Source organism: Arachis hypogaea, chromosome 4 (genome assembly GCF_003086295.3).
Source record: "Arachis hypogaea cultivar Tifrunner chromosome 4, arahy.Tifrunner.gnm2.J5K5, whole genome shotgun sequence".
Classification (NCBI taxonomy): domain Eukaryota; kingdom Viridiplantae; phylum Streptophyta; class Magnoliopsida; order Fabales; family Fabaceae; genus Arachis; species Arachis hypogaea.
Genome location: NC_092039.1, coordinates 6,470,077 through 6,614,255, shown reverse-complemented (window position 1 = coordinate 6,614,255; position 144,179 = coordinate 6,470,077). Strand labels below are relative to the sequence as shown.

General features: G+C 31.3%; 12 protein-coding genes and 2 non-coding genes across 19 annotated transcripts; 7 read left to right on the top strand and 7 right to left on the bottom strand.

Annotated features, from left to right (window-relative positions):
- Nucleotides 1-2,460: 2,460 nt before the first annotated feature.
- On the bottom strand, nucleotides 2,461-3,945 carry LOC112796042 (nuclear transcription factor Y subunit B-3). Its single transcript, XM_025838295.3, has one exon. The coding sequence runs from the start codon at nucleotides 3,565-3,567 to the stop codon at nucleotides 3,037-3,039; it is 531 nt and encodes a 176-aa protein (XP_025694080.1). The 5' UTR covers nucleotides 3,568-3,945; the 3' UTR covers nucleotides 2,461-3,036.
- A 16,996-nt stretch (nucleotides 3,946-20,941) lies between these two features.
- LOC112796041 (acyl carrier protein 3, mitochondrial) lies at nucleotides 20,942-23,462 on the bottom strand. 2 transcript variants are annotated; one of them, XM_025838293.3, is made up of 4 exons: nucleotides 23,265-23,400; nucleotides 22,227-22,325; nucleotides 21,625-21,830; nucleotides 20,942-21,471 (listed from the first exon to the last, which is right to left on the bottom strand). In XM_025838293.3, exons 3-4 carry the CDS (start codon nucleotides 21,817-21,819, stop codon nucleotides 21,277-21,279), a joined length of 390 nt encoding a protein of 129 aa, XP_025694078.1. In that variant the 5' UTR covers nucleotides 21,820-21,830; nucleotides 22,227-22,325; nucleotides 23,265-23,400; the 3' UTR covers nucleotides 20,942-21,276. The 2 variants fall into 2 exon arrangements, with proteins under 2 accessions (XP_025694078.1, XP_025694077.1); XM_025838292.2 differs by lacking the exon at nucleotides 22,227-22,325 and having other exon boundaries at nucleotides 23,265-23,462.
- Nucleotides 23,463-25,927: 2,465 nt separating this feature from the next.
- On the top strand, nucleotides 25,928-29,297 carry LOC112796039 (SNF1-related protein kinase regulatory subunit beta-2). 3 transcript variants are annotated; one of them, XM_025838289.3, is made up of 4 exons: nucleotides 25,928-26,332; nucleotides 27,265-27,443; nucleotides 27,528-27,690; nucleotides 28,808-29,297. In XM_025838289.3, the coding sequence occupies exons 1-4, from the start codon at nucleotides 26,147-26,149 to the stop codon at nucleotides 29,132-29,134; spliced, it is 855 nt and encodes a 284-aa protein (XP_025694074.1). In that variant the 5' UTR covers nucleotides 25,928-26,146; the 3' UTR covers nucleotides 29,135-29,297. The 3 variants fall into 3 exon arrangements, with proteins under 3 accessions (XP_025694074.1, XP_025694075.1, XP_025694076.1); XM_025838290.3 differs by lacking the exon at nucleotides 25,928-26,332 and adding an exon at nucleotides 26,472-26,697; XM_025838291.3 differs by lacking the exon at nucleotides 25,928-26,332 and adding an exon at nucleotides 26,948-27,139.
- A 2,720-nt stretch (nucleotides 29,298-32,017) lies between these two features.
- LOC112796038 (heavy metal-associated isoprenylated plant protein 7) lies at nucleotides 32,018-36,289 on the bottom strand. Its single transcript, XM_025838288.3, has 5 exons — nucleotides 36,073-36,289; nucleotides 35,799-35,979; nucleotides 34,722-34,942; nucleotides 33,462-33,552; nucleotides 32,018-32,558 (listed from the first exon to the last, which is right to left on the bottom strand). The coding sequence occupies exons 1-5, from the start codon at nucleotides 36,079-36,081 to the stop codon at nucleotides 32,194-32,196; spliced, it is 867 nt and encodes a 288-aa protein (XP_025694073.1). The 5' UTR covers nucleotides 36,082-36,289; the 3' UTR covers nucleotides 32,018-32,193.
- A 21,895-nt stretch (nucleotides 36,290-58,184) lies between these two features.
- Nucleotides 58,185-65,713, bottom strand: LOC114927542 (uncharacterized). Its single transcript, XM_029297554.1, has 3 exons — nucleotides 65,702-65,713; nucleotides 64,831-65,613; nucleotides 58,185-58,313 (listed from the first exon to the last, which is right to left on the bottom strand). The coding sequence occupies exons 1-3, from the start codon at nucleotides 65,711-65,713 to the stop codon at nucleotides 58,185-58,187; spliced, it is 924 nt and encodes a 307-aa protein (XP_029153387.1).
- A 4,665-nt stretch (nucleotides 65,714-70,378) lies between these two features.
- LOC112796037 (uncharacterized) lies at nucleotides 70,379-72,243 on the top strand. Its single transcript, XM_025838287.3, has 3 exons — nucleotides 70,379-71,093; nucleotides 71,179-71,260; nucleotides 71,363-72,243. Exons 1-3 carry the CDS (start codon nucleotides 71,082-71,084, stop codon nucleotides 72,022-72,024), a joined length of 756 nt encoding a protein of 251 aa, XP_025694072.1. The 5' UTR covers nucleotides 70,379-71,081; the 3' UTR covers nucleotides 72,025-72,243.
- Nucleotides 72,244-77,801: 5,558 nt separating this feature from the next.
- LOC112794557 (uncharacterized) lies at nucleotides 77,802-80,115 on the top strand. Its single transcript, XM_025836552.1, has 2 exons — nucleotides 77,802-80,060; nucleotides 80,110-80,115. The coding sequence occupies exons 1-2, from the start codon at nucleotides 77,802-77,804 to the stop codon at nucleotides 80,113-80,115; spliced, it is 2,265 nt and encodes a 754-aa protein (XP_025692337.1).
- Nucleotides 80,116-84,611: 4,496 nt separating this feature from the next.
- On the bottom strand, nucleotides 84,612-84,714 carry LOC112798746 (U6 spliceosomal RNA). The gene has a single exon (XR_003200343.1). It is a non-coding gene; the product is annotated as a U6 spliceosomal RNA (small nuclear RNA).
- A 534-nt stretch (nucleotides 84,715-85,248) lies between these two features.
- LOC112796036 (pentatricopeptide repeat-containing protein At4g16390, chloroplastic) lies at nucleotides 85,249-87,730 on the top strand. The gene has a single exon (XM_025838285.3). The coding sequence runs from the start codon at nucleotides 85,380-85,382 to the stop codon at nucleotides 87,612-87,614; it is 2,235 nt and encodes a 744-aa protein (XP_025694070.1). The 5' UTR covers nucleotides 85,249-85,379; the 3' UTR covers nucleotides 87,615-87,730.
- Nucleotides 87,731-88,252: 522 nt separating this feature from the next.
- LOC112798971 (U6 spliceosomal RNA) lies at nucleotides 88,253-88,355 on the bottom strand. The gene has a single exon (XR_003200563.1). It is a non-coding gene; the product is annotated as a U6 spliceosomal RNA (small nuclear RNA).
- A 2,148-nt stretch (nucleotides 88,356-90,503) lies between these two features.
- LOC112796033 (pentatricopeptide repeat-containing protein At4g16390, chloroplastic-like) lies at nucleotides 90,504-92,985 on the top strand. The gene has a single exon (XM_025838281.3). The coding sequence runs from the start codon at nucleotides 90,577-90,579 to the stop codon at nucleotides 92,695-92,697; it is 2,121 nt and encodes a 706-aa protein (XP_025694066.1). The 5' UTR covers nucleotides 90,504-90,576; the 3' UTR covers nucleotides 92,698-92,985.
- A 1,202-nt stretch (nucleotides 92,986-94,187) lies between these two features.
- Nucleotides 94,188-97,346, bottom strand: LOC112796035 (microtubule-associated protein 70-5). 2 transcript variants are annotated; one of them, XM_025838282.3, is made up of 11 exons: nucleotides 97,069-97,346; nucleotides 96,642-96,727; nucleotides 96,492-96,557; nucleotides 96,219-96,389; nucleotides 95,981-96,151; nucleotides 95,737-95,892; nucleotides 95,508-95,654; nucleotides 95,310-95,381; nucleotides 94,707-95,219; nucleotides 94,457-94,619; nucleotides 94,188-94,380 (listed from the first exon to the last, which is right to left on the bottom strand). In XM_025838282.3, the coding sequence occupies exons 1-11, from the start codon at nucleotides 97,166-97,168 to the stop codon at nucleotides 94,373-94,375; spliced, it is 1,653 nt and encodes a 550-aa protein (XP_025694067.1). In that variant the 5' UTR covers nucleotides 97,169-97,346; the 3' UTR covers nucleotides 94,188-94,372. The 2 variants fall into 2 exon arrangements, with proteins under 2 accessions (XP_025694067.1, XP_025694068.1); XM_025838283.3 differs by having other exon boundaries at nucleotides 94,457-94,604.
- A 9,662-nt stretch (nucleotides 97,347-107,008) lies between these two features.
- Nucleotides 107,009-110,059, top strand: LOC112796032 (putative protein FAR1-RELATED SEQUENCE 10). The gene is made up of 4 exons (XM_025838280.3): nucleotides 107,009-107,170; nucleotides 107,356-108,470; nucleotides 108,550-108,993; nucleotides 109,094-110,059. The coding sequence occupies exons 2-4, from the start codon at nucleotides 107,451-107,453 to the stop codon at nucleotides 109,703-109,705; spliced, it is 2,076 nt and encodes a 691-aa protein (XP_025694065.1). The 5' UTR covers nucleotides 107,009-107,170; nucleotides 107,356-107,450; the 3' UTR covers nucleotides 109,706-110,059.
- Nucleotides 110,060-135,962: 25,903 nt separating this feature from the next.
- LOC112796031 (uncharacterized) lies at nucleotides 135,963-142,413 on the top strand. Of its 2 annotated transcripts, none has more exons than XM_025838278.3 (6): nucleotides 135,963-137,086; nucleotides 139,731-139,816; nucleotides 139,897-140,013; nucleotides 140,139-140,948; nucleotides 141,143-141,359; nucleotides 141,501-142,413. In XM_025838278.3, the coding sequence occupies exons 1-6, from the start codon at nucleotides 136,798-136,800 to the stop codon at nucleotides 142,079-142,081; spliced, it is 2,100 nt and encodes a 699-aa protein (XP_025694063.1). In that variant the 5' UTR covers nucleotides 135,963-136,797; the 3' UTR covers nucleotides 142,082-142,413. The 2 variants fall into 2 exon arrangements, with proteins under 2 accessions (XP_025694063.1, XP_025694062.1); XM_025838277.3 differs by having other exon boundaries at nucleotides 136,073-137,086; nucleotides 139,716-139,816.
- Nucleotides 142,414-144,179: the final 1,766 nt, after the last annotated feature.

Genomic DNA, 144,179 nt, shown 5'->3' with positions numbered 1-144,179 from the left:
TATTGTGATAAAAAGAAAATGAAGGATAATAATCACATTAATATAGACGGTTGATTTGAACCAGATGAGAACAAATTAAACAAGTATAAATTATATAAGAAAAGAGGAAAAATTAAAAAAAAAAAGGGATGAGCGAGTACCTGATTGCTATTTTTATATAATTTTAGGGACTTATACATATAACTATATACATAACATTATTAAAAGAAGTTTGAATGTTTTTATAATTATTTCCATAATTATAAAAACTATATCAAACTTATCCAGTTAACAGTTAACACCTTCTATCTTAGCTTCTATGAATTATGATATTTTGATACTTCAAAGTAAAATATTTATGCACATCCTATCAAATCTAATAAATGAATAAAACACAAAAACTTAAAAATAAAAGTTAAACCAATTTGAATTAGTCAAATGGCAAATTAATCTTTAATATATCGAGTTAGAAGATACTAGCGGCTCAACAGGCACTAACGTGCCTGTTCAGCCGCTTTTCTATTGTTTTGAAGAAATTAATTTTATTTTTAAAATATATAATTCGTTCTTCAAACTTATTAGATTATCCTTTTTTAATTTTAATATTGACCTATTTATATCATATTTTAGTGTTGGTATTAATATATTATTTAACCTTTAAATTTGTTAAATAAATATTTTTCATCATTTTAAAATTAACGTAGTCTTATTTATATGATATTCTGTTAAGAGTAAAATTACTATAAAAAATCTTTAAAATACTAAATTATGAAAGCACACGATAAAAAAGATATAATGAAAATCACAAAAAAAATGTTAAAATATTTAATTTGTTAAGAATACAAAAATAATGGAGACTTTATATAAAATATTTTGGGTCATATAAGTTTTTAATTCCTACATTTTTTTTTTTTGCTTTAGTCTCTATCCTTTTTTCGTTGTTTGGTCAAGTAAAATTTAAAAATTGTATATTTTAATTTTTGCCATTATTTTCCTTCGTCAAGTGCTAAATTCTGTATCATTAATTAATTTAATGTATCATGTCAGTATTTAACAAAATAAATTAACAGTAAAAACTAAAATGAATAATTTTTAATTTAAATTTTATTCAAAAAAAAAATAGAATCCAAAACTAAAAAAAGACAAGTATTCTATAGAAAACAAATTCAAAATTATTTAAGCCAAAAAATTTAAGATTATTTTGGTAATTCTTCAAGAAAATATAATAACGGATTACAATTAAAGTTTGCATTGGTGTATATATATATATACAAAATTTCAAGAGTATTCTTATTATAGCAAAAAAAAAAAAAAACCCTAATTAAAAATAATAATGTGTGGTATATCCTAATTAATTGGACAAAGTCTTCCTTTATTGAGTTATTCCTCGGATCCTCTCCTCTTATCCTTCTACTTCATGGCCTACCACTTCACTTTAACCCCTTTAACTCATCCACCGACAACTCCTTCCATTAAATAACATGTAATATAATCTAAACTAACAATCCAAAGATCATATCCCCCAATTTTAAGGATGATAGAGTTGATATAATATTTATTTGCCTTTTCCTTTAAATATTTTGGCTCCAGAAGATACAATATAATCATATGCATTTGGACCAAGTATACTATCATCTTTTAAAGTTATTTGCCACTTGCCAATAATTAAGGATATTGAGCTACTAATAAACTTGGTTTGAGGAGTGAAAATACAACTTCCCTGGTGTGATGGACAAATTTTGTGTATTGTACAAATTAGTCTATTTATTAACTGAATTTTATAAAAAAATTAAAAAATAATAACATTTTTAATGTTTTAAAAAATATTTTTTTATATTTTATTTAAGAAGAAAAAACTTTTTTATTTATCGCCTCAAACTCATATTCTATAGATATTGATGTCCACCTCAATCCACCCATATGTGAAAATAAAATGCAAATTGTTATCTAAATTCCCAAAATATAATTAAATAATTCACTACTATACCTATATATACTAACCAATCTTAGATTATTCACTATAATATATATATATATATATATATATATATATATATATATATATATATCAATAATCTTAAAATCTAACTTATATATTTACAATGTGTATATTATATTATGTTTGGAACATATATGAAAATTTAGGAGACGAAACAACTATTACCTATATTTATTTCATATCCGTACCAAAATTATCAAATTTTATTCATATTCAGTCTAAAATTCAATCAATAGTATAAAAAAAATATCTCAAATGACATGGAGACGGATCGGATTTAATTGCCGCCCCTGGTGGTTTTATTTTTTTTTTTAATTAGCCTTTAAACAGTTGGAGAACAAATAAAGAAGTTAGCCAGTTTCAAAGTGTAACCACACCGTCATTTTATAATTAAGAATTGAAAAAATTAATTGTGAACCACCAATAATACAGAGTCAATCACGTCATAAGAAAAAAACAAAAGATCCCTCTCACCTTATTACTTTATTTTCGTGCAATGAATAATATATCCTCAGTAGAATAATGTCATTAAAAAGCAAATACAAAAATAATTATCTGTGTTCAAGTAAAATTATAATTACACATACATCACCATTCCAAATGTGTTCAAGTAAAATTACAAGCAAGCAGCAAATCGGTGTGCATTCTAAAATCAAACACATAATATATATGAGCATCATTCAAAGTACTAAAGCTTTTGTGTATAGTTTTCAAAACAGAAATACAAAGAAAAAAAATATATATATATATAAATAATTTGTCTTCATATGGTTTGTTTTATAATTTTTTTTAAGTGACATGGAAAGATAATGAATAAAAATTATTAAATAATTAATTATTTAATTAAATTATTATTTAATAATTATTTATTATTATTTTCACACGTAAATAACTTCGAACCAGTAGTTATTGTTTTTTTAGAAAATTTTAACTTTATATAAAGTTAATAGATAAAAGTCGTTAGATAATATTTTAGTCAAATTTATCAAATTATTTATCGAATTCTCAACTATTAACCTCGGATGAAGTTTAGGAGAATCGAAACGCAATGAATAAAGCTACCTAGTGATCCTTCGAGAAGATGCTGATCCAGTCGCTCCACCAGATCCAAACATGTGTCCATGAGACTGATGCTGATGCCCCATCATCATCATCATATGTGATGGCACAATCCCGCCACCACCAGTACCACCGTCGTTGGTCTGATCAGCACCAGCATGCTGCCTAGTACCTCCAATCAAAGCAGTCCTCTCACCCTCCATCTCCCGATACTTGTGTAGATACACCTTAAGAGGCTCCACGTACTCCTCAAATCCAAGGGTAGTCATGGCCCACAGCAGATCGTCGCCGTTGATGGTCTTGCGTTTTTCTTTTTGGCACTTATCGGAGGCTTCACCCGTTATGAAGCTTATGAACTCCGACACACACTCCTGCACCGTCTCCTTAGCCTCTTTCGAGATCTTCGCGTTCGCCGGCAGCGCCTTCTTCATGATCCTGCTCACGTTCGCTATCGGCAGGAACCTGTCCTGCTCCCTGAACTCGCTCGTGTTCCCTCCTTGTCCTCCTGACTCGTTGTCCGATTCCGCCATTGAAGCCCACAAAAAGCATCTATATATTAGGGGGAAATTTTAAATTAGGGTTCATGCTGTAGAATGTGTGCAAATATGTATATATAAGTAAGAAGTGAGATTAAACATTAGGCTTTTAAGATGGATAAAGCAAGGAAGGGATGGTGAAAAAAATTGGCGGGTTGGACTTGAGAGTTCACAAGTGAGTGGGTATGTAAATTAGATCATACTCTATAAATTAAAGAAAAGTATAAATAGACAATGAAAATAATGAATGTATCGAATATTTATTTTATTAGGTGTGCGGATGATTATTCTAATATTAAAATTTAGGTGAGTAATTTAGAGATACAATGTATTTTGATTTGATTGATAGTTATTTATATTATTTAAGAAAATTATTAATTACTTAACATAATCCATAAATTAATATGTTACCATTGTTATACTAATTCCTTTGTTGGTAAACCTAATGATTTAAGTTTTAATAAATATTTAAATTTATGTTCAAGAATTTTCGGATCCAACACTTTGACGTTCTAACAATTTTTCAAATATATTTATTGGATAAATTAATTTCTGACAAATTTAATTATAAGATAACTAAGTTAAAAAAAATTATTTATTTGTCTAACAAAAATAATTATCGATAATTTTTAGAAAATAAAATTTATTAAAATACAAATGTCATGTCTAAAATTTTTTTAAAAGTTAATTTTAATACATACTATTTAAGATTTAGTTATATGTAATATTAATAGTAAAAGCATATTAAAAAAAAAACACACACACACATTTAAAAGAAAAAGAGAAAAAAATTCTATGAATAGCTCTGATTCTTCATTTAATTAAGATCTAACCTTTTAAGGTTGTTTGGGGATTCATAATTAATTATATTGCAGCCTGTTCTTAAGAGCAATGTGGATTGTACCATGATTAAAGGTCTTTGGGATATGTAATAAGAAATTGGCATGTGTCCTTTTATGCTTAGTGTTTGATTAATAAGGTTAAAATTAATTAAGATCATTGTGCCATGGCCCGGCTGGTTCATAGGTTAACAAAGTTTGATTATGGAGTACATGGAGTAAATTAAACGATGGTTAGGCAACTAAGCCTTGTGTCGTTGTGTTCGTCTTTGTTAATTTGTAATGTTACTTTTATATTACAACAATTCAACTAGTATCTTTTAAAAATGTTACAATATTTAGCTTTTTATTATAATAATTTAAAAAAAATAAAACAAACATATCTAAAAATTATGAATAAATTTAGTGTCTTTTTAAAATTAAATACACATTCAAAATACAAATTAAATAAAACTAAAATTTAAAATTTATGTTTCAGATTTAATATATCTAATTATTAATATATTATAATATTATAATTTAAATACATATCTAAAAATCTAAAAATCAAATTATTCAAATTCAAAATTTTGATTTTAAAATTATAAAATAAACCTTGAACCATCTAATTATTAACTAAATCCGTATAAACAGAAAAGTCACATTCATCGAAAACCAGAGGCGTACATCGATAAGTCATCATCCGCCGTCGTTCATCCACGCCACCTTTCTCTTCCGCGCTCATCTTCGAAGTTGCCTTCCTCTTTCTCGGCGCTTATTCACAACGCCACATTCTCTTTCGTTAACACTCATCTTCATTGCCGTTTTTCTCCTCCTCGTCGCCGTTCGTCAACGTCAACGTCGTCGTTCGTCCACACCAAAAACTTACTTAAGATACTTTTTTATTATTCTATATAATTTTTTTATTTTTTTTAAATAAAAAATCGAATAAAATGGCCTGAAGAGATTTTCATATATATTGCAATGTTAAATTATTTTTGTATGTGCAATTTCTGGATTTTGGAAGTTTTTTAAAAATATTTTCCATGTAACTTCATAATTTTAGATGTGTTACAATTATTTTTTAATGTTTAAATTTAAATTTTAAATTTATAATTTTGGATGTATTTTAAAAACATTTTTTGTATAACTTAATAATTTTAGATGTGTTACAATTTAAAAAGAAACTACAATTGAAAATTGTGTATATAATTATATTTTACCATTCATCTCTAGATCGAAAATTGTAAAACAGATCTTGCATCTTATCAAAGGTACAATAAATAAGGGATTAATTTTTTTCTAAATGCATTGACTTTAAATTCTTTTTCTTGTGCAGATATAACTTGGAATATTGTCTAACAGAATAGAAAAAAGAAGAAAATCGTCTTACAAAGAGAGAAGAAATCTAAAGAAGAAAAAAATAACTAACTATGAAATGAGTAGGAAGTTAGAGAAATTTTAGTTTTTAAAATTTAAATTAATCTTAATTATAAATATGTATCGTAAAAAATAGGAATATATTTTACGGAAAAGCTCTGCATACAAGCCATTAGGGCTTGTATGCTTTACAAGTTTATTAAATGATAAATTTAAAATACTCGCTCCTCCAGCTACGTTGATTACACGCGCTATATAATATGCCGCGTATATCTAACTTCCAAATTTAAAATATTTGTTTCCTTCTTCGTTTTCGTTATTTTGAGATTTGCTTGTTCTTCTTCTCGCGCGTTTTCGCTCGTTCTTCTCCATCGATCTTTTCCTCTTCTTTTCTCACTGGTATGTTCTTCGTTTACGTTCTCTTTTTCTCTCTCTGCAACTCGAGCTTCGTTTTCTCTGTTGATTTGTTGTTTTCTGAAATCAAAGTTCGAACTCGTTTTGAAGATAATGGATCCTTCAAGCTCAGATTCTGCGCTGTATCCAGGCGATGTGGATTATGAATTTGAATCTAACGAAGTTCCTGAGGTTTGATTTACAGTAATTTGTATAGCATTGTGTAGTTTAAAAATTGCTGAACATTGTTTAATTAACTGGAATTTATAGCAGACGCTCGGGTGTAGATCAATATCTTCTTTGGGTGTATTTTAGCTATTAGTGTGGGTGTATATACACTTTACTGGTTTTTTGTTATTTTTAATTGAGTTGTTGTTGTTCAATTGTGTTATATGTATTATATGAGACATGATTGTGTGTGTTTTTAGTTTTTGAGATGGTGTATTCTGTAGTCTGTGTATTCACAGTTTATGTCTTTAAAGGTCATTCTGTAGTTGAGTTGTTTCGGTTCGGGTGTATCATATAAGACATGATTGGGTGTATTTTGTATCATATCTATGGGTGTATTCACAGTTCTGACACGGTTTATTGTGCAGCCTCTCTCTGTTGTTGATGACGAGCTTGTTCCGAAGGTCGGAATGACCTTTAGGACCCTTGAAGATGCCGGAAAATTTTACAGGGACTACGCCAAGGCTGCAGGTTTCTCTACAAGAGTTCGGTGCACAAATAGGAAGGGAAACGAGATTAAGAATCAACTGATTACATGTAGCAGAGAGGGAAAATGGAAATCTAAAATATCTCCAACCGAGAAGACCAATCCGACAGCCGGTTTAAACTGTCCTGCAAGAATTTATATACACACATTGAAGGATGTCGGTGCTTGGATCATTTCAAAGGTTGTGCTGGATCATTCACACCCCTGCTGTCCAAGCAAAGCAGAGATGCTCAAACAGCACAGGGAACTAAGCATGTCCATTCGTCGTACGATAGAGAATAACGACGAGGCCGGTATCAGACCAAGCAAAACCTACCAATCATTTGTTGCGGCTGCCGGAGGTCACCGCGAGTTAAATTTTATCGAAAAGGACGTGAGGAATTACATTACCAGGGAAGTGCGGAATGTTTCCGAACAAGAAGATGCAAAGGAATTCGGGAAATATTTGTTAAGGATGAAAGAGAAGAATCCGAATTTCTTTTTCGAGCTCCAACTCGAGGAGGATCAATCGATTAAGCTGGCCTTTTGGGCCGACGCAAGAAGCAGAGCGGCCTGTGAGTATTTCGGAGACGTCATTTCATTCGACACCACCTACAATACAAACAGGTAACAAACTGTCCCTTTTTATGATGCTAAATTAATTTATTTTTACTAATCCGCAGCAGAGGTGTATATTGGCTGTGTCATTGGGTGTATTCTAAGCATTTGTTGGGGTGTATGTAATGATTTTGCATTCTGGACCATGGCAATTCGTTTCAGGTATAATTTGGTCTGTGGTTCTTTTGTCGGGGTGAATCACCACGGCCAGTCAACACTTCTCGGATGCTCTTTGATGAAGAACGAAGAAATTGAATCATTCAAATGGTTATTTCAATGCTGGCTTCGTTGCATGGGAGAAAACGCTCCGAAAGGGTTTCTCACCGATCAGTGCGCATCAATGAAAAGGGCTTTAGAGGCCTGTATGCCAACAACAGTTCACCGCTGGTGTATTTGGCACATCATGAAGAAGATTCCAAGCAAATTAAACGGGTACAAGGCACACGCCGATATCGAACAACAAATGAGCCATGTTGTTTGGAACTCTCACAGCAAAGACTCGTTCGATAGGAATTGGAACAATTTTCTGGTGAATTTTGGTCTTGCGGACAACAAGTGGCTCTCAGGTAATGTGTTTTTAAATTCTGCAGCAGAGGTGTAAATTGTACTATCTCTCGGGTGTATTTTACTGTGTGTGTTTGGGTGTATTATGCAGATCTGTACGAAGACCGTCACATATGGGTTCCTATCTATCTGGACCACCACTTCTGGGCAGGGATGAGAAGCACACAAAGGAGCGAGAGCATGCATTCATTTTTTAACAAGTACATTACCCGTAACAGCTCGCTCATTCAGTTCGTCAAACAGTACGATAATTGCCTCGGAAGCAGGGAGCAAGCAGAGAGAGAATCAGATGCTGCAGATTTTCATACGGTCATACCATGTGCAACCAAATCCCCCATCGAAACTCAGTTTCAAGATGTGTACACCCAAGCAAAGTTTAGGGAAGTCCAAGCCCAATTCAGAGGAAAGGCGAATTGCATCACCAGATTAAAGAATTCTGCTCTAGGCTATTCAGTATACGAAGTTGGAGAACAAGTTTCCAGCTCAATATTGGACAAGTTCGCGGTTACCTACGACTCAGTAGCAACCGAGGTAAAATGCCAATGCTTATTATTCGAGTCGAGAGGGATACTGTGTCGTCACGCACTAAGCGTGTTAAGCTTCGAACAAGTAAGCCAAGTGTCCCCTAGGTACATACTGGAACGATGGAGCAAGAAGGTAAAGAGGCGACACACACACATCAAGAGCAGCCACGACGAGCCACTAATTGAGCCAAGAAGCAAGAGGTTCGACCAACTTGTTTTCCGTTCGCAAAATATTTGCAAATTTGCCTCCGAATCAGAGGAGCTGACTGCAATTCTGCACCGTGCGTACGACAACGTCATGGCCGAGATGGAAGCAGTAAAAGCCAAAAGGAAGGGGACATCCTCTTTATCCCACGAAGACGCCAACTTGGAATCCGTTAACGAGCTTCAAAGCCCGCCAAGGATTCGAACAAGAGGACGTCCAAAAAACAGGCTAGGTTCAAAGCTGGAGAAACAGATTGCAAATGCCACAAAGAAGAAGAAGACAAAAGTTTTAAGCGAGGTAAATGTAATGTTCTTTAAATCTGTGGCGATTGAGTTTATTTTTCTAGTTAATTGTTTAGCTAATGCGTGAGTGTTATATTCAGATAAACCTGTTTGATGCTGCATCAGTGGCGCATTCAAGTAGCAGCCAATACCAGGGACAAGTTATAAATTATCAGTTCAGGGTACCAGCAGCAGGGGATAACTCTTTGGGTGTATAGTTATAGGGAGTATGGGTGTAAAATCCCTGTTACCTTTGGGTGTATTTTTGTTAATAGACAATTTACATATAGACACATATATAGATACATATAGAACAAGAGCTGTAAAAATTCACATGTTATGGGCGTATATTTCAGTTGATGTTTTTTTTTTCATATTTTAGTAGATGTAATTCATTCATTTTGAATACATCACAGACAATTGGGTGTATATTTTTACTCAACCTCGGGTGTATTATTAGACTAGCGTTGGGTGTAACAATTTATAATATGCGTATGCCTTGATTTTTTTCTTTATGTTTTACCACCTGTAATACAGTTTTTGAATACATCACAGACAGTTTAGCAGCACAGATAGTTTAACTATGGGAAAAAATATACATTGAATAAATTGAATGGCAAACATTTACATCATTTGTTCAATTTACAAGCTACCCAGTTTCTATATCCTCAGAATTAATCTGACAAAACGGACTCAATAATACAGAGGATGGCTTCGACAGTCTTATAGCACTACTCTCTCTAATTGCGTGATCTCTCTGTCTATTAATCTCACTGAATAGTATCCGGGAAGCATACTCCACTCTGTAGTGGTCCACCTCCTCCTACAATTAAAAAGTATGTTATGTTTAAACAGAAATATTAATTCAGTAAAGTAATACAGAGTTATATAGTTCTAAAGACAGTTACCTGTGTCCAGTTATCCCATTCATACTTCCCCTTTTTAATGTTTTCCGGCTCTATTAACTCAAGCCACTTCATTACGTAAATAGCGCAGTCATAGCTGAAAACGAAGAAAATAAATTACAAATCTCATTTAGGAAAGTTTAAGGTTCAGAGTCACAAATCTATACCTTGTTTTTTGGCCTGAAATTTTAACATATGCGGCTTTTATTTCCTTCTCCTTCTCGCCTTTCTCGAGAGGTTTCCCGCCGGCATATGCTATCAATCTCGAAAATACATATCCCTTAAATACCAAAAGAAGTCAGTAATACACCCGAATCAATGGACAAGATACACCCAATCGAATATGGAATATACACCCAACTCAAATTTCAAAATAGATCTATCTATTAAAGTAAAGAAGACAGAGAGAACTTACAGTGAATTTATTAAGCTGCTTTCTCTCAGGGCTTGGAGCTTTTTTGTGTAGCGGGTCAAGTATTTGACATTTCCGCGTTCTTGTATTTATTAGCCACAACCACCAATGTCCCGTGTGGCAAACAGGAGCAAAAATCTGAAGGATTGCCACATTTCAACAGTCTGTTATTTTATTTGGCATATAAGTAAGTAAGCGTACTAACAAATTTACGAAACAAAAACTTACATATGGATGCGAACTTAATTTTTTCCTATCTATGAAGGGAATGAAATTGGGGTAGGCTTCCACCCTGAATTCTTTGTTCGTTTTCGGAGATATGAATTCCCCGTTTGGGTGATCAGAAAGTGTCATGCTCTGCAAGAATTGCAATACAAGAAATGAAAACATGAACATAAACAACTTACACCCAATCTAAGCTAAAAAAATACACCCAAACCCATTCATAAAATACACCCAAAGTTCGTAGAAGTAACACTTACCACAATATCTGGGGGGAGACAGTATATTTGTGCATGAAACCTCTTTTCCTTTTTCTGGTTTAGGATGAGGCAGATGGCAGATACAACCTAGAAATCAATTTTAAATTAATAACCATTGCAGTTGACTTTGGTGTAAAAACATTAATGTTAGTCTAAAATTACCTGACTTTCTATATCACTGTTTGCCTGGAGGGATGCAAGGTGCGTTCTCATCAAAATGTACTGTCCTTGGCCAATCAGAGTGCATATCTCCTCAAACTCGTTAGTATTGCCCTTTGCATCCTCCTTCACTCTCGTCCCCCAGATGTAGCACTTTTCTTTCATATCATCCGGAATTTGATTTGTTCCCCCCGGTGTTTCAAATTTAGCAGAACTTTCTCCCCCAGTCTCTCTCCGAATTTGTGGACTTTCGTCTTTTCCCTTTGACGCACTGCCTGCTAACTTTTGGACCAAACTGTCCAATTGTTCCAGCATAGTTGCAGCTTCTGGAGATTTTTCCCTTTCTGTGTCCTGCGTCGACGCCCTCTCCTGGCTTGAATCTGTCAATCCAAGGCTGAATGATGGCATCGGCAGATCTGTTTTAGGAACATAGCTTGCTGTCCGTGCCATCATCAACAGGGCAGCAGCTTCCTCGGCGTTTGGATGACTGCATCATAATGTATAAGAATAAGAGTAAGAATATACGGATGACAAGCAAAGATTGATTCTAGTCTAATTAACTTACATTTTTGTTGGAGCTGGGGGAAGCTTGGGTGTTGTTTCTTGATGTTGTTTGGGGGTTTCAGGAGTGCTGCACAGTTGCACAAAATCGATCAGGAAGAGTATACACCCAAACTCATAGCAAATATACACCCAATACTATTTTCTTACGTTTCTCTAGCCCCTTCAATCTGTAGCATAGGGGTTGGTTCGAAATCTGCCTCAGTGGTTGTTTGCTGGGATGGCGGCACAAAAAATTGGATCGGGACTCTAAACAAGAATAAAAATGAAAGGTTAACAACGTATTTGAAAATAATAAGGTTATAAGGTTGAAATATTCTTGGATAACTCACATTGCAAGCGCTTCCGACGGCGTTTGTTCCCTAACAACCATCACATTCGAATCATCCGGAGTCAACCTAAAATACACCCAAAGAAGGTCAACAAATACACCCGAACAATTCAAAAAGAAGACGGACTTTGTTTTTTGAGAACTTACATAGTTGCAGTTTTTGCTTTTTTTGCTACCTTTTTTTTCTTGAATAAAATAATAAAGGGCTTTTTTTTCTAAAAAAAATATATACAGAATTAGAAGTAGAAGTTATTAGAAGAAGAAAAGTAACGGTTATTTGAAAGAGAAATTACATGCTCTGAGACGGCTGGTTTACACTGCTCTGTTCTGTGCGTCTCTGAGAGGAAGTATCATCACTTCCCAAGTTGACAGCCGGTAGTCTAAACAGATTTCATGTTATTCAAAACAAATATACATCCAACTTAGTTATAAAGATACACCCAACTTGATGCACAGAATACACTTATATTGTTTCACAGAATTCATCCAAATCACGATAACAAGAATTTATTAAATAATAAAGCTTCTTACGTTTCAGAGGACACATAGCGACCTTCTGTCGATCGCAGGTCAGCCTGGTTGTTCCTGTGAAACAAGATACAATTATTAGCAAACAAAAGACACCAAAATCTCAAATACACAGCCCAACAAGACATACCCCTATGCAGCAGATTTACGAACGTTTTCCCCTAGCTTACGAGGTACTGTACCCGTCAAAGTATTGATCTTCTTCAGGAGGTGAATCCTCCACAACTACTTTTTTCTTTTTTTGTGGTGTTCTGGGTGGAAAAAAAAAACAGTACCAATCAGAAATAAAAAATTAATTTTATCACAGAATATTAATGAAAGAAGTGCTTACTCTTTTGGAGTTGTTTTTGTTTCTTTCTTTTTCTTCTCCTTCTCCGCAGGAGATGATTCTTCGCTCCTATAAGTCAATAAAAGACACCTCAGTTAATACACGAAATCTTTATAACGAAGCCAAAAGAAAGGAGTAATAATTTCAGGACATTACTCGTCACTTGATTCAGATTCAGATTCTGAATCAGAATCTGACTCCTCTTCCCTCTCCTTTCTTTTTCTTGAGTCCATTCTGCAGGCAAACAATCATCATTTACAACATATTAAAAATACACCCAATTCAATTCACGAGACACACCCAACTGAGTATACAATATACACCCAACGCAGCAAACGAAACACACCCTGCTTAATAAACTACATACACCCAACGTGGACAAACAAAATACACCCAAACCCAATATAGAAATTACACCCAAGTATGGTACTTACTTTTTCCCCTTTTTGCCGGGGTGTTTAATTCCCGAATCCTCCGAGTCTTCTTGAGCCTCAGACTCAGAGGTAGAAGTGTCACTCTCGGTAGTTTCTGTCTCCGAAGACGATGTTGAGCTCGCCTTCCTTTTTTTTGTTTTTTTTATTTCCTGTTCTTTTTGTTTTTTTCTTTTTTTCTCATTTTTTCTTTTGTCTCTGCCAAATTTAGAATCCCCTGAAACATGAGATATTTTAGTTAGCACCATTCGGGTAAATAAAGTACACCAACTTATTATGATTACTCACCAAAGTTTCCTCTCTCTCTTCATTCATTCTTTTCACCAACTGCTCCTTAGTCCAGTTGGCAATCCATGGCTTTGGTGGTCTTTCACCCCTGTTGTTGCGTCTGTTTTTTGAAAGGTGAAAGTAGATTATCATCAGGGCGAAGAGGCAGCCATTGATTGCCTTCTTCTTCTTCTCCTGGTAGTCTTTTATGCCCCTGATCATGAAGGTCAAGACATGCCCCCCCAGTTTCTGTCCTCTATGCCCTCCATCTCAAAAATCGGGACCAGGTGCACCGGCGATATTTTGTTTATCGTCGTTGGCAAAAGGAACGCCATCTGTATGTAGAGGATGAATATCCTCTTGAACATCACGCGTTCCTCTTCGTTGCCAACGCCGATTTGCATCATATCATCGGTAAGACTTTTGAGAGTCTTACCCTGGAATCTTTTATAAATTATTTTGTCAGATTCAGAAAGTTTCTTGTAGTCAACTTTCTCAGGAAATAGATCTCCTACAAAAAGGAAAACAACAAAGCATCCAAGTCAGTTCAGATACACCCAAGCATCAGGTTAATATACACCCAAGCAACAACTTAATATACATCTATAATTTTGAGCTAATTACCTGTTGCATTGATGCCAAGCGCATCACCTATTTTTTTTGGGGTTATATGGAAAGAACCATATCCTGTCCTCAGTTTGTTCTCCCCAATTTTGAAGTTTTTTGCCAACTCTCTCAAGAGTTGGTGATCCACTCTCAGTGGTGGGATGTGCATCAACCCACCGAATCCAAGATCCCTGACAATGGCCTTCTTCTCCTCAGTCATGTTCCTGAACTTATCATTCAGGAGATGTGTGGCACATTTGAGGTCTTTGGTTTGGTTTGCTGCTGCCATTTTCTCTGAAACTAAAAATACACCCAAAGGCATCAGTAATATACACCCATATATATATGACTCAGATACACCCATTGATAACAATTAAGATACACCCATTGATAACAGTAAGATACACCCATATATATGAGTCAAGACAGCCAGATATTCCCAAGATACACCCATTCATAACAGTGAGATACACCCATAGATATTATTCAGATACACCCAACAATGTCAAACAATATACACCCATTCATTACAGTGAGATACACCCATAGATATTATTCAGATACATACATATAGATATCAGACAGATATCACTCAGCCATGCTTCAATATAAAGCCACATTACAAGGTTAAGCAGTTTAAACCCCCGAATCTACGGAATAAACCCCCAAAAATCAACAAAAATAGCAGGAGAACTTAGAATAACAATGTAGAAGACGTAGAACTTAGAAAAACGACGTATAACTCAGAAGAACGACGTATAACAAAGACGCAACAGTAACAGTAAACCCTAGCAGAACGACGTAGAAGAAAAGTGAAATATACAGTATTTTAATGCACTTACGTTGAGTATTCTTGGTTTGTTTTTTCTTCAGATTCTTCTTCACAGAGAGGTTGATGGTGTTTCGATGCAGTTTTCGAACTTCGATTTGTATATTTTGAAAGTTGATTTTCGCTCGAAAATGAGAGGGTTTCGTTGTTTTGAAAGTGCCTTGAGAAATGGAAGAAGTGGAAGAAGTGGAAGAGTCTCCCATACGTAACCGTTCGAATGCTCAGCGCGTGAGTTGGACGCGGCATCTTATCTCTCTTTCATGCGCGTGTTTCGTGTTTGGGCTGGGCCAACTTGGTTGCTTGTATGCTTGTATGTGTAGCAGGCCCGTATATTTTAATTAAAAAATAATTAAACAATATTAAAAGTTGACCAAAAATTAAATTTTGTTGTACAAATAACATTTTTTATATTACAAATAACATTAGTAATAATAAAATAATGTATAGTGAATAAAAAGAAGAATTTAAAAAGTGCAATAAATGAAGTAGAAAAGAGAGACATATGTTGATGAGTGTGGTAGAGTATATGATTATGAAAACTCAACTTCCTTCTGTAAAACTCTTGCAATCTCAAGTAATTATAGCAAGTACTATTATTAGTTTGACCAATCATGAGTACAAGTTATCATGACTTGTTCATAAGTTGTTAACCCTTATGTTTTATTTTCAGCTACTTCCTATTTTATAATCTTACAATCTCAATATTGAAAAAGTTTTTCTCTAGTTACACATGTCAATTTATATTTTAAAAATATTCTAAATAGTTTTTGTATAATATTTTTTATTTATTGATATCCTTAATCTTCTTTTATTCAGTTGTTATTTATTGAAATTCTTAAAAATAAAATAAATATTTAAATTAATCTTTAAAAAATGGTAAATTAAACATTTTGATTTCTAACGATTTTTATGTAAAATTTGTTGACAATCGTTTTTATCTGACAAATTAGTGCTTCTATCATTTTTAATCAAAATTTTCATATGTATTGAATAATAAATAAATTATTAATAAATTTTATTATAAGATAATTAAATTTTAAAATATTATTATAAAATAAATTACTCTCTTTTAAAACAATGACGAAATAATTTTTGAGAATTTTTATAGAATAAAAATTTTAAAAAATCAAAATATTTCATCTGAAATTTTTTAAGAATTAATTTAAAATATTATTGTTAAAACCATGATAATGGTGAAAAAATTATATAAAAATGTATTTAAAAAAGAATAAAGTGACAATTAGATCCATAAAGATTTCGATTTCGAATTAATTATTAGTCCCTACAAAAAATATCAATTTACTCCTCCAGATTAGTAAATAGTAGATACATGATGTTCTTCTATCAATTTATTAACTAAAACTTAACGGTAATATTTATATATACTGTTAATTATTTTTATGTGTCTAGCTATAAAAGATAGCATATAGATTACAATTTTTGGAGCGAAATTTAACTTGTTTTAATAGCATTTGTGATAAATAAAGAACAATTGATAAATGGCATATGAAAACTTAAAAGATAATAAATATTTCACTGTCCAAAACTATATCGTTTTCATGCTTATTTAACAGTAACGAGATATGCACCATTGTAAAATATATGGACAATTTTATTTTGTTTCGCACTATTCATTGACAGAAGGATATACATGTCTATGGTTTGCTACCTTGGAGACCTAATTGATACTTTTTTTTTTCTTCAAGGATTAATTAATCCATGTTCAACATCTTTAAGGATCTCATTGTCACTTTACTTTAAAAAATCATTAAAAAAGTTTATATTAATAAAAAATATTATTCGTACACTAAAATTAAGCATCAATGTATTTATATATAAATACATATGTAATTTAATTTATTTTTGGATAAAGTACTGTTTTGGTCCCAGCTTATCAGGTGAATTCTATTTTAGTTTCTACAATTTTAATCGTCTTATTTTTATTCTAAAACGTTTAAAATGGTATCAATATTATTCTACCATCAAATTTTTCACTAACAATTAACTGAATTGATATACTGTTAATAATATTTTTGTTAAAATTACTATGGATCAACCCTCTTTTTCTAGTTTTACCTTCTCATAAGTTTAAATTTTATTCTTTTATTTTTTTCTTTCTCTTTTTTTACATTATTAATTTTCTAAAAAATGTTAAAAGAAGAAAAAAGGAGAAGAAAAATGAAGTTTGAATTTGTTGAGATGATAAATATAGAAGTAGGAATTAAACAAATGTAGTTTTAACAAAAATATTATTAATAGTACATCAATTTTTGTAAATGTTAATAAAAAATTTGACTATAAAATAATATTGATGTCATTTTAAATGTTTTAAGATAAAATCATGACGATTAAAATATTAAAAATTAAAATAAAATTTATTTTAAATATTTAAAATTAAAATAATATTTTATATTTTATTTTTAATGTGTATTTATATTTTAATATATATTTTATATTTGTATTTACTTTTAATGGTTTATTTGAGTATAGATGCAGTCTAATGGTATATTAATTGGAGGCTTATGAAGTTTGTATGAGCGCAAGCGAACAGGGAAGGAGCTAAAGGGTCGTCAGCGTTACGAATTTGCGATAGATGAGAGGAATATGATGGCGAATGTGGGTCCCTCTCATTGATTACCGTGGATGCTTCGTCACTCAAATCCAACGGGCACTGTTCACTTGATTGCCACTAATTTTGATGGTCCTGATGTCAATACTTGATTCCCAGAACCACCTTATATTCCACAAATACCATTCCACCTGTCCCTATAATCATCTCAACGTGATAGTTTGGACCCCACTATTATTATTATTTTTTTTTCTTTTAAGGTCACTGTTGATCTAAACCCCTTTCACTACTAATTACTAATTACTACTCCTACTCGATTAGACCTCTTGATTAATTATAAAGTGTGATTTCCGTGTAATTTTATTGGCCACCAAATTTTTTGTAAAGTAACATATTATTTATTATGTGTTATGTGTCATTTTTTAATTGGTTATTAGATTAATTATAGTTAAACTTTTATAATTAAATTAGCTTTTAAAATGAGTAATTATGTAAATTTTTAAAGTATTAAAAATTAAAATATGGCTTTTGTTTCTAAATCATTTTTAGAAGATGTTTCCTAATCTTTAGTAATGGCTTTTGACTTTTAGCTCCTTCTCCGTTTCTTCATTTTCGTCGCACCTCCCAAATAATATCGTATCATTGATTGTAATTAAATTATAAACCAACTGAATAACTAACAAAAACTGATAAGGAGTTTCACTAACGCAAAAAAAAAAGAGAAAACCAACCTGTCCAAGCACGGCAAAGCAAACTCTAGCCAGGAATGACAGCAACGACAGGCTCTAACCAGGGATGACAGCAACAGAGGAGGAGGCGACGACAAGAGACGCACCGGAGTAAGGAGACGCGACAACGCAAAACAGGGGAGCCACATGCAGAGACGGATCCAGAAATATTATTATGGGAGCCAATAACATATATAATATTAAAAAATTATGCAAAAAATTATATAATGTAAAATGTATTACAAAAATATACTGATAGAGAATATATTTTAAAATACAAAAAATATGTATGTATTTTTTATTAACGAAGTGGTCGATTTTTTGTATCATAAAATTCACCGATAATAGAATCTGTGCCAAATTTTTCAGCAATTTTATTTTTAATATAATTAAAAGACAATTAGCAAAAAATTCATCTTTTATTTTGTTTCTGAGTTATTCTTCACAATATTCATAACTGAAAAAGATCTCTTAGTTGTAGTAGTTGAAACATAGAGAATTAATACCAAATGAATAAAGAATGACGCTTACAAGAAGAAGAAAAAAATCTACTTTATGAGATTTGAAAAATTTTATTTAATTTAAAAATATTAGTAGTAATATCTTTTCAAATTTTTTTAATATTGTTACTTACTTTTTAGATATCAGAAATCATTAATATTTAAGTTAGATTAGATTTTTATTTATATTAAACTAAATACTAAATAAATTTTTTAATAAATTAAATCATACTTAATAACTTATTACTATTAATCTTTTTTTAAAAAAGTTGGGGTCGAAGCTTCCACTCGCTCCCGTATGTCCGTCCCTGGCCACATGCGACAACGCAGTGTTGGAGACGCACCGGAGCTGGCAAGATGAATCAAAGGAGCAGAAGATCGTGACTTCTGGACTTTGAAATTTGGAAGAGACTGACCGAGAAGAAAGAGTTGCTGAGTGACATTGAGAGAGATCGAAGAAGAAGAATTTAGGCGTGATCTGAAAAAAAAAATGAGTTTCTAATCTTTTAATAAATTATACATTTATCCCTTTTAAAAATTTAATTACAATATAATCTAACTATGGTTAAGATAGTAACTCAAATTAAAGGTAAATATTCAATTAAGATGTGATGCATCATAAAAGATAATTTAAATATTATTTTAGAAAAAATTGGATAATATAATTTACCAAATTTATTTTGATATTTAACTGGATTTAATTAAATCTAATTATGTAAATTAAAATAATTTAGATAATAAGTATAATATTTGATTGATTTTATTTTTATATAATAGTGCAAAATTGAATGTTAACAGAAAATAATTAAATATATATTAATTCTAATTGTTATTGGTTAGTACTTAGTATTATAGTATTAAGGTGAGAGATTTTCATGTAATTATTTTTATATAAAATTAATAATTAAAAATTATTAGATAATTTGATAAATTTAATTAAATTATTATTTAATTATTTTCAATTATCAATTTTACATAAAAATAAATTATATATGAGTTTTTACATAGTACTAATTAGTACCTGCTTACGGTGGTTTTTAATGTTGGAAATAAGGCAGGTGTCTCCAATATCACAACTTATACACTAAAAATTAACCAATAAATTATTTACTTATATAAAAAATTATTAAAATATAAAATATATATTTAAAATTAATTTTTTTATTATTTTAAGACAATATTTAGATGATGATGATAAAGAAATCATTTTACTGTAAAATATTGTAGTATGGACGTTAGTTTCGGTTTTGTAAAAAAATATAAAAAAATTATATTAAAAATAAGTTAAATAATATATATTTATATATAAATATATATTAATTAATTTAATAATTAATTTTTAGTATACACATAATTTTTTTAGAATAGACTAAAAAGGTAGATGTGTAATTTAACTCGAAAATTGGTAGTATAATTCCTCGTCCTAATTCTTTGTGTTAGAGGTCATCGACAAAGTATAAGTAGTACGTATAAACTATACTTTGAATTATGGTCAAAATAAAATCATAATAGATGGGATATATTTGTAAGAGATATTTGGACTTAGAGTTGTCGTCTGCTACAAATTTGAAATGAATTATAACGTTACAACAACAACAAAGTTTTGTCTTTTTGGGTGGAGTCGGCTACATAAATCAAATGATGTTATTGTACTTTGTCATATATTATATCTACAGAGAGAAAATAAATTATAATGTTAAGACCAACAAAATCAAGTATAGTATAACGGATTGTACTCATATTAAGACATTGATGTCTTTTTTTTTAACTGGGACTAAATAATTAATTTCTTAATTTTAGAGGTTAAATCGAAGTGTGCATACAATTTTACAAAATCAAGTGAATATTTAGCCGTTATTATTATATACTAATAGATTCTTCAAAACACCTCAGCATGCAATTTATATTTTCTTCGGGTTTATTGCCCTGCTTATTTATTTTTAGGTCAACGGATAATATAGTACCTCTATGCTCTATCCCCAAATAATTATCATTTTGACCTTACCAAATTGATACTTTCAAAATATTTCTGCAGGGGATGGAAGTAGTAGTAATTGTGTTTGTTGCCTATCTGCTTGTTCTGTGTTGACAGTTACCCGGTGTGAATACTGATTCAAAGATAAAGAGAAAAATAATGTCTCTACAGAATCTCAAACAATTCGAACATAATTACCAACAAGGTTAGTGAATTTTCATAATTAGGTCACTAGGATGCGGCATTGAGTAATGATTCAAATCATAAAATGAGAGTAGAATTTGAAAATTCTGTCGAGCTCAATGGCGTCATTTAATCCATTTAGCCGTCTCCACCTAGTAGGATAAGGCTTTGTGGTTGTTGCTCAAATTAAACCACGAATAGTTGATCATATACAAAACTAAGAATGATCATACAAGTGTTCAATATTAGCTAAGATCAATTATTTGGTATTCTTCAAACCAATTAAGGCATTCCCATATGAAGCACACTATTAAGTAAACTAACATCAAGTAATACATGCTACTAAGCATACTTAACATAGGTTCATATATCACAATCAAGGAAAAAGTAAACTCAGAATACCACATCCTAAGAGAATAACAGAGTGAAGTTTCAGGGCCTTTCCCCAATCTTCTGGTCAGCTCTAGCCAAGGCTATGTATTTCGCAACATCAGCGCAGCAGGCAAGCTTATCTGCTTTCTCATCCGGGATTTCGACTGAAAACTCTTCTTCAAGAGCCATAATGAGTTCCACGCGGTCCAAGCTGTCCAGGTTCAAGTCCTTTTGAAAATCAGCTGTTTCAGTAACCTACACAATGGACAAGTAGAAAAATGTAGAAGTAACAGTAAGCTCCCCATAATGTTATCCCTCAGCACAAGAAACAATTCAGCAATATCTTGAGGTATTCATATATAAAATACAAGATTTTCATATTGATCATTAATTGTTTTTTTCTAATACCTTTGAGGCATTGATTTTATCATAGTTCTTGGCAAGTGCAATTACTCTGTCCAGTATCAAATCAGAGCCCGATCCTGTTGAAGAGCACAAGTATCTGAATTGCATATTGGCACACTCATTCCCAGAAAAGCACCATCTTTCAATTGACCTCCTCAAGTTCACATGACTCAAGATAGATTTCCTTATGCTTTGCATATTCAAGATACCTAACAATGCAAGTATATATAACCTGGTTAGTTTCAAACCATAGAGCAACAATCTAGATCTCTGAGGTTTCCACTCAATAGGGACCCAGTTTTGCAGACGCAAGCCGAGAAACTGTTTCCAAAATTTGAACCTTTCAAGATAGTAACCTTGCTAGGCTCATCATCAAATTTGAGCTACTTCAAAAGAGTGCTAATTCTTTTACACAATTAAAATAAAGGCACTTGTCCTGCCCCCTACATAATGCTGACACCCCCTTCCCCCCTTATATTATTGGATGGGGATATGGAACACTAGAATCTGATATAAATTTTGTAGGACCAATACCTGAAAAAGGGTCCTACATGGAGGGGCTAACATTTGAAAAAAAAACTTATAAGATCTTAGGACTCTCTTACCATAATAGCCAGCCTTTGTGGTGATGGTTTTTCCAAGTTCTTTCGGCTCGTTAGAGAATCCAAATCGGATAAATCCTACACTCTGCTCGACTTAGTATACTAGACAGACAGTGCATGAAGAGAATTGGTTAATTATTTAGTATGGTCCTTCAAAATCAAACCATATGCAGATAAGGTAAAATAAACTTCACAGGATCACTATTTTACCGGCTAGCAAGATATGAAACACCAACACCCACACCCACACCCCTTCATTTGTTTTCAAAGATATCACCATTAAGAAACTATGGTAGATTTTGTCTTGTAGATATTTACACTAAGATATCACTGGTGGTTGGTCATCACATAGTTGACAGTAAGCAGCATGTAATAGTTACATCAACAAGTTTTCCTTTGAGCTTTATTGAAAGAGACACTTGCAATATGATATCATTTGCTCACACATACCTCACCCATATTATTACCTGTCCACTTTAATTTCAAAATCAATATCATTCATTGATTTTTCAACAAATTAATCTAATTAAAATGACGAAACAACCAACTTTTTTTTTCTTCCCACGGTATTTTTCAACTCGGCAGGCCAAGGACTAATTCATCACAGATCGAAGCTCCTTTAAGAGATGAGCTACTACATGTACAAGGCGGGATTCGAACCCCGACACTTGTTTAAGCAGACTAATGAGCTAACCACTAGACTAACTCAACTTAGTTAAAGGAAACAACCAACTAAACTAGCAAGAATGACTAATACACTTAGCCTGGTAGTAACAAAAGAAATTGGCCAAACCTAAGAGCTACCGAAAACTCCATCTATGTTACATAGCCGGATCAAGGTCTAGATAAACGAAGACGATTGTGTTAGGTCATCGACAGTTAATATAAAAGCTTTGTCGAATCTTCGAGTCTTCACATCTAAGAGCTATTGAAAGTGACAAACAGTAATTATGGCAGGCACCAAATAAAAATATAATATTATTATTAGCACGAGTGCGGTGAAAGCTTGAAATGAGACAGAAGAGAGAAGTGGGCACTCACGAGATTCTCCGCAGGGACTGGGATTTGATCAGATGTATGTATATAGTGACAAAGGTGTTTGATAAAATGTCACAGAGAGCGCTAAATGCTTGATATGATATGATATGCACTTGTTATTTCTCTGCCTCAAATCATTTTAATTTTCATTGTCTCCTATTCCTCTTATATGCACATATCCTAGCATGTATAGCATAGCATCTAGGTCTTGTTTTCTTAAGGCACCACAATATTTCCAGTGATGCGTTTGAAATGTGAAATCTCATATTTAGGCATGATATATATAATACAATACTATATGTTCTAATATTATTTGTTGTATGGTTAGTGCATTGTATAAACTTATTTATTATCAATCTTGTTAGGTATATATAAAAATTAGTTATCACATCAACTACTCTATAAAATATATACCTTAAAAATAAATTAAATACCACGTATATTTATACGCAAATATAAAAAAAAAACTAATTTAATGACTAAATAATTCCTAATCTTTTTGCTGCATTCTCGTTTTAGTGTTAAAAGATCTCTCTTTTTTCATTTTTTTATATGGTATTAGAGTTGGATAGCGAAAATTGTTGATTGGTACTTAATAAAAAAATTATTATTGCAAAATTTGTTTGACAATAAAATTGAAAGAGGTTTTGCAAATAGTCCAGTGGAGGTTGATGATAATAATAGTGCGAGATTATTTATTTTTTTGTTGGTTAAGTACTAATTAGATTTTAATAAAAATACTAATCTCTAAATTTTTTCTCTAAATTATTTATACATTGCTTTAGTTAATTTAGACTTTAAGAAAAAAGACTCTAAAAATAACATAATTAACTCTAATAGTTAAAATAGAATCTTGTAAAATCAAGAAACTCACATTAATTCTGAGATACTATTAGTGCTATATATGCTAATATAAAAAAAATTAATAAAAAGTAAATTATTTAAGAATTGTTTGATATATACTTATTCATATTTTTCTATTAATTAAACTTTTTTATAATAAATAAATTTATAATATAATATCAAAATTTATAAAATATTGATACTATATTATTATAATATCTTATAAATAATACTATCACTGAAACTCATACTTAGAAGACATGGTACAATACTAGAGTGGTGATTTCTTAGTCATCACCTCAAATCAAATGATGAACTAATTAATTAGTCCTTTGAAACTAACTAACAATTTCTAAAATACAAGAGAATCTCAATCTGTGAGGTCAAATTAGATTAACCAAAAACACTAAACAAACAAAAATTTCTTAATTATTTAAACAATCACAAAATAATTGTACCTAACAAGTAACAAACATGTTTAGTAAGTAATCATAAAGTCGTCACAATCAAATGGGAAAATGATGGGAGGGAAGATAGTAAACACCTCCCCCTCATAAGTAACGTATTGCCTCCTCCATTCTTTAATTGGAAGAAGAAACAACAAACAAAAACACAAACCTGAAAACAAGGCATACCCATAATCACGTAGACAGCATGTTCAAAAGTTTCAGAATTTTTTTTAGAGGAAAATAAATATACTTATGAACATACCAAAATGCCTAAATTATTATTATGATTATTATTATTATTTTACAAACTATAGGGTTTTAGGATTGAGTTAATTAGATGCACTCAATTATGAGTTGTTGTTAATAATCAATAATATGATGATGTAACCAGCATCCCCAACAGAGTCACAAGTCTTCATACCATTTCACTCACAACCCCATTCCTCTCCCTTCCTCCCTTTTCTTCTTCCTAACTCATCGGACAAAATTATTATAATCCCACTCACACTCTTTGCTTTTCTTCTCATTCACTTACTCCCTTATTATTATTTTTATTTATTTTCCTTAAATCATACAATCACTAGTTAAAAAGACTAAAAAAAAACTCTTCTGATCTTTGACTATTTGTTTAAAAAGATAAAATATCCTTTTACAATTCCAAAATTTTTAATCGATTTTTAACTATTTAAATAACTGATTGAAGTGTTTTCTTTTATTTTTGTAAAAACTCAGGTGCAGTAAACTTCACGTGAAGTTGATATTTGAGAATCGTTAGATAAAAATTTAGTCAAATCAATCAAATTATTTAACAGCTCTCAAATATCAACTTCACGTGAAGTCGACTGTATTTAAGTTTTGACTTTTTTTTTAAAGTAGCCTCTAATACACAAGGCCATGGGCAGGTCATGATTTAAAGGAGTTGTTAGATAGTTGAAAATTGATTACAAATTTTTAAATTATAAAAAAAATTGTGTATTTTAAGCAGATAATTAAAGAATAAAAATGATATTTATAAAAAAGAATTATATAAACAAACTTAAAAATATGAATAGGGATAGCTTTATATTTTTATAATTTATTTATTTTTGTGTATGAGTTATAATATAAATTAAAATGATTATAAGTTATTATTTATCAATACATAAAATTATTGATATTCTCTTAATATCACCAAAAGATAGATATTCTCTTAATTATTCTTGACTTGGGTAGTCTAATTCAAATACAAAAATTTAAATATTAACAAAATTAAATTTAAAGAAATATTTATAGATGATATTTATAAATTTTAAAAAATCTTTATTAATTGTTTTTTTAGCACAAAAACTAATGATATAAAAATTAAATATATAAGTATGAAAATAAAAAGTTGATTGGGTGGTTTGCTGAATTGTGGTGAATATATATTTTGTTTTTGGACACATAGTATTGCCCTTTTTATTGTTACTCATTTTCTATTTTTTCTTACAGCTTCACCCCATTTTCCTTCTCCCAAATGGAAGCATCTTCTGTTTTCTGCTGAATCCTGTGTTTGCTGCTTGTGGGAATCAGCATCACATTTGAATATTTCTCTCTCTCTCTCTCTCTCTCTCAATGGGAAATGTGAATGAGAGAGAAGAGATGAATGGAACTCACACAGGTGCAGAAGAAGAAGAGCAAGAAGGTGCTGAGAGTGTTGTGAGTGATGGAGCTGCCAACCTTCCCCCTTCTGAGTTAATGGGTCACTCCCCACCTGCTAGCCCTAGAGCCACCCATTCTCCATTGATGTTCACTCCTCAAGTGAGTTCTTCAATTTCCCACTCTTTCTTCTTTTTACCATTAATGGCTTTATGGAGTTCTTTTTTTTGGGTTGGATTGGGGGAGGGGTGTGTTCTATTTTACTGCAGATTATAAATAATAATAAAAAAAGGTTCTTTTTTTGGGGGTGGTGGTTCTTCTTTTTGTTTGCTCCCTTTTTTGTTGAGTGGAGTATGTCTAAATCAAATAATCAAAAGCAACTATGAGGTCAGATTGCATTTTGGAAGGTGAATGGTGATATCACCCTACAATATAATTTCTTTAAAAGAAAATTTCTGGGGATATTTTTGGGGGCAAAAATTTAACCACCATTGATGCACACTAGGTGTTTGATGCAAAGCCACAAGGTAGATGAGGATGTTTTCAATCAAACATCTCCAGCTCTTTCTTCTTCTGCTGCTTCTTTTTTTATTCATATGCTACTTTAGAGTTGTATGCTTTGAAGTTGTGGGTTTTGGTAATTGCCTCGCTGAATCATAGCTAGTTCACAACATGCTGACCTATGAGCGTGACTAAGACTAACGACTTTGGTTTTCATCAATCAGTGTGTATGAGAACGTGGTTTGGTATAGCTGTAATTAATTGTGAAGGAACCAAGTTGCTTGTGGTATTGGGATTATTGAAAGGAACTATATTCGAATCTTTATAGGTTCTTGTCCATTTCAAACCATATCCTACTAACTCCTTTCTATCTCCGTGTTGATTATGGAAAGTACTGAATGAGACATTTGAGCCTCACCGAAACCTTGTTGTCAATCATATTGGATGTGCTATTTGTTCTCTTTTAGAGTTTGGTTCTGAATTTGTTCTTTTGGTTATATACCTTTGGCTGTGGCCTGTTTTATTCACCGCTTTTGTGGAATCTCTTTTTGTTAGTTGTCACTTGTCAATCACCCCCCTTTTCTTGTGTTTAGGTCCCGGTGGTTCCACTTCAAAGACCTGATGAGATGCAAGTTCCAAGTCCTTCCTGGATGCAAACTACTTCAGGGTATGAAGATGTGGACAGTGAACTTGGTATTCCAACAATGATTACTTGGATTTATGATGGCAAAGAAGTAGCTGTGGAGGGATCATGGGATAATTGGAAAACAAGGTTTGAGAAAATATGGTTTCTTGTTTATTTGTCTTCAAAGGATGCTATTATGTGATTCATATTCTGATATTCCTTGTTCATCAGAATGCCTTTGCAGAGATCGGGAAAGGACTTCACAATTATGAAGGTACTACCTTCCGGTGTTTATCAATTCAGATTTATTGTGGATGGACAGTGGAGGTATGCACCTGACTTGCCTTGGGCTCAAGATGATGCTGGGATTACTTACAATGTTTTAGACTTACAGGTACTATCTCTTTACATATTTTGTATGTGATCCAAATTATGTAATTGTGGTTATATGCTTAATAATTGATAGTTGTTTCTTTCAAGTTTAAAAAAGAAAGTGATGATGCTCTGAGTAACTAACGTATACTGGTGATTACTTTATCTCTAGTCCAGTCTTGTTCACTATATGAGCCCTGTATGAGTGAATTGGAGAGTACCTCATATTTTGTTTGTTTTACTTTTTATTTCTTTCTTTAAGGTGAAACACTATTTCGGTCTAATTTACCCCTTGCATGCAATTATCTCCTCTGGATGCCATTTATTTTATTTTTATTCTTTTTTTCATTCCCTTCTTGCTTTTTGTTTCAATTATGTTTTTGCAAGAACTTTGTTCTGAATGCACATGATAGATAACTCATTTCAGCAATGTCTCTTTCCACTTGAGGGAAAGTACTGGCAAGCAGTGAGACTATAAACTGCTTTCTACTGTTTCTTTTGTATGCTGGTACTGCTTGATGGTGCTTTGTTCATGATAATAGATGTGATTCTTTTAACTTGTACTGTTTGTGTGTCTGAGCTTGCATTGAGGGCCGAAAGCGTTTAGTCCTTTTTATAATCATCATTGATAGACAACTAGAACTAGATTCATTGGAACAGAAGTCATTACAAATTGAAGTTCTGATATTTGTAATTTGTAGGCTCATATGCTATCACGCTGCCTACTGGACTACAGTTTCCCGGGTCTGGCTGTATGGAAATAAAAGAAACTTAAATGCTAAAAACTTTATGTTGCTATGGAAGCTGTATTATTTATCTAGGATAAGATATGATATTGCTAGTTATACAATGTGTGGTCCATGTTACTCAATTTTGTCTTGATAGTTTCTGTCATTTTGGGATAATCATTCTTATCGCATGCGAAATTGATTATTGTGATACCTCACATTCAGAAACTTTTCTCATGGCACCCTACTAAAACATACATGGTGATAGGGAAGATAGAATGATGATAACATACTAAAATTGATTGAGTTGTGGTTCTTGTATGACAGAGTAATGTTGGCATTATGTATGTTCTACTGCTAGAAGGGATTGAAATCTAAACTGAGACTAACAATATTATTGATTATATGCAGGATTATGTTCCTGAAGACATTGGAAGCATTTCTGGTTTTGAACCTCCTAAATCACCAGACTCTAGTTATAACAACTTACAACTTAGTTCCGAAGATTACGCGAAGGAACCGCCATTGGTTCCTCCATTCTTGCAAATGACACTTCTTAATGTTCCTTCAACAAATATGGAAATCCAACCTCCTATATCAAGACCTCAGCATGTAGTGCTCAATCATCTGTACATGCAGAAAGGAAAGGGCAGCCCTTCAGTAGTTGCGCTCGGTACAACTCATCGGTTTCTCGCCAAATATGTCACTGTAGTGCTGTACAAGTCTTTGCAGAGGTAGACATAAAATGAAAAGCTTTGTGGTGTAGCCTTTTGAAGCCTTTTTATGAGTTAATATAGCTTCCTGTAGTACAGTTATAAGGGAGAGAAATTGTGAGCTCCATGAGGATCATTGCATTAAAGTCATGATTATCTTACACATAATGCAATTTCTTGCTGATCAATCATCAGGCAAATTTGTCCCCCCCCCCCCCCCCCCCAAATTTTTACCTCTATATATTCTTTATGAATATTGATTGATTTAGCCTCTAAAATAAAAAAGTTAAAAAATAAAAAACAATTTTATGACAAACTGTTTGATCAGTCATTTTGCACTCATAATCACCACACCACTTAGTTTTGTGATATGTAATTTTCTAAGATTTATTGTTTCTCAATTGTTGGGTTAAGATTTCAAGCTTAAGCACATGTTAAGAGTTGTAACTTATAAGTAGTCATGTTCCTGATGCATCCTTGAGAGTTGGTGGTAGAAGGTGGCATATAGTTGGTGGTAATAAGATGTCAATCTGATAAGTAGTTGGATTTTGTGAAATGTTATAGGCTTGATTTATATGTTTGGGAAATTATTTTAGTGAAAAGTAGAATCACTAAAAAAGAAGAAATTAATTTAAAAAATTTTCATATTCTAGAAAAATATATTGTCTACAACAATAAAAAATGTTAATAAAGGAGTGACAAGTTTTATTTATATCCTAGAATCTAACTCAAATGATGTTGAATTTTGTGAATGAAAAAAAAAAAAAAGAAAAAAAACTCTACTAGTCTTCACCTGCATATTGGAATATTAAGTTCAATTGAAAAAAAGGTGATAAAATTTATTAATAATGAATCTGTTTCCCCTTCCATTGGAATAGAAGTTATAAAATGAAAAAAACCCCCATAAATTTACCCCTTTTAAAAATTCATCATTTATCATAGTGAACATCTCTTACCTTATAATTATAGGTAGGTCAAAACAACCATGATCTATGAATCTCCATAAATTGTTGATAGAAGTGGAGCTGACAGCAAAGCTAATTCAAGCATTCATTTCATGTAGTTTCACTTTCAATGCATCAATGCATTGTCATCAAGATTAGTCATTCATAATGAATTAACTTGAATTGTCCACAATACACAACTTACATTCATAAATGTTTTTTTGCAAAGAAAGGCATAGTTTTCTCATATGGTGTCTTATCAACAAATTATCATGCAATGAAATATAAGCTAGTCACTAGTTTTTTTTATTTTTTTTCCCTCCAAAATTTTTTACTATCTAGTCAAATCATTTAATAATGATACTCCAAAATCCAAATCCATGGCATCATTAGAAAGTAGAAAAATCTGAAGCACTAGCTAGAAATTTTTGAATGAAGATCTGGAATCAGGGATCTGAAGTAGTGAGTGGCTCTTTAATGATTCAAGTTGGTTAGACACAAAGTACAATGAGATGTACACAAGGCCTAAATTTGCCTTTAGCACTATTCAATATTCATCTTTTGGTATATGGTACCACTACTCCAATATCTATCTCTCTGTTTATAAACCCTAATAATCAAACCTCCTCCACCCTTTGTTTTCTTCTTCTGTATGTAAGCATGTGTTTGTCCCCACTATATATACCAAGCAACTTTCATTTTCCATTATCAAATATTGTTCCTCAATGCCCTTGTGGTCCAAATTATTGCACATGCCACACCCTTAAACGTGCTCCACTACATTATTAGTCTAAATTTTATTTTGGATATACGACTCATACAGATACAAGTACAAATAAAAAGAGAAACAAAAATGTGTTTAGATTTGAAGACAAGTATAAGACGTTATGTTCTATGTTATAAATTTAATAATTTTTTTATATACATTTTTAAACTTAGGACCAAGAGACATTTTTTTATTTTTTAATTGTGTTTTATCTCTAAAATCTTTTTTTTTTGTTTACCCAAACGGTATCCCTCAACCCGACAGGTTAAGGACTAATCCGTCGCGGATCTGAGTTTCATTTAAGGGTCTGCCGCTGGCCAATGGGTTGCTGCATGTACAAGGCGGGGTTCGAACTCCCGACACTTGCTTAAACGGACGAGTGAGCTGATCACTCGACTAACCCAAGTTAGTTATCTCTAAAATCTTAAAAACAATGTTGTTGAGCACTAAAAACAATTTTTTTTTGTTTAATTACTCTATTGGTCCTTATAGTTTCGCGAAATTTTTAATTAGGTCCTTATATTTTTTTCTTTTAATTGGATCCTTGTATCAATTTGTTTTTCAATTAAGTTCCTCTTGATAGTAATTGGTTTAATTATATAGGGACCCAATAAATTGATGCAAGAACTCAAATAAAAAAAAAAAGTGTAGAGACTCAATTGAAAAAAAATTGGTACAAAGACCCAATTAGAAAAAAAAAAAGTATAGGAACCTAATTGAAAATTTTGCGAAACTATAGGGACCAATAAAGTAATTAAACCTTTATTTTTCCATTGCTGATTTCTCAAACAAAACAAAGTGAAAAAAAAGAGATAAAAGAAAATATCAAAACTTCCAACTAACATAATTAAACAACACGATTGGTAATTAAATAAGAAATAATATTATCACTCTTATTTTTTATAATGTCACTCTACACATACTTTATACATAATTTTTTAGATTGCATATTTAGATAAATTTATATATAAAAAATAAGTGACATTACCAAAATAGGAGTGATTATATGAGTTCTCTATTAAATATGATCAGAACTTTATTTGCTTCATACAGAAGTATTTGCAGCCTATGAATACTTAAAATGGCTACTGCTAAATGCCAGAACAAATTCTAAAGTTGGAAGATGCAGGTGAAGTGAGATTCTCAAAGTAAACTTAACCACTAAAAAAATAAAGTAAAATTTTAAGTGCAGAAATCATAGGCCAAAATTCAGTGATACATGTTAATTGTTAAACACATACATTTAGCTAAAGGTCCATAATTTTCAACAACTGACATTACATTATATAATGTTATTGATGACCATAGCTCTAAAAACATGATGCCTAAAATTACATACATACAAATAGTAGAGAAAGAAAAACCAAACTTTGTCTACATTACAGAACATGCATTTGGGTTCTCATCACTGAAAATTTGAGGAGCATATGCATAGTCAACAAAGGATCTTGATGGCCAATATTCACTCCTCTTGATGTCAAACTTATTATGATCATCATCATCTTCTTCTTCTTTCTTTTCTTCTCCTTCACCTTCTTTTTTCTCTTGTTCTTCTTTCTCTTCTTTTTTCTTCTCCTCCTCTTTCTTCTCTTCTTCCTTCTTTTCCTCGTCTTCAGTCTTCACAACAGAAGCATGCTTCTTGGTCCTCTTGTACACTTCATCAACAATCTTTGCAGCTTCAATCACACCCTTTACTATCACTTGATCTTTTCCTAATTCTGTTTCCACCGACTCAACTCCTGCACTTACAAAATACAATTCTCAATTACTTCACTTTCTCTATACAACCGTTTTTTTTATGACTATTTACTCAATCAATGTAAAAAGTAGTTATTTTTTTTAATATGGCATTATGTGATTGGATGCACGTATAATACGGTTTTAGTTTTATACTGTAATGCATCAAAATCCTATTGTTATGAGTTTAATTTTGATATTTTTGTTAATGTAACGTTATATTATTGGATATATGGATAAAACGATTTTACACTGGTAATATATTAAAATTAAATTCTTATTATTATATAAAAAATAAGAAACAACTCAAATAAAACCGTCTGAAAATCAAACCGGTTATTAAATTAATAAAGTTAAAGGTTTAAAATTTTAAAGATTCAATTGAGATTGAATCAGATATAATAAAATAATATGTGAGTTATAATTTTTGAAAATATTTTAAGTGTATTAAGAGTATTGGTGTTCCAGTTGTTTTAATCGTTGATCTGAATTATAAAAAATATACATAATATATATTAATTAAAATCAACGGTTAAAACAATTGGTGCATCGGTACTCCCCGATGCACTAGAAATGTTTCCATAATTTTTTACTATTATTGTGAATGTAAAAGACCCTTTTTGATAGACGGTTTTATGAATTTCTAGAAAGTGGTCTTTGAATGATCATAGAAAGATGATTGATAAGAAATCTACTAGTTACTATACATGAATCTAGGCCTCTAGGGTTGGTATGTTCCTCGAGATCCCATAAAAGTGATGAATAATGATCAAATCAGTCAAAAGATTGTGCGGTAAAACATCTAAAGAGACGACATTAATTAGTGCCATAGATTATGATTATTAATAAAAATAAAAAGTATATAAAAAGACATAATTAAAGTAGTGAATTAATAATATTGTTACCTTGAATCTTACGGATACGCTTTTGTATACCTTGAGCACATGCTTCACAATGCATACGCACTTTGAGGACTATTGTTACCACAGGAGGGGGCTGAAATAATAAGATACATACATAATCAAAATAAAATGTAGCATAACCAAAAGGAATGTTGGAGATTAGCGTATAATAAGGAGGAGAAAGTGAGTGGTGTTACTATTGGTGACAACACATTCAAAGAAGAAATGGGGCCAGGATTGTACACCAAAGAGGGAGGAGGGACCATGCTGATTTCATATCCAATGTATCAACATGATTCAGAGCTTCACCTTCCCCACATCACATGCTCATACTTTTTATATATACATTTAGTATTTAACATTAGTTACATTACCTATACACTTATATCAAATTGTGGGACGGTAAATAAAACTCTAACTCTCTAAGAGCCCGTGACCCCATAAGAAGTGTGTGTGTGTGTGTGGTAGGGTCAAAGGCTTCTTAATTGTCACCATAATTTGGGCCTCGTTACATGTGCTCTTATTGGATTGCCATCATATTTTTCCTGACTCTGTTTCGTTACTTTCATGCCAGCATCCTCCATTCAAACACAATTCAAGGACTATATCGTCAATTCATTACTATCTCATGCCCCATGCTCTCTATTTGCATCCATACAATAAGTCATGTTCTAGTAATGTACCTCTATATATCCCATTTAATTTGTTGGATCTTCTTACTTTTATTCTTATTAATTCTAACTTTCAAACAACTTATTACCTTCATAAGTATTAAAAATCAATCACTAAATTAGTTTATATATACATAGTTTAACTCATTTTTAATATATATTTCATATCTTATCGATACTGATAGTTAATTTTAAGAGTTAAATTTTGATGCAATAATAGGATAAACCATATTACACCGTCATTCAATCATATTTAGATTGTTAAAAATGGTTATTTTTTTAACTTGATGATATATAATTAGATGGCCGTGTAAAACTCTTTTAATAACTAATTTTAGTATACACCTAATATGATTATTTATATAATAATTAGAATTTAGCTAATATCTGTCTTAGAATATTTATTAAAATTATTATTAATAAATAATTAATTTTTAAATAAATATATAACAAATATATTTAAAAAAATTAAATTTTAAAGATTTTTTATTGAAAAAATTCAATTGATAATCTTAACATATATTTTAGTAACAATGTTAGCATCATAGAGAAAGGTTAGTAGGTGACAAAGAGAATGAAAAAATTGAAGTACCTGATCTTTGTTCTCTTGAGGTGGCGGCTGAGGTTCTTCTTTTTTGGGTGGTTCTTCCTTTTTTCCCTGTTCTTCTTGTTGAGGTTTAGGCAAAGGTGAAATGAGCTCCACTTTTTTACCACTTTTCTTTTGAAGCCTCTCAACCACTTTCATGGGGTCTGCTTCCTTTCCTTTCACCACCACTTTGCTCCCCTTGCTATCTGCACTCACCTCCTCCACTCCTGTTTTCTCCAAACATTTTATCCAAATCATTTTAAGTATTTTAGAAATATCGGTGTTCCAGTAATTTTAATCGTTAATTTCAATTATTCTTGAAAGTAATGACTAAAACTACTGAAAAACAGTATTTTTTTAAATTAATTTTTTTCTATTTTATTTTCAGACATTTAACTAATTTGATTTAATTTAATTGAAATTCTAGAAAAAGATGAGTGATGTTTCTTTTTCCAAATTCAAATCAGTAAAGCATTTATAATATAGGAAAAGTCTAGGGGACCAGCAGTTTTATTGAATTTTGGCCAGCATGTAACCAGCAGAGGAAGGTGAGTCATTGGATGAAATCTTACATTAATCTCACACCATCAAATCATTATTGATGGCTAGTTGATGGCTAACAATGACAAAAATTGTTGGTCCCCTAACATTGCTCTATAATATAAGATACTACTTTCTTTTTCTTTTTTCTTTTTTTTTTTTTTTACTATTATTGATCTTTTCCACCACCTTAGCTTAATCTTTAGATATGGATATCCTTTGATCATTCCTTTGCTAACCATGAATCTAAATGCAACGATGAACATTGTCTTTATTTGAATGAATAAAACATGTGAAAATTGAAAATCAATAATGGAAAGTAGATCCCCTCTTAACAAGTAAATTAAAGAAAGAGGTAAAAAAGAAACATACAACTGTGAAAAAAAAAAAGTACTAGCAAGCTGACAGAAACCTATTAAAAAACCACAGCAGAATAATGCTCCACTTTAATTTGTTCATCCATATAGTAAATTAATTAATAAAGAAATAACTGAATTCAAATATTTTTTCTTATAATTGCAAAATAAGAAGAAAATGAGTGACCTTGAAAGCCTTTCAATGCTTTAGCAACTTTCCTTGCACAAGCTTCACAATGCATATCAACCTTAAGTACTATTTCTTCTGCTGGAGACTCTTCTTCCTTCTTTTCTTCATTCTTCTTCTTCTCCTCTTCCTCTTTTTTGCTCTCTTCTTTCTTTTCCTCTTCCTCCTCCTTCTTCTTCTCCTATTAAAAAAAATTTAAATGCATGTAGCAAATAAAGAAATAGAAAAGAAAGAAACAAAATGAATGAAAGTAGAGTGTAAGGAGAATTCTTACTTCACCCATTTCTGTGGTTCTGCTTCAAAACTATTTGCAACTAAGAAGAGATATTATTATTATAATGGAAGGTAGGGATAGTAGCAATGGAAGTTGGGTCTTGTTTTTTATTTTTGAACTTTGCTCTCTCTGTGTGTGTTGTTAGTGGCTTGGATCTTAGAGAAGAAAACATTTATGTAAGGTGGTGGGTGGGATTCTCAAAAATCTGAAGTGGACCAACTTATTGAGAAATAATATTTCAATTATTTATTTTACATAATCTTTTTATAATTTTTTTCATTATATAAAAAATAATTTTTTGTTTTTATTAATTAATTTTTATATTAGAATTAAGAATAATATTATACGATCAATAAATATTATTATCTGTTATCAATATTTAACCAATAATAATTTACACATATATTTATAAATATTTTATACATAAAAATATATAATTTATACTTATATTTACTATAATTTTATATAAATAAATTAATATAATTTATATTTATATTTTTCAGAGTCTGTATATATTAATTAATAAAATTTATTTATTAAAAATAATTTAATATTTATATTAATTAAATAATAATTAAAAATATTGAAATTACTAATTCTAAGAATTTTTCTAAAAATATATATAAGTGATATAATATAATATATATATATATATATATATATATATATATATATATATATATAAGTGATATAAAAAAAATGGTACATTGCTCTGCATTGGATGTACCACACCGCTTAATTTATTATTCTTCGTTTTAATTGCTTATTTCTCTTTGTTTTTTTTTTTAATAAAGAATTTATCTATCATGTATTTTAAGAGTATAGATTAATTTTATAAATTGAATTTTAAAAAAAATACAAAAAATTTAAAATTTTAACAGATTTATTTTATATCTATTAAATAAAAAATTAAATTTTTTTACTAATAATAAATTTATTATATGCCTTAAAAATAATAAACAATTTAAAAGAATATTATTATTATTTAAAGTAATTTTATAACTTATTTTTTACTTTTATTATTTTAATATATTTTAGTTTTTTTTCTAATTTACATAAAAAGGGCAAAAATATATATGTAATTAAAACCGAAAGGAGTACTAAAGTCTCTTGAATTGAAGTCAAATATACAGGAAACTTGTAATAAATTGATTTAATTGAAGTTAGACTAATTGACTAAATAACCATAAAAAAGTTACGTAGAGTAATTTGTATCATGATGTATGTGCCACATCATACCTGACTCAGCATACGAAACTACTAGATAAAATTGTTTATATTTATTATTTATTTCATGGGATAAACTAATTTCTTCTTTTTATTTATCTATTATTTATTATTTTTCTTTTTCCTCTTTTGTATTGTATTAATTTTTTTTCCAGATAAATAGATTAGATCATGAGATTCTTCATTATTTTATAAAATATAAAAAACTAAATTTTGTGTGTTAGGGTGACTTACACAGTCACATGTAGCTAGGCCGTAGAATAGATATAGATACTGTGTAATAGTAATGCTCCCAACATATAGATACTAGAATGTTCTGTATTCTCATATTTTATTTATTTATTTTTTATCAAAGATAAAGAGATTTTATGTGAGTATTCTCATATTTAATGGAGATAAATTATTTCAATTTATTATTCAATCAAGTTTGAGATGAGAAGTAAATTTTGTATTATAGTTCAACTAAATATTAAATATATAAATTCAAAAAATTATAAATAATACATATTTTTTTATCAATAATATTACAAGATCAGAAAATATTATTATTTTAAATTAATATTTAATTAATAATAATAATTTATTATATTTATATTTATAAAAATTTATACAAATAAAATATATAAAATTTGTTAATATAAATTAACATAATTTACACGCATATTTATCATAATTTATACGTATAAATTAATAAAATTTATTCATTAAAAATAATTTAATATTTATATTAATTAATTAATGGCTAAAATTATTAAAATCTGCTATTTCCTTATATATATATATATATATATATATATAAATTTCTTTCTCTCACACTACAAATCCGCATTCATATGTCATGGCATAATGAAATTGCAAATATGGTGGCTGGTTTTTTTAGTAATAGAACTTTTGATTGTGTTATTTATTGTTATGGAAAAATTAAGTGTTTTAATTTATTATGAACATTAATTTTTATTTTAATTTAAAATTTTAAATCTGAGCTTCAGATTTACTTGAGAGATAAAAATTAACAAAAATTAGTGTTGCAAAATAAGTTTAAATTTTTAAAGATTCTCAAATCGAACCCTTACAAATTAGAGAGGATTCGATTTATGGTGAAATAATTTTTTTCACAAATCTAAACCTTAGATTTGTGATATTCATAAAAAAAAATTATCTTTTTACATTGTTAAAAAATATCAAAAAAATATATATATATCAAAATAAAAAAGGGGAATATGGTAGATAGGTCCCAACACAATTTGAGAGAAATAGACTAGCTAGCTACCAAGTAAATCACTCAAACATGTGCCATGTTTTGTGACATGAATTTTTATTTTAATTGATAAAACAATTTAGTGTTTTTTTTTTTATGTCTTTTAAACTTAGTCACGTGTTCAAGATTCTCACTTTAATTTCGTCTCAATTTATTTTGGGGGTAAAAATTGGGTCCATGTGGCTATAGCTAAATAGCTATATATAATGCTCCTTCCTCAATGAGTGGTGCCACGTATACTTCTGATTTGATCTCGAATTAAAATCCTTGGGTTGATTTTGTTCACATCCTATCATATGATCATATGACACAGTCACACATATTTCATTTAAGTAATACGCAAGCATTTTAAAAATTTTCATAAAATTCAATAACTGACGCTGAAATTTCAGAAATTATTTTTAATATGAAGATAAAGATTATATTTTGATTGAATATTAATATTTAAAATATATTATATTATTATAAAAGTATAAAAAATGGGTCCAACATACACTCTGCATATTATCGAAATAATGCGTGTTGATTTTCTATTTATAAAATTTATTTACATGTAAATTACATTAGATAATTTTATTTTTAATAAAAATACTAATATTTTTTTCATATAAAAAAATTAACCCTAAATTTTGATCAATATTTTAAAATATATATATAGTATATACTCGTGAAGAAAGAAAGCTGAGAGAAGGGGAAGCAGGTTTTCAAAGAGGCATGCGATAAGAGCAGAAGCAACCAGATATAGAACAACAAAAGCTGATGCTCAAATCTGATGTGGATTTCCAATAAGAGAAATTAACATACATCATCATCATCCATCTGCTACTCCTGCAAACACAATCTATCTTGTTATTTGTTTCTAATGTATTCGTTGAGGTACACAACTTGATTTAAGGAGTAAATTATCATTTCAATATATATATGTACAAATTTCAAACATTGATACATTTACCCAAGAATGAAATTAACGACTGCATAGTTTAATTTTGTGGACCATCTTAAATACGTACAAAGTTAATTTTATTTGTTTATAGATAATCTTTTGTTCTAAATTTTCATGGATAAGAATAGTTGTTTACTCTAAAATGATCAAATCTATGCTATTTTGAAATATGTTCTATGCCTTAGAAATAAAAATAAAAATAAAAATATAATTTCTGATTTTTTTTGTTTTCTACGGTATCCCCAATCCGACAGGCCAATGACTAATATGTCGCAGTACTAAGCTCTATTTAAGGGTTTATCGCTGGTCAATAGGTTGCTGCATGCACAAGGCAGGATTCGAACCTCCGACACTTGTTTAAGCGGACTAGTGAACTAACCACTAGACTAACCTAACTTGTTCTATTTACCTTTTTTGGGGACATCAGCTCTAACCTAGGTTGGAATTTTTGAAAGAAAGGTAAAAAATGGGCTTTACTTGGATGGTGAATCCAATACAATTATGGGCTTTGATGGACCTAGCTAAAAGGATGGTCTACAATAAAAGCCCAAAATCCTTAGTAGCTGATTTTGCTTCTCTCTTTCTTGTTTTTTAGTCATAATCTCTCTTTCTTTTGATCCTCTTGTGGAACAGAAAAACTTTTATCCAAGACTTTGCTAATACAAGACCCCAAAAAAAATGCTAATAATATTTTTGTGTATGTAACTATTTCAAGTCCAAAAAAAATGTATGAAACAATTTGCACACATCAGCTTTAGTCGTGAAATTCTTTGTCATGTAATAAATGTATTTGGGTTTGAGATTTGACTGAGGTCAATAATAGATAAAAATATTTAATATTGTGGTGTGACTGTGTGAGTGTGTAATGTGTATGAGTATTGTGATGCTGTAATATATAAAATCGGAGATTGTCCAACACAATCTGATAAAAAATATAACAACCAAATAATAATAATAATAATAATAATAATAATAATAATAATAATAACAATAGCATAAGTTGCATAATTTAATTAGATTTTAGTTCTTTCATTTTCATGTTTAATCAATTAATATTCTTATTCTATAATATCTTAAAATATTGATTTTTAATCTATTGTTAGTGCATCCGTACTCTAAGAGTTTATTTGGAATGTCCAAAATCAGAATTCATACAAGAATAGAATTCTCTTTTTTAAACACATAAAAATAAATTCTTTTAATTTTTTTGAGAATTTCAATTTTAATATATTTATCATTTATAAATCAGACTAAAAAGAGATCTTATTTTTAAATCAATTCTCGCAACATACAAATTTAATATTTAAAATAACAAAAATATATTTATTTATAAATAAATATTTAATAAAAATAATTTTTTCAAGAATAAATTAAAGCTAAAAAAGAAGAAAATTCTACTCATAGAGAATTGAATTCAATTCTATTAATATATTACATTTATTCCAACTCATAAGATTAAATTCTAAATAAAAATTAATTTCTTTCTCAATAAAATAAAATTCTTTTTTCACGTTAAAAAACTTTTCAAACTCAGTCTAAATAACAAAATCCTTGTTGTGCATGACAGCATGGAATTAGATTTTCCTCTTCCTCCTGGATAAAAAAAACTATAAACAATCATAATTTAATTTTATCACTAGAATGACATTATATTGTTAATATTATTGGATAAAAGAGTTAGTGAGTTACCATTAGATTTTAATTAATCACTACATGCTACAAAATTTTGATTCTGACAATGTATAGTTGTATACTGTGTATAGCATACATTTCTCTAATTAGGGGTGGGTATGGTCCGATTCGGTCCAAAAATTCGATTCGGTCTCGAGTATTTTACAAGCAATTTTGATATGATTTTATCGAGTCTAGAGTTGGATAAGGGTATCGAAAATAGACCCAATCATTATTTCGGATTGGGTCCGAGCCATGGTTCAGGTCACCCAAATTCGGCCCAGTGGCCCGATCATCATACACAATTAATATTTTGTGTTATTAGTGATGGATGATGCTTATTCTTATGTGAAATTTAAGTATTGTAAACTTTAATATTTTGTGTTATTAGTTATTATAAGACTATAAATTAATGTTTTATGTTTAAAATATATAAGATTTTAGACTAATGCATAATATTGTGTTATTTGTATTAATTTAAATATTTGGTGTTATTAGACAATATTAGTATTAATTATAGTTATACTTTAATTTTAGAGAAGAGTTAGTTCTCGTTATATTTTTTAAGTGAATTTCACCATGTCAAATAATGGTAGGAGTCTTGGAAATTTGGATATTTTCACATGCTAGCTTATAAGAAGATATCAAGCTAATGTAATGTTAACAGCCCGATTTTTACTCAATATAATCGTGACCCGAAAGTGTATAAGTTTCATCGGGTCTAAAACTGTGTTTAGATCTAATAAATAAACTCAGTATATATTTTGGACCAAATCTAAATCACATCAAACTCGATTTCACCCGACTCATACACACCCCAATCTCTAATGGCCTGAAGGTTGGAGATATCTATCATTCACTCATTGGCTAAAAGGAAAAAAAATATCATCAACAACTTGCTTGTCAATTTTCACTAACTCAGATAATTAAAATCATGACAATCAGAAAAACTTAAAACAATAATGAAAAAGGACAAATTATTGACATTATAATATAATGACATGGAATTTTGACTTGCCAGCATACATGCCAAATAATAAAATCACAGGTGCTACTAGTAGATAAAGAAAAATAATTAAGATGCCTTTTTTTGGTACACATAATAATATGCTTATTATTTTATTATTTGGATTTTAAGAAGAAAAGACAAATCTTGATTCAACCCTAAACCAAATAAGTGAACAACACAATCAAATAAAGGTACCTTCACGTGGTTCAAACCAAAAGGCAGAAGGCAGCAGAAGCGTGTTATAATTTTTGGCTCATCACGATTACTACTCATATTCCTCACCTATCTTGTAATTGGATTTGAATTATTTAAAGTTTGAATTTCACTTTAGAGTAAAAAATATAATTTTTTACCGTTTATTTCATAGATAAAACCAAAAAAAATATGAAAAAAAAAATCATTCAAAAATAAAAGATTATACTTTATTCTTTAAAATAAAAATTCAAAATTTAAAATATCCAAATCCCTTGCAATTGCATTTGGGGCGAACCCTACCATAGTTTACAATAATATACCCCAACAGTTCTCTTAGTCCAAAACTTTCACAATTGTGTATATACATTTAGCTATATAATTTACATAATATCCATGATAAAAGAAAAAAAAAAGGCAAGAAGTAGTCAAAGGGAATTAAAAAAATACATTCAAATTGAAAATAAAAATAATCCATGGAAATTGAATAAAAAAATCATTATATATATATTTTTTTATGCAACAAAAAAAAAACTTTTTAATTTAATTGGTTCATATCATGGTTTGAAAATTAAATTGAAAAGACTTACTTGACTTTTTACCCAATTTTATCAGATGCAATAAGAGACGATTCACCCAATCTCAATTATCCATACTATGATTTTATTAAAAAACCTAAAAAGAAAAATTTTACACTTCTAATCACTTAATGTTATGACTATAATAATTTAGGATTAGGAAGTATTTATAATTTTTTATTAGGTTAAAATAAAAAATACTCTAAGTATACAAACATAAAGTACAATTTAGTAACTAAATAAATAAAGTCAAAATACATTAAATTAAATTAAAGATTATAAAAATATAAACTAGTAATTTCTAAATCGATAATGCTATAAAGAAAAAAAATCAAAAATTTGTCTTATTTAACATTTATTAATTGTTACTAGAATTAGTGAATCTTAAATAAGATAAATTATGACTATTTTTAGTTAATTTATTTTGATTATCAAATATTTTTGTTTCTAAATAATAATTAAATTTTTTATATCATGAATATTTAAAACACGTATCAATCCAATTACTATTAAAATAAATACATTAATAACAACGTAAAAAAATCATACAATTATTTTATTTATATATTTAGTTAACCATTTAAATAAGTTGAATTCTCCTAAATCTCTTTAAAATAAGTAAATAACATATAATTTATTCTTTATAACATGTCAATTTTTTATTGGATGATATCTTAATCATAATTTAAATATTTTATAACTAAATTATTATTTAAGATAGATGATTATATATATATATATATATATATATATATATATTTTTAAATATTAATAATCAAATCCCTTTTTTCTCCAAATTATTCTTCTTGAAAAAAAAAAATCTTTTCTACCCTTATACTTCCAAACATCACCATCGCGGTTTACTATCTATCTCAATGTCAGACTCACCACTTATAATTAATTAATTTTATTAATAAAAAATTAATTTTAATTAAATTATATAACTGGACCACGAAACCAATAGATTACACCATATAAAATGTAGATTATGTAATACTCTACCACACAGAGCCTTAATCTAAAATCGTAAAGTAAAAGTGACGAGATATTAGACTTTAAAAAAAAAAGACTTATATAAATATAGTTGAAAAAAAAATTTATAACGAGTAACTTTGAAGAATAAAATAAACAAAAACGAAAACAAAAAATCGTGTCACATTCGTACGAATAAGCGTAAAACAAAATGGACAAGATCAAAAGAATGCTAAAAACATACTATACAGATCCGAGTTCTAAAAATATAGATATCAAGCTCCAAATTCGACCTGCAAAGCTAAAGCCGGTCAAAGTATGTAATTATATATATTTATATAACCCAAAATACAATTCAAACTATAGAATAAATACCTATTTCTCCAAGTCAACCTCTAGAAGGAACAACCATAAAATATATACAGATGAGAATCTATTTACATATATACATAGTATAAATACAAAATACAGCATCCTAACACAAATCCAACTTCGCTTCCACGAAAATTCCAGACGCTCAACGAGGTGTCTTTCGACCTACATCTAAAAAACAACAGAAATATATATGGAATGAGAACGGGGGGTTCTCAGTATGGTAAAAGTGCCCACATAGTTAATATAAAAGGTCCCAAAAAGCAAAAGGCATTCCTAAAACTTCGATACTTAGATTTCAGCTTATAGATCTAACTAAATCAGAAATTAAGTAAGTTATCTAAGGTTTTCAAGTTCTAAATCTAACTTTAACTTAACACTTCACTTTCTGTCTCCTCCAATCCTCTGAATCTCCAGTGGGACAACCCTCTCACACCTTCCCTAAGAAAGATTTCTCAGAAGACATACACATACAATTCAAATAAGAAAAACACAGATAAAAGTGTAATTACAGCAAGTAGAACAAGTAGCAAATAAGTAGAGTTAAATAGTTAAGCAAACCAAAACAATGCACACTCAAGTAAAATAAACAAATGCATATGATGTATGCCTGTCCTATGGTTGATGAGTTTTATCTGTCGGTTATCAAGCCAACCCGACATGTCTTGGTAGCTAACCATGGATAGAACACTAAACACGTAACAAGTGGGACTAGGGGTCGTAATGGGTAGGAGTAGGGATGGCAAAAATTTCCAGTGGGACGGGTACTGGTGCGGTATTTTACACCCACAAACTAACCGGCAAGTGCACCGGGTCGTATCAAGTAATACCTTACATGAGTAAGGGTCGATCCCACGAGAATTGATGGATTAAGCAACAATAGTGTTTGATAGGATTAGTTAGGCAAGCAGAAAATGGTTTTAAGATATTCAAAAATTTTAAATTCGAACTCAGAATATAAAAAGGGTAGACAAATAAATAAGTTGAGAATAAAATATTGAGAAAACAGTTAAGGCTTTGGAGTTATCTATTCTTCCGGATTGATTTTTCTTACTAACTATTTTAATTATGTAGGATTTAATTTATGGTAACTATATATGACTAGACCCTAATTCCTTAGATCTTTCTAGTCTCCTCTAAAATTCATTAATTGCCAATTCCTTGGTCAATTAATTCCAATTAGAAGCTACATGATCAAATTCCAGTTTATATGCCACAAAAACTCTAATTACCCAAAAAATAAAAGGATTATATGTCACGTATCCTGTTAAATCCAGATAATTAAAATTTAGGAGAATATGTTTTCAAGCTGTTGTTCAAGTAAAGAGCTTTTCCAAGTTTTACAAGAACTCAAGTAGAAAGAGGGTCATACTTCCGTTCCACCCAAATTCATAAAATAAAGGGCGAAAACAATTCTTAAATTATAAATCCATGCATAAATTAAAATAGAAAGAGCAATAAAATCAATCCATACAAATAGACAGAGCTCCTAACCTTAACAATGGAGGATTAGTTGCTCATGGAATGCGGAATGTAAATTTCTATAGAATTTCCTAATGGAATCTACCTAATAGAAGAGAAATCTCCCCTTTTTATATCTAATCCTAATTAATTTTAAATCTAATATTTAAAATTAAGATAATATCTTTTCCTATTTTAAAATCAAATTTGAATTTAAATCAGAATTAACTAACTACTCCACGTCTTGTAACGTGGAGATCACTTGGCTTCACTGGATCCGCGCCTAACTTGGGTGCTAAAATGGGGCCCAGAAATCACCCTTCAGCGTTTTCTGCATTTTTTGCACGTGACGCATGTCACGCGTACGCGTGACTGCGAGTCACGCGGACGCGTCGGTCATGCGCACGCATCACTGTGCAAATCTTCAAATCACGTGTACGCGTCAATCACACACACGCGTCACCATGGAAAGCTCTAAATCACGCATACGTGTCAGTCACGCATACGCATCGCTCCTTGCTGCTATCTCCTTTAAATATTGAGTTGCAGAAACTCCATCAAATCCATTAGAATGCTACCTAAAATAAATAAAATTGCACAAAACTCAAAATAACATCCATAGTGGCTAAAATATAATTAATTCTTTATTAAACTCAACAAATTAGATGCAAATTCACTAGGAAAATATAGGAAAGATGCTCACGCATCACAACACCAAACTTAAACTGTTGCTTGTCCTCAAGCAACCAAAACTAATATAAGCTTAGGATGTGAATTTGCATGAGAATGAGAGTTCGATTAAGCTCATGTCTCTTTTTATAGTGGGATTTATAACTGTAATCCTGAATAGTTTTGGTATTTCACTTTATCCTTTGAAGTTCAGAATGATTGGAATCCATAGAAACTCAGAATTCAGATAGTGTTATTGATTCTCCTAGTTTAGTATGTTGATTCTTGAACACAGCTACTTTATGAGTCTTGGCCGTGATCCTAAGCATTTTGTTTTCCAGTATTACCACCGGATACATAAATGCCACAGACATATAACTAGGTGAACCTTTTCAGATTGTGACTCAGCTTTACTAGAGTCCCCAGTTAGAGGTGTCCAGAGTTCTTTAGCACACTCTTTTTACTTTGGATCACGACTTTAACCGCTCAGTCTCAAGCTTTTCACTTGACACATTCACGCCACAAGCACATGGTTAGGGACAGCTTGATTTAGCCGCTTAGGCCAGAATTTTATTCCTTTGGACCCTCCTTTCCATTAATGCTCAAAGTCTTGGATCCTTTTTACCCTTTGCCTTTTAGTTTAAAGGGTTATTGGCTTTTTCTGCTTGCTTTTTTTCTTTCTTTTTTTTTTGCAAGCTTTGTGTTTTTCACTACTTTTTCTTGCTTCAAGAATCAATTTTATGATTTTTCAGATTATCCATAACATTTCTCTTTTTTTCATCATTCTTTCAAGAGCCAACAATTTTAACATTCATAAACTTCACTATAAAAAATATGCACTGTTCATGTCATGCATTCAAAATCATAGAAAATATCACCATATTTAAGTAAATAAGACTATTATTCAATATAGGCCCACTTTCTCATGCAATACATCACCCCTGTATTCTTTTTATTTGGATTCAAGTTCAGTGAGTAATACATGAGATATATTTTCAGAATTAAAGCAATAGGGAGAACTAAACTAGTCCTAGAATTCTAACTAATAAACGATCATGCAACAAACAAAGCAAAATAGCAGAAAATCGGAACATAACATAGAAAAAGAGGGGAGGAATAAAAATGAAAGAAACTCAACCACCTTAGTTATCCTAGCGGTCGCTTTATTCTTCAGGTTGTGCTCCTCAGTGAATATGATTTGCCTCCCTTTTGGTGCCATAAGAATAAACAGAAAACTTCTAAGTGAAGCGTCAACACCAAACTTAAAGGTTTGCTTGTCCTCAAGCAAAGAAAATATGAAAACAAAAACAGATAATAAGATGAAAGAAGAATAAAAGGATAAAGGAACAAGAGAGAATTAGGATTGGAAGAGAGAAAGAAAATTAAAACTGGGCGGCGAACTAGTATAATTGTGCGGCGCAGGCGACGCGTATGCGTGCAGCACGCGTACGCGTGGGGCGCAAAATTTTCTTAATGACGCGTAAGCGTCAGGCACGCGTCCGCGTGCCCTGGGTTTTGTGCGATTCTCCCGAAGCCAGCCGCACGCACGCACAACTCTCTGTTCGCGCGGCTTGGGAACCAATATTTCCAATCGACGCGAGCGCGTCATGCACGTGCACGCGTGGATGGCCATTTATGCAAATGATGCGGATGCGTCGGTCACGCGTCCGCGTGACCAAATTTGTGCTTTTAGCATACTTCTTGTCCCAAGCCAGCACAACTCTCTGCCCAAACACTTTTACGTCGATTTTTCAGATCACGCGTACGCGTCAATGACGTGCACGCGTGGATGGTGATAAGTGCAAACGACGCGCTCGCGTAGGGTACGCGTACACGTCGGCTTGTTTGTTCGAAAGGCTCTATTCTGGCGCCACTCCCGCGCAACTCTCTATTCATATTTATTTTTCACGCACATGCATATGACGCGTACGCGTTAGCGATGCTTGCGCGTCATATGCTCCTTTTCTCTTTTTTTATATATCCGGCTCCTGTCCTAAGATAACTGCATGATCAGAAAATTAGTAAGAACTCAATAGAATCAACTAAGTAAGAAAACTACTATTATGAAAAATAACTAAGAATGAAAAGAAACAATCATACCACGGTGGGTTGTCTCCCACCAAGCGCTTTTAGTTAAAGTCCTTAAGTTGGACATGTAGTGAGCTCCTTGTCATGATGGCTTATGCTTGTACTGATCCAGGAATCCCCACCAATGTTTGTAATTCCAATGGCTACCGAGATCCCAAACTAGGATCATAACACCTTTGAGCAAGTGACAAAGCACCAAGAGTGTTGATTGTGGTAATGAATTCCAGGGTCCCAAATCTTGCTTTTACACCCGTCTTCTTGTGTATCACCATTGTTCTCACCGGGTGGCAAGCGATCTGAATTATCACAGAGACATCCAAACAACCTTTTAGATCCATTCAATTGAGCTCTACACCAATTCTTGCACTTCAATTTGGAGCATGCAACCATTTTGAACCTTGCTTGACATCTCTTACCACTAACCATCTTCTTCTTACGCTTAATGCTACAAAGAGCTCTAAATTGACCATCCGTCTCTAGTAGCCCATATTCAAGTAGGAAAGTAAGGATTAAGGGTAGGAATTTTACCCACTTGAATGTTGTATTGGATGGTGATGGCTTTGGAAGAGGTCTTGCAAGCTCCACTCCCTTGTGTTCTTCTGTGAATTCTTCCACTTCTTTGTGAGCTTCCTCAATTTCAACCTCTTCCTCTTGGTAGCTGTCTTCTAATTCAATCTCTTCTTCATTGCTTACCAAGGGCATGGGAGGTTGTGCATCTTTGTCTTCTTCCATATGTGAGGGTGAAAAGTTCTCTAATTCACTAGAGTATAAACTTCTTTGATTGGTTTCCTCACTTTCTTCCATAGGATCTTGCATTGTATCTCTTGGGAATGAATTTGCTTATTCCCCTTCCTGGTTTTTGATCATCGTCTGCACATAATTCTCTACATTTTTTACGCTCGTCTTTATATCATGTAGAAATTCTTTCATGAGGAGCTCAAGATCTGATGGTATTTGAGATGAATAAGGAGATTGTGGCTATTGATATGAATAAGAAGGAGATGATGGTTCTTGATATGAAAAGGGAGATGGTGGTTCTTGGTATGGATAGAAAGATGACGGTTCTTGATATGAAAATTGAGATGGTGGTTCTTGATATGAATATGGAGGAGGTGGCTCTTGATATGAATATGGAGGTGGTGGCTCTTGATAGTTGGAACATGGAGCATTGAAGTTTCTTTGGTTTTGACTTTGCCAACCAAAATTTGGATAGTTCCTCCATCCACCATAATATGAATCACTACTCGGGTGTGAGTAGTAACCCATGTAATCTCTCTCCATTATTTTTCCTTAGCACAAAACACCAAAAAGGATTAAACGCACCATGTGGTAAATAGGAAAGCAAAGAAGAAAGAACAGAATTCTGAGAATTAAAATAAAACTAACTAGGAAACACCAAACTTAATTTCAGAAATTAAGAAAAATATTGGTGCTATTAAAAAAAAAATTTCGAATTTTTTTTGAAAATTTAAAATTTAATTAATTTTTTTTTTCTAAAATCAAGTAATAAAAGAAAAAAAATTTAAAACGAAACAGGGGGAGGGGGTTCACGTAAAATAAATTTTTTTTTATAAAGATAGATTTTAATAAAATTAAAAATAAAACGCCTAATCTAAACAATCAAACAACTGGTAGTTGTTAATCACAGTCAATCCCCGGCAACGGCGCCAAAAACTTTGTGCGGTATTTTACAACCCACAAACTAACTGGCAAGTGCACCGAGTCGTACTAAGTAATACCTTACGTGAGTAAGGGTCGATCCCACGAAAATTGATGGATTAAGCAATAATAGCGTTTGATAGGATTAGTTAGGCAAGCAGAAAATGGTTTTGAGATATTCAAAAAGTTTAAATTCAAACTCAGAATATGAAAAGGGTAGACAAATAAATAAGTTGGGAATAAAATATTGAGAAAACAGTTAATGCTTTGGAGTTATCTATTCTTCCGGATTGATTTTTCTTACTAACTATTTTAATTATGTAATATTTAATTTATGGCAAATTATATGTGACTAGACCCTAATTCCTTAGACCTTTCTAGTCTCCTCTAAAATTCATTAACTACCAATTCCTTGTTTAATTAATTCCAATTAGAAGCTACATGATCAAATTCCAGTTTATATACCACAAAAACTCTAATTACCCAAAAAATAAAAGGATTATATGTCACGTATCCCGTTAAATCTAGATAATTAAAATTTAGGAGAATATGTTTTCAAGCTGTTGTTCAAATAAAGAGCTTTTCCAAGTTTTACAAGAACTCAAGTAGAGAGAGGGTCATACTTCCGTTCCACCCAAATTCATAAAAAAAAGAGCGAAAACAATTCTTAAATTATAAATCCATGCATAATCTAAACAATCAAACAACTGGTAGTTGTTAATCACAGTCAATCCCTGGCAACGGTGCCAAAAACTTGGTGCGAAATTTTACAACCCACAAACTTACCGGCAAGTGTACCGGGTCGTACCAAGTAATACCTTATGTGAGTAAGGATCGATCCCACGAGGATTGATGGATCAAGCAACAATAGCGTTTGATAGGATTAGTTAGGCAAGCAGAAAATGGTTTTGAAATATTCAAAAAAGCATTAAACAGTACTTTAAAAATTTCAGAAAGCAAGCAGCAATGAGTTGGGAATAAAATATTTGAGAAAGCAATTAAGGTTTTAGAGTTATCTAATTTTCGGATTAACTTTTATTACTAATTAATTTAATCATGCAAGATTTAATTTCATGGCAAACTATATATGACTAGATCCTAATTCCTTAGACCTTCCTAGTCTCCTCTAAAATTCATTAATTGCCAATTCCTTGGTCAATTAATTCCAATTAGAGGGTGATGATCAATTTCTAGTTTATATGCCAAAAGAATCCTAATTATCCACAAATAAGGGGATTATATATCACGTATCCCGTTAAATACAAACAATTAAAAATTCAGTATAATATGTTTTCAAACTGTTGTTCAAGTAAGGAACTTTTCCAAGTTTTACAAGAACTCAATTAGAACATGGGTCATACTTCTCAGGTACCCGCGGAGATTTATCTGCCGGGGGGCGGATATGGGGAAGATTTTGTACCCGCAAGGACGGGGGACGGGAGACCCGTTTATTATACGGGGCGGGGGCAGGGATAGAGGTCCCCGTCCCGTGCGGACCCGTATAATCCCCGTATATACAAAAAGACAATAATACCCCTGCCATATATATATCAAAGCGAAGAGTTGAAAATTCCAAATTTCCAACCCTAGCCGTCACTCACACTTGCTCACTCTGAACTCTGAACCTCATTCTCCCTCTCCTCTCCTCTCCTCTCACCACTACCAACCACCACTGCCGTCAACACGAAGCTCATACCCTCTTCTTGCGCGTTTGAGTCTCACTAGTTATTCTGTTCTCAGTCGCAACATTGTCGTCGCATCTGGCCAGCTGAGGAGAACATCGCCGTCTCCGCCTGACCAGTCAAGGAGGGCATGTTAATTTTATTTTGTTTTGAAAAACTTATTAATTTACTTTAAAGAACTTGTTCTGATTTATCTTAATTTGATTTGAAAAACTTGTTAATTTTAATTTACTTTGAAGAACTTGTTAATTTTCTTTAAAAAACTTGTTCTGATTTATCTTAATTTGTTTTCAAGAATTTGTTAATTTGATTTTGCTTAGTCATAGTTTGATTATTATGATTTTCTAATTTATTTTTTATTCACAGAAATTAGTTTTACTTTTTAAATAATTATTCAAAAGTTAGTTATTTTGTTGGTGTGGCGATTAATGATTAAATTTCACTCTAGATTTCGATGACATGGTTTGGATTTTAGACTTTTAGCTGATATGTTTGAATTTCTTGTTTTTGATAGAAGGGGAGTTGGAAATGTTATAAGGGAGAAAGCAACGTGAAAACGGATATGGTGTTAAGGGTGCAGAGGACAGTTAAGAAGTTGAATATAGTTGAGTTACAAGTGTTTTATGGCGGCAACAATGACGAAGCCTATGATTTGATAATGAGGGGTTCTCCTTGTGTGCGATCATGTGGCATTTATAAAGACACTGAAATTGTTGCTCAGGTAAATCCACTAGCTTTCATTATTGAAGAACTTATTCTGATTTATCTTAACTTGTTTTAAAAAACTTGTTAATGTTAATTTGTTTTGAAGAACTTGTTAATTTGCTTTGAAAAATTTGTTCTAATTTATTTTAATATACTTTGAACAATTTGTTAATTTTAATTTATTTTAAAGAACTTGTTAATTATTATAGTATTATTTCTGATTCTGATTATTTCTCATTTTAATTCTGTTCATTACAATCTATATTTCTGTGATTTATGTGATTTGATTTTTGTGATTTATTTAAAGTTTTATGAGTCTTGTGATTTGTGTTTTTTTGTTCCATGTAGGATTCAAATAAATCAGCATTTTCCATCACTACCATCACAGGATGAAAGGAGGCTTGAAAATTATATTTTTTAGATTTTGAATATGTTTGGTTTTTTTAATGTTTTATAAATATATTTAGTAGAGATGTTTGTTGCTTATTACTCATTTAAGTATTTGGAGATAATAAAAAATATGTTTGTAATAACAATTAGGAATGATTTTTTTTCTATTTTTTATGTTTATTATTTTTTATAAAAATTCGTGGATATCCGTAGAGAACCCGGTCCCCAGCAGATACGGGATCTCCGTTACCCGTCGCAGGGATGGGGTGGGGACGGAGACAGGTTTTGGAGGTGGGGCGGGGGCCGGAGGCAGGGGCATGTCCCGCCCCATGGGGACCCGTTGGCATCCTTAGGGTAGCGTAGGGTAGGGTTTGGAGTCAACCCTAATCCTACCCACTCTTAATTTGTGGGTACCCAACCCTACCCGCGGGTTACAAAAAAAATGTAACATTATTATATAACTTGATGATAATTCAAAATAACACTTGCTTTTATGTAAAAAAAATATTAAATTATCAATTAATGATCTTCTTTTAATGACTAAGGATCTTTTGCATTTAGTGAGAGGTCTTTGGTTCAATATCCATTTAAAACATATTTTTATATAAGTATATGACATATACATATATAGGGTGTGGGTTGGTCGGGTAGGGTTGAGACTAAATCCGGACCCTACCCGACCCACGCGAGAACTCTACCCGCACCCTACTCTACCCACTGCAGATCAGGTTGGCAACCCTACCCGATCGGATGGGGTCGGGTTGGGTACCCATGGGTAGGGTACATGTTGCCACTCCTAAGTGGGACAATGCCGCAACCCTTGCATCTTACCCGCGTACCTAGAGCAGGGGACAACTTCACCCTGCCTCTTACCCAGGTAGTGTTATAGTTCTCAACTCGGAGCAAGTGGCGACAGAACTCAACCCTTGCATCTTATCCGGAGTCTCAAACTCTTATTCGGAGTAAGTGACCAACGCCACTGCCTCTTACCCGGCTTTCTCAACATATACCCGGAGCGAGTGGACAACACCACTGCCTCTTATCCGGTCACACATATCTCATTATCATTATAATTCATTCATATTCATTCAACAATTAGACTTAAAAATCAGTTTTCATCATCCTTCATTCCTTATTATTACATCTCCCATTTCGTTCGTCAATAATTCATACTCAAAACACAATTTATTCTTTTCTAAATAAAGAAAACTCAAAACATAATCTTTTTTTTAATAACTCAAAATCAAATTATAAAATCCTTAAAAATTCAAATCTTTCTAAATAACTACTCCAAATGAAGCCTCCTATTTTTATAAATTTTCGGCAGTATCTCCTCTAAAACTTGGACTTTTACCTCCCTTCAAGGGTCCCAACCACCAAACCAAACACTTTTCAGTCATTCAAATTATTCCTAGTATCAAATTATTTCAAAATTACCCATTCTAATATTAAATTTTTTCTCAAAATCAACCAACTTCAATAACAAATTATTTACAAAACATCGAAACACACGTCATATATCATATACACAATCCATCAATAATTCATTCAGTTCATTTCTATCTTAAGGTCTTCTAACCTAAGTTTTCACGTGACATTAAACATTAACTATGAAAAACCAAAATCATACCTTGGCCAATTCTTTCTTAAGCCCGGAACACTTCAATTGTCCACCGTTCCTCAAGCTCCAAAGCTCCAACTCCTTACCAATTGAATTTTCAGCTCCCAGGATTCAATTCCAAGTTTTCAATATCCACCAATTTAACTCCAATTCAAAAAGATACATAATCTAATTCATACAATATCACAATGATCAACATTGAGCTCACTAAATTACGAATTCACAAGGGTTAGGATTTTCTTATAATTACCCACAAGTCAAATAGACAAAATCCAGTGATTATCCATCGCTAAAATACTCCTAAACCATCAAAATTATAAAATTTCTCAATACTAAAATCCAAAATCACGAATTGAAGAGGGGAGAACTGGGTGACAAAACGTGATTCCCTTACCAAATTGTTCGGTGAATTTTGTTGAGAATTTTGAGACGAACGCGTGGCCACTGACGGCTCGTCAATCAAAACTCTGGATTGAAAGTTATAGACGACTGAAAATCGGAAGGGAAGGTTAGAGTTTTAGCGTCAATTCCCTTTCCTCAATGTGTCTGCACGAGTGAAATAAGGAGAAGGAAGCTTGCTGCCTGTTTTTAGCTTGAGCCTTGGGTCGGTTTGGACTAGTCCAACCAGTTCGGTCCCTTAACCATTTTTAGATCAAAATATTTAAAATTAGTTTCAAAATTTATATTTTAATTATTTCTTTTTCATTAAACTATAAAATTTAATTTTTAAATTTTTTTAAATAATAATTATTTATTGATTAATTATTTATTAATTTTGCGGATTTTACAGATTGTGCTAAAAATGTTACTCATTATTTATTTGCGATTTTTTATAAAAAGGCGTTGAAGAGCAAAAACTACTCAATGAATGAGTATAAGTTTGTGATTAACATGCCACTGAATATAAATACTGTTACTTTCAATAACTTATTGTAAATGAATTATACTAAAATTTTGAGAATAGAATTTCTTTTAAACTGGACTGTACCCGATTTAGGGATGGCAATTCTCCCCGGCGGAGCGGGTACCCGCAGGAATTTATCCATCAGAGAGCAGGTTTGGAGAGCATTTTCTCTCCACGGGGAACAGGTACGGGTACCCGTGTAACAAACGGGACGGGGGCGGAGATAGAGGTACCCATCCCGTGGGTACCCGTTTATATATATATATATATATATATATAGTTAAAACCCTAATTTAGAATTTCACTATCAGTCACTCTCTCACACTCTCTCAGAACTCAGAAGAGCCTTGTTGAGTTAAGAAATTAACTAAAATTAATTAGTGATGACAAACATTATTTTTTGGGTAAAATAAATAATTAGTGTTGATTAGTATATGTTACTAATTATTTATTGATGCAGGCCAAAACCAAAATAAAAGCAATCCAGCCCAAACTGAATGGAATCAAGATACAAGGCTGGCGGGCTATAAAGCAAAGAAAGCCCAAAAGAAAAACAAAGAAAGAAGACAGATGGGCCAAACGGGTTGCTTAATGAATATCTGATCCAAACCCAAGTTGATTTCAAATCCCCCCAACTTGATCTCACTTCCAAAGCAACGTCCCTCTTCTCTTCTGTCCTAGTCAAATCACAGAACTCAGAAAAAGTAAGAAAGAGAGCTTAGTTCCTAAGCTAGTCATGAAAGAAGAAGGAAAGAGAAGGTTAAGCAAAGAAGGGTAAGATCTAATCAACCATTTCAAACCACATCAAGAAAAGATCAAAAGGTTAAAGGTAACCCATTTCCTTTTGCATGCATCACACTTTCTTCTCTTCATCTTTAACTCTCTGCCACTCCGTTTTGAGCTATATGAAAAAGAGAATTTCTGTTTTCTCTGCTGTGTATCTACGGTCATAAGTGATTCTTGGGGACCAAGTAATTTCTCAATGGCTCAGATTTGATTTACAATTGGAAGACTTTTTTGGTTGTTGTTTTATGGCTTTCGATCAAGATAGAGAAGTCAGAAGTAAAGTTTTCATTGTGAGGATTAATGGAAAAAAGTGAGACAGTGGGTTGGTGAAGCTCAAGGCTCAAGAAGTTGACCTAGGAAGAAGAACCTAGCAACATGCAAGGAGATAAAAGAAGACTTTCTGCTCATTCAGAAGTAAGGAGAGAAAACCAAAGTTTAGTAAGTTGTGTTCTGAGAAGAAGTTTCTCTACTTTGGATAATGCTTTCTTTCAAAGAAGCATTCAGCCAATACTGAAGAATTGTATTTGAGGTTTGCAAATCTGGTTTAACACATAGCAAAGAGGCTGTTGATGAAGTCAATCTCCTTCATGTTTTACAGATTGTGATGTACTTTTCTATGTTTATATTTCTGTAATTTCTTGTGTGAAAAGGCATATTGAGAGCTCAAGTAAAAGTCATGAGTGAAAAAAGGCTGAGTGATACACTTGAGAGAAAAGTCTAGAGTTATTTTCAGATTTCTTTAGGTATATCTATGTCTTGTATCTTGTACTTGTGAGGTATCCCTTTCTTAGTTGAGTTACCACTAAGAGTGAAGAGTTAGGTATTAGCATAGCCAATGTCAAGTTAGGTTAGAACTTGAGTGTGAAAGGATTGGGTCAATCCTGTGAAATTGGTGTATGTAATACTTTTAACTATAGTGGAAATTCTTCCATGGTTGTGGAGGAGACTGGACGTAGGTTGCATTGCACAAGGCAACCGAACCAGGATACATGCTGGTGTTAGCTTCTCTCTTCTCTGCTGTGTTCTGTTTTCTGATATTCATGAGACAAAAATAAATTGTCTCATAAATTTCTGCTGCTGAGTACAAACAGAATCAGAATTGAAAGTTTGTTTTAAAAGGTCATTTCTGTAACTTAAAAGAAAGGCATAGATTCAACCCCCTTCTCTAAGCCTACCACAACCTTCAAGCCTCTCCCTTGCACTCTCAATCTCATCGGTCACCACTCACCGCCTCCTTCAGTCCTTCTTCCTTCTCACTGCATCGCCGGTGTTCTTCCTCTCAGTTCCTCACGTCATCGTCCCTTACCTTCCTCCGTCGTTGCCGCCGCTCACTTTCTTCCTCTCATTGCGTCCTCGCTGCTCACAACTTCATCGTCGCCGCCTCTGCTCTACGCGACGCCTCAGATCTGCGACATTAGCGACAAATCTTCAACACGACACCTCTGCTCCATAACGCCTCAGATCTGCGACGTCAACGACAACTGTTCTCCAACGTTGCCTCTGCTCAGCGAAGATGATGGCAACTCTGCTCCATAGCTAGTTTCTGTTTATTGATGAAATTGATTTTAATATATATTTTGATTTTTCATTGATGAAATTGGGTTTAGGGTTTGATTTATGGGTTTAGGATTATGGTTTCTATTCTGTTAATTCTATTGCTGTAAAATTTAATTTAGGGTTTGAATTTGTAAAATTGGGACATATACTATGCTTATTTTGATTTTTCATTGATGAAATTGGGTTTATGGTTTGATTTCTGAGTTTAGAATGATGATTTTGATTCTGTTAGTTGATAAATTTGAGTTTAAAATTAGTTTCTATTGCTGTAAAATTTGATTTATAATTTGGATTTGTAAAATTGGGACATCTACTGTGTTTATTTTGAACTATTTTTTAAATTTTTATTAATTCTGTTTTTTCTTCTTTCAAACCCGTGGATATCTGCGGATATCCGAATATCCGACGGGTACCAGGTCCCCGTTACCCGTCGCGGAGACGGGGCCGAACGGAGAGTGTTTTTGGAGGCGGGGCGGATGTTCCCACCCCATGGGTACCTGTTGCCATCCCTAACCCGATTACCATGTTGTGAAAAAAGTGGTGGAATACGGTGCAAATGTGATGGTGATCTATTTGGTTATTAATATTTTAAAAATTTATATAATGATTTATTTTAAATAACAATTTAATTATAAAATGGTTCTATTATGATTAAGATATTATTTAATTAAAAATTGGTATATTATAGATGATAAATTATATGTTGTTTTAAAAAAATCTAGTAAAATTCATCTGTAAATAATCATTTAAGTAATTAAATATCTGTATAGAATGTTTTTAATTAACACTTGTAGTATATTAAATAAAAATTCCCTTAAACAAAGTAAATAAAGATAATTTTTCATAATGGTACAACTAATAGTAATGATATATCCATTTTTTTTAACTGAAGGGATTGATGTCTTTACATCATTGCTAAAATCAGAGTAGTTGCTTGTATCCATTTATTTTGAATAAATAGACATGATTATATATCTTAAGACTTGTGTATCTTTAACTCTATTCAAACTGAAGCTTACCACCGGAAATAATAAAAATATCTAATATAAGAACAATATAGAAATACTCACAACACAATATGGTAGTAACTATAACAAGTAAATATAATAAGTAAAGCAATAATAATAATACACCAAAATTTTAACGTGAAAATTCTCTCAATGTGAGAGATAAAAATCATGGATCGTTCAGACCAATAAAATAATTCTACTATAATCAAATGAGGTACAAGAGAGTCTCAAATAAAGTACAAAGACATGCATATAACCAATCGAACATTAAAGCAGCAAAACTTACAAATGAGAAGTAAGAAGATAAAATATACCAAAAAACAGAGCTGTTGTCGAAGCCAATTTCTCCCTATGCAGATCTTCAATTAAAATCTCCACCGTTCAAAATGAAGAAAAAATAAAAAAAAATCTGCAATCCAAATTTCACATCGATCCAACGGTAAAAGAATGAGAAATTGCTGTTCAAAGATTGCTGCTCTGTGTAAAAATGAGAAACCTATTTTTTCTCTTTTGAAGCCAATTTCTCTAACTGCAAACCTCCAATCAACATCTTCACTGACCAGAACGAAGAATAAGATGAGAGGAACATGCAGTTCAAATTTTAAGCCAATCCAACGGTGAATGAATGAAAAACTGTCATTTGAAATTTAATAGTTTGCATAAAAACGAAAATTCTGTTTTTTCTCCTCTCTTATTTAGTGACTACTCTCTCACACTCTCAATAACCCAAAAAAATCTTATTAGGATTAAGACACTAAACTACAAAAATACACCCCAGAAAATTGAACTTAGACCTCAAAAAAAAAAAAAACCTAACACAAACAACAAATTAAATTTGTGCATGTTATTGTACCTTTTCATTTTAGATTAAAAAGATAAGTTTTCCTTTATATATGGAGTATGGACAATAGAAATATATCTATTTATGGATGCACACACATCTTTAAATAATTCAGAAACAATGATTCACATAATAATTGATTATAGCTGTTAAAAGAAACAACAAATTAGTACACGAGATGATCCACAAAAGGTTGGTACAACCAAAATGTTTTCCAATATTCTCTTTTTTTCTTGATAATATAATAGGCTAGTTATATATACAAAAACTTATTTAATTCACTTTTTTAAAAAATGATATTGCTGAACATAATTATCAAATAAGAAAAATGTAGCATTATTTGTCTATGAATCAAACTAGCTTCTCCAAAATAAATGAAGATGGGTTAATTAAAAATTGAGGAATTTAATTATCCTTACATATGATGAAAATCACAAACTTAATAATAATTTTCTTTTTTTTCTTACTTTATTGATCTTCTCAATTTAAATGACTTTTTTAACGAATTAACTATATATCATTTTTTCTGATCTTTTATATATGTTAGCATCACGTTTTATATTATTTATTGATTTTAGAGGTTGCGACGTAACAAAAAAGATTATATTTAAATAAATTGAGTAAATACTTAAAATGACTTTTGAAATTTAATTTTGACTTAATTTAATTTTTAAAATTTTAATTGATCTAAATTATATTCTAAAATTTTAAAGTGTGGCTTGAATACAATAATCAAAAACCTCAGATATGGTCTTAACCTCAAGTCTCAGCTTTAGATTCATCTCTTTTTTTTTCATTCTCCTTTCGTATAGCTGTTAAATGCGTCACTCACATTCTTTTCTTTTCTCCATGGCTTCTCTTCAACTTATTTTCGGGGATCAACTAATTATCATCATCTTTATCCGCACACGCATGAACAACTATTTCATTCATTACAACAACCACAACCACAACCCTTTTCACTTTCTCCATTTCACTTCAAACTAATTCCTGATTATTATTATTATTATTAGAGAAAATTCCACTCTTTTCTCTTGCGAGATGCTAAAATGACACTTTTCTCCTCTCTATTTTATAAATATACATTCTCACCCCTTCTAACTTTTAAAAAACCTCCTCTTTAATCCATTTTAAACTTTTTATGTTAATTAATATTAACTTTATCTATTTTTTAAGAAAAAAAATTATTTTTTAAAAAAATACCCATTTGCAAAAATTTTATTTTTTATCATTAAATTTTGCTTATCAAAGTACTCTTTAACAAATTATTTTTTTATTGATTAAATTGTATTTTTACCAAATATTTTTAAAAAAATTAATAACTAAATTATTTTTTTCTAAGATACCTAGTCTTTAATAATTTTTAATTATTAAATTTTAATTTTATTAAAATTTTTGTTAATAATTATTTTTATATTTACTATTAATTTTTTTATTTGATATTAAATAAAAAATTTTACCATCGTTAATATGTATAACAATTAATATATATTGATATTGAGAAATAATCTTACTAAAATTTTGTATTTAATGTTAAAATAATATAATATATAGAGATATCAAAAAATTAAAAGTAAAATATAAAAAAATTGTTAACAAAAATTTTGGTAAAATTATAATTTAATAATTAAAAAATTATTAAAGGGTATTTTAGAAAAAAATAATATAATTATTAAATTTTTTAAAAAATTTAATTTAATCAATAAAAGAATACTTTATTAAAGGATATTTTAGGAAGCAAAATTTAATGATAAAAAATAAATTTTTTGTTAATGGATATTTTTTTAGAAAATAATTTTTTTCTTTAAAAATAGATAAAGTTAACATTAGTTAATTTAAAATGTTTAAAATGGATTAAAGATGAGGCTTTTTAAAAGTTAGAAGGGAGGGGAATGTACATTTATAAAATAGAGGAGAGGAGAGTGTCATTTTAACATCTCGCAAGGGAGGGAGTGAAATTTTTTCTTATTATTATTACTATTGAAAAAGAAAATACATAATGTAGGCTAGAGTTTCGGTGTAACACTACAACCTCAACTCACCTTTTTCATCGAGAGTCCCGTTCATGTTCTCAACGCCGTCAACGCCATAACCGCTAGCCCCTCCCCCATTGACCACATTGCTGCCTCATCACGGATCCCGCCACACAATTCTACCGCTACCATTGTGAGTGTTCATTTACTTTTCTTCACTTACTCTGCATTGCATTCACAAATAAAAAATAAGAAAGCTTTCATGTGATTGAAGTGGCTGATTTAGTATTCCGGCCAAGACAAGCTAGATAAGAGAAGAAACAGGAAGATAGAGTATGAGGAGAGGAGAGGGGCAACAAACGGTGCATGTCAGTGATAGTAACTAAGGTTAGACGACCAACGAAAAGGTGGCGACGACTACAAATACAGTGGTGATAGTGAAGGATGCTACAAGAGCTTCTTGTTGATTTGTTTGTATTTAGCATCATGAAAATTTAAAACCTCACTTCCTTCAGTGATGAAAGAATAGGGAATTGAGTTTTTGAATTACGACATAATTTTTCTTATGCCAAATTATCAAGTATCAATTAAATTTGTTACGTCATTTTTTTGGTGACAAAAATAGATAAAAGGACTAATTTAAATTACATTTTAAAATTTTAGAGTACAGATTAAATATATTTAAAATTGAACAATTAAATTTTGTCGGAAATCAAATTTAAGATGATGATGCTAACAAAATAGATTAATTATTATGTACATCATAATTTTACCTAACATGAAATCAAATAATGTTATTGCGTAAGTATAAGTAGTTTAATTTATTTTGAGACAGTATAGGTAGGTATGAATTAATTACTGCTGATGTAATACTACTACTTACCTGATGAACAAACATATTAGTTTGAGAGTCATAATTTAAGAACCATAGGTAGTCATAACTTTTTTTTTTGTATTTATTAATTATTATTAGAATAGATACATAATATCAAATATAATAAGTGTGTAATTATAAATATTATATACATAAAAGTATAAATATTAAATTAAATTAAATAATTTTTAATTATGATCTCTCTAGTATTGCTCAACTAAATATATTAGTATAAAACATTTATTCTATTATATCTATCTAATTTTACAACTAAAATATAGTATATGTCACTTTTTTATCTATTCTATTATATAAAAATTGGATGTCTGCACTTAATAATGGAGCTGACGTGACATGCTCTGGAGAGTGTTCTCGATTTAATTATTTTAACTCATTCAATACAATTTATTACCATAACTTAATTATATCAGCTAATTGATTTGATTAGATATTTAAATATTAATATAATTTATTATAATATATATTACTTAATTAATTTTACTACATTAATTGTAATTTGTTATATTAGTTAATTAATTTATTCATTTATAAAGTCGAAAATAAAATAAATAATTTATTGTTTATTCTAATTGAATTCATTAAATTTAATTATACATTATATACGAATTAATAATAATTTGTAAATCACTTTATATTATATATGTATTAACAAAATATTATATATATCTTAATGTGTTAATTAAATACTATATACGCACAGAAAAATAAATACAAAGATGATTTATATAATATTAATAATATTATATTAGCATGGTGATTTTTTTATTTTGATATCATATAGTATTAATAATGATAATATTATTATATAGTATTATATAAACTTTCTAATATTAGTATAGAAAATTAGAAATTATTCCTTATGGCAATCATTCTTAGTAGAATAGTATGTCCCTTATATAGTATTAATAATTGTTGCTCAATTTAAAGTAATTGTATGTTGGTATCTTAAATTTATTTTTAATAATGACCTAAATAAATAAATCTAATTGAATTGAATGATTATATAAAATATTTTATATTATTAATATACTAAAATTAAATTTATTTTTTGGTACACAATTTTATAGATAAATTTTATACAATGTTAAGTAATTTTTTATTTTTTTATTTGTTTTAGCTATGTTACTTTATTTAATTTTAAATAGCGTCATATTTATAATTACCGTGAGTATGATATTTTATAAAATATGAAAATCAAATTTTTTTATAATTTAAATATCAATGTTTGAATAGAAGAACTTAACAGATTCACAATCAGAGAGAGAGAGAGAGGAAAATTTACCTAGAGAAAAGAAACTCGGCATAAGAATGGTGGCGACGGGCTCAATAACGACAGTAACGGGATGAGCAGCAATGATGACATAAGCTTTGAACAGTGACGGACCCAGAAAAATATAGTAATGGGGACAAAAATATAATAAAATTTATGTATAGATATTTTTTTAACTTAAACAATTTTTAAAAAATCACTAATAATTTAAGTTGTATTTAATTAGAAAACTAAGTTTTAATTTAATTATTAATTAATTAGCTAATATAATATAATTAATTATCACTAATTTTTTAGTGTATTTATTTATTTTTCATACTAAATCAAATTTAACAATATAATTATTATTATGTGTTAAGTTTAACAAAATATTTTTTAACATAAAATACAAAATAACTATTTATATTTTATTTTGAGATAAATATAATATAATAAGTGGTATATACAGTGGCGGAACCAGAAATTTCATAAGAGGGGGGCCAATTAAATATAAAATATAACAAAAAATTAACAAAATATGATTTGTAGCATATATATAAAAAAAGTTATTATATTATATAAAAGTCAATGTTCAACTACATACTTTAAGATTTTGATATTTTTAAACTTGCTCGACGATGCTTCATGGAACTAAAATCATCAATTATCATCTCTGAAGTGAATTTTGAAGCAATTTCCTTTTCAATATATACAATCATACAATCTGCTAAAAATTCATCTTCCATCTTGTTTCGAAGCCTTGTTTTAATAATCTTCATAGCTGAAAAGGCCCGTTCAGTTGTTGCTGTTGTCACAGGAAGAGTCAAAACAAGACGAATTAATCTATCAATTAAAGGATATATATTTGATTTTCCTGTCTCTGTCAATTTTTGACACAATTCAGCAAGAGTAGACAAATTCTGAAAATCTGGAGTTTTAACCACATCAAGTTCATAATGTTGTAACTCATAATCCAATTGAATCTTTTCTTGCTCAGAAAAATCTAAAGAATAGAAATTCTTTGCAAGATTGCATATGTTGCAAACACTGAATAACTTGAAAGCATCTTTAGGATCTAAAGATGTACTCAATATGAGGAGCTCGGTTGCTTGCTCACTAAATCTACTATTTAGCTCTTTCAATTGAAAATCTATCACGCTAGTAAAAATGTCAACACGATAGTGGTGTTCAACAGTGACAACATCCTTTTTACGACGAGACCGAATTATGTCACTAAAAGAAGCACCCATATCAGGTATCTGAATAGCATGATCATTGCAGAAAGAACTAACTTTCTCCAAAAGTGCTCCCCAACTACTATCTTTTAACTGTTGAATCAATGACTTTGTACTAGAAACCAGATGCATATCATTCAAAATGTCTTGAGATTTTTGTTGCAATGCTTGACAAAGTTTATCAGTGATTTCCATGATTTCTTTCATTATATGCAAAATGAAAACAAAATCAAATGATAATAAAGATTTAAGAGCATAAGTAGCATCACCACGTTGAGAATATGTAGATCCATTAGTAGCCAAATCTTCCAGAACTGAAGTTATTGCTCCAAACATACGTAAAAGGCTACAAATTGAGTTGAAGTGAGAGCTCCACCTAGTATCTCCTGATGTTTTTAATGTGCCAATTTGATTTGCTCCCCTTCCTGTTTCAATTTGATTAGTTGCAACTAAATGAGAAATTTCAGTTGCATAAGGAGATCGTAATTCATCATTGCGTTTGCAAGAAGAGCACACAACATTGATAATATTACTCAAACTTTGGAAAAAAGCATGAACATCAACAACTTCTTTAGCCGCGGCAACAAGAGCTAGCTGTAATTGATGAGCAAATCTTTACAAGACTTAACAGCAATATTATGAGGAGAATTAAGAGATTTACCCACATGAGATAAAAATGCACAATCCTTTCCATTATTCACTTTTTTCCAATTGCGAAATCCTCCTGATGTGAATGGACTTGATTTTCTAGAAAATAAATAGCATGGAAGACAAAATGCAGCATCCACTTCTGGCGAATATTCTAGCCAAGAAAAACTCTTAAACCAATGAGCTTTGAAATGACGAGGATGACTTTCTAGACCAAAAAGAGGGTACTCATCCATAATAAATTGATATGGTCCAAACGTTATGTATGCTCTACGGATTTTATCTTGTTGATTGATAGGATAATTCCAAATTTGCGGACGCTTTCCGGAATCACGCATCAATGTATCAATATTAACTTGATCTATTTCAGTCCTTGTTATTTTGGAAGCAGGGGGTTGAATATCTTGCTCAACAAGTTGTGTCACAGGTTGCTCAATAATATTTTGAACATTACTCAAAGAATCTGAAGCTGAATTTTGTTCATCATATATTCTCTCTTTTCTCTTGAAAAATGAGTGAATTATTTTCATCTTTGACATTTTTAACTTAACTTGAACTATCTAACAAAAAAAAACAAAAATAATTGCATATATATTATTTTCTTTAAAAAAATATTAAACCTATTGAGCAATAACAAATAATTTTAGAAACACAAATATATAATAACCAAAAATAAAGTTATTGATTTACCTGATTATTTTTTTGTTCCAATTCTCACCCAAAAATAATTCTATTGAGTTTTGCCCTCACTTCAATCTTTGAACACTGTCCATTATAAAAAAAATAAATTAATTATTTTAAATAAATAATATAAATAATACTTGACATTGTTATTAACTTAAAAAAATTGAAATATACCTCTTTGAATCTTTGTTGTGTATTCAATGGTTAATATTTTGTTGTTCACTTCTCTTCAATGGTTTTTCTTCATATGTCTTGTTTTGGTATGAAAAGAAAATTAAAATGAGAAGAGTAGAAGACCAAAAGTTTGGAAACCACTAAAAGAGAGAGAAAAGTGGCGCTGATGCCTCTAATGGCTTGAAACAAATATTTGAAAAATGTACTAGTGTTACTTTAATTAATAGTATGGGCTTGGTCTAGTATAATAGAACCATTTTTATTAATTATTAGAATGGGCTATTTGTTAACAAGAGCAACAATAATTCAAATATCTAATACATAGTGCAGTTTTTAATTATTTTAATTTATAAAATTTTGTAACTTATATTTTTTTCAATATTATATATAAAAATAAATTTAATATTATTACTTATTACTATTTACTATTTTTTTTAAATTTTGGGGGGACCATGGCCACCTTAGGCCCCCCCGTAGATCCGCCACTGGGTATATATGTATATAAGTATTAATTTTTTTAAAAAAAACTGTGGGGGCAAATGCCCCTTAAACGTGGGTTCGTCTCTGGCTGTGAAGGAAGATGGGAGTTGTGAATAGGTAAGCGGCGATGGACTCAGCAACAACATGACAGGAGTTATGCGATTTTTTGTGAAGAAGTCGAGAAGAAGAAGATTTTAGGTGAGGATGATTGAGTATATCTTGCATATCTATAGAGTATAGACTGAAGCTATGAATTATGTCTGATGTGAGGCAAATCCTAATTCCTAAAAAGTGTTTATATGTATACATTCGGGGCGGGTACACCCTAAACCCAACGATACCTGTCTTGAGTAAAATTTGTTCTGACTCGGGCCAAGTTATTACCCTTTTCATCCGGGTATAGACGGGTCGGGTACTTGCGTATTCGAAAACTCCTGCAAAGTCTAACCACGTATTGATACTCCTTTTATTAAGGGTTTATTGCTAGCTAATACACTGCTATATACACAAGGCGAGATTCTAACTCCTGATAATTGTTTAAGCGGACGAGTGAGATGATCACTTAACAAACTCAAATTGATTAAGGTAAATACTAATTATTTTTAGTATTTTAATATTAAAAATTTTAAGAGTTTGATTTTAATTATAACTTTATAAAATATTTATAATAATAATTACTATATATATTATTTAATTTTTTAATATAATTTTTAATATAATTTTATATATTATCCCATACAAGGTATGGGAACATACACTAGTTATAATTAAAATTAAATTTTTTCCTCCAAAATTAAAAAATTTTCTTTACTAATTTTATGACAAAATGTGCCACATATCACTCTCTCATTATAATTAAAATTAAATCTTTTCCTCCAAAATTAAAGAATTCTTTCCCCCTCTTTACTAATTTTACAACTAAAATGTGCCACATGTCACTTTCTCATTGCAATTGAAATCAAATCTTTCCTTCCAAAATTAAAGAGTTCTCTCATCCTCTCTTTTCCTTTTTCTATTTCTCTCTTTCCTTCAATCACTTTATCTATTTTATATATTATTATCAATATCAATATCAATGACTAATTACTAATTTCCAATCAAAATGTACAAAATGACATTCTTTAATTGTATTAAAATTAAAATTAAAATATTAAAATAGAAATTAAAATATACCTATATTACGTATCATTTATTACGATCTAATTTAATAATCAAATGTGTCACATAACATTCTCTTATTAAAATTGAGAGAAAATATTTTTTTCAAAATTAATAAACTCCCTTCCTAAATTCTCTCGTATACTTCTCTCCATTTTTCTATTTCGCTCTATCATTTTTACTCTATGTATAATTTATATTTTATATTGATAACACGACAATTCAAAATATGTCATCTGATATTTTTTTATAATTAAAATAAATTTTTCTTCTAAAATTAACAAACTCTCATTTTCACTCTTATTCTCACTCTCATTCTTTATCTTTATCTTTCTTTCTCTTTTTTCTCATTCTCTATTTTTTCTAATTTTCTGTTCTACAAAAAATAAAATTAATAAAATAATATAATTTAAATAAAAAATATTATTATTATGTACATAATTTTTTAGTTTATATTTAGTTTTAAATTTTCACCGTTTATCTTTTTAATCTATGTTTTTATTTTTTTTAATATTTATTACATATAATTTAGAGAGAATACTAATATTATAATTAAAAGTTAGAATTAAGATTTAATTTTTTTAAAAAAATTAATTTTGATTTAATTTTATAACTATCAGTATAACTTTTTTCTGCTAATATTTAATTATATTTTTATATACATAGAGAAAAAAATATTTTTTTTAAACAGCAAGTATAAAAATTAATTATTTCTACTTGTGCAACAGACTTAACACCTAATTAAATGTAAAATTATACAAGTTAACACCTAATTAAATGTAAAATTATACACGTTAACTTGTTTTAAATTTTAGATAACAAATATTAAAATTAATTATTAATAAAAAATTAGACTTTTTCATATAAAAATATTAACTAAAAATCTTATGATTTGATTTTTTATCTACATATATTTTGATCTTTCTTAGCCAGAGACTTTCGTTAACCTACGACTTTTGTTGTAAAAGTAGTTTGATTTTATAAATCTTTTATAACATGCATAATCTTTCTTGTATCATAGCAGAGAGCATCCGTTCAAGTTCTTTTCGGGACTTTGGTGGATATGACGAGCAAGGAATAATGACATATTTAATCCCCATGAAACTTGGCTTCCGGAAAAAGTGATTTGTCTGGCATTAACCTCAGAAAAAGAGCTTAGGAATATTTTTGAATTACAACGTATGTCCCTTCCCTCTACTCTGAATGGTTTTTGGAATCTCCCATCCATTGGTACTTTTAAGATTAATTGTGATGCTAGTTATTTTGGTTCGGGTCATAGTGTTGGTTTTGCTTGTGTTATTAGAGATTGTAATGTGAGCTGGCAAAGGGGGTGTTTGGAAATGATTGAGAGTAATAGTATTCTTCAAGGAGAATTGTTTGCTATTTGGAGAGGATATCTCTTAGCTTGGGATATGGATCAACGAGATGTTATTTGTGAGACGGATTGTGTGGAAGCATTTAATCTTGTTACTCAAGATGGTTTTGGGTTTATTGATCCATTGGTGCTCAAAATAAGAGATATCATGCATTAGAATTGGCGTGTTGACTTTCGTTTGATTATGAGAGATGCAAACACGGTGGCAGATACTATGACAAAGATGGCGATAAAGTTACAACTTTCGCATGTGGAGCTTCTTTCACCTTGGGAGGAATTTAAGAGTAGTCTTAAACAGAACTGCCCCTCTATTTAAGTAGTTTCTTGTTTTATTTATTTTGTTTTTCTTTGTTTAATTTATTTCCGTCACAAAAAAAAAAAACAAAATAGACCATAATTTTAAAAAATTTATATTCCTTTAATATTATTACGAGTAAAAATGCTAATATATTACTATATTAAATTATTAATATTACATATCTTATCAATTTCACCGTAGTTTCTCTCCTCTTACACTGAAATGTATGTGTACATCATTGCATTATGTCAACTTTACGTGTGGTGGAAATTACCATGTAACGAGATCGATGCCTACTCTCATTAAAAATTTTGAAAAATATAATTTTCTAGGTATACAGTACTACAGTAGTTATATTATATATAATATATAATAATTATAATTAAATAAATATTGGTAAAACACTAGGTATACAGTATTTATAATAAACACCATCTTAAAAAATGATTTAAATATATAATTAATTAAGAATAATCGTATTTTTATACGAATATAAAAAATATTTGGCGTATAAATAATATTTTTCTTCAATCTTTGATTCTGAATTAGGTAGTAACATAATTCAATTCCCACTCTCTTCAGCTAGAGTTTGATCATGGTGAGTGATTACTGATTACTGATCGAAGCATGATCTCATTTAATATACTGTATGAAAATAGCTGACACTATTAGCAAAAATGAACATTAGGAAAAAAATCTTTCAAATATCTAATTAAATTATTTGTTGTGTAATTATTATTATATGTTTTCTGCTTCTTTGAAAAAAATTGATCGTAGTTAAAACTTAAAACCATTATTTTTGTTGCTGACAGAACAAATAGAGTAACAAAAATAGTCCAATCCAAAAAGAAAACCATACAAAGTTACAAACAATATTGAGCCAAAAAAAAAAAGTGGTGGAAGCAGCATTTGTGTTTCTCGTAAAGCGAATTTTGACATGATTTGTTACGTTCCAAAGTAGAGTTGACACGTGTGTTTGTGTGAGTTGTGGGCATTAATTAAATAACCATGGTAATTGAGAGTGAGTGATATAGAGATGGAAGAGAGCATGCATTTGCATTGTGAATTAAAAGGAGCACATGGGATTCAACCTTCTCTGCTGATTCCATCTCAATCCAAGCACAAGCTGAAGACGTGTTGTCATCTCATTGGTTTGAATAGCGGTAGTGCTCAGCTTGCTTTCTTACATTTGCATCCCATCATCATCACCCTCAGATCTGAAGCTTTAATTTCACTCCCATCACCATGGCTGAGAAGGTATGTATATCGTATCTTATCTTATAATCAATTAATTGAAGTCACTATAGTTTCTAATTGGAGCACATTCATGCATTCAATATAGGTGACTGTAATGAAGCTCAAGGTTGACCTTGAATGCCACAAATGTTATAAGAAGGTCAAGAAGGTTCTCGCTAAGTTTCCTCGTCAGTTCTCTTCTCTCTTTTCTTTCTTAACAATTTCAATCTCATTTATTTTTCTGCATCAAATTGAGTTTATTTTATTTCCTATCATTTTGTGAACAAGAGAAATTCGAGACGAGAAATTCGACGAGAAGCAAAATGTCGTGACCATCACGGTGGTGTGCTGCAGTCCCGAGAAGATCCGGGACAAGCTTTGCTACAAAGGCGGAGGCTCCATCAAAAGCATTGAAATCGTCGACCCGCCCAAGCCCGAAAAGAAGAAGGATGCTGATGACAAGCCCAAAGCCCCCGCACCTGACCCTCCAAAGAAGAAAGATGCTGCTGCCGACAAACCAAAGCCAAAGCCCGCAGATGAGCCCGACAAGAAGAAGGATGCCGGGGACAAGGAGAAGCCTAAAGATGCTGCTCCCAAGGAAAAGGCTGATAAGCCCAAGGGTGACTCCGAGAAGCCTAAGGGTGACCCCGAGAAGCCCAAAGACAAGCCCGCAGAGGCAAAACCCGCACCTCCTCCCGTTAAGATTGCGGATCCCGTGGCGGCGTACCCGCCCGCGCCGCAACCGATGATGGTTCCAGTGGGTATATGCGTGACGGGCTATGAAGGTGGGCCTGGGCCGTGCGTGAATGGTTATGCTGGGCCCGTGATGTGCTACGATGGGTACTATGCAAGGCCCGTTTACGATAGTTACGGTGGAGGGAGACCGTATTATGTGAACCGTTGTGATCAATATTTCAGCGATGAAAACCAGGCGGGCTGCACCGTCATGTGATGTGATGTCATCACATCTCAATCATGTTTATTATTGTTCAATCAATCTTTTTCTTATTTGTTATCTAAATGTGCCAGCGTCTCATTATCATAGGAAAGAAAAAACTGGGGGAAATAAAGATGAACACAATATGTTTTTCTTTTTTCTTTTTATTTTTTTTGTTTTGCAATTTGTAATTTAATATATGATATAATAAACTCATGGAATTCACCAAGTGAAGTATAATTCCTGTGTCGGATTTATGAAAAGCATACCTAAACTCTTTGTTTATTTAATTTATTTATGTGTTGATATCTGAATGATGTGGTAATTAATAGTATCTGAAAAGCTAGTGTCCAAATATGACGTTAAGGGAGATTATCTTATTTATTAAGTTCTTTAATTTGATGTCACTACTATAGCCGAAGGAATTAAGGTTAACCCTTTTCCCATACGTACATGATTTAATTATGTTTTGGTCTTTTTCGTGCACTAAAAAAGTTGAAGTCACAAGGAGGGGCCTAGTAACTAGATCAGGTGGCTATGGAAGCCAGAGTTTGTTGTATGTATATACATGCTTGCTTGAGAAATGAGAATGTTTAGTTAGGAAGCAGCCAACAAAAAATGATCACATCACACATTGTATTGTTGGGTCGACAAATTTGAACAAGCGTTGGATAATGGCTACTCACTGAGTCATATGTGCTTTAGACTTTAGTGGTTATAATGGCATAACGTATAATATGTAGACAAAGACAAATTGACAACCATGATTCTCTTCTTTTCTATAACCACTGTTTTGGCTTCATCACCTCGTCATTAGATCCATGAACCTACATTACCAAATTAGCCAATACAAAGAGATATATATGACTCACATCTTGTCCCACTTTCAAATAGTTCTTAAAGATAGATTATATGTTTACATGTGAGTGATTGAGATTATCCAATTATGTACTCATAAAAAATAGGAAAAATTTTTTAAATAAAATAAAAGTAAATAAATATTTTTTTCAAACAAAATTTTCAAATTTTAATTTCTATAATACGATTTTTTTTTTGCATTAAAAGCAAGTTCGCCTTACTCTCGACGAACTCTATAATTTTTATAGAGTTCATCGTATCCCCGACAAACTTTAGGTTGAGCTCGACAGAGTATATAAACGTGGGGCCATTCTTATTTGTTACTTTCCTTCCAAATCTCTCCTCCAAACTTACTTTGTTCCTCCTTCACCTGTGATAGTCAGATTCTTCTGTACGAAATTTTATGTCTTTCGAGGTCTGTGAAGTTTGTTATCCATGTTATTGTCAGTTTTAGGTCAGTAAATAATATGTTAGTTAGAGTTAGAGTTACTGTTTTCATGTTAGTTATAGTTACTGTTTAGTGTTTGCATGTTAATTAGAGTTACTATCTAAATGTTATTTAGAGTTACTGTTCAATGTTTACATGTTAGTTAGAGTATATAACATGTTAGTTAGGTTTTTTATGTTATTGTTTTCAAGTATAATTGCTGTTTATTGTTTATAACATGTTAATTAATATAAGTTATTAGTCAATTGTTAATTAGTTTAGTCAGAATAGTTAGTTTAAGTTATGAATTAGAAAGCAATTAGAGAAATAATTAGTTAAGTTAGATTAGAAAGAAACATGATTAGTAAAATTTAGGGTTCAGTTAGTTATTGATTAGTATGTTTATAGAGTTAGTTGACGGCCTCATGTAATTAGGTTAAATTTTAATTAGTAAGTTTATAAACTGATTAAGAAGTGATGTAGATAATTTGTTGGTTTAAATATGTCTTTTAAGAATTTAGTTGATGTGAAAGGAACTGAGTTTAGTATATGTTAATTTATTTTATTAGAGTGTGGTTAGATGGAGCAGCAGTTATTGGGTTACGAGGATACGCTTTACAAATTGGATCAGGCTGAGCACATTGTTAGCGGATTTGATCGAGTGGTACACTTTTATCACTCTTGTTTATTTTATTGTAATTAATAAACAGTAAATTTATTATTTTATGTGTTCACTGTCTTTTTTATTTTTATTTTTTATTTCTGTTTGGTAGGCGACTTGGATCTTGCGTACCAAACGAATTTGGTGAGACGGCTGTCGGAGTAAATTAGGCCATATCTCAGACGAGACGGGTTTGAGTACTGGCACATATGTTTGAATTCAAGCAAGACTAGCCATTGGCCTCGGCATTGATAGAGAGGTGGAGACCTGAGTCCCACACGTTTTATCTACCAAGCGGGGAGATGACTATCACTCTGCAGGACGTGACCTACCAGTTGGGACTCAAGATCGACGGTGGTCCTATTAGTGGATACATAGGTGGTTAGGAGTAGCACCATCAGGGACGGTCTATTGAGGACTTCTGCCAGCAGCTACTGGGTGCTGTTCTTGACCCAGATGACAAACAGTCACAGACCAAGTGGACTGTCAAGCTCACATGGTTCCATAATACGGTATGCGGAGAGCTGGAGCAGGACGCCGCTGAGGTGCACCTGTTGAGGTACACGAAAGGGTATATCATGCAGTTGATCGGGGGTATCTTAATCCCAGATGCATTTGACTCTCGGGTACACATCAGGTGGCTCCCTCTCCTAGAGGACCTTGACACATGTGGCGGGTTATCATGGGGATCGGCTGTGCTGGCATGGCTGTACCGCCAGATGTGCTGTGCCACGGAACATGGTCAGCGCAATTAGGGTTTATCTTGTATTGAATTTAGAGTGTTTTGATAACCTTTTGTCACATTTAGCCTATGAATTAGCATGGTTTTGTTATCTCTCCCATATTTGTGCTTAAGTGTAAAAACATGATTTTTAAGCCTTATTTTGATGAATTCTAATTTCTCCTTGATTCCATAAGATGCCTTGATGTGTTTGCTAGTAATTCCAGGATTGAAATAGGCTAGGCATGGATCAAAGGAGCAAAGAAGGAAGCATGCAAGTGGAGAGAAGCACAAAAGACAAAAGAATTGATCTCGGCCAAGCACGCGCACGCGCACAAGGCGCTCGCGCGCACATTGCAGAATCGGCCAGGGACGCGCACGCGTACCGTGCGCGCACGCGTCGATGACCGCACATGACTTCATTAAAGCAACACGTGCCTGGCGATTTGAGAGGGTTTCTAAACCCATTTTTGGCGCCAATTGCTGATAGGAAGGAATAAAAGGATCAAGGATTGAGGGGAAGGCATCATTATTGAATGAAGGAATCATATAGCATAATTAGGATTAGTTTTAGAGAGAGAAGCTCTCACTTCTCTCTAGAATTAGGATTAGGTTTAGGTTAATCTCTCTTCTTAGATCTAGGTTTAATTCATGCTTTGATTCACTTTTTCTTTGCCAATTCTTAATCTTCTCCTCTTCCTCTTTCTAGTTATGTGCTTTAATAATTGTAATTCTTCATTTTGTTTTGGATAGATTGTTGTTCTTTTATTTCCTCTTTCAATAATGCAATTTGAGGTAATTCATGATAATTGTGATTTCCTTGATTGTTGTTGTTAATTCTTTGCAATAATTGTTGTTAGATTCTATTTTTGTTCTCAATTTACTATGCTTTTCTTATGTGCCTTCCAAGTGTTTGATGAAATGCTTGGTTGGATTTTAGTGTAGGTTTTGTTCTTCTTGGCCTAGGTAGAGTAATTAGTGACTCTTGAGTTATCTAATTCATTTGTTGATTGATAATTAGAAGTTGCTAATTGATTTGAATGCCTCTAAAGCTAGTCATTCCTTTAGGAGTTGATTAGGACTTGAGGAATCAAATTGATTCATCCACTTGACTTTCCTCCATGGTTAGAGGTTAACTAAGTGGGAGCAATGAACAATTCTCATCACAATTGAAGAGGATAACTAGGATAAGACTTCTAATTTTCATACCTTATCAAGAGCCTTTTATAGTTGTTAGTTTATTTTCATTGCCATTTACTTTCATGCCTCTTATCAAAACCCCAAAACGACTCAAACCAATAACAAGACACTTTATTGTAATTCCTAGGGAGAATGACCCGAGGTCCAATACTTCGGTTTATAAATTTTAGGGGTTTGTACTAGTGACAAACAACTTTTTGTATGAAAGGATTATTGTTTGGTTTAGAAACTATACTTTACAACGAGATTTCATTAGTGAAATTCTAAACCGTCAAAAATCCAATCATCATTGTGTCAGCTTGCTGCTGTCATGGGCCTATCACCACATTTCGCTACTACGGTTCGATGGATTTGATATTCATCAATTTTCGTTGGTTGAGAGGAATTATCTGTTTTTGTAAGAACCCTTTGTTAAATTCATTAATTAGTTAATGAAATTGAGCAATAATGTGGCATCATTTGCGATATTATAGGTGGGTTGAGTACTACCCCAGACAATGCCAGAGGCGAGCAAAGGCTTAGGCATTACAGGCGTACCCTGAATGGGATCAGCATCATGAACATCGGGTTGTAGTGTCACATGCAATAGCAGATACGAAAGAAAGAACGACCAAACCTTCTTCGTCTCACTCTCAACAACGACAAATGCAATAGATAAAATGTTTGCATTGCAATCTTGAGCAATGGCCATCAACAACGTCTCACCATATTTACCATATAAGTGGGTGCCATTCATGGAAATTAGTGGTTTGCAATGCCTGAAAGCCTCAACACACGGTGAAAAAGTCCAAAAAACCCGATGAAACATGACAATATCGATTGAATCAGGCCAAGGCTATGTCACAAGTTGCACCCAAGTACCTAAAAACCCATCAACAGTTAGCATATATAGATTGTAGCAGTTTTTGTATACTTAATAACCACAATGAAATGAAACTTATTGGGTAAGTACATTTGCATAGCGAATAACCAACGAGGAAGCTCGTTGTATGACTCCTCCTAATCGCCATATATTCTAGCAATAACTCTCTGTTTTGCAAGTCAAACCTTTCTATAGGACGCCTTATAACCGAAGTGATTCTCCACACTTCCTTGCAGAATCTTGATGCTGATTGTTGGATCTGCTTTGACCATTGTGAAAATATGTTGAGCAATTACCTTTGAATCCAACTTACGATAGTCCTACTCCATCGATGTTTGCATGCAAGTATGAGGACCAGTGTATCTCCTAACCTCCCGTTTTTCTTGCTTTCGGCGATATAATATGAGTATGCTCCAAGAACAACTGGTCCCAAACTGGATACACTATACATTATACCTCAACTGGTCACTCTCTACTATTTTATACTCCGCACCCCTCCTGATGCCAGGGACGGATACATGGGGAGGCAAGTAGAGGCCTGGGCCCCCCAGCTTTTTAAAAAAAAAAAATAATAGTCACTAGTTAAAAACCCAACCTAATACAAAAAAAACATTAAAATTTAAAAAAATCCCTAAAACTAATGTTGTATCTTCACCTTTCCTATTCTTTTTTAATCCTTTTGTTTCCTAACACGCGGCGACGGCGTCCTCAGTCCTCACTTGGTCATACTGCCATTGCCAGTGAATAAGGTATTTATTTTATTTTTCAATTCTTTTATATAATTACATAAAATTATTAATTAATAAAGTACATTGCTTTATTATGGAATAATTTAATTTTATTCTTTTGTATTTACATAGACAAATTATTGACCTATTTTTAAGATTTATTCTTTCTTATTTTTTTATTTTATTTTTTAATAAAATTGATAGTGATTTAGTGAAAAAATTATTATTATTGATATTTAATTAATAAAATATATTTAGACTTTGTTTATTCATGTAAGTATATAATTATTTGAGTTCTTTTTTTTTCAGGTAAAAAGAAATTAGAACATTTTATAATGAAAAAGCAAAGTAAAATTGATGCAATTTTTAAGAGAAAAGTTACTGATAATGTTGGAGTTCAAACAAGCCAACCCTCTAATCCTATTTCACAAGAAGGTCAAGTAAGTGAGCTCTCTAATCTTACTCAAAATACATATCAACATGAAACTAAAGTACCAAGATTAGAAAGAGATGTTGATATCTCTTTACTAGAAAGGGATCCAGGAAAGCGACGTCCAATTTGGCAGTATAATGTCAATGAACGTGATAAGATTCGTAGAGCATACATAATAGCTGGGCCATACCAACCAACAAATATTAGCTATCCAGCTTCTGGTAATAACAATCACCGTCGATATTTTCAATCTTCTTGGTTTAAGAAAATTCCAAGTTGGTTAGAATATTCACCAGAAAAAGATGCTGCTTATTGTTTGCCTTGCTACTTGTTTGGTAAACATTATGGTGCTCGCAATGATGGAAAAAATGCATTTTCAGAGTTAGGATTTAGTAACTGGAAGAAAGTAAACAATGTGGTAAATTGTGCATTTGTATGTTATGAGGGTTCTATTCCTAATTCTCCCTATAATTTATGTGTGAAATCTTGTGATGATTTGATGGCTCAATCTAAGCATATAAACAAAGTTCTTGATAGGCATAGTGATGAAACTATTGCAAATAACCGTTTAAGGTTGAAGACATCTATTAATGCTACTCGATGGCTTGCATTTCAAGCATGTGCATTTAGAGGTGATGATGAAAGTCCTGGATCTTTGAATAGGGGGAATTTTATTGAGTTAATTAAGCTTTTAGCTTCCTGCAATCAGAATGTTCATAATGTTGTCCTTGAAAATGCTCTTGGAAATGCTCAATATATATCTCCCAGTGTTCAAAAAGATATATTGCATATCTTTGCTAGAAAAGTGCGTGCAACAATTCGAGAAGAAATTGGTGATTCTAAATTTTGTATAATTATTGATGAAGCAAGAGATGAGTCAAAGCGAGAACAAATGTCTGTGGTTTTGAGATTTGTAGACAAGCACGGTTGTGTTCAAGAAAGATTTTTTGATCTTATACATGTTTCTGATACATGTTCTTTGACATTGAAAACAGAAATTTCATCAGTTCTTTCTCGTCATAATCTTGATATCCAAAATCTTAGGGGACAAGGGTACGATGGAGCTAGTAATATGCGTGGTGAATGGAATGGATTGCATGCTCTATTTTTGAAAGATTGCCCTTTTGCTTATTACATTCATTGTCTTGCTCATCGATTACAATTAGCACTTGTTTCTGCAGCCAAAGAAGTTTGTTATGTTCATCAATTCTTTTCAAAACTTACACTAATTGTGAATGTTGTGACTGTTTCTCCTAAACGCCATGATCAGTTAAGGGTTGCTCAAGCAAATAATGTTGCAAACTTAATTGCCAATGATCAAATTGTGACAGGTAGTGGACTTAATCAAATTGGTACTTTGCAAAGAGCTGGAGATACTAGATGGGGGTCTCATTTGAATTCTATACGTAGCTTGTTATGCATGTTTGATGCTACTTGTGAAGTTCTTGAAAAAAGCACCGAAGAAGGTAATTTCTCCACTCGTGGTGATGCTAGTGCTGCTTATGATGCTATCACATCCTTTGAATTTGTCTTTGTTTTGTATTTGATGAGAAATATTTTAGAAGTTAGTCATGATCTTTGTCAAGCTTTGCAACAAAAAAATCAAGACATATTGAATGCTTTAACTCTGGTTTCTACTACGAAGACTTTAATCCAAAGAATGAGAGAATCAAGTTGGGAGGCTTTCATTAAAGATGTTATATTATTTTGTGAGAAACATGAAGTTGAAGTTCTTAATATGAATGCATTGCATATTCCTAGAAGAGGCCGGACTCGCAAAATTGTTGATCAAATTTCAGTAGAGCATCATTACCGTGTTAATTTATTTCTGGCTGTAATTGATACACAATTGCAAGAGCTTAATGGAAGATTCAATGATAATATGGTGGAATTGCTTACTTTAAGTTCAACTTTAGATCTCAGAGATAATTATAAGTTCTTCAGTGTCAACAAAGTATGTGAATTAGTAGAACAGTTTTATCCAGGTGACTTCAGTGACCAAGAGAAATTTCACATTAGAATGCAAGCTCAACATTATAAACTTGATGTTCCTAATCATGTTGAATTAACTAACTTGTGCACAATTTCGGAGTTATGTCAAGGATTAACGAAGACAGGAAAGTCTTTAACATATCCTTTGATTGATTGTTTGATTCGCTTGGTATTAACTCTCCCTGTTTTAACTGCTACAATTGAGAGATCTTTTTCAGCTATGAATATTGTGAAGAATAGACTCAGAAACAAAATGGAAGATGAATTGCTTGCTAATTGTCTTTTGATTTACATTGAGAAGAAGATTGCTGAAAGATTTGACACAGATTCTATTATCGATGAATTTTATGATATGAAGAATCGACGTGTACCACTTCGTTAGTAAAAAGTACACCTTTTTTGTATTTTAAATATATATTCTCTATCAGTATATTTTTGTAATGCATCTTACATTATAATTTATTTGCATATATTTTTTTATATTATATATATTATTGGCCCCCCATGATAACATTCCTGGATCCGTCCCTGCCTGATGCTGTACCTCTTAACTGCTAACATGACTTCTTCCTTGTTCTGAAATTGTTGTCCAACCTCGAACTTATTGCTTGTATCCTCTTCGGGGCCTCCTGGATAAACGACCAATCCGAAGTCATTGCATCGAGATTCAACCTAGAGAAGTGATTCGGCTGGACATAAGGTCAAAAAATGGCAAGGTGTGTTAGAGCAATTTGTGTGTCACCATAGTAGTTCATCTCTTCTTTCTCGTCACCATCATCAGAAATTTCTGTTGGTTCATCATCAGCATCGTCTCCATCATCGGAGTTAACTTCATACTGATCCATCATCGGATCCCTGATAGCAAAATCCTCATGACTTTCAACATGTCAGCATTACAAACTTCAACATTAGACCTCTATTGACTACCTTCAGGTGGCATATTTAGATCGACCATCATCCTTCTAATATTTCGTCTAACAGCTCTACTCAACGGACTATCATCGACAGTATCTGCAGATGATTCTCGTCCACCTAACTCAATGAGGAACACGAATAATTCCAACAGATGATCATTTGTCCATCGATTGTGCCACGACCTTATAAGACGTACGTCCTCGTCGTCACGTAACCGATACCTAATTCAAAATAACAGAAATATTTCTCACAACCGTGGTCTAATAAATATACTAACAACAGAGCCAAGACAACTGTGATATACCTTTTATAAAACAAATTATCTTCTACTTCGGTCCGATATCTGTAGTAAATTCTTTTCACCCTTTTCGTCTGTTGCTGTCCGACGGAATGCAATATCAAATTCTTCAACGTTGTTAGACTGTTGACTTCTGGTGTCATATAGATAATTATCGGTTGCCTAGACTTAAAAATGATAGAACCTTCTTCATCATACACTATTTCAGCATCATATTGAATGGATAACAATGGATTTATTGACATTGTAGAGAAAAAAATGTCAAGAATGAAAACAAAAGTGGAGAATAAGATTGTGGTTCTGAACTCTGTTCTCCAGCAGCCATACTTTTATTTTAGAAACTCAACCTAAAGTTCGTCGGGGTGCGGCGAACTTATCCTTAATGCAAAAAAAAATTTTATATTCTAAAAATTAAAGTTCAAAAATCTTATTTGGAGGAATATTTATTTTTAAAAATCCAAAAAAAATAAGTCATCCTTTTTAAAAAAAAAAATGTCTAATAGAGGTACATGCAAAAAAAATGTTTACATTTTACGGATGAAAACTGATGGAGCTAAGTCAAGTTTTATTCTTAATAGATCACATCTATAATAAAGCCTAATTATCTAAATTTAATTTAGTTTTTTATAAATTATTTAATAAATATTAATTAAGTCTGATGTGTTGTGAAATTTGATTTGATTTAAAATCTATTAAAAAATCTGATAATTTTAAAAATAAAAAAACAAAATAAATAAAAAAGTAAGTAAAATAAAAAATTTAAAAATTATATATAATAAAAAAATCTAATAAATAAAAATACTTAAATATTATATAAAAAGTATAGGTTTAAACCTTCACCATCTTTTTCCAAGCCAAGTGGCCAACCCCACCTACATTGCTCAGGTTACACATATGGTTAAAATGTATAATAATATAATGGTAGAAATTGGAAATGAACCATGACTCAAATCTACCAAAGTTGAAGTTGAATAGCTAACTAGAAGAGGAGTGATTCTACCGACAATAGCTGTGGTTTGCCTCTTGAAACAAACGGTGTTTGAAAAGTAATATATTATGTAAGAGGAAAATGTTTGTTCCTTATGTTAGAAGGGAAAGGGATGTGACCAATCTCCATCGAGATGAGAAAGGTTGCTTTCAACTAAAGATAATTCTAGACTTCTATTCAATTTGAGTTGGGCGAGTGGTCAGTTTACTCGTCCGCTTAAATAAGTGTTGGGAGTTCGAATTTTGCCTTGTGCATAAAAAAATTCATTGGCCAATAACAAATCCTTAAATGGAGCTCAGATCCGCAGCGAATTAATTTTTAATCTGTCGAGTCGAGAAATACCATAATAAATCAGAAAAAAAAAATTCTAGACTTCTACAGTTCTAGTTTTATGCGTTACCATTTGATTATTTCACATAATTTAATGCAATTCAATCAACACTATATATGTTTAGCTAGCATCCACTAAAGTTTATCTGATTCAATTTCTTCTTCCTTTGTTAGTAGCAGCCTTTATATATACTTTCGTTTAGACATTAGAATACGTTTCAACTTTCAACCCCCCAAAAGGGATAGCTTTTTGTCAATTTGGAAAAGAAACCAAACATATACAGATGGTTAACTTGAAAAATATATAATACATAACATGGGCCAAAGGGGAAATAATAATGCTGTATATGAATTAATTTAATACGATGACGAAGTCATTGATTTCTAATGATATGTAAATATAATATATAATGAAATGATTCGGTAGTATTATTTCGAAGTTACGATGGCACAAAAATTTGTCTCCTTGCTTCTGTTGCATCACATGCTTTTGCATAGATGATAGATGTTGAAATCGATTAAGTAGTATATTTGGAAAATAAATACTTGTAATCATAAACACCATATATATATGATATTATTGGTCAAACTACGTTTGCAGATCCTAATGTATGTGTCGGCACCGTCGCGTAACTCGTGCTAGATCCATATAATTAGAGGAATCGAATCAAAAGTTTAAGTTGAACATTTTAATTTTTAATTAATTTGATATATAATTATGTATATATTTTTATTTGATAAATAATAATTTAAATTTTTAAAATAAATAATTTCTTTATATAGAATATCTGTGTATGTCTACATACAATTCACACTTTAAATCTTAGATAGTGTAAAAAAATTCCGCATGATGTTAATATTTTACATTTCAACTCATATTATAATTTTTTTTTAAATTCATTCTTTTGATTTTATGTAAAATCTTCATTTTAGGAACTTACATAATTTTAGCAATGGTCACATAAATCATATAAAAAAATGTTATGTATACATTAAAATTAATAACTAAAAGATTTAATTACTCTGTTAGTTCTTATAATTTCATAAAAATTTTAGTTAGGTCTCCGTACTTTTTTTCTTTTTAATTGAGTTCTTGCACTAATTTTTTTTTAATTGAGTCCCTATATTTATTTTTTCTTTTATTTGGGTCCCTGAACGAATTTTTTTTAGTTGGATTCCTATAAAATTAAGTTAGTTACTATCAACAGGGACCTAAATGAAAAAAAATGGTACAGGAACCTACTTAAAATAAAAGAAAAAAAAAGTATAGAGATCTAATTGAAAATTTTGCGAAACTATAAGAACCAATAGAGTAATTAAATCTAACTAAAATCAATCAGGACGTATTTGTGTATAAATACATGTATCATCTAATCTATTTTTAATGTATATTTTGTATTCTAATAAATATTTTATATTAATAGTTGATTTTAGTAACTGAGTTTTGTGAATAAGTATAATTGAATTATATATGTGTAGAATACAAACAAATCTTTCTCTCATTTATTTCTTACCTACCTAGTAGATAATTATGCTTGGTTAGTTTGACCTTATGTGATAGGCTAGTATAAAAAAAGTAGTACTTATAAACTGAAGCACCAAATCAGAAGAAAACTAAATGGGCATGGCTGCAATGACAAGGGTTAATTGATTAAGTGTGGGTTAGTTTAACCAACAATACCAACTTGGAAAAAGAAAAAAAATCTTACGTCAGCAATTTTTATCAAAATTTGATTCTCTGATAGAAAATTTGTATCCTCTGCAAAATTTCTGGTAAATGTGTGTAGATCAGTAGATCTTGTTACCATTGTATCTTATCTAACCACATTCTTGATTTGCAGTGAGAAAATCTTCAAACTGAGTAAAATTTACATATATAAAGAACAAGAAGACTACAAATAGAAAAGAAGCATATAAATGTGGATCAACAACCAACTCTAGACTATATTCTCTTAGCTGAGTATTCTGCACAATATTTCTAAGCATAAATATTCAGCATCCAATATTCCAACATATGAAGCAATTTACATACATGAACATGATTACATGAAGAGCAAGAACCCTTGCATTTTTTAAATGTATATGAACCCAATGAATTTTCTAAGCAGAACTATAAATATTCTGCAGTATCCAATATAAACATATGAAGCAATTTACATACATGAACATGAAGAGGATGGAGGGGAAAAAAAAATTTGGACCATTTCTCGATTTGTGCGTGTCATCCTTGCGCAGGGGCCATGCTAATCTTCTCTGTATCGTTCCAATTTTATCAGATGTCCCCGAAGGGACAAGCCTTCTATGCTCCCTCTGCCATATATTCTGTCAGAGGGACGTAATACTACTCGATGTGGTACTTCTAAAAGAGCTTCTTTTGAAACCCACAGCACAAAATAAGGAGGATATCATACATTTTTGGGTCAAGTTCTACCTTCCACTCAGCTGAAAATAATTGGAATCACCTTCATGAAACCAAATAATGGAGAACCAGAGGCATCACCTTTCTCTCAGAAGCAGATGATTTGCTAGCCAGAATGTATCAAACATTTTGATATAATTTCAATATTTATGAAATCATTTTACATCAATCTCCATATCTATGAATTAGAAGAATGAGAAGAGAACATTGTAGCTAGGGAACATGTGTATATTTCTAATAGATCTTCCCATTATTAAGGCTCTACCAAGAAAGGATACATTTGAATCATACCTCATTTATAAGTTGGAAGAAATAAAAACCAAAGCCTTGCCAGCATATGAACATCATCTATCAAGGAAAACCAGTCCACGATGGATAATATTTCACCAAGGTTTTTTGCTGAGATGCTAGATTATATTATCAAGTTTTTTATTGTAATGCCAAATCTTAATTCTACGGACGATAAGTGGAAGAGGAGGAAAGAGGACTCATAACATGCAAAGAAATAAAACTAGCCTTTATGTAAGAATTAGAGTCCATGTTCATTATTCTTTTCCATGCAAATACCATATTCTGTGTGTCAGAATCATTTGATGATACACGATGTGGAACTTTGAAATCAAAACATGAAAATAGCTTTCAGTCACTGTCCAACACAGAAGACAGAACACACCCAAACATGGCTTCGCGCCTCTGTTGTTCTTCCCCTTCCCCTCTCTCCCATCAACATCGCTGTTCTCAAACCTATTCCCGCATCTCCCCTTCTCCAACCACCAAACCCAAAACCTCCCTTCCGCTTATTCATGTCTCCTTACAACAACACCAACACCCAGAACAAGAAGCACCCTCGTCTTCCTCCAAACCCCGCATCTGGGTTAACCCCAACAACCCCTTAGCCAAACGCCTCCGCCGCAAATCCAACTCCTCTAGGTACGTCTCCCTTGTCAAGTTCGCCCAATCTCTCGATTCCTGCGACCCCACTTCCGAACAAGTTTCTACGATCCTTGCTTCTTTCGGGGACACTGTTCTTGAACGTGATGCGGTCTTTGTTCTTAATAAGATGGAGAATTCTAACACAGCGCCTCTTGTAATGAGACACTTCAGGGACAAGATTAAACCCTCTAAAGACACCGAATTGATTCTCTATAACGTTACCCTCAAGGTGTGTAGGAAATCCATGGATTTCCAAGCTGCGGAGAAGCTGTTTGATGAAATGCTTCAGAGAGGGATGCAGCCTAATAACATTACATTCTCCACTTTGATAAACTGTGCCAGGATGTGTGCTTTGCCTGATAAGGCTGTCGAGTGGTTTGAGAAGATGCCAGGCTTTGGATGCGAGCCAGACGGAATTACCTCGTCGGCTATGGTATATGCTTATGCGCGCACTGGTAATGCTGACATGGCCCTGAAGCTATATGATCGAGCGAAGGAGGAGAAGTGGCGCCTTGATGCCGTGGCATTCTCGGCATTGATTAAGATGATTGGAGTGTCCGGAAACTATGATGGATGCTTGAGTGTGTACCAAGAAATGAAGGAACTTGGTGTGAGGCCTAACATGGCATTGTATAACACGCTGTTGGAGGCCATGAGGAAAGCTAGGAGACCCCGGCAAGCCAAGGCTATATATTCAGAGATGATAAGTAATGGGTTCTCACCAGATTTGGTAACCTATGCATCTCTTATAAGGGTTTATGTCAGAGCACAATTTAGTGATGATGCTCTAAGTGTTTATAAGGAAATGAAGGAGAAGGAAATTGAGATGAGTTCAATTCTTTATAATGTACTTTTGGCGATGTGTGCTGATGTTCACCGTGTTGATGAAGGTGTTAGGATTTTCAAGGACATGAAGAGTTCTGGGACTTGCCAGCCTGACAGTTGGACCTATTCATCCATGATCACCTTGTATTCGTGCCATGGCAAAGTTTCAGAGGCAGAGGCAATGTTGAATGAGATGATTGAATCCGGAATTGAGCCTACTATCCGTGTTCTGACATCGATGGTCCAGTGCTATGGAAAAGCCAAGCGAACTGATGATGTAGTGAAGATATGTAATCAACTCTTGGATTTGGGGATGGTTCCGGATGACCGCTTCTGTTGTTGTCTTCTGAATGTTATGGCTCAAACACCAAATAAAGAGATGGGTATGCTGACAGATAGTGTTGAGAAGGGTAATGCAAAACTTGGGTCTGTGGTTAGATATTTGGTGGAAGAACAGGAAGATGATGGAGATTCTTTTATAAAGGAAGTATCAGAGCTTCTTAGTTCAGTTGATGCTGAAGCGAAAATGCCCTTATGCAATTCTCTCATTGATCTTTGTGTGAAGCTGAATGCAAATGGCAGAGCACATGACCTTCTAGACTTGGGGCTGAAACTTGAGATATATGTTGATGTACAGGTCAGGTCTCAAATTCAGTGGTCGTTGCACCTGAAGAGACTCTCGGTTGGAGCTGGTCTTACTGCGTTACGTGCTTGGATGAACGACTTGTCGAAGGCCTTTGAATGCGGGGAGGACCTTCCACCATTGCTTGGAATTAATACTGGGCAGAGGAAGTACAAGCCTTCAGACAAAGGTCTGTTTAGTGTCCTTGAATCACGTTTGAACGAGCTCAATGCTCCATTCCATGAGCATCCAAACAAGGCTGGCTGGCTTTTGACCACCACCACGGAAGCCAAGTCATGGCTGGAGTCTAAGGGTTCAACCGAATCAATCTCCACTTCAAACTCCCTGACTCAAACAAATGAACAATGGCCTGTCACCGTTAATAATGTTTAGGAGATGTACAATGTAGTTATGCATTTTCTGATTCATTTTGCAGAAACGTTGTATTCGTTTAATAAAGAGTAAATTATTTTTCGTATTAATAAATTTTGAAGGTCTTATATAGAGTACATGGATGCTGTTATTACTGCAATATTCATGAACATGCATTATAAATTTATAATCAAGGTCTTTAACCATTTTATCCTCATTGTCATTGTACATGAACCGGAAGAAGACAACAGCTTAGGGCAATTAGGAAAGATATGAAAAGTACTTCAGTTTCACTTTCATGTAATTTCACAAAATCAAATTACCCAACATTTTATCATCTATTGCACATATAACTATTGTGATTTGCATGTTTAGTAAAACGTTCAGCAGCAAAATAAAAACGAATTAGTAATGGATAATTACTCTAACAATTCAGGCCATGTAAATCGATTGAATAGATATAAACAAACATCTTCGTCAGGAAAGTGGAAAACACTTATAGTTAATATACCATGCTAGGAGAGCATCCAGAATCTGACTGAACCTGATAATAAAACCATGAATTTGAGGCAGTGTACCGGGGACAGCAGGAAAGTGTTAAAGTTACTTCGAAAACATGATAATGGGTTTGCAAGGAAGGAAGAAAGAAGGGTAGAAAAAAAAAATTTGGACCATTCTCGATTTGTGCGTGTCATCCTTGCGCAGGGGCCATGCTAATCTTCTCTGTATCGTTCCAATTTTATCGGATGTCCCCGAAGGGACAAGCCTTTCTTGCTCCCTCTGCCATATATTCTGTCAGAGGGACGTGATACTACCCGATGTGGAACTTTACCGAGTCAAGAAGAGAAACTGAACATGAAAATGGAGGACGATTAACATGTCCATCACAGTTTGCATGAGCTCATAACCGAGTTCTTTCACTCAGTTGCAGGGAGGGAGCTGGGACATGAAGAAGAAGGTGACCGAACCTCTACAGTAGTAACTTTTTACTTTTGTGTGGGCTCCATTATATGTAAGAATTTACCTTGTGTGGGACTACAAAAATTTAGTGACTTTTAAACAAGTTTTTTGAATATACTAATTAAAGGAGAGATTTTATTTTATTTTTTATGGAGTTTAAAAGTTGAATAAATTATCAAAAATATTTTTAAAAAATTAAAATAATAAAAAAATTTCTAAACAATTTAAAAGCCTTAAAATAAAACTAAACACATTATTTTTTTTATAAATAGTAAAAGAAGTTTTGTATTTAAAAAATAATTGATGCATTTAGTCTAAAATTTATTGGAAACATATTTAGAATATGTATGAAAAATTGAAGCAAATTTTATTTTTTAAATCTCATTTTTTATTTTTAAGATTTTAACCATTCACAAAATAAAATTATACTTTTTTTTTACTTAGTGTAAAATTAACAACTTTAAAGATGAAAATATTATTTTTTAATTATATTTGATAATAAATTTGACATTTAAAATTTATTTTGATATATATAATATAATATAATATAATATAATATAATATTTTTCATATTTTAAAAATTTTAGGAATTTAAGTGTTATGAATCTTTCAAAAAATGTTAGAAGTTTATCCAATAAAAGTTTTATGGTTTATATTTAATATTTTTTATTAATTAAAAAGTATTGTACTTATTTATCATCTTTAATAACAGGTAATTTTTTTAAAAAAATACTACATTCTTTATTTTTTTCAGAATGCATTAATTTTCGAGAAATTTTACTCCCATATTTGATTATAGTTATCTACTCAATTTTTTTGAATTCTTTTATAGCACTTCTTGAAATGATATTTTTAGATATTAGATAAGAATTTGTATAATTTTTTAATATTGAAAGCTATAATATTTTGCAAAATTTTAGGAATAGTAGAATTCGCAAAAGACGAATTGTTAGAGTAGATATTTTTAGTTCATCAAGAGATAATAGAAGGAACTATCAACCCAACGCCTGTCTATTTCTCAGAATTACAACGCGACTCCTCATCATAAAAATGACTCACTTCGGTTTCTGTCTTTTACTTCTGTGATCCAACGCGGTTTCTATAGGTGTTTTTCCGTCAATTCTGAACGGAAAATACTGACGTGACAGGTTCAAAAATGGATATGGATCTAATTGTCTCTAACTTTAAATTGGTTAAAAGTTTATTTGTTCCTATTCTTTAAATAATATTTTTTTAAAATTTTTATTCATTATATTAATATTTTTTTAATAAATTATTGAATATATGGTATAATAATTAGTTTATACTTATTATATCATATATTTAATAATTTATTAAAAAAATATTAATATAATGAATAAATTTTTTTAAAAAAAATCATTTAAAGAATAGAGACAAATAAACTCCTAACTAATTTAAATTAAAGCAAGTATTAACTTTTTATATTTATTTTTTTTCTAAAGTGTATATAAAAACTTTTTCTAATTAAAATTATTACAAGTAAACAAATTTGATAAAAATACACGTTAAGTATTAACTTTTTATATTTATTTAACAAATTGTTTAATTAAAGCAAAAGTAACACTAGAGTCAAGAGTGCCAATTTTTTTTAAGTAAAAACTTATGTGTGAAGTTGATAGTCGAGAGCCGTTAAATAAAAATTTAGTCAAATCAATTAAATTATCTAACAATTTTCAGTTATTAATTTTATGTAAAGTTAACTGTACCTGAGTTTTTATCTCTTTTTTAACACTAAAATTAAGGTTGACTAAAAAGTTAAGAATAGTGCTAGGAAGCCAGCAGTTTTAGTGAGTTATAGCTATTAATAATATATTTAATAGTGTAAAATTTTATCTGATAATAAAAAATTATTCATTTTTATTTTGCTGCTAACTAAATTTTAATAAACCTGTTCCTCCCTGGACTTTCCCAAAAAGTTAATTCGTTGTACTTTCCCATAAACCACCAATATTTCCCTCTATCAGAAATTCAGAATACTGAGAGGCAGAGTGTGAAGGTGCAAATGGCCGAGTCTTACCGTCTACGCTTTTCTCCTTCATCCACCTCCACCTTCAACTCTCGCTCTTCCTCTTCCCCTCACTTCAAACTTCTAAACTTTCCTTCTTCCCCCCACAAGCTTTCTTACCTCTACACTCAATCCAAAACCCCTCTCCAAGCCTCCTCGCAGAACCCCTTTACATTTACACAACATCATGAACATCCCAATTCTCCAGAAGCTGCAAATCCTCATGACCCACATGCAAAGTCTCAACCTTTATCCAAAAACCATATTTGGGTCAATCCCAGAAGCTCCAGAGCCAAACACCTTCGCAAGAAGAAATCCCTCTCTTCCATATCCGCTTCGTCGTTTTCGTCTCTCTTGAGACTTGCAAAGTCTTTAGACTCTTGCAGTCAACAAGATGTCTCTAAAATACTAAACTCCCTAGGGGGCAAGATTGTTGAACCCGATGCTGTGTTTGTTCTTGATAACATGCTGAATCCTGAGATTGCACTGATTGTACTTAAGTACTTCCAGCAGAAGATTAAACCCCAAAAGCATGTTGTTCTTTACAATGTGACCCTTAAGTTGTTTAGGGAGGTTAAGGATTTTAAAGGTGCAGAGAAGCTGTTTGATGAAATGATTCAGAGAGGGGTGAAGCCTAGTATTGTTACATTCTCTACTATGATAAGCTGTGCTGCCACGTGTTCGTTGCCACATAAGGCTGTGGAGTGGTTTGAAAACATGCCTAGCTTTGAGTGTGAACCTGATGATAACATATGCTCAACTATGATTTATGCTTATGCGCGTGTTGGTAATGCCTATAAGGCTCTCAGTCTATATGATCGTGCAAAAACTGAGAAGTGGCATGTTGATAAAGTGGCATTCTCAGCATTGATTAAGATGCATGGCAAGGCAGGGAACTATGATGGATGCTTGAATGTTTACAATGATATGAAGTTTTTTGGTACAAAGCCTAACTTGGTAACATATAACAGTGTGTTGTATGCCATGGGGAGAGCAAGGCGCGCCTGGCAAGCAAAGGTTATATACGAAGAGATGGTAAGCAATGGTATTTCACCAAATTGGCCAACCTATGCAGCTCTATTGCAAGCCTACTGTAGAGGTCGGTTTAAGGAAGATGCTCTCAGTGTTTATAAGGAAATGAAGGAAAAGGGAATGGACATGAATGTAGTTCTTTATAACATGCTTTTAGCTATGTGTGCTGATGTTGGCTACACAGATAAAGCTGTTGAAATTTTCGAGGACATGAAAAGTTCTGCAGCTTGTCGGCCGGACAGTTTTACGTTCTCATCCTTGATTGACATGTACTCTTGCATTGGGAAAGTTTCAGAGGCAGAAGAGACACTGAATGAAATGATTGATAATGGAATTCAGCCCAATATTTTTGTTCTGACATCGCTTGTGAGGTGCTATGGAAAAGCCAAGAGAATAGATGATGCTGTCAAGATACTTAATCAGTTTTCGGGTTTGGGGATCGTTCCGGATGATCGCTTCTGTGATACTCTTCTGAATATCATGATCCAAACCCCAAAAGAAGAACTTGTTAAGCTAACAGATTGTGTTGAGAAGGCTAATCCGAAGCTCAGTTCTGTGGTAAGATGTTTGTTGGAAGAGCAGAAGGGTGATGTAGTAGATTTTAGAAGGGAAGCATGTGAACTTTTCAACTCAGTTGATGCTGAATCGAAGAAGTCCTTTTGCAATAGTCTAATTGATCTTTGTGTCAACCTGAATAAACCAGATAGAGCATGTGATCTTCTAGACCTGGGGCTGAGGCTTGGGATATATACAGATATACAGTCCAGGTCTCAAACTATGTGGTATCTGCATCTAAAGAGACTCTCACTTGGAGCTGCTCTGACTGCATTATGTTTCTGGATTAATGACTTGTCAAAGGCTTTGGAGTCCGGGGAGGACCTTCCGCCATTACTCGGAATTGATACTGGGCTTGGGAAACACAAGTTTGCAGATAAAGGTTTGGTTAGTGTCTTCGAATCACATTTGAGGGAACTTAATGCTCCATTCCATGAGGCTACTCATAAGGCTGGCTGGTTTTTTACTACAAACGAAGCAGTCAAGTTATGGCTGCAGTCTAGGTGTTCAACTAAAATAGTTGCTGCTTAGAAATTTCAAGGTTATTTTGGTGTTCTAACCGTGTCTCCCTCACCATTGATGGTGTTATTTTAGGGTCATTTGTCAAGTAGTTTTTATGCATTTTCCTATTCCTTTTGCAGAAATTTTGAACTAGTAGATTAGAAAATTAATATCTTTCAAATAAATTTTGGATTTATTAGAGAAAAATGAAGTTCTGATTCTAGTATACACTATACAGTGTAGTGGCTAGCAAAATATGAGTGTTCTTTACTGTAAAGATTTTAGTTACAAAAGATATAATAAGACAAATTCGTATTATTTTGGACCCTTTTACCTCCTCTTCTACAAAGTAACTATCAATTTGGACAAAGTTGTACATTGAAAATCGATGTATTTGAACAATTTATATATTAATTGAAAATACAGACGACAAAATATTTTAGTCTCAAGAATGAAGTATGAAAGGGCTTCTGATTTCAACGCCAAAAGGGGTTTCTGACTTTCTGTTAATAATAATATTTGGGAAGTAGTGGACTTAGAACTTGAAATCTTATCTAAAGAAGCTCTCATATATATATTAGAAGTCAAAATAAGAATGAATTGTGTGTGATGGCATGCACGTTAAGAAGACCTTCAACTAAAAAATTGACCTAAAGCTCTTTATATAAGGGAGAGAGCTTTTGTTCATTTCATCATGCAGAAAGCACTATGGGAAACTGTATGGCTTGTCACTCTCAACCAAAGAAGCAAACAAGAGGTGTTCTAGTTGAAGAAAGACGAAGAGAGGTCGATGCCTCGGCGCCAGTCGAAAAGATGAGCCCTGCTGATTCTAAACATTACATAACGGTTTGCTCGAAGCTGCAGGATGGGGAGATTCACCATCTTGTGAGAACAAATGACAACAGAAAGCTGAGGACAAGCAGTGTGAAGATTGTGGTGACTACAGAACAATTGGCACTGCTTTTAGGTGGACCAAAGAAGTTAAAAATCAGAAGTGGTGTCGACCGTGTCCGGGAAAGTCCTGTATATGGAGGCTGCAGAAAATGGCTGCCTTCTTTACCAACTATTCCTGAAGTGCAGAACTATTGAATAGTTGTATAGTTTTTGCAGTTAGTATTATTTACAACTCTTACAACATTTTCTGAGAGGTTCTGGGTTGTATGTATCTACTAAACAATATCAGGGATGTTTACTTGCTTAAATTTTTAAAAGTAACAGCAGGGAGAACCAATAGTTGTTAACTTTCATTGCTTTAGAGATATTACTGGTAGAATCTGCATGTGTTCAATTGTTTTCAAATAAAAGATTGTAATAATCCATGATGAACATAGGTAGGCATCCTTATGGCTATGCAGTTTAGAATTTATATAGAATGAGTCTTGAGATCACTCAGGAACAATTTTCTTCACAACCATCATAATGCAGAAATGTAACTGAAATTGTTTTCTGCATATTAAGTATGCTCATATTCTTGCCGATGTTTTTGATAAACTTGGCTTGTATATAGCATTCCACAGTCAAAGAGAAAATCAAATATCAATATTATTTATCTAAATATAGTGGAAGACATAGTAATCCTTCTGTGTGTACATTCAAATCCCTGACTTTCTTTCTCCAATTGAGAGTTTATTTCAACACAAATGAAAATCTCATGACAATAAATCTCCTTCATTGTTCTCTAGATAAAGAATCTTCAGCGCTCGCTTTATCGCCCTGCAGTGATTTTGTATCGATGTTAAGGTACTGAAAACAGTTATAACAGTTATCAGAACTTACAATGTTACAGAACCTTTGAGAGGAGTTGAGCTTCTGTTTCTTCTGTTTATTTCTGACTTTGTTGGTGTAGCCTCCTTTTCTCTAACAGCTGCTTCTCTTCTCATTTTCTTACACTCCACTTCCATTGCCTTTGTAAGTGCATCAACTTTCTTTGTAAGCATCTGCAAGCCATATACCTATTTATCTCATAACAGAATTCAAAGAAACTTGTTTGGAGTAAGAGACAAATACAGAAATTGATCCAATATCTCTGTTACTAGTACCTTTATTTCCTCATCTTTGGTTTGCAAACTACTCTCTTTAACTCCACAAAACTTCCTCAAACTGATGACCTCTTTTTGAAGCCTATCATACAGAAAACCTGAGACCATATCATCCTTGGTTTTGGAGTCATCTGCTTCTCTCTCATTATTGCAGCTATCTAAGTTCATTCCTGTGTTGTTCACCTGCATCTCATTTTCCTTTTCACTACTATCACCAACTTTACTTCTTGCCCATATACCTTTCTTCAACACGTTTTCCACAGAACCGTGTTTCCTTTTTGTAGTTCCACCTTGTCCTAGGTTCCCAGCAGCAATGTCTGTGTTGTTTTTCATGCTTGGTTTCTGGAACAAAGAGCTTCCAACAGAAGATCCTCTTGGTTGTGATGTGGATCTGCTTCTTACTCCACTATTAGTAGCTAAAAAACTCAAGATGCTAGACTTTTCTGTTTTTGGAGATTCACCAAACTGTTTTAAGCCTTCTTCTAGTGTTTTCAGCCTCAGCTTTAGTTTGTCCTGAAAAGAAAGAATGAATGAAATAACAAACAACAACATCTACAATATAAGTTGATGCAGATGCTTCTATATCAATCTATATAATTTTACCTTCAATTGTGACTCTGCCTTTGCTGTTCTCTCTGATATAGCTAGCTTTTCTTTCAATCGTTGCATCTCGGCCTACATATGTAACAGCATACTTGATCATAAAACATTTCTTGCTCATACTTGAATGGCCATGTTTTAGGATAAAAGATTCATTTGAACTGCTTTCTTCAGTATCTTTTTATCATTATAGTTATGTACCTGCATAATCCTCCTCTCTTCTAGCCATTGCCGGACCGGCATGACCTTATCCTTTTCATCCTTCCACTCATTAGCCACAACAGTTGCAACTCTGTTAGCTGAAACTTTCACTCTTGCTAGCTCCCTCTCCAATGTCCTCTTCTCCTCCTGAAAAATTTGTGCAAAAATCATGTTACTACAAAGACCAACCAAAAGTTTCAAAATGCAAGAATTCATAACATATGCCTACTTGCAGTTCAGAAATCTGTCGCTTATAGTCTCGAACGGCGTTAGCAGTTGTTCCACTAGCTAAGATGACCTCCTCAAGTTCATGAATGGTTTGGCTAAGCTTTTCAACTTCCATGATCTTTTGGCGATGCGTTTTCTCTAAGATTTTGTTCTCCTCCTGTCAATGGTAAGATGAAAATTGATTGAACAGCATAATAGTTTCACTATAGGAACCAATTGTGAACAAGAATCATAGAAACTCATGCCTGGCAAATCTCAATCTGTCTCTTCAGATCAAAGTTTTCATTCTGAACTTCCTCAACTATTAGAGCCCTCTCTAGTGCACTTCTTAGTATCCTCTCTGCTTCGAGCAATGCCAGCTCTTTCGACTTTGTGAGCCGTTCCAATGCCTTCTTATCTTCTTGCAGTGCTTTAATCTGAAGCAAAGATGGGTGTTAGGACTATCATTTTATATAATTCTCCTACTTTTCAATATAATCATACCTCATTTTTATACAACTTGATCTCATCCTCAAGAGGAGTGATCACACTCTCAAATGGAATATAATCATCATCCTTCTGATCTAAATGTACCCTTCTAAGAGCTGCTTCTGCTGCATATTGCGCGGCCAAGGCGTCTTTCTTTTCTTCTGTCAGTTTCTTGATTTCTAGATTCTTCACATGTACAGATTTTGAAGTAAATGGATTTTAGAACTTAGCATTGTTTGACATGCTTCTATCTATGTTACAATCTATACTATTACTATATCAGTGTACCTTGTCCTTAAGATGATTCTCAGTTGTTCTAAGTTTCTGATCCAGTTTACTAACTTCATTTCTCAGCTGGAATTGGAGAAAAATTAAGTTTCAATCTACTGATAGTGTAAGCATAAATAAATAAATAAATAAACTAAGCATTAAAAGTACCTCTTCTATGGCCTTATCCTTCAGAGCTTCAGTTGCCCTTAAGGCCTTGACTTCACCCTGGCAAGTTGCAAGTTCCTTACCCTTTTCTGCAATGGTTTCACAACTTAGTTATCATGTTAATAGATGAATACACACTGAGATATGAAATTCTCATACCATATTCATTTTCATTTTCCTATGTTGTGACTCATTTATTATATAATTGAAGTTAATGATTCCTATGATGAACAAACAAATCTTGCTCCACACCATTTAATGTGTGCTATTGTTAGTTAAATCCTTCAATTATATAATATCTCTCTACCAACTTTTGAAGTTTTAATAAAATTGATTTGGTGCTTAATTGACTTAAAAAGCTAACATTATTAAAGTCAAAAGGAACCATATGCTGAAGCATATAATAGAAAACAATATGTGTATTGTGAACCTATGAGTTGGTTTTGGAAACCATTAATCTCCAAGACCAAAGGGTTATGTTGGACAAGTGGAACCTCCTCTTCACCATTTAGCTCTCCCAAAGTCACCATCTCAAACACAAAAATGGTCACACTAAGTTCAAGTAGGCTTAATGGATATGTATATATATACTTAATTTTCCTTTTTCTCCTTTGGTTTTGTTGTTTAGTGGTGGTAAATGCACACAAGAGGTATATGTATAAGGCTTAGTCCAAAAACACCAACAAGAAATGATGATTCAAGTGCAATGTATATATATATATATATATATATATATATATATATATATATATATATATATATATATATATAATAATAATAATAATAATAATGATTGTGTGTGTGTGAGAGAGAATTATGGCTGAAAATATGAAAGTCTATTCTTGTAAGGAATTGACCGTAAAGAGTGGCAAGGCATTCCCCTTCAGTGAAGCAAGCTTCAGAACTAGTAACTAGTTTAGTTCATTAGATCCTCCTAAATTCTTCCATGATAGCAACCCTTACTTTCTTTTTTTTTTTTGTTAATTTTTATTAAAAAAAAAACAATTTTGATGCATTTAGAGTGTAAAAAAATTTATTTGATCATCCAATCAAAAATTAATTATTTTTAATAATATGACATTACATAATTAGATGCATCATGCATATATACAACTCTTTTTTATATTATCACTATTAGTATATAAAAATTAAATTCTTTTAAAATGTTTTCAAGTCAAAAGATAAATAATATCAAAATTAGTTCAATAGGTGAAATTTGTGACACACAGGACGGATCCAGGAATTTGGTAGAGGAGGGGTGAAAAATAAAATATTATATATTTATTAGTATATATAATTATAATAAATATTTTTTATTAAAGGAATACTAATAAGTTTTTGTTATATAAAAAAATTATCTTAGTTTTTATATATTTTTTATTTTGGATTCGATAAAATATAAAAATTATCTATTTTTTATTGCATACTTTATTAAGTATTATTGTGATAGTAAATTATATTTTTATGCTTTATATTAAAAGAAAATATATACTATAAAATAATATAAATAGATTGTTCTAATAATTTTGTTATATGTATTTAAAATATAATTATTTTAATGAATTTACTTAATATATATGTTATTAATATAATATCATGAAAAAATAAATAAATTTTAAAATAATTTACTTTCATTATGTATTATAATATATAAAGATTTTTTTAATTATTATAAATATTAAAGTATTTTTATATGATAATAGACAGAGAATTAAGAAAAAAATATTTAAAAAGAGAAAAAAATTTAAATATTTAAAAATTTAAAAATTTAAAAATTTATTTAATCAAAAAGTGATTGACAATAATATTATTTTAAGGATTGTTACTTATTTTTTAGTCTAATAATTTAATTATTTATCTAAGATAATTACTTACTCTCTTTTTTAAATAAAATCATATAATATATAATATTTATATTCTTATAATTGTTAATTTTGTTCAAAAAAAAAAAAAATTGGGGGACCAAAGCGTATGCTTCCCCCTCGATCCGTCCCTGGTCACACACTTATAAATATTATAAAGATCATACTTTTAAGTCAATTTGTAATATTATAATTAATTGTACTAATAAGTCAGATATGATAATCATGTTATTTTCAGAGTTTCTTGTATATTGAGTATGTAACTATGTGGTAGGAAAATGGATTAGGTGGATGCTTTTATTCAGTGAAAAATGATAATTACAGTGATGCCAAATGTTATTTATTGGTTACTACTTATACCTTCTAGAACAAATTTATTTTTCCTGCCTGAATTCATTACCAATCATATAACATAAAATAAATAAATAAATAATAATAAAATAAAAAGCACTGCACTAGTGGTTGGTCACAATTTCTGCATAGTTTTTCATACAAATATAGAGTCATATTGTTTTTTCAGCTGACATATTTTGCTTCAATCTCAATTAACATTAATATTATTAGATATACAAAGAAGTTCATAAAATAATATATATCACTTTGGACTATTGTATTGCTTAAGCGCTAAAAACGTTTTTAGATAATTTTTTCTTTTACTTATTTGAAGCCACTCAAAAGGCAATGGTGTATATATGCTACTTAATTATTAATGAGTCATGACTCTACTTTGAAAGAGACCAACTAAAGTGGCTTCAAAGTACAAATATATAAATTTGAAAATCAATATTAAAAGTTGTCATCTTTGCTTATAAGTATATTAATTAAAAAAGGTTAAAGAAAAGAAAAGAAAATGAAAAACGGCTTCTACACACAAAGAAGGTGTGTTTGGATATATGTTACAACAAATGGAAGGGTTTACCTACAACCACAAATCTTCTTCACTTTAAAATAGACAAGAGTCACATAGATACATACTAAGTTACTAACATACCCTAATGCATTTCAATTAAAAAAAAGTTAAAAATGTATAGCATGAAATAAATAAATATTTATGTAGTCACCAAAAAAAAAAATATGTGCTCAAACTTAAAAACTAAACTAAAATACTTGTCATCAACTAAAATATTCAGCATTTGTCTAAAGTCTAAACGTGCAGCGACTATCTAAATAAATATATTTCAGCAAATAAAAAATGAACCTCGATAACTAAAGACAATTTTTTAAAAAATAACCACTCATCCTAACTAAAGACAAGTTAATAAAATAACGGAAGCCTCTACCCAAAATGGTAGTTGTAGAAAGGGATGTTTTTATCTTTGTCCATCAATTGTAATGTATAAGTATGTAATTTAAAATAAATAAATGAAGAATTATTTTCTCAATTGTCTTCTAGTCGTAACATTTTTTTTTTTGAGAAGTAAAAAAAATTAGAACAAAAGTCATAAGACAAGGTTTTACTTCTACATAATAATAATAGTAATAATAATAATTATTATTATTATTATTATTATTTTACAATTATTTTATAATCCACAATCCAAGTATGTTGGTACTAGTCAAATATTCCACATGACAGAGTTTTCATTAGAAATTGGGCTCCATGCTACGCTGATTTTATTTTATGGGGCAAGGATTTAATTCATTCTCTAAATTGAGCCCATTCTTACTTCATGAAGTATCTACTATTGTATAGTGCTCTTGGGTTCAATATCCACAATGTGATGCAATGATATGAAATCCAAGTTTTCTTGAATGGACTCAAAATGGGTATCCTTAGAACCAAAGCAAACTAACTCTTTGGTGGGCTTTGATCCTTTTGGGTTGGTTATCCAAATATAAAATAATTAAATTAACTTGGGTTAGTTGAGTACCTCACTCGTCTACTTAAACAAGTGTTGGGAATTTAAATTTTGTCTTGTGCATGCAACAATGCATTGACCAGCGACAGACTTTTAAATGAAATTTAGATCCGCAATAAATTAGTCATTGACCTGTCGGGTTGAAGGATACTACTGTAGACAACAAAAAAATAATAAATAAAAGTGTTCATGTTCATATGTAGTTGAATGTTGATTGACTTTTCACTTTTGTCTCTTTTGCCATGTCTTTCTTACATAAGATTGAAGATCACTTCTCACCTCAAATTGGTCACAAATTTCATCATCTACACCTTTATCAGCCACTCATGAGATTGAAGTTTACCCCATACCTCAAATTTAGACATTCATCTCTTTTGAATATATATAAATGGCAACATATAGTGTTTTTTTTTAATTTGTTTGTGAGTGTGGAAGACTCACTAAAAAGTCTTATTTAAAAGTTAACATCTATTAGTATGTGAGAAAAAAGTTTGGATTACTTGAGTATGTTATCTCAAATTCAAGTTTTGCCTATTTGAGGGAGCAAAAAATAGTAAAAGAGAAATTACTTTGTATAAACAATTCAATTTAAGTATATAAATAAAATAGAAAAATATCATTTTAAGTGGTAAGCAAGTTGATATTTTTTTAGTAGTCTTAAATTTGAATTATGAAGAAAAAAGAGGTGACCATAAATTTGTGGTTCAAGATGGAAAAAAATAATTATTAAAAAGAATAATAACCATCATAAAATTAAAATAAAAAATCATCAAACAAAAATATAAAAATTCTAATATTATGTAATAAAATTATTTATCTTAAAATTTAAATTATTAAATAATATCACATGACCCTAACATTCACCATTTTATTATACTATCATTAAATTTACACTAAGCTTAATAATATGTCTTCAACCTTAGCTTTTTCTAAATGAGAAACAAAATCTTTGTATAAAGATTTCTATTTCTTACTAAATAATAATGATTTAAAGGCCTGTCCTCACACGTGGGTGGTGGAGAGTGATGACACTAAAGACTAAAGAAGAAACCTTAGATCCAAAGGAATAAGAAAGCTTTGCCAAAACCCAAAATGACTCTCAAAATGTTCATTGATTAATTTTTGAGTTCTTGATTCCAATCACCATTAACAAGAATAAGAAGTAGAGTTGCTTGTCCTTGTGGACTAATCTTCATTATCCCAAATTAAAATCTCCAATTAAAATAAAGGACATCACCGCAAACCGACCAATCAAGAATTTGAGAAAGAATCAATACCAAAACATTCCATCAAGGTTGTTCATTTACTAATATGCCCTTCAAATTTGGTCCATAAAGCAATTATTCAAAGGTTTATTATCCCTTCGCCCCTCCTGGCCGTCCATGATATGATAAGAATATTTAATTTGGAGTCATTATTCACTTCTTAATGCAAATAATTTTCATCATCTTTCTTGTCTCGTTTGGGAGTTATACCTAATGCTGAGATCGTTAATCATAATTTTGGAAAGAGATGTTTTAATGCCAATCTTTAAAAAAAAAAAAAATACAACGATAGAACAAACAGAAGAAAAATATAAAATAGACAATTCGTTATTTAATTAATAATTATATTACATGGATATAAAAAATCAATTAATAAATTAATTATTAATATAAAAAATATGTTAAAATATAAAATATATATTAAAAAATATATACAACATTATATATATTTATATACAAATATATAATAACTTATATTTAGTATATACATAATATTTTTTTAACCAATTAATTTTAGGGAGCTACTCAAATGAAGATGTAAAAAACATCTTTTTATGAAGATCCTTTGTATAAAAGTGTGATTTATTGATTTGGCCACACTTCAAATAGAAAGAACACTTTTTTAACATATCAAAATCTAACCCTACAATCTATCATCCAAAGGTCAAAAAGAAAAATTATCACATAAAGACAATTATAATATCTTCATTGGAGTACCCACCTTAATTTTAAGTATTGTTAGTATAATTAAATATTTTACATAATTTAGTTATATATACGTATGATCTTTTATTTATACATTTTTTAATCTCAAATTTTATTAACAAAATGGTGACTACTTCAATTCTAAAAATTTTGATTGCTTTTTTTAACAATTTTTTTATTCTAAGTGAAGTTGATCCATTTATTTCATGTGAGGACAGTTTGGGAAAAATACCATATATCTTTTTATAAATTTAATTTTAATATACTATCAGTATAAAATAATTTTATACGTACATCAAATTACATATTATTACATCAATAAAAATAACTACCTTTTATATTAATTTTATAAATAATTATTTAAAAAATAAATATAATTATATTATTATATAAATCTACACTAAGAGTGCATCAAAATTAAACTTCTCCTGTATTTAAAAAATAATTGGCATATGGGGCAAGTAACATTTGAAACATCATTCAGAGCATAAAGAATCTCTTCACACATATATAATACTTTGCCAACTCCAATGTTGTTACACTATACACATCTTTATTTATTCTCCCTTTTCCCCTTATTCTTCTCTCTTATTTCCCTAGAGTTAATCAAGGTGCTTGTTGTAGGAGCCAATATAGTAGTAATCCATGGATGTATCAGAAAGGCTTCTAAGGTATAGATACCATATAACCACAGTGATAGCAATTTCAGTTTTATTGTCTTTGATGTTGTATGCAGCACCAAGATTTGTCACAATATTGGCATATTTCTGGCCATTGTTTGCTTCCACAACAGTCTTCTTGGTTGCAATCATAGCCTTTGGAGGGGTTTCAAAGTTCTCAACTGATGAATTATCTCACCATCATGATCTTCATGGTGAGAAAGCTGGTGAGGGACTCTTGGATTATGTAGCAGGTGTAGGATCAAGGACACAACAACATGAACATCATAGTGAGGATTCTCACACCTTCTAAAACATGTTAATGAAGGGGTGTTTATGTAATTTCATGAGGCTTAATTAGTTTAGAAACCCTTTACTTTTCTGTGGCCTGGTTGATGCTCCAAAAGAAAATTGTATCAGTCTAATTTGTATAATAATTGTCACAGAAATATCAAAGAAAATAAGCAAGTGTAAAAAACTGTTCTGTTCTACCTCCTCTTTTACTTTGTCTTCACCTTCTTCTTATATATGTTTTCATTGCATTTGTTACTTAATATACATTCATGGAGTGTTACATGAATGTATATTCTTCGATGAATGCAAGGATTTTGCAGCAAAAGTAAAGAAAAAAAATATATATATATAATTATTTTTATATAAAATTTATAATTAAAAATTATTAAATAATAATAATAATTTAATTAAATATATTAAATTATCAAATTATTTATTATAAATTTTATATAAAAATAAATGTACGAAACGATTCATAGTATTATAAATTACAAAGTAATAGGAACATATATTATATTTTTAATATACATTTTAAAGGTTAATATTTAATAGTTAAATTAGTCTTTGAAAGATAAGGTATTTTTTAAATTTGTCTCTAAAAGAATTTTTTTAATCAAATTGGTTCTTTAAAGATTACAAATTAATCATATATATCATTTAGTTACTCTATTCACAATTTTCGTCAACGATTGATGATGTAAAATATTAATTGATAGCATACATGACACATAATATGTTCAATTAGACGTTAACTAAATATATTTACGAAAACCTATCAATTTAGTCACTAGTTCATATTTGAAATAGGATTTTTGTAATTGAAAAAATGACTAAATTAATAAATTTTCATAAACATATTTAGTCAATATCTAATTAAACATATCATGTATTATATATGTTATCAATTAACGTTTTACAACATCAATCTTTAAAAAAAATTGTTAATAGAGTGAGTAGAGGACAAATATGATTATTTTGTAATTTTTGAAAGACTATTTTAATTCAAAAAATCTTTTAAAAATAAATTTAAAATATGTCTTATTTTTCAGAGACTAATATAACTATTAACTCTATATTTTAATATATAAGAACATATATAGGAACATAATATTCTAAATTGTAAAAGACTAAGGATAACTATAATATCATAAATTACAAAGTAATAGGAACATATATATTGCAATTTTAATATATAGGAACATATATAGGAACATAATATTGTAAATTGTAAAGGGCTAAGGGCCTAAGGATAACTATAAGTCTATAACCAATACTTTAAGATAAGTATGAGTTTTATTGGGGACCATATAGAATGGTCAGTTATAATTAATTAGAGAATTACAACTTGTGGCTTTAGACTTTAGAGACATGATATCATTGTTTTAGTTCTGAGGTCATCTTTAGGAGTAATAAAGTGATTTTATTTTATTTTTTCCTAAAGCATCTACCTTATCAAGTGTTGAAAACACCGCCTTTAATTTCTGAATTTATTTAAAAAGAATTTAAGATACCACTATATCCTGTTAATTGGTCCTACACTTGCACACAGAAATTTTTCTGCATTTGTTCACTTTCCAAAATAAGCCTCCCTAAATATTCTGATATAATATAATCCTTGATAGATGAATGTCTATGACAAGTTCATGCATTTTGCAATTTTCCTTAGAACTTTATAAATGTGAGAGATATATTATATAAAATATATATTGCAAATGCAAATAAAACGAGGAACATGCATGTGCCTTTGCACCACTTGCCTTCCATAGACATTAACTTCTTTAACCATATTGCAAATAAACACAGATTGATCAGTATTAATTTATAAAGAAGAGATACTTTGCTGGGCTGTTATGTCTGCGTATCGAATACATTTCGGATACGACATTCGTCTTACACGCGTGTCTTATAAGAATCTAATATTCGTGTGTCTGCATATCCTATGTCGTATCGTGTTCCGTGTCTGTATTCATTATAGGTATTAATACTATATCTATATGTTATATTGTGTTGTTATGTTTGCATATAACTTTATTCTCAATCCCCATTGCCTCCATTGTCCATTGATGAGGTGCAATTCTTGGTTTAAAGCACTTTCCATATATACTATTTATGAGGTTGTTATCTTTTTTTTTTCTTCGTTTCATACTGGAATTCCTTATACTCCACCACATATAATACAGTATAGATGAATGAAAGATAGAGTCTGAGTCTATTTGAACATTTTTAATCAATTTTTAGTATTGAGTGAAGAAGTAAAGACATAGAAATGAGAATTTTGTTTGTGTCTCTCAGATGTCAGATCCCTTTTTATGTGTGTCTTGTGAATTTAAATGCATCACTTTAATTTGCTCTGATTACTATGAGAGTGACAATTTTGTTGGAAGGCCCATTTTTGCCAGTGTTCTTCTTCTGTGTCTAACTGTACCACTCAATATATATTCAGATCAAACAATGCAAAACATGAGCTTCATTGATTGAGACTTGAGTGGCTCTAGTCCCCATGACTGATAATATTCCCTCTCTTTCCAAACATATGTTATGGAAAGTAATCTTGTAACTTAATTAGTAGCTTTTATATTCTAATCTAACACATTTCAATTATTTTTTAATCTAAATGAAAAGTCAAAGATAGACACTTATTTAAGATGGATCAGAATCATGTTGAAACAATTGCACTGAAGAAAAAAGAAAAAATGCATAGCCAATTCCAAGAGAGTGGTTGCTGGCTGCTGCTAAAATCATGTATGTATTTGGCAGTGTTAGGATCAAGGTCCAAGAGAATCTCTGCATGAGTCATGCCCAATTAAGACATGAATGCATATACATAAAGAGAGAAAGATACAAAGGTGAAGATGAAGAAAAAGAGAGAATCTCTGCATGAGTCTGCTCCTTTTGTCACCATGTATGTATTTTCCAAAAGCCTTGTACCATTCCTCCTTTGGCAATAGGTAATAAGAACAACACTATCCATATTCAACAACATTAGTTCACAGTATCCGAAGTGAGAATGTGCATTAGTGTTGGGGGAATACTGAATAAGAAAACATATAAGGCAGCTACTCCCATGAAGATGCCAAAAACATCTTCTCATGATGATCCTTGTTTAAAAAGTGTAACTTATTTATTTTGCAACACTTTAAATAAAGGTAACACTTTTACTTCAAATAAAATCAAGTCCTACAATCTATCATCCAATGGTCAAAATGATATATCTTCACATGATGACAATCATTAAATCTTCATTGGAGTAGCCACCAACATATAATGGTAAAACTTTTCATACATTTTCTAGTACAATCATGGGATCACAATCACTTTAATCTAGCTTTTCCAAAGAATGAAAAGCAAACTTCTCTTTTTCCCTTTTGCAAAATTCACATATAAATGCACTTTATTCTACAGCACCTTTTTAGGCCCATTTGAACAATAGCAAGAGTGTCATTAAAAAGAAAGGGCATAACATCAATTAGGCACAAATCAAGAATAGGAACCTCAGAAAGTTGCATCTAGTATTTCAACTCAGAAATTGACTTCCATAATTGTGCAAAATTCTGTCAAATTGCTGAAATTAACCAAACAAGAACAACCTCTCCTCTTGTTTTCTTTTTTTTTTTGGACTGGATCCTTTTGGTTTTTCAATTGGCCCATAAAAAACCTAGCCCAAAATCCAAAGTGGATTTCAATTTAGTTGAGCAAAAAGCGAAAATTGCCAACCCCCCCCCCCCCAAAAAAAAGAACCCCTTTCCCACCCAAAAATGGTTTCTTTCTTCAATTTTGATGGAATTCTCGGAACCTGTAATAAAGAACAGAAACCACAGGAGGAGCAAGACAAATCAGAATTAGAGAAACAAGGAAGGGGTTTAAGTACTCTCTGCTACTTTTTCTCTGGTACGATTCTTCAACTCATACCTACTTCCCTCAAACTTTGTAGCTCAAAAAATTCACTCATTTCCGCAATTTTCAATCTTTTGCTTTGAAAATTTCGGGGTATTAAAAAAAGTCTCTCTTTTTCTTAAAAATAATTAGGTTGCCCACTTTTTCTTTTTCAATTCTGTCTGTCTTTTCCTTTCTAGGTGTTTGCTTATGCTTGTAAATGCTTACATGGTTCTGGGTCGCTTAAAAGTGTGTAACTTTAAGTGATTTCGACACTCAAATTTGAAGCTAGACAATGACTTCCATACCTTCAAAAAACTTATGGATTAGGAGGCAACAATGCCCTTGTGGAGATTGGAAGTGTTACATTACATATGAGGGTGATTCTGATGAAGGTTCTAGAGCAGAAGAATTGGTAAAGGCAGAAAAAGCTTCATCCGGTGCCATGATCACCCCATATGTTGGAATGGTATTTAAGAGTGATGATGAAGCTTTTGAGTATTATGGCAATTTTGCTAGAAAGAATGGGTTTTCTGTTAGGAAGGAAAGGTCTAGGGTTAGCCCCCAGTTGGGGATTTACAAGCGTGACTTTGTTTGTTACCGTTCTGGATTCGCCCCGGTGAAGAGGAAGGCCAATGGAGAACAGCATAGAGATAGGAAATCGGTTAGGTGTGGATGCGATGCGAAAATGTATCTGTCTAAGGAGGTGGTTGAAGGTGTTTCCCAGTGGTTTGTTGTGCAATTCAGCAATATCCACAATCATGAGCTATTGGAAGATGACCAAGTGCGTCTTCTTCCGGCTTATCGAAAGATTCACGAGGCTGATCAAGAGCGCATACTATTGCTTTCTAAAGCAGGGTTTCCAATACATCGGATAGTGAAGATGCTAGAGCTGGAAAAGGGGATTCAAGGTGGGCAATTGCCCTATTTGGAGAGGGATGTGAGGAACTTTGTTCAAAACCGTAAGAAGGTTGTTCAAGAGAACGAGGCATTGCTCAGTGAGAAGAGAGAAAACGATCTATCAGAACTTCTTGAGGCGTGCAAAGCCATGAAAGAAGTTGATGTTGACTTTGTTTATGATTTTACAGTGGATGAGAATGATAAAGTTGAAAATGTAGCTTGGTCATATGGTGACTCTGTTAATGCAAATGCTATGTTTGGGGATGTAGTTTATTTCGACACGACATATCGATCAATCACTTATGGATTGCTCTTTGGAGTGTGGTTTGGTATTGATAGCTGTGGCAGAACCATCTTTTTCGGTTCTGTTTTGTTGCAGGATGAAACTCCTCAGTCCTTCTCATGGGCATTGCAGGTTTACTACTAGCATACTCTATAAGATTTTACTTCTGCCTTTATAATTATCCTCTTATGATGATTATCCCTCGATACAGACTTTTGTCCGATTCATGAACGGAAGATGTCCACAAACAATTCTAACTGATCTTGACCCCGGGCTTAAAGATGCCATTAGAAGCGAATATCCAGGAACTAAACATGTCATTCCACCATGGAATATTCTATACAAGGTACCAAGTTGGTTTTCTCTTCATGTTGGGCCACGCTATGCAGAATTTAAATCCATGTTTGATGCATTAATTCAAATTGAGAATACCGAGGAGTTTGAACTACAGTGGAGAGACATGATTTCTGTGTTTGGATTTGGTTCAGATAAACACATTGGTTTACTGTATTCTGTTCGAGCATCCTGGGCACAATCCTATGTGAGAGGTTACTTTCTAGCTCGAATGTCTACAATAGCTTACTCAAAATCAATAGATGCTTTTCTGAAAGGGATCTTCGCTTCACAAACATGTTTGCGTAGCTTTTTCGAGCAGGTATGTATACTAGTAAGAAGTAATTTGCCTCCTACGCTCGCACTAGCATTGTTTACTATGCCAATGATATAATTATTCACTCTGTTTCAAATTGTTGCAGATTGGCATTTCTGCAAACATCCAACATCAAGCGCATCAGGAGACTCACTATATGCATCTGAAAACTTGCATACCTGTTGAAGAGCATGCACGGAGTATCCTCACGCCTTTTGCTTTTAATGCTTTGCAGCAAGAGTTATTGCTGGCCATGCAATATGCTGCATCTGATATGGCCAATGGATCATATATTGTGCGGCATTTCAAAAGTATGGATGGAGAACGGCTTGTAATATGGTTGGCCGAAGACGAACAAATTCACTGCTCTTGCAAGGAATTTGAATCCTCTGGGATATTATGCAGACATGCTCTTCGTGTGTTCATCTTAAAGAATTACTTTCAGCTGCCTGACAAATACTATTTAAGCAGATGGAGACGGGAATGTACTTTACTGATCGATGATGATCACAACAATCAAATTACTGATGGGGAGTGGTTTCAAGAGTACCAGTCCCTAGCCGAAACTTTATTTTCAGAATCCTCGATTACAAAGGAACGATCTGACTATGCTCGAAGTGAACTGACAAAAGAACTTACCAGGATTCTCAATGAGGTCAGAAATCTGCCGGACACCGATGGAGTCCTAATGAACATGACTGTATCGCCGACCAGTTAGTTAGAAGTGTTGGTTTTTATATACATGATTACATGATATGCTAGTTTGAAAAGAGTTGCAAAGCAGAGAATGGCAGAACATAAGTTTTGAAGGGAAAATTGCCAAAACACTTTCAGCATGCGTTTGAAATGGCTAATTTACATGTACACATGTACATTGATATGATTTTTCTTGTATCATTTTTTACATCATTGTCTTCTCAAATCCATGAAATGTTTATGATTTTGCTCAAGATTATAATAAGTGCCCTGAGCTATCTGTTTGGTTGGATAATAGATAATGAAAGTGAATATTGTAGTGTGTTGAGGATACTTCCATTGTTGAATTAGTTGAGTAAAATTTAGTTATCATCTAGTTGAGTCAGTTTTTCTATGTTGCTCCATTGTATATATGAGATTCTGATTTTAAAATTTTACTATTTTGTGATTGTATCCTGCACTTTTGGTGGCATGCTAAACATATATTTAATGTTTTTAACCTTCTTTTTTTTTCACAAAATACTAAAAATAAAAAACAGCAACTCAAACAAAAAAGTGTTCTAATTATTTGGTCTGCATGAATCCAATAATGTGTGATTGTCTTTTTACAATCAAACACCATATTTTCACCAAGTTAGTGTTTAGTTTGGTCAAGTTCATGTGGACATGGTGTTTGTTGCACTTGTCCATACCATATATCAAATATATTGATATTGATTGAGCAATTTCATACATATATATTTGTCATAATGTGGTGACAGATTTGTTTGTGTGCTCTAAAGTTCAATAATGAGCCTTCTAGATTTCTCCTTTTAAGGCTTGTTGTGTGCACCAGAAAGGTTTTAATTTGACATGATTTGTTCAACTTGAATCCTCACTTAGAGGAGTAGGGTCCCTCCCTTTAAATGATTTGGCCACAACTCACAAGATATTTCAATTACTAAAGAATAATAATGTGCTTAATTACTTTCTTAATAACCACACACCAATGCATAGAAAATCCTTATTGTTGAGTTGTCTAGTGTCTGTTCTACAGTTAAAGTAGTATATGACAAAAAGAGCAACATATAATTTCTTGTTATGGATCTGCTTAAATCTTTTCAGTTTTCATATAGTACTACTACTACTATATTTCATATTTTTGGGGCACAAGCTAGGTTTAATAATAGCCATGTTAATTCATTTTTCCTTATTCCTTTGTGAATATTATGAGCCTGAAAAATATGTGGTCAGTGGTGAGAGTTGCAATAATAATCATTGAGCTATTTGATGAATAACAATGGAAGCACGTGGAAAGTATATGTCTCGGGAATTTGTTATATTTCTAGTTTCTACAATGGATTCATTATAGTATGGACCGTATCTAAGGGAGATTGAAAAGATTTTGATTTTAATTAAATAATAATAATAATATGGAGATTAAAAGAATATTTAGTCTTAGAATTAAAGTTTGTTTAAGTGTTATTAAATTATTAAAAAAAGATTTTTTTAATAAAAAATATATTTTTTATTTTTTTAAAATTTTAATAGTCAAAATAAAATTACTAAAAAAATTAAAAAAAATCTTTTTTTTAAAGTTATAATTTATATTTTTTTTAGGTAAATTTTACTGTATCTTTCTTATAATAATATGTAAATTACCCTCTGGGATATATCGTTCTTTAATTGGTTGGTATGTTAACTATGGTTAAACTATTTTAAAATTAAATTACAACCCAAAATGGGTAATTGTATAATTTACTAAAATATTAAAAATTGAATCTTTGCTTTTTTTTCCAAATTCAGGGAAGGCATTAGTTGATAATGAGTGAATATTTGATGTTTAGTTTTAATGAATCCTACCAATCTATATTCGTAAATTTCAACTTTCTGATACACTCTTAAGTTATCATATTTTTAGAACTGTAAGCATTTGTGATAAAAAAATTATATCAGACTTTGGAAAGAAATGTATCATTAATACGGGAAAAATAGCATAAAATGAGAGGATAACAGTGTCTTACAAAAAGAAAAAAACAAATAGAATAGAAGAATGGAACGAATCAAATTAATAGTGATTTGGTAAAAAATATATAAATTTATTTTTTAATATTTATAAAAATTATATAATAATCCATTTTAAGAAAATATTTAATTATAAAATGACTCTACTTTAATTAAGATGTTAATTTTTATTGGGTTAAATTAACTCAAATTAAAACTAAATATCCAATTAAAATGTGCCACGTTATAAAGAATAATTTACATGTTGATTTAAAAGGAATTGGATAGAATTCATTTTTTTTTAAGATATTTGTTATGGCTGTGGGCATTGACTTGGAGAACTTAATTACAGCAGTTGAATATCATGTTAAGCAAGATTATAACATTATCATATGCATGCCACAGGAGTTATTGTGCCCATGCCTATAGAGAGCAAATAGTTGAGGACTGTATTATTGACCTTCAATTCTGTGTGTGTGTGTCAATTAGGGAAATTAAATGTTAAGAATGGTTAGAGATATAATTATTTATATTTTTTTATCAGATTAAATTTTTAAAATAAGTTATTTCATGATATAGTATCAGAGTTTTATATTTGAAAAGTTTAGAGTTTGATTTTTGGTGATCGGTTAGCGATATAGTTATTTATATTATCTATTTTTATTAGATTAAATTTTTGAAATGAGTAATTTGATAACTGAAATATAAAACAATAATAAAGGTTAAAATACAATTCATGGAGACTACTTATCCAAAAAAATTTTATATAAAAATAATAATTGAAATTAATAGATAATTTAACATATTTAATTAAATTATTTAATATAACACATATTAATACCTTAAATATAATTTTTCGTTTATATATATTCACATCTTAATGTGAGTAGTCACTATAATTTATACTAATTAAGTATTTTTTTCTTTCTTTGTTTTTTTTTAACTAATAATTAACCACATCAATGAATGGGATAGAATAATAGTAGAAAGTATAAAGTATTCTTTGACATCCGTACAGTAATTACTTGCATGTATAAAAAGGACAGTTCTATATACAATTATTTTTTGTAATGCAGGTTTTGCCGGTTTAAAAACGGACTACCTTAATGAATGATGTAATACAAGCAACTTAACAAACCAATAATAAGTTACTTATTATATATCTCGTATGCACTCAAATATTATAGTACGTTCTTGTCGTTTCTAGTATGTTCATCCTTAATGAGTTGGTATTGTTTATTATGTAAGGATGATAATGGTTATTAATTTAGTTCATATTTTTCTTAATTAATTAATTAAAAGCAAGTAAGATGTTATTTATTATATGATGATTGTTCAAAAGGAAAGGAAAGCTTTTATCATTATTCGTTACTATTCTAATTTTATCACTGAAAGAGTTGGTTTTCAAAATTTTTTCATATTAAAAGAAGAGGTTAATTTTAATATATTGATAGTATAAAAATTTTAGAATAATATTATACATCTAAATTTTTTTAGAAAAAATATAGGTAAATAATAAAAATATTAAATAATGTGAACAATAGATATATTAAATGTTTAATTTACTAAGTGTGTAGATGGTTATTCTAATATTAAGATTTAGGTGGATAATTTAGAAGTGCAGTGTATTTTTACTTTATTAGGTTAAGTTTAGAATCTATTATTCACAAAAATTATTATCTACCTAACAAAATCTATCTTTTTATTAACCAAGTCTAATCAATTAGTTTAATATAACAAATATTAGTCAATAACTAACATTATTTCAAGTCTTATTATTTAATTTGATTGCACTTAATTTATAAAAAAATTTAGATATATAACACTACTCAAAATTATATACAATTATTTAATTATATCTATTATTTTAAATAATTATTTACGTATTAATCTAAAAAATAGTTATTTTTACTTGCCAATACATAATTGATACCTGTGTATATTTTATTGAATAAGAAAAATTCAAGGATTAATTTTTATTAATATTTTTAGTTATTAGTCTAATATTTTTAGTTTAATAACTTAATAATATATTTTTAATTTGTACTTTTGAATATTAATAATTAATTAATAATTAAAAATAATAAATTATATTAAATATATATGTAAAATTATTACGTAGTCTATCAAAATTAAATTAAAAGAGTTTTTTTCATATACCATAATAAAGTGTACTAAAATGAGGAAACATAATTTAAATTTGATTTTATTATTCCATATATGAGATTAACGGTGATCTGATGTGATTACACTGTAATAAGGTGTGTTTGAGCTTCAATCCGGATTTCTTGTTTCATCTTCCTAATGAATTCTTCAAACTTCCTGTTCAGTTCTTCTTCATTTCCTACTTGTTCGTTATTCGTTCCCATCATTGAGGATGACGCATCTTCTACTTCTTCCTCCTCATCACCTTCATCTTCTTCTTCTTGTTCTTGAGGCAGAGCCGTAGCAGTAGGAGGAACTAGCATGTGAACTAGCGCGTGTTCTTCATGTTGATGATGATTGGAAGAAGAGGAGGTTTTGGCGAGAAAAGCGAGAATGGCGTTGCAGATGAGGAACATGTACTTCCTGTGGAGGGTATGAGTGAAGATGGAAAGAATGAAAGTGGGGAAGTAGGCATAATTGAAGGAAAGAAGACAACAAAGGAACACAGATACCACACTTAGCGACATAATAACTAACTGCAACTTTCGTTTCATCATTACTACTATGCCATTTTCATGATCCATCAGATACAGCCTTAGAAGAAAATGATCTATCTTAGCTTGTACGTATTCTTTGTGATGGTGTCAAGAGTAGAGTAGCAGTGAACCAGCAACTCTCAATTTTAGGGACCATTCTATTTATAGTAATCCTCAATCTACACTATTTTTCTAGATTTAATTATTCGTTGGTTCCTTTTTATAGATTTACCGAAATTTTAATTAGATTTTTATATTTTTTTTAATTAGATCTTTATACTATATCAGATTTTGTAACTAAGTTTATATCGTGATAAAAACGTTAGTATTAACGAAATATTCTATTAAACTATATAGAATATTTAGTCAAATGTTAGGCGTATATTTATTTTGTTTAATGAAAAATTTCATTAATTTCAACATTTTTATTATAACAAAGACTTAATTACAAAATCTAATATAATATAGAAAATATAGTATAGGACTCAATAAAAAATATATATATAAAGACCTAATTGATTGAAATTTCAACTATAAGGGTTGTGTGTATGTTATATTTTGAAAATATTTTGTTAGAATATTTTTGCTGGCTAAATAAAATGTACACAAGACAGTTTGGTGGTTGTGTATATAGAAGATTAAACATTAAAGTTTAGCTTGGTAAATTAATTTAGATTAATAAAAATATAAACATTTCATTTTATATTTGATAAATAAAAAAATATCTCATTTATATTTGATAAATTAAAAAATGTAATTGTGCTTTATTTTAGCTTTGAACAGTTAAGATGATGTGCTTTTGAAAATACTCATAAACATAGTTTTTAAACTTAATTTATACGTTTTAATTAAAATTAAAACAATCTATCTAATATAATTTTATAAATTAATGAATATTTATATTTATCTTTACTCTTTTTACATTCATGTTCATTAAAATTATTTTAACTTTTGTACCTTGAGTGTCAATATTTTTTAGTTGGTAGTTAAATTTAGACTACAGTATAGTAGTAGAAAAAAATTAAAAGGTTAAAAAATACCAACACGCGTGAAGTTATTAACTATACTATACCACATTATTCTACAATTTATGATATAGTTATAAATAGGTCTAATTAAATTCTCTAACATTTTCCTCTATTAATAAAATGCCTAATAATTTGTATTACTTGGATGGTACGGATAGAAGCAACGAGATATTAACAAGTGGAGCAAAGTGGGTATGAGCAAATCAAAAGTGTGAAGAAGGTTCTAGCTGTCACCATTCCCTGCCACAATACAAACTAATTAAGCTAGATATATGCATCATGGTGAATTAAAGAAATAATCAAAGATAAATTATTAAAACTCATGTTCTACTACAGTAGTAGTAGTAGTAGTGCTAGCTCTACCTAGCTCAATAATTTGTGTGCCAACATTGTGAAGATTGTGGAGCCAATCACACCTATTATTGTTAATTTGTTGGTGAATTTTGATCTCACACTCGGTGTAAATATATACATAAGAAAAAGATAAATAAATTTATTATTTTTAATTTTAATTCAAACACAAATAATTTTTTGACGTGATTTATTTTTTAAAATACGAAATATTTAAATTTTTTTAAAAAGATTTAAATACTTAAAATTTTTAAAAGATAAAAGGTTTTTATATTTTTTAATTAATTAAAAAATTATATATTTTTTTCCGAATTAAAAAATTAAGATCTATTTGTTGTGTTTACTGTATATAAAATATAGAGTATAACATATTTATAATGAAATTATATTTTATTTAAAAAAAATAATAAAACTCATTTATCTATTTCCGTGCATGCATGCATGTATGTCTGATCTTACAAAGAACATTCTGTTTTTCACGGCTAAAAGTGATGATTGTAACACATGTCGATCGCGTGTCAAATTCTAGTAGGTATATATTTTCCACCAAAATAAAAAAACAGAAAAAATCTGGATCAAAAAATTGGAATATTCATAATTTCACATGTATAAAAAAATTCATTCCATATGTATATATAGCCTCTCAATAAATTTTGGTACCCGCAGCTATATAATTATATTATTTTTTTAATGATTATTTAGCGTATAGTAAAAAATAATTATTTTTACTAATATTATATTATTATAATTCTGAGAATCAAACCAAACAATTGAATTAGGAAAAGTCTAGGGGGCCAGCAGTTTTATTTAATTTTGGCCAGCATTTAATCAGCAGAGAAAGGTGAACCATTAGATGAAATCTCACACCAATCTCACACCATCAAATCATCATTGATGGCTAGTTGATGGCTAACAATCACAAAAATTGCTGGCCCCCTAGCATTGCTCATTGAATTAACTAAAAATTGATCATCAATCAGTTCCAATTCAGATAAAAAATCAATTCGTAATAAATCAGTCAAAGAACGAAAAAATAGGTCTGTTTAATTAGTTGAATAATTGATCCGATTTTTAACGATTAACTAATTTAAATTTTAAAATAATAAAACATAAAAAATTACTTTTTTAAAAACAATATATATTTTATACATAAATATATTATTTTATTATATATCAAATTTAATTATGATTAAATTTAATTGAACATTTAATCTTTAAATTTTTAATCGAGTTTTGATCACAACAAATAAATAACTAAATAAATTTAAATTGTGTGTATAATGTTCGTTTAATTGAATTTAAAAGTACTACATGATTTTATTCGGATGATTGACTAAGTTAGGACCACGTACCTCTGCACACAATTATTGGGATATTTTGTATAATAATGTATTATTTATACACATAGAAACATGTAGATGGAGACTTTTGATGATTAATATTGTTAGTATTTAATTATTAAAGCATATATATTCTCACAAAACTTCACCAGCCATACGTGTCCAATTTGTCCTTCAATTATGGCTGTCCCATAAGAAGCAATGTAACCAATTAAATTAAAACATGACAATTCATTCGTGGACCTTAATTCATCCTTGAATCATGCACATATATGCATGGTAAGAGGACTATTGATGATTATTCTCCAAATCAAACCCGTTACTCTTCCCTGTCTCCAGCAATGTAATAGGGAAACACCAATCAAGCAACATATATCTTAAGTAACAAATTAATGCATGTTCAAATTCTCTTTTGATTCGATATAATTAATAATCAATTTTTTTTCATGTCATTTTTTAACTTGATAGATTAAGAATTAATTTATTTTTAATTAAAATTTTATTTAAAAATTTATCGTCAACTAATAAATTATATATATAATAACCAACTATTAGTGAATGAGTGAGTTAACTATGAACTTAAATTAGTTAACTAATAACCAGTTTAACACCCTTTGTTTCCCAATACTAAGTTTTTAGAGATTTTTAATGCATACGTTTTGATAAACTCTGAGATAAAGAAAATATAGATCAATATATAGGATAAATAAGTTTTTGACGAATTTTGTGATTAATTTTTTATGATTTTAGAAATCAGACTGGACCGGCTGATCGAATCGTGAACTAGTAGTATTAATGGTCTGGTTAACAATGTAAAATTGCTAATTAAAAAATCGCTAACAAACTGTTGAACCGGTCGGGAATTGGTCGGTCGGACCAGAACCGAAATCGGCCGGTTTAGATTAAACTATGTCATTTTGGTTCCCGCACGGATGACCTTTCTTCCCCTTACATTCAGTCTTCATTCCAAACTTCTAACTTAACAGCTTCTCCCCAAATCAAAAAAGGAAGTTGAAATAGAAAATCTTAGCTTCTCTACCACCGCCGCAAGGACTACCGCCGTCCATCACTCTCAAGCACTACCATCGTCGTCTGGTCATCCTTGCTTCTTCCTCCTTCAAGAATCGTAACTTCTTCTTCCTCGAGCTCGGCGCGTCAGTCTCTGGTATTCATCTGCTCCATCGCGCTCCTGCCGCCGTCCATCGGGCGCTCAGTCACCACCGTCTTCTGAGTCATGTTCGTCGCCTGGCCTATGTATCCGTCAAGATTCTGCCTCTCTTCTCAAACTACTCAGAAGAAAAACCCTTCTCCATTCCAGTTTCCTTCCTTCGAGTTCAGAGAGAAGAAGCTCAACCAAAAAAAACCCTAGACTTCGAAGGTCAGTTTATTGCTAATTTCTTCTGCATTTTTTATTTATGCCATGTTTAATGATTATTTGATTACTGAATATTTGAATGTTTTGTGTTTTAATTTTTTATTGAATGATTATTTGATTACTAATGAGCTCTAGTTTTGTTGTGTTGCTATTTTTGTGTGTTGTGATTTTTTATTAAATGAGATCTGATTCTGCTGTATTGCTGTGTTACTTTTTTATGTGTTCTTTGTTTTTTATTGACATGCATCTGAGTGATATCACCACTGTAAGTTAACTACTTGCTCTGTTGATCTGCTTTTGATTTCTAAATGTCATGCCACTTGTTATGTTGCTGCTGCTGTTTTAGTGTTTTTTAACTTCTGAATCTGCTGTTTTTAAATTTTTGTTGATAGATTTATTGATTTTAGGATTTAGGGTGATTATTTATTGTTGTATTCTAATTTTAGTTGCTGATTGTTGTTGATTTTTTGATTTGTTTAGTATTTTGTGCTAATTGTTCTTGATAGATAGATAGATAAATAGATAGATATGCCAAACTAAAATCAATCCCCAAGTTGATCAACAGGTTTTGGATTCTTCATATGTGTCAAGTTGTTAAGAGAATGTCTCTTCTGAAGAAGACTCTAACCTCCTCAAAGGTGGAGAAAGTCTCTTATGTCTAGTTGCTTATAAAAAGTGAAAATGGCATGTTATGATGTTGGATTTATGTTGTCATGTTATGATGTTGAGCTTAGCTATGAGTAGATGACCGAATATTTGTTATTGATTTGGTTAATTCAATGTTTTATTTTTTGTAATTATCTTAATGAGTTCAATAGTGATATAATGACTAATGAATGATAAATTATTAATAATGATAAAATTAAAGGTTATATTAGATTTTGGTTGACGAGGTATTTTATATTTGAAAGACATTTTAAAATTTATGTTAGACTATATTTGTTTATAATTTATTTATTATTTTATTATAAAACGATTTTTTTTGTTAGACTATGGTTAAACTGATTAAACCAGTAAACCAGTAACTAAAACGGTTCGATGACTGATTTAGTTTTCAGAACCTTGGAATTTTTATAGATATCTTTTGGAAGGAAAAAAACAATTATTAGGTTTATAAAAAAGAGGTCACTCAGATAAAGACGCCTAAAACGTCTTTTTTTAAAGATGTTTTCATGTTTTGTTTTAATTGGTTTCTATATAATTTATTCGGTGTTCCTCATCACATATTATTAATTTTCTCAAAAGATTTTCTTTCCAAAAACAATAAAAAACATTTAATTTGGACTAAAACAAGTCACCATGTATTTTATAAAAAAAGAAATTTAACAAATACATCTTGTACCTAGGATCCAAGAGAGTACCAATAATCATAAAAGTATTAATCGCACCCCAATGCTTTTTAAACTTACCTATCATGCTAGTAGCCATCAGTTCAATTACCTCATTTCTACAATGTTGCCACTCCATCAAAGCCAAAATTAACTAAAAAATATAAGTTAAAAATTAGAAATCCAGAATTAGAATCTCATTAACCTAACTTAGAAATTCAGAATCTAATTACCCTAATTAGAAATCAGAACTAGAAATTCAGAAATTCAAAAATCAGCATCCAATTACCTTAATTTAGAAATCTAAATTTAGAAATTCTTGAATCAGATCAACCTAATTCAAAAACATAAATTCAGAAATCACAAAACTTACTTACCCGACAGAGAAAAGGGACAAACCAGTGAAGACCGGCAATTTGGTGGACGAACGGCGAAGTGGAGAAGATGACAACCGGCTACGAGTATGTCGTGATGAGGAGAAGACAACCACCGACGATGACGCGACAAGGAGAAGAAGACGACGTGGGTGCAACGGTGAGCTCGAGACCTGCAGTGAGCGACCGTGCCACTCAAGGGGTGGGCGGTTACGCTGAGGGACCCAGAAGCTGGGAGGCAGCGGTTGACGGTGTTCGAGAAGGAGACAAGAGGGGCTGTGGGTTTGAACTTTGAGGAGGAGTGGAGAGGAGAGGAGATGAGACTCTCACTCTCTGTCTCTAAAGTAGTGAAGCATATGTGACGGCTAGGGTTTTTTCCAATGGCTCACATATTATATATATATCAGGAGTATTTTTGTCATTTCACATAAACAGAGATTTAACGGGTCTCCACGGGGCGGGAACCTCTATCCCTGCCCCCGCCCCGTTTATTATACGGGACCCCATCCCCCGTCCCCCCATATAGAAATCACCCCATACTTGCCCCCGAGAGTATCCGCCCCACCGGAGATTTTTGCCATGCCTAATCCTCATGATAGAAAATCGGTTCGGTTCAAGCGCGAAAGCCGAGTATAGAACCTTGGCTGACTTAGTTGCAGAATTAATTTGGATCAAAGGATTGCTCAATGAGCTGCAATTTCATCTAATAGTTTTTCCTATTGCCTACTGTGACAATCAAAGTGTTGTGTTACTAGCTGCAAACCTTATCCTACATTATAAAACAAAACATTTTGAAATTTTGAAATTGATTTTCACTTTGTGAGAGACTATGTCACAAGTAAGGTGGTTCAAGTAATGCATGTTCCTAGCTCTGTATAAGTTGCAGATACTTTTACCAAAACCATTCCTTCAACTTCTTTTCTCATTCTAAGAGAAAAGCTTATGGTGTAGTGTCCTAGCAACCTGTCATCCTCGAAGAAAATTTTGAAGATAGAAAATAAAAGAGATAGAATTATAAAAGAAGTATGTAGAAGTATGTAGAAATGACTTTAATCTATTATTTAGTTATATTCTAATCTGGTTTAGAACGTTGAACTGTTACACTTGCAACTGTGCATATATACCTTATGTACTCTATCATTTACTCTGTTATCATTCATCGAAGAAAACACAACAATACAACTTATATGCAACTCTGTTTTCAACTCTCTTTTTTTCTGTTTTTTTTACTGACTCTAGTTTCAATTATCCTCTGGTATCTTTCAGTAGGAAGAGAATTCAATGATTTTGGAAGAAAATATTTTCACTTAATTTTAATGAGAGAGTATTATATGACACATTTTTGTTGTTAAATTAGTAATATAGTATAGTTATATTTCAGCAATTTCAATTTCAATTTTAAATTAATTTTAGTTGCAATTACAGAATGTAATGTTTCATATTTTGATTGTCAACTTTGTAATTATTAGTCAATGATTATGATATATAAGAGAAATAGAGTGGGTAAAAGAATAAGAGAGATAGAGAAATGAAGATAACTCTTTAATTTTGGAAGGTAAAATTTGATTTCAATTACAATGAAGAAGTGACATGTGACATATTTTAGTTGTAAAATTAGTAATATATGATAGATATGATAGATAAATTATTGATAATAAAATAAGCGAAGACTCAAGCGAAGATATTTAAAGCGTCTTTAAATAAGGATGTTTGATATCGTCCATTAAATAAATTGTGATGTATTAATTTTTTGACACCTTACATAAATTAAAAATATTATTATATTTTTTAAATCGTTAGTTATTTTAGCTATAATACTAATTTTTTAATTTGTTTAAAAAAATTTTATTGCTAATCTGTTCCATTTTTAGTCTAATAATTTTTATTTATTTTGAATTCTTGAAAAAACTAAATGTAAAATTGATATTAAAAATTTAAATATATTTGAATAATATTAGTTAAAATCATTAATTTTTGGTTTATTAGTTTAGATAATTTAATTATTTTTGTAATTTATTTATTGATTTAATTTTATTCATAATTTTTGTCTTTATTATTAATTCATGTTTCTTAAAACACATTTTTTAAATGCAGTTAAATAAATAATTTTAAAAAAATATTCTTGCCGTGTTTATATGAGTGGTGGCCAATAAAATGTTGGTGCCAAAGTTTAACGAGATGAATGCAACAAAATTATTAACTAAATATAAACTTGAATAGTACTAATAATGTCCCCACAGAAAAAATTATAGAACATTTCTGTGGATCAGGTGGTTATTCAAGATTATTATTATTATTATTATTCCTATTTCATAATTATGACTTTTAAGGAAGTGTTAGGGCAAATCAAAATTATATCTCATAAATGGATTGAAGAGGCAACAACCTTGTCTCATATATATATACATGGCATTCACAGTTTCATCAAAGGAAGGTAGCATGAGAAGTTATTGCCATATTATGCTGTTCCTCTTCCTCTTGGATTCTCTCTGTTACTCCTCCTTGGCCACCGTGACAGCATGGCCTGTGGTATATAAGTCTCCTATGATTTTGAACGTGGAGGAAGCTTGGGTGATTGAGATGGCGATTTTGGCAGTGAAAGAGCATAACAAGAGATCTAAGGCGAATCTGAAGCTAGAACGACTCCTTAGTTGCGTAGCAGACGTATCCCCCATTGACACCATCTACATCCTTCAGCTGTTGGCCAGGGATGGAGTCCACACTCACAAGTACACGGCTCAATTAATTCAGCCCGCCTCATCATCCGCTTGCAAGCTACGCCGCTTTGAACGTGCACCATAAACAATAAACACTTCATCATGCATCCATGTATCCATCTCAAAGTTTGCACCTACGTGCTTGTTTTTTTTATCAGTTTAAATTTTAAAATAATAAACATAATAAATTATTTTTTAAAAATATATTATTTTATTATATTAAATTTAATCTTAATCAAATTTAATTAAACATTTAAACCTTTAAATTTCTAACTCTACTTGATCGCAAAAATAAATAACCAAATAAAGATTAATAATTATGTCTCAGAATAAATGATATTTTAAACATGATTCTGAAAATCGGATCGAATTGGCCAGTTTGACTGGATTAACCGGGAATCAGTTATTTAGTCGGTCCGATTGATGCTGAAAACCGACCTGCAAAAAACTGAAGAAAAAAATGGTTAAACCGACGAGTAACCGGCGAACCGTATGAACCGGTCGGGTTTTTGGGCTTTTCGGTTCGTTACTATATATATTAAAAAAAAAGCAAGAAACAGAAAGCACACTCTTCTCAGTTCTCTCTCACACAAGGTTCTGAAAATCGGATCAGACTGGTCGGTCCGACCGGTTAAACCACAAACCGGAACTCATTACGGTTTGGTTTAACTTATAAAACCGTTAAATTTAAAAACGCCTAAAACCTGTTGAACCGGCCAAGAACCGGCCAGTCAGACCGAACCAGGACCTGGCCGGTTTTGCTGAAACGGTGCCGTTTTGGGTTTTGGATAAAAACAAAAAGGAAAGCGTTCAGTGTTCAGTTTCCTCCTCCTCTCAAACTCACTTTCAAACAAAAAACAAAACCCTAGCAGTAGCCTCCACCGCCACTGCAAGGAAGGAGATACTGTCGCCATCCATTGCGCCATCGTCGTTCTTGAGCTCTCCAACCTATGTTCGCTCCAACTCCTCTCAACTCTCACTCTCTTAAACGAAGCTATCTTCCCCCAAAAAGAAACCCTAGCTTACAATAGCTTCCGCCGCCGTTCGTCGCGCTCAGGAGCTTCTGTCCTTGTCTGGTCGTCGTCATCGTGATCCAAGTCTCCAACTCCTCTCCTCATTCACCAATCACAGTTTCTTCCTCGTTCTCCGTGTTCATCGTCTGGTGTACCTCTGCTCAGCCACGCTTCTGCCGCTGTCCGTCATCGTGCTTGTCACTTGGTCACCGTCGTCCATCGTGCTCAACCACTTTTTCTCATACTCTGCCCAGACTGCTCAGATCGAAGAAGGCAATGGCTTCTCTGCTCACTGCTAATGCTTGTTTTTCTTTCTGTTTTTATTTTTTGTTCAGATATTATATTGATTATTGAATGATTGATTGATTATTAAATGTTTAATTGATTATTGATTAGCTTTGCTCAATGCTGTTGTGATATGCTCTGCTATATTTTGTGCTCTGTTATGTTGTGATTTTGTGTTCAATTAAAATTTTGTTTGAGAACTTAGCTTTGCCATGCTTGATAAATTATGCATTTCTTGAAATCTGATTTTGACAATTTGAGTTGTTTATGAAGCATAGTTCACTGTTATTGAGGAGTGTATGAAGCAGATTACTTGCTGTGTTTGGAGCTGTGTATTAACTAAATTAGTTAATTTATACTTGATAAAGGGTACAAAAGATAGTGAAATCACTTAGTAAAATTAAGTTCTGTTAGTTATAGAAAATATATATCTGGTATATCAATTGAGATTAGTTTTGTTAAAAAGGAGTCTTGAGATGAGTCTTGAACATATATGTGCAAACTCAATAACATTGTTACTATATTGATTTTCTAAATAGCAATTACAGTGTTCTAGCATTCCAAGTTTTCCTTTCTTTTTGGTTTTTCATCTTATTTTTTAGTAGAGTTTGTTCATGATCATCCACTAAGACCACTTCAGGCCATGTTAAAATTGTGAAATTATTACTTGTTCATTATAATCAGTCTTATGTTTATCTTTATTAATCTTTATTAATTTTTGTTCTAACAATTTTGTTATTCAGAACCTTGCTTTGTCCTTGTTAATTAACATACTTACATACATGATGAAAGACCAAAAACAACTAATTGGTTTTTGACTTTTTATTAGAAAATCACTGCTAATTGGTAGACGAATTGAAACTTGAGAGTGCTATTGGCTAAGCTCAATAAACAGTAGCAGAAAAGAGTGCAGTGTGTGATAATTAATGCTTCTCATACTCGGTCCAAAAAATAAAAAGTAAACCCATATATAGTATGTGTATACGGAATTTAATATCATCTGTAAAGATGAAAAAAATAAATGTTATTAGTCTGAAATTCATTAAATTTCTGGTACTTTATCACAAAGTTAATCTGGTTAATCTGAAATCCTTTTTGGTTGATATTTTTTGTGTAGTATTTTAAATTTGGAAGATATTTTAGGATGTTTATTTATAATTTATATATTATTTTATTCTAAAAGAGTTTTTTTGGTTGAACCACCGGTTGAACCGGTTAGACTAATAAACCAGTAAACCAGTGACTAGAACGGTTTGATGACCGGTCTGGTTTTCAAAACCTTGCTCTCACAATTCACAAACGAACTTAGGAAACCCTAGCAGAGCTGCAGCCACCTTGAAGTTCTAGAATGCGTGCCGGCCCCCGCCACTCTCGCCGCCGACAGTGACAGCCCTCTGGAAGGTCTGCTCGGCCCTCTCAAATGTCAAGCCAGTCGTCGTCGGCCCTGAGTTGCTGATTTTTCTGTTTCGTTAAGTTTGGTTCGTTTATGGCTCTCACCGGCACGCCTCAACTCAGTCGTGGACTTCTCTCATCGCCGTCGCTCACGCACGTTCGCTTCTCGTCGACGTTTTTCTACTTCGTCTCTGTTCTCTCTCTCTTTCTCGTAGCATAGTCACTGTCATCGTTGGTAAGCCTCCATCCCTCTACTGCTTTTTCAGTTTCATTTTTGGGGGTTAATTACTATTTTTCTGGATTTAATTATGTTGATTGTTGATTTTTTATGGTTAATTAGTTGTTTTCTAAGTTAATTGTCTTCGTTGTTCATTGTTGTTAACAGGGATGGATTGTTGTTATTTTGTTCTGTCTTCTGGGTTAATTACTATTAATTATTGGTAATTTTTTGAGTTATTTTTGTGCTACTTTTTTTAAATTCTGATTTAATTTACTCGCTGTTGGCTTGTTTCCGAGTAAAATTAGTTAAACTTAAAAACTTTTGTTATATTGATTCTGATTTCTGAGTTTTGTTAAGTTTTGTTATATTGATTCTGATTTTTGAGTTGTTGGTTGCTGATTTTTTTTCTAATTCTTCTAATTCTGAGTTGTTGATGGTACTTTGCTGGGAATGAATGTGTCAATACACAATTGAGATACGTGTGCTCTTCAACTGGATCTAGCTCTGATTTGATACTGGAAGAAGAGTTTTCAGTTGAAATCCCGGATGAGAAAACTGATAAGCTTGCTCGCTATGTCAATGTTGCGAAATACATAGCCTCAGCCATAGCCTGCAGACTAGAAAATTGTTGAAAAGCCCTGAAACTTCACTCTATTATTCTTTTGGAGATGTGAAATTCTATGTTATATGAACCTGTATTAAGTTTGCTTAGTAGCATATATGACTTAATGTTAGTTTCCTTAACATTGTGCTTTATATGGAAATGCCTTAATTGGGTTGAAGAATACCAAATAATTGATCTTAGCTAATATTGAACACTTGTGTTAGTTTACTTGGTGCTGATTATGATCTTTGCTTTTTTTTCTTTGGTTTTTGGATTCTTTGGCTTTGAATGGCTTTGGATGCCGAGAAGTTTTTGGATTCTAATAAATATACTAATTCTGATTTTTGAGTTGTTGGTTCCTAATTTTTTCTAATTCTTCTAATTTTGAGTTGTTGGTGGTACTTTGCTGGGAATGAATGTGTCAATATGCAATTGAGATATTTGTGCTCTTCAACTGGATTTATCTCTGATTTGATATTGGAAGAAGAATTTTCAATGGATGATCTTGTTATGAATGAATGATCTTGTTTTCAATTGAAGATAAGTGTGTGATTTGTTTGTTACAGAAAGTACAAAAGGCTCTTTTGCAATTTGATGTCCACTCAAAATCTGCTTTTTAGTTTTTATTTTTTATTTTGAATGCTATATAGAATATTTTGGATTTTGAATTATGTAATTCTGAATTTTTGAATGTTATATTTAATTTTGTAATATGGGTTATCTTTATGATGGAAACAATGGAATATTTAATAATGATTATGATTATTAATGAGTAGTGCCTTTATTTAGTTGAAAATTTGTTTAATTTTTGAATGCTATATTCAATTTTTGATTATATATTGAATTTTTTTATAATTTTACTATATATTTAATTAAACTGATTCAATCACGGTTCGATTTCGATTGAACCATTGAACCATTAAACCAATTACTTGATCGGTTCAATAATCGATTTAGTTCTCACAACCTTGGTTTTAAACAAAGAATAATTGTGTAGTGTCCGAAAAAAACTGTTTACTAATGAATATATTTATCTGGATCTGCTGCAAATTTCAATTATTTACTTAGTAATTTAGTGGGAAAAAAAAATCTAACGATGACTTATAAGTTAATTGCATTGTTACTACATAATTCACTCCGTATGTATTAACACAAATGCCTCGTTCCTTACATAATCCACGCCAATCAATTAAGGCGGTCATCTTGCAAATTGCAATGCAATGCAACTTAACTTTGTTATATATATATATAAAATAATTAAATAATTAATATAAAAAATAATTATTTTTATTAATATGATATTACGTAATTAGGTGCATATATAAAATTATTTTATACTAACTATGCATTAAAACTAAATTCATATATGAATTTATAGTTGTCAAGTTATGACAAAAGTCTTTTGGTCACTTGTTCACCCTTACAAGGACAGTATAAACATGAACAGAGAATACCTATATTTAGTTACACAAACAAAATAATTAATACACAAATTTTAAAAAATAAGTAACAATAAATTTTAAAGGTTATCAGTTAACATTTAAAATTGACAAGTATATAATCTTTTTCTAAGATTCACTACTATGTTTGTTGGATAGTCATATACTTCAAATTTTTCAGAATCTTTATCACTGGTTTAGATAGGGACCAATTCTTTAATTCTTTTCTGACTTTTTCTAAACGACTTTGAATTACAAGGAAAATTTGCTAACATGATTGGCCAGCTTTACCTTATTCTTTGCAGTAGATCTCATAACATACAACCATCCTCACCTCTTTAAGTAATGTGATGATGGGCTTGTTTCTTGCTTATTTGATTCTTGCGTTAAAAATTTCATAGGTGTTGTTGCAAATGTTATCCAACTTTAGCTTATGGCTGAATTGTGATTTTGTTCATGAGTTTTTAGGCCATTTGTTGAGATTAGGGCTGGAAGTGAGTCAAGCCAGCTCGAGCTCGACTCGTTAACAGCTCGATAAGTTAAACTCGTGAGCTGGTGAGCCAAGTTTGAACCTGGAATTGAGCTCATAAATTAAATGAGACGAGATTGAGTTTGAATAAGCTCAGCTCATTAGCTCGTGAGCTGGCTCGATTATATATATATATATATATATATATATATATATATATATATATAATAACAATCTTAATTATTTAATATTTATATTTATTTTTTACATATAATTTTAATATAGGACATAAATAAAAAATTTATAATTTATTGATAGATAAATAATATATAAAATTGATCTTTTCAAATATTTTTTAAAATATATAAATTATAATTTATTGATATAGAATTATAGATTATGTATTTATATTTCTCTTATTTGAGTCAGCTCGTGAGCTCAAGCCAGCTCGTGAGCTTTTGGTGAGTCGAGTTTGAGCTTCAGAAATAAGCTCGATTGTTAATGAGTCGAGCCATGAGCCAAGATCAATTTTCGTGAGTCGGGTCTAGCTCGACTCAGCTCGACTCACTTCCAGCCCTAGTTGAGATAAGTCTAAGTCTCCTCATTCACCCTCTTAATCTTGTTTAGATTACCAATGAAATCTTGAAATGTTGTTGATATGGCATATTTTTAAAGAAGTCCTCTCAACTCAAGGTCTTTTCATTGTTTGTTAAAATTTCTTCACAAGTGCCACACACAAAAACGATGATGAACTCTTGACATTAGCAGTACTTGGAATAGGGTCAGAGTTGGTTTTTGGAGGATTTGGGATAGGATTAGGGATAGGCTTAGATTGGCATTTGTATCAGCATGGCTTGGGTTGAGAAATGAAATGGATTCTGGATTCGGTTCTAGTAATTGGGTTGGAGGTATTAACATTAGATTTAGGACCTTCACTTGTGTTCTTCTTGCTCACCAAGTCTCTCTCACCAGAATATTTTTTTCCGTCATCAAAACTTATCACAACCTCCTTCCCTACTAGTAATTCTGGTGTAGACATTCCATGTTCAAAATACACATTAATAACTCTATCATTCCTCTACGTATGAAAGCACATTTTTCTGAACTCATCATCACTTGTAAGAACTCTCAGTCCACCTTCTAAACTCCTTTTCGGAGGCAGCCACCAACACTAAACTACCTTATTATACCCAAACTCCTTGTAATAATTTCTTACGAAGAAGACATCTAATGTATCCTTATCTAAATCTCCTAAGCAAGTTCTATTGTTCGGTGAATACATTAGTATTTCATTATCATTCTTTTTAAATGTTTCCCATGATGGAACATAATATCTATCAAAGTCTCTATCTACATTATGAAAAAAAATAAATTGAAGAATAAAACAAATATATTCACACATACAACAACAAATTATGAACTCAACCACAAACAAAAAATCTAGAAACATCAATCAACCAACCCAAATAAGATTGCATTAAAAAACAAAGTATGAAAAAAAAAATTTACTGTCCACAAAAATTCTAGCAGATAATGAATAACTTTAAATTTTCATCAACCTACATAAAATTCTGACCACACAGACAGAATGACACATAATTTTGACTTGAAAAGCATTATTTTTTTTCAGTACAGACATACTTTTGTGTGTCCACGAAGAAATCTTTCTCCTTTCGTCAACGACAATAATCTCACACGAATATCAGAGTATGAGCGAACTCTACAAAGTCGAATGATTTCACCCTTCAAACCCTAGACAGTAGATTTCATAATGCGGAACGTTGGTATTCCAAAGAAGAAGACGTTGAGGTTATTTATTATTAGTTTTCCAAAATTTGTCAAACGACGTCGTTCTAATAAGATTTTATTTTAGCACCAAAAGTAAAACGACAGCATGGCACTCATTTGCTATTTCAATACTATATCACTGTCGACAGCAGGCAAATTGGTCGGAGATGTGATGAGGAACCAATTTAATGTATTTTTAATAAATTCAAAAACATAAACAATGTAATTAATAAATCAAAAACTAAATCAATACAATCCATAAATCTTAGAGACTACTTTAGAGTTTAACTCTTCTTTTACCTAATGTTTGTAATTAATGATTGGAGAGTTGCGTCTTGCGTGTATAAGTATTGAACTACGGTGACCCTTGCAGATATATCAATTACATGTAATAGATTGCTTCCTAAATAAGATAGCTTTTTTATTTTAATTAAGTTCATGGTACAAATAAAAATAAAATTTTCAAATATTGGATTGGCCATTAAACCGGAAAAGATTTTAGATCACAACGTCACAATTGCTGACAAAAATCGGTGATTGAAATAGTATATTATAATATTTTTGTCCTGTTTTTGTTTTACAATAGAAGTTAATTATATGTTTTGTTTTTCTGTCGATTGTTGAATAAATTGACCAATTTCTGCTCAATTACGCATTGCATGATAAGAAGGCGCTGTTTTCTCTTTTTTATTTTCTGTCTGAATATGAAACAAAATATTGTTTTTATTTGTACAAAAACGGAGCTACAAAGCCCAAAAGATTACATCAACGACACATAGGGGAAGTAAAGGAACCCCTCTCTCATCATCAAAAAATTTTATTCTTTTTGCTCAATTATTCATTGTATGATAAGAAAGTGTTTTCTCTTTTTTTTTAGTTTGGACTGATAGCCCATATATAAGTGAGAGCAGTAGAAAATATATCGTATGCTTTCAAAAATTAATGTGGGCCTTAGGTACAAAGTTTTTGAAAGTGGATCCATCATTGCAACCTTGATCAAAACTGAGAAAAATATGGATCCGTTTTTTGACATTACTTGAACTTCATGAATCAAAACAAAAACACAGTGCATCCACATAAAACAAAACAAAAAAACACCATAGACACACCCTAAATTGTTAGGGACACATTTTCTGTGTCAACGGACAAAAATAATCCTAACCTTTTACAATTATGCATAATTGATTTAAAGAAAATAATACTTTTATTCATCAAATATAAAAGATATGCTCCTCATCATATAGAATGTATAGTAAGCATTACTTTATACGTAGTTAAATAATTAACGGTACAAATATTATAAGTTTCATGCTCATTGTTGTCATAATTATTGAATTAACTTGAATTATTTAAGTGATCAATTTATTCATGGCAATGGTAGGATAGGATAGGATTATCTTACCCGCAAGTTGAAAATTTTATTAAAACTCTATCCTACTCTATCCGTACTCTAAAATTCTAAACCCTACCATACTCTACCCTATCCGCAGAAATATCAATTTTTTTTAAAGTAAATATAAAATTCAATCATTTTAAATTTATACATATTAATAACATAAAAATAATAAATTAATGCTCTAAATTATTAAATTAACTAACTAATTTTAGTGGTTATTCACTTGTTGTAAGTCATTACATAAGGGAGGTTATGGGTTCAATTCTCACTTTCTTCACTATATATAGCTAATTTTTATAAAATGTGTTATATATGAGGTGCAAGTAGGATAGGGTAAGGTACGTCCTAAACCCGTATCCTATCCTACTCGCAGGCATACCCGGATCCTACTCTATCCTATCCGCAGCGAGTCGGGTAACCTACCCTATCCGAACGGATTGAATCAGATTGATTACCCGCGGGTAGAATATGAATTACCAATCATACTTAAATAGAGTTATTGCATAATATTGTATATTAAAAAAAAAGTGATAGCTGTTGTGGTTATTTTTTTCTCAAGTTTGTTTAGGTAAATAAGCATTTGAAATCATAATATTATGATGGCATGATCCAACTAAATTGAAGGTGCAATAGATGTTTGTGGTCTTTGAATTATTTGGCGGTTGACATGGGAGTACTAATATGAAAGTACACACGATGAGCACCCTAATGACCTTAGTGGTATTGTTCATATTGCTGTGGTTGTGGATGGAAATAAATTTGCTGTTGACAATTACAAATACCTATGCATATACCTACCTTTATACCTTATCTTGTTTCATATTTGTTTGGAGGCCTCAATGGTGAGTGGTAAATTGACTCCAATTGTGTGGAACCCACTCATTTTCATTGTCCCTATCCATTCTTGCTTCATTCCTCAAAATGCGGTGCTAAACTCATCTAATCATGTCCTTGCTTATTCTAATGGGTAATTATATTTATCAATTTAATATTCTATTAATTAAGATAGCTTTAAACCGTAATTGCTACCTTATATTTCTTTAATGTATCATATTTTATATGTTAAATAGGATTTTTTACTAAAATTATCCTAAAAAATCAGTAAAAAATTTTATTTTATTTTAATATAATAAATTTATAAAATTAAATTAAATTAATTTAATTGAAAAATTTCAATACATCAAGATTTTTTAATTTATGATAGTTATTTTGTTTGATTTTTGCTAATTTGGATAAGATGTCAAATTAAATTTGTATTAAGATTTTAATTTAAAGAATAAATATGATTTTTTTTAAAAGAGAAAACTCAATCTGAAATTTATAAGTGTGTCTAAATCACTTGTATATGTCATGTATGAAATACTCAATACAAATTAAAAATGATGCAAATGATTATAACAAATGGAGTCATAAAAGATAAGTAAAAACTTTAAATAAATAAGAAAGTAAAATAGGAATGAAAAGAAAGCAAAATACTTGAAGAAAATAAAACGGTAAAATAAATTAAAAGTTAATCTTAGACATTTAAATGCACTTACATTTTATGATTCTTTTTAACGTTAGTATGACTTAAAAATTGCAGAATTTTAATGTAACTATAAAGTGTTTATATTAAAATCTCTTAATTTGTCTAAATTTTTTTTGTTTATAGATCACAATGATAAATTGCTAAATGTTTTTTTTTATCCATGATTTAATTTTCTTTTTTTTTTAATTCTTACAATCCGCGACATTATCTTGATCATAAAATACGTTGTTCTTCAAACTGAATACCCCACATCTTCTCCTTTTTCATTACATTGGTCACCACCTATTTACCTTCACATTTTTTACCATGTGCCGAATTAAACCACATTTTATTAATTAATTTCGATCTAGGGCATTTTCGACTCGACTTATATTATATATAATATAATTAATATTTTGCTTTATTATGGTCGAATTATACAATTTGTCAAACTTTTGTGCTAATAGTAGTATTATTTAATGTGTTATATTAATAAATTTTAACGTAATCAATAACAGAAAGACTAATGTGATTAATTTAAAATTTTAAAAAAATAAATATAATTAAATTTTATTTAAAATTAATTTATTTTTTTTAAAAAATTAATCATTTACTCATTATTTATTATTTTTTCAATAAAAAGAAATGCTTATGAGAGAGAGATTCACCATTGCGAATTTGCGATTCTCAGTTTCTCTCACTTACCTATAAAAGTGATATTCTCTAGAGCCCAATCCACCAAATTTTATTGAAGTACTTATAAGAGAATTTTGGTAAACAAAGACGCTGCTGTGGTGTGTGAATTGAGTCAAACAAAATATATTAATGGCTAATGCTCATTCAACCCGTCTAGATATATATAGGAATGAGGAGAGAACATGGCATTGCGTTAAACATCATTTCAATAAAATATACTTTTTCACCCTAATTAAAATTTAATTAAAAACTTTCTTAAGATATTAGCTATCACAATATTTTTGTCAATTTTTAATACAAATTTTCTCTTATAATATTTTTTATTAATATCCTTACAACACTTGTTAAAATAACACTTAAATTTACTTGGATCAAGTTATGGAAAAAAGAAAAGGCTCTAAACGACATCGTAAAGAGTAAAGGAAGATCGGAAGGTGAATCATGTTTTATTTGAAACTTTTGCATAAATAATCCTATCTAAGTACAAACTACATGTATAAGTAGAAGCACATGAAGGTATATCCTTGAATCGATGTAGTTCAAAACAAGAACCAATCACGAATCCATTTCAAACGTCACGGGGACAATGCCACGTGTCCACAAGTACATGTGCACACGATCTCAATGAGCACCACTCGAATATGCCTCCCCTCCACCCTTCTTACAAAAATGGACATCTCCACTTTTTTCCTCCTCAATTCATATTGTTAGGTGTAATTTGTTAGGTAGCGTTTATTTTGTAGTACTGAGACAGAGACTGAGAGATTGAGATACAATATTATGTTTGTTGGTTCAGAAACTGATACTAAAATTTCTGTCTTTATTTTTAAAATTTCAGTATTTCAGTGCCTCCAAAATGTAGAGACACAGGAAACTAATATTTTTAGAAACAGAGACTGAAACTTTAATAATATTTTATATCTAAAATACTCTCATTTAATTAATTAATTTCAATTTTATTTTTTGTGCAAATTAAATTAAAATTTTATTTTTGTTTCAATTTTTGTCTCTCATTTTACACCAAACAAAATACTAAAACTTCTCTCGGTTTCAGTTTTTCAATATCTATCTCTTCACCAAATGTTATATATCTTTCCACATTTATTTTTTGGCTAAACTTAAAAATGTTTGATAGAAATAAAACTTTATAATATTATTTAAGAAGAACAAATTTAAAAAAATATCCATTCTCAATGCTCATCCTATATATTCAGAAAGTCCAAAATCAGAGTTTCCTAAATTTAGGAAATGCATCTTTCTTTCTTATCACTTAAAAGTTACAACAAAAAGGACTACGTACGCATCTCTGTTTAAAAATAATATAAATATAAAAAACAATTATATGACATGTAAAGATATTTATGAATATAAAACAACACTAAATAATTACTTTTTTGTGTAATATTTTTTTAACAAAATATAAACTATTAAAATAATTAAATATTGTATAATATAATAATTAAACATATTTTAATGATATGATGAGATATTTTTATAAATACTAACTATATATTTCTATAATGGCCGGTTAATAATTAATTTTTAGTATTAATATGATTATTATTGTATTATACATATTTACTTTCTTTAAACTATATCATTAGCTATGATAATTGAATCTAAAATATTTTATATAATTATGTAATTACATTATTTTTAAAATAATTATTTATATAATCAATGTAAAGATAATTATTATTCATATAATATTCTATTTAGATATATGTGTAAAACTAGTTAATAATTAAATTAGTATTTAGAAATATATTCGCACTTTAATTTGATATTCAAAATGTCAATTTGATTGAGTCTTTTAATTTGATAATCGAACTTTTTTTGGAAATATGACATAGGTTACTTCAGGATCGTAGCACTTGGTACTCAAACATTGGTACTCAAACTTGTTAACGTGATAATTGAACATTTTTATTTCAATTTGCTTTCTAAAAAGCGTTTAAAATCCTTAAAAAAATTAAGATTAAAATTTTAAAGAATTCAAAAAATAAATAAAAGTAAAAAAAATCAATTATCATTTTACATAATGATAAAAAAATTTAATAAGACAATTATCAATTTATCTCAATACCTCATTAAATGACTTTATGAGAAAAATAAGGCAATAATTAATACAAATAATAAATTATTAAATTAAATTGAATAAATTAAAATAAAAAAAGCAGATTAAGATAGGAATATTACTTAAAAGATCAATCTAAGTATTAATTGGAATATTTTATATTGACAGACAATGGATTAAAATTAAATAAAAGATAATTTGAAAGGGTTAAGGTGAATTTTATTTGAGTGATACGTTGGTTGTATGAAACAGTGATGAATGAATGAGTCAGCATGATGATGAAAAATGAGTAAAATGAACATTTGGTTTTATGGATTTCCCAAAATGCCCTTGGCTCCATCACTGAGTCTGCAGTGGAGCTCCTTGCAGCAAAACAACCCTTTTTCTCACATTGGTCTTCTTCCATTCTTCCGCTCCAAAACCTCCTCATTCCCCCACAAAACGCTTCAACCTAACAAAACCCTCAAACCCTTTCTTCCTTTCTCCCTAAAGTTTGCTTTTTTAACCTTTTTCTTCCTTACCCCCCTTTGAGTCCCTCTTATTTTCCCGCATTCTCTTCAACCCTCACACATCATAGTTCCTCACCAGCTTCATCTCCTGACATGAACCTCGTACCAGTTCAGGTCACACAGTACGATGAATGCAGCTTAGCCATTATTTCTGTCCTTATTTTCCGCTTGAACTCGCTCTTTCTTTGTTTTTGGTTCAAGCTTAGGTGGGGCATGGTTCATTGTTTGACTTGAGTTCCGGTTCTTCGGACGGCGCGCACATACTCTTAATCCTCGCCCTTGTTTTGAATCTTCATTGTTGAATCCTGATTTCTAGCCTTTTATTTGCGGCTTGGTTTGTTTTATTTTGGATTTTGTTTTTTTGTGATGCTGGTGGTGGTGTCGGTTGCTTTTGTTTCTTGTTCATTAATGGTTTGAGTTTGAGGACGGTATTTTAGGCCTAGGGTTTTCTATTCCTGAACTCAATTTTGGTTTGGTTGAGGAACAGCCCTATTACCAGTTTGACATATCCCTTTTTTTTTTTTTGAGGTTGTTTGTTGAGAATGTCTGGGGTGGATGCTCCTGCTTTTTTAACATGGGAGGAGAGGATTATATGCCATGAGCGTGGGAACCGTGTGATTCACTTCTACTTGAAGGATTCGTTGGGGAATTCGGTTCTTGCTGTTGTGGGGACTGAGAGGAGTGTGAGGCACATGATGTATGTTGTCCCTGACCATTTCTTGCAGACTTATGGATCCGCACATTCCATCAACGCTTGTAAATGGCGGGCGAGGCGAGAGGTCGTTGAGTGGCTTACTTGTTTGGTTTCCAGGAACCATGCACCTGATTCAGGTAACACTTCCATTTGTGTTACATATTCTGTATGTAATTTAGGCCTTGTATGATTTCTGTGTTTAGAGCTTCAGATTATGTATGGTTGGATGTATTCTCTGAATTGAATTATCGTGTGCATGGCTTCTGTTGCTCTTGGATTCTCATCATGAAGTATGATGTGTATGCCGAGGCGGATAAGGCTTCGTTGATTCTTTATTTTTTTAGGTTGGTCCTAGACCTTTTTCTTGTAGTTTCATCAGAATGCTATCTGGATTCCTTTTATTCGTCGAGTAATCATCGTTTCATATGAATTTACCTTTCAAGGAATATGGTCATGCTTGCTGTATGAATTATAGAGTTAATGTCTTGTGTGTCATGTTCATGTAGCTTGTTATAGATCGTATTTACGTGGAGTCGTAGATATTCATGGCTCTCAACGACGTGCAACAAAGTTTAAGTAGTTTGTGATGGTTGCATTGGAAGTTTGGAATAGTGCTGCATCCAAATGTTTTATTTATGATCTTGAGTGCAATTTTTTGAAGTTTATAAGTTTTCTATTTGAATTTGAATTTCTATGTTATAGATGATGAGTAAAAGTCACCATGCACCATTTGGTGGCCCCTAGTTATTGTATTCATGGACGTGAATAATTGTGAGATTACCTGTTATTGGTTTGTTATTCGTGTTTATCTATTAATTTAAGAGTCGTATATTCGTTACCTCTCCTCCCCCCGGGGGCCTGTTCCTTGAGGGTATGACTTATGATGTAACCTGAGATTGAATTATCTTGGAGATTTCAGTGGCCTTATGATGGAGCAGTCTTTGTGAAGTTTGAAAGGAAGGGAAAGTCGTATCATTTTCATTGTGTTAATTCTGAGTTTTGTCAAAGGTTTAAAGCATCAACGTTTATCTCTATGAGGCAGATTAGGTAGAAAACGCATCAGCTTCTTGGCGGAACTAATGTTAAGAATAATAAGCTGGTTCTAGGGTTTAGAAACTACTCAGATCAATATATTATAAGACATCTGAATACAAAGATATCTCGTCTAACCTTTGTCCACTACTCACTGAACGTTTGCATGCATGTCACGTGAATCCATAATATGACGTATGAATTCACTTTTAAGTTGCTACAGAAAGGAAAAGAAGCAACTATTCGTCCATAGGATAAGTTGTTCCCTTATAGTGAGTTACTTCCTTCTAAGGAGTGTGCGCAATTTAATATTTATAATAAAACTATCAAGACTGTTAACCCTTCGCGCATAGGAAAATACTAGTTTTTTATTGATATTTTGTCCCTTTCGACGCCCATTAATGCGCTACTTTAAAGCGGTCTTGGCGGTGAATTTCGTTCTGCCAAATACATTTAAGTCACGAGTTTTAGCTCACTTGGAGCGTGCTCCTTCACCAAACCGTCTATCTCCCTCTCTTGTCCGGGTGCTACAAGAGGTTGACAACTTCGTCTTACCATGATTCTCTGTTCCTTTGCCTCTTCGATATAATCAAGGCCATCGCACTAACAAAGGATAGCGAGTTGTGACAGCGAGATGTCTCGGAATTCAGTGACTGGATTTTCGCAGTATACAGAAATGGGTATTGTTTAATTTGTTGACTGATTCCATTGCCTTTCCATCACTGCTAGGTTTTGTGATTTTTTAAATTTGTTAGTCTCTTGGTCGAGAGCAGTTCTGATTTTATTCCTATGTTTTATGAAAACTTTTTTTTTTTAATTTTAGTTCCTTTTGTTTAAGAATAAAGCCTTAAGATTGGTGTGATCTGTTGCTGTGTTGTCTAGATTCTAGTTGTACCACAGAGCCTCTCTGCTTTTATGGATATGGATCTGTAATTTTGATGCTTCCCAAGCACTACTATTTTGTGAGTCTTGTGTGCTCAATTTTTTTTTTAATTATCTTTTACTTTGGCCTAAAGCATGAATCAATCTGGCAAGAAAGATTTGATGCTGTATCTTTCAATAAGGTTGTTGTCTAGTGACCATGGGGTCTAGTTGTCGGGAGCAAGGTCTATGCTTCTATGGGTACAGATGAGTAAATCTAATTTGCCCACAGTGGTGTCAGCCCTTTTTGTTTCCGCATTTCTTATAGATTGGAGACTGAATTAATTTGAGATGGCAAGGTATCCTTTGATAACTTGGAAATTTTCCTTTTCTTGAATTATGTGGATCTATCAAGACAATTAATATATTGATTTGATTGATTGATGTCTTATTTTGTTTCCTAACCACTACGAACAATCTTGTTATAAAAAGGAAAATTATTTATGTTTATGTAATGAACAAGCCGACCCCACCTAGTGGGACAAGGCTTTGCTGCTGTTGTTTTTTATGTAATGAACAATTTTACGATAGGGCACCGTTTTGTTGTTGACTCTGTAGTAATGATGAAAATGATACTTTGTTGGTGTGGCCTTGTATCATTTCATTCTAGATTCATTTAGAAACCAGTTTACATTCGAACTGTAATGATGTATGAGGACATTCTTATGATGAAGATTTAGTCCCTTATACATACTGCACAATCCCAGTATGTAAGTGCAGTTGTTTTTGTTGGTCTTTTATCTAAAATTCTTTGGGCCATTTCTGATGCTGGTTTTTATTAACGATATGGAGAAATATTCTAACCAAACTCAGATGTTTGTGTGACAGGTATTGAGCTGGATGATGCAGCACAAGCTTTAGAATCTCTCAAGCTTGGAAACAGTGCTCATAAAAAAACTTTACCCGACAAACTGGTATAGAATCAACCAGTTGATCGAGTTTGTCTGTTTATTGTTTCTTTCTATCTTGATATGATCTGTTTAATTGCCTGCAGATGTCAAGGAAATTGAGATTCCAGAGTTCAGATATTGAATGGTCGGGTGTTGCTTGGTATTGTGCTAAACAGCTGAAGCACTACCCAGGATTTTGTAGGAATGGGACAACCATTTATGTAAGAAAATAATTTATGTTGTATATCTCAATTATTTCACACACTTCTTTTCTATCCTTGTCTGTTTCTTGGGGAGGAAGAGTGGGTTAAGCGTTTCATTCTCAAGAAATTTCTTCCTGTTTCAGGTTCATTCGTTTGTATATATTATGGCTGAGGAAGAAAACCACTATCTAGGTTACCTGGAAGATATGTATGAAGACAAGAAGAAACAAAAAAAGGTTAAGGTACGGTGGTTTCACCATGGTCGGGAAGTTAAAAATGTGGTTCCACAGCTGAATCTGCAAGAGGGAGAGGTTTTCATAACACCTCATGTTCAAGTGATCAGTGCTGAGTGTGTCAATGGCCCTGCAATAGTTTTGACCCCTAAGCATTATGAGAAATGCGTGTCTGCTATTCTACATTCCTCATTATCGGAGATCCATATATGCTCTCGGCAGTTCAAAAACAATAAACTTAAGCCCTTCACACTCACTAAGCTGCGCGGATATAGTAACCAATCCGTGCTCTCTTTTTTGGGTGATCCTATTGTTTCCAAGCGAAAAGCCAAGAGTCATAAATTGGACACAGAAGATGATGAGGACTTCGCTCAAGACAATCCTCTAAGGTCGGGCAATAAGAGGGGCAAAATTCCTAAGGGATATCAAGTACTTGAAAATGGTTCTTCTAGTCTGCAAAACTCTGCTCTGAAAAAGAGTGAACAAAAATTCCCAAGTTTGAAATTAACACTATCAAGGAAAACAATGGGTATCAAGTTTGTTGGACCTAAGCCTCAGCATCAGTTGTCTTTTAATGTCGATGATAAGGTCGAGTTTCTCTGTCAAGATAGTGGCATTAGAGGATGCTGGTTCAGGTGTAAAATTTTGAGTGCGACTCAGAGGCAACTGAAGGTCCAGTACGATGATCTTATGGATGCAGACGACATAGACAAGCTAGAGGTTAGATTTCCTCTGTTTATTTGTGTGTGTGTACTCTGGATATGTTCGATGACCGAAGGAATAGTAGGGCTAGTTTTTAGATTTTTGGGCTTTGCACTGGTTGAGCTCATTAATTTCATGAATTTGTTTATAGTCGTGCCTATTCTTATGTCATGTGTAAGATTATGGTTTTCATAACTGTATAATTCATGTAGGAATGGATCCCTGCAACTAGAGTAGCAGCTCCTGACAAACTGGGTATGCGGTGTTCAGGCCGCTTAACTGTGCGACCATTCCCACCAAAAGATACTACAGATCACGCTTTTGAGATTGGAACTGCAGTGGATGCCTGGTGGAGTGATGGATGGTGGGAAGGTGTTATAACTGGCATTGATGTTGGTGGAGTAGGAACTCTTCAAGTTTATACACCTGGTAGGATGTCTATATTCATTTTTGTTTCTCGTTATTTTGTACTATTGTTCTGTGGTTCACCAATGAACAGTCCCGAGTTTTTGAATCAGGTTTTCTTTGGGTTACGCATCTGTATCATTGTTGTTATGGTTTTCCCTGCAGGTGAAGAAAGGCTCCTAACAGTCCAGAAGAAGGACATTCGGATTTCGCGAGATTGGGTTGATAACAGGTGGGTTGATATAGCTGGAAAGCCTAACATTTGCAGCCATTTACCTTCAAATGTTAGTTCTCGTGTTGGGCTGTCGGCTAATTCTGCTGTGGTAGAGGGATCTGTGTCCGGTTGTTCTGCTATATTAGAAAGTAAGCCATCCTCGATTCCCAAAGTTGAAGTTGCTCCAAAGGTTGAGCAAGAATTATCCGGTTTGGAAGCACCCGAACTGGAAAGTATGAAGGGAGTGGTAACTTTGGGGAAGCCACTAGCTGCCATCGATGAAGACGAGGATATTGACTCTGGTGACGGTGGTTATGACAGTGAAACTGACAACATTGATGGTGATGGTAAGAAGGCACTCGATACCATTGACAATGAAAAGGATGTCTCTCGCGGTGACGCAGAAAAAAATGATGACGGCGGTGACAAAGTTGAAAAGAACAATGAGGGAGATTTGATGTTGAAGGAACAACATTTTGATTCTGCAGAACAAAAACTTGATGCAGCAGAAGCAAGTTGCATGAATATCTAATATAGCTAAATGATAATTCTTTGGTCTCCAATCGATTATAGCTTAAGGTGGAAGCACCTTGTATATAAAATCGAAATGAAGTCCTGGGGTTAGTTTATATATGCTGAGGGTAATGATTTTCTGGTGTCTAACATAAGGATAATTGGTAGTGTATAGCTAGTGTTTTGGGTTGAGAGTCCTTTTAGTTTTAGTAGATAAAACGTTCTGTAATCTATAGGGATTATATAATTTACATTCTATAATCTATAGGGATTATATATAATTATATGTTAGAATTAATGCTTTTGGCCATATGGTTAATTAATAGATAGCACATATCATTTGAACCTGCATACCTATAAAGTTAGCCCTTGAGTAATCTATGTAATTTTAATTCGATTTTGAACATCAGTCAATCTTATAGTGTTTTATCTTGAAAAGTTTACAAGTTCTTGTCCGGTTATTGATGTGGCTGAAATCTCTAGATTTGTCTTTTACAAATCTCAGGGGATTGATATTGGAGAAAATAGCTAGACTATGTATTTTCTTCTTTGTGTTTTAAATGTGTTCCTCATCTTCCCCTATAGTTTGTGAACTTCACAATTGGTTCTTCATATTCTTACTCGTGAGTATAACAACTATCTAGAGTAAAGTATCAACTTCATTCTGTCCTTTTTCTAAAATGACAATGCGACCTTTGACTAAGAAAGAGGTTTACTTTGGCCATATCTCTGATCTTCGTGAGACAAAAGAGGTTTACTTTGGCCGTGTCTTTGATATTCGTGAGATAATGTGGTTCTTCTATCAGTATCACCGTTATTTATTAACAGAAGTCATTAATGTGTTATGTTAATATATCGAGTTAGATGTTAAGTGCCAACATGGAGTGTATAAGGATCAATTTGTTTCTAAATCTAAATTGGTCAATGATTTATTTGTCCCTATTCATTTAAATAAAATGACGTTGTTTTGACATCAAATTGATCAGGAACTTATTTATCAAGGACCTATTTTTTTACGTCAAATCGCGTTGTCTCACGAAAATTAAAGACATGAGGCGAAGTAGATCTTTTTTTTGTCAAGAGTCGTGTTGTCATTCTAGTAGGGGTGTAAGTTACCGAACCGGACCGAATTTTACCGCAAAACCGAACCGAAATTTACAACAACCGAAAAGAAAAACCGAAAAAACCGGTTTTTTTGTTTTTATGAATTAAACCGATCGGTTCGGTTCGGTTTTCGGTTGGCTCAGTAAAAACCGAACCGAACCGAAATATTGGTTCAGAAACCTTGTTTTTACACATTTACCCTTTAACCTTGTTGTTTTGCTAGACATTTTTAATTGTTTTTGTTTATGTTTAATTAAGTTGAATTTGTATTGGATTTGGATGTGATAAACTCTTGTTTTTCTAGTTTATTGAAGGTTTTAAATTTCATTTTATGGCATTTTAAATTTAGATAAGTAGGTGTAAAAAAACTGAAAAAACCGACCGAACCAAACCGCCGTTGGTTCGGTTCGGTTCGGTTGCTCAAACTACAGCCAACCGAACGGTTGGTCTCTTTGAAGAACCGATCAGGTCGGTCCAGTTGGTTTTCGATCCAAAATCGAACCGAACCGAGCCGATTACACCCCTACATTCTAGAAAAAGAACGGGACCAAATTGGTACTTTACTCCGAAAATACCAAACTGGTATAAATTCTTAAAAATTAATTATTGAGTAGACCCTTCAAAAATATTTAAAGATTAAAACAATAAAAACATCCTTAAAATATTTAAAAATATGATAAAAATAATTAAATATAAATTTTAGAAACTTTTTACTTTAGAGACTAGATTTTAAAAATGTAACTTATTTTTTTCATCCTTAAAATTTAATCATTTTATTGACAAATAAATCTGTTTTTTGTGAATGTCTATATTTTTTTAAAATGAGAAAAGACTTTAGAGACTGAATTTTCCTACGAAAATGTTTTCATAAAAATACGGATTAAATCCATAAATCCTTTGTTAAATAATAAGGTCGTTTGTCACTTATTTTTTTTATTGTTAATGACAAAAACTGTTGAAAATATTTTTGACAATTTACCCATAATTATTTGACTATGAACTATTTAGGGTGT

Coding starts and splice junctions, on each gene's coding strand:
- LOC112796042 (XM_025838295.3), bottom strand. CDS start 3,567: ATGGCGGAATCGGACAACGAGTCAGGAGGACAAGGAGGGAACACGAGC.
- LOC112796041 (XM_025838292.2), bottom strand. CDS start 21,819: ATGCAAAGCATAAGGAAATCTATCTTGAGTCATGTGAACTTGAGGAGG. Junction 21,472..21,624: donor ATAAAATCAATGCCTCAAAG/GTATTAGAAAAA, acceptor TCCATTGTGTAG/GTTACTGAAACAGCTGATTT.
- LOC112796039 (XM_025838289.3), top strand. CDS start 26,147: ATGGGAAATGTGAATGAGAGAGAAGAGATGAATGGAACTCACACAGGT. Junction 27,444..27,527: donor TGGGATAATTGGAAAACAAG/GTTTGAGAAAAT, acceptor CTTGTTCATCAG/AATGCCTTTGCAGAGATCGG. Junction 27,691..28,807: donor ACAATGTTTTAGACTTACAG/GTACTATCTCTT, acceptor GATTATATGCAG/GATTATGTTCCTGAAGACAT.
- LOC112796038 (XM_025838288.3), bottom strand. Junction 34,943..35,798: donor AGCATTGAAAGGCTTTCAAG/GTCACTCATTTT, acceptor TGGAGAAAACAG/GAGTGGAGGAGGTGAGTGCA. Junction 33,553..34,721: donor CTCAAGAGAACAAAGATCAG/GTACTTCAATTT, acceptor TTATTATTTCAG/CCCCCTCCTGTGGTAACAAT.
- LOC114927542 (XM_029297554.1), bottom strand. Junction 58,314..64,830: donor ATGCTTTCAAGTTATTCAGT/GTTTGCAACATA, acceptor GGATGGCAACAG/GTACCCATGGGGTGGGAACA.
- LOC112796037 (XM_025838287.3), top strand. Junction 71,261..71,362: donor GGTTCTCGCTAAGTTTCCTC/GTCAGTTCTCTT, acceptor TGTGAACAAGAG/AAATTCGAGACGAGAAATTC.
- LOC112794557 (XM_025836552.1), top strand. CDS start 77,802: ATGAAAAAGCAAAGTAAAATTGATGCAATTTTTAAGAGAAAAGTTACT.
- LOC112796036 (XM_025838285.3), top strand. CDS start 85,380: ATGTTCATTATTCTTTTCCATGCAAATACCATATTCTGTGTGTCAGAA.
- LOC112796033 (XM_025838281.3), top strand. CDS start 90,577: ATGGCCGAGTCTTACCGTCTACGCTTTTCTCCTTCATCCACCTCCACC.
- LOC112796035 (XM_025838282.3), bottom strand. CDS start 97,168: ATGGTGACTTTGGGAGAGCTAAATGGTGAAGAGGAGGTTCCACTTGTC. Junction 96,558..96,641: donor AGGATAAGGCCATAGAAGAG/GTACTTTTAATG, acceptor CTCCAATTCCAG/CTGAGAAATGAAGTTAGTAA. Junction 95,220..95,309: donor AGGCAGAGTCACAATTGAAG/GTAAAATTATAT, acceptor CTTTCTTTTCAG/GACAAACTAAAGCTGAGGCT.
- LOC112796032 (XM_025838280.3), top strand. CDS start 107,451: ATGACTTCCATACCTTCAAAAAACTTATGGATTAGGAGGCAACAATGC. Junction 108,471..108,549: donor CCTTCTCATGGGCATTGCAG/GTTTACTACTAG, acceptor CCCTCGATACAG/ACTTTTGTCCGATTCATGAA. Junction 108,994..109,093: donor TGCGTAGCTTTTTCGAGCAG/GTATGTATACTA, acceptor AAATTGTTGCAG/ATTGGCATTTCTGCAAACAT.
- LOC112796031 (XM_025838277.3), top strand. CDS start 136,798: ATGTCTGGGGTGGATGCTCCTGCTTTTTTAACATGGGAGGAGAGGATT. Junction 140,014..140,138: donor GGAATGGGACAACCATTTAT/GTAAGAAAATAA, acceptor TTCCTGTTTCAG/GTTCATTCGTTTGTATATAT. Junction 140,949..141,142: donor ACGACATAGACAAGCTAGAG/GTTAGATTTCCT, acceptor TAATTCATGTAG/GAATGGATCCCTGCAACTAG.